Source organism: Eublepharis macularius, chromosome 13 (genome assembly GCF_028583425.1).
Source record: "Eublepharis macularius isolate TG4126 chromosome 13, MPM_Emac_v1.0, whole genome shotgun sequence".
Taxonomy (NCBI): Eukaryota; Metazoa; Chordata; class Lepidosauria; order Squamata; family Eublepharidae; genus Eublepharis; species Eublepharis macularius.
In genome coordinates this window covers 20,633,417-20,777,595 of record NC_072802.1, presented here as the reverse complement: position 1 = coordinate 20,777,595, position 144,179 = coordinate 20,633,417, and the positions used below count along the sequence as shown (strand labels likewise).

Genomic DNA, 144,179 nt, shown 5'->3' with positions numbered 1-144,179 from the left:
ATTCACTATGTTGCCAAAAGCAAATAAAAATTGTGTCTCAAGAGTTCATTTTCTCTCTGTCTTAACCAATATTCTGTTCGAATCCGTAGACCCTCCTGCCTGAATTTCCTTCTGAACTAGAATTGCTTTATACTGACCCCTGCTGGAGAATGCAAAATATTAACACTCCCCTCTATCAATTGCAATTCAAGATTTACTTTGCTTGCATCAGCTCCCCCTAGATTAAACTAACCTGCAGTACACCTTCATATGCTGAATATTTAGAGTGCGGACAGCTTTTCCATACCGTTTTACACTCAACTGGATCCTAATAGGATGGCTACCAAACAATCAGCATTTCGGGGCGGAACACAGGGTCAGCTCAAGGGTCTTCAGCACTGGACCAACCCCATAAATACGGCAAACTGGGTGTATGCAGAGCTGCCATGCCCAGAGCTAAGCTTCGATGCCCTAAGCCAGGCACTGCAGTGAGAGAGAAGGCACCACGGCAGTGTAAGCCAGGGGAGTGGGGAGCCCAGCTGCAGCAGTGGAACTCAAGTCCATCTGCCCTTCCATTCTCCTTTCTTTATGGAGGTGGGGAAGATAGGCCAGGTGCTACCTCAATGTCCCCTTCCTCTCTGGCACCCAAGGACATTGCCTAGGGATGCTTAGTGAATGGCATGCCCCTGGCAAAAGATCCAGTCATACTGAAGTGCATTACAAAGATCCAGAGGAGTTAGCTGTGTTAGTCTGTAGTAGCAAAATAGCAAAGAGTCCAGTAGCACCTTTAAGACTAACCAACTTTATTGTGGCATAACCTTTCGAGAGCCACAGCTCTCTTTGTCAGATGCATCGCCAGCTTTTGAGAGCCACAGCTCTCTTCGTCAGATGCATCATCAGCTGTGGCTCTTGAAAGCTTATGCTACAATAAAGTCTTAAAGGTGCTACTGGACTCTTTGCTATTTTGCATTACAAAGCTATCTGTGTATGTATGATGGTATTCTAAATATTTTTAGTTTACACCTTCCCTTAGCTTATTTAGTTCCTAGTACTGAATTTCACCGCAAGATTGTGGGCAGAGGAGCATTAGCAGATGAAATCAAAAGCACCTTCATGTACTTGTTTATATGTTTATAGAACAAATAAAATTACAAAGCAAAACCCGTTTTCTTGGGCTGTTCATTGCCTGAGCCCTGCTTCCTGCTATGCACTGCTGACACGGCTCAGCAGATATTCTGTTTCATTTCTTTGAATATTTGTTTACGATTTCCCCCACTTTTCTGCTGGTTCTGTAGATTTGTTTCTGTTTTGGACCCACATTCAGGATCTCTCTAGACGTACAGATTCCCCAGACCCAACTCAGGTTTCACAACCATACAGCAGTTAAAATGCAGATAATAACAATAACAACTGTGCTTATATACTGCTTTTGCAGCCTGTGGCTAATGACGAAGAGAGGAGGAGGCACGGCAACAAACTCAAACCCACACATTAACTGCAGTGAAAACTGGCCACAACTTTATTGAAATGCAGCATGAAGGAGCACTGGCGAAGCATGTGGATCAGATCCCAAAGCATCAACTGACCCACCTGCCAGCCGATGTCCCTCCCCCCCAGACCGCCACTGAGGGGGGGACCCCAGGAGTGACATCAAGGGGAAGATAATATGGGTGTACACCCCTGTAGGATCCCCATGCCACCTGGAAGTGAGTATGCCCCGGCAGCCCCCGAGGTGGGCATGCACCTCCATAACTCATTCCCAAGATTCCCCTTAACAGGGAGGCTGGGCATGCAGGCCCTGCCTCCCCCCCCCAAAAAAGGGATCCGATCCAATGACAAACCGCTAGACAACGTTGTGATGAAGAGAACAAACATTAACCATAGGGAGAGGTGTGTGGGTTTTCGCAGCCACAAACGAAGTGCGGAGGAGTGGGGCCGGCAGCTGATAAATACCCAGCTGTTGGACTAGAGGGAGAACTGCCTCCCTGAGGTCCAAGACCAGGCCCCACCCACCGCCTGCTCCCTCCTGGCCGCCCCTCATAGGCTGGCCAGGAATTTTAAACTGATTGGCCACTGAGCTCGCCCAGAGGATGCCGAGCGAGCTACCAACATGGCAGCCGCTATGCCCCATCCCTCCTCTTTGTCCACGGCAGCAACTCGACCCCCACATAAGTCTGGTGGCCATTGCTTCTAGACAGATTAGTGCCCCACTCTGAGAAGTGAACAAGTAAGTATTATCACTAAACCCACAATATAGCTAGGGAGCTGGGACTGAGAAGGTGGCTTACCCAAGGCAGAGCTCATGGCCGTAGTGGGATCGAACCAGCAGAGTGCTGATTTACGGCTGAACCACTTATCCACTGTGCTACAGGAGCTTCTCAGATGTTACAGCCAGGTGTAGTCGCTGCTAAAAGAGATTAGCAGAGGAAAACAGCAATGCATCTATGTGAAAAGTTGTCCAGAGGCAATGATACAAATTCTCAAATTCAACAGAAAGGACAGAAAGAAGTCTGCTCTGATGAAAGGCAAACCCAGAGGAGGAAGTGAGCTGCATGAGACTTCTGTGGAAATCAATTCTGCAGAAGTTGTAAGAAAGTACAAACTTTTGTGGAAAAAAGCCTACTGGAAGCCGAGACAAAACAATGCAGCCAGGTGAAGGTATTTTGTTGCCTTGGTTGATCACAGGGATATCATTTGGACTGCAGCAGCTCCATGCACCATTTTCTGTAGTGGATTGTACGGGAAACAGGAGGTCAGGATTTCACAGCAGACCATTGGCCTGGATGCTGGAAATTCCGTGCAAGGGGTCAAGGAATCCATAGATTCCAGCTGTCCCTAGAGCAGATTTCTAGTTATCTCTTTGGGCTGTTAAAAAATAAAGGAGAGCTCAAACAGCCACAGAATGCCTCTGGGGGAGAAGGAGGGGTGCCTCCTTCCAAAGCTGTTTCCCGTGTCACAATAGCATGGTGGGGGAGATATTCCCCCCTCTACTTTTCTTCTGCCCCCCCCCCTCTACCTTGCTATCACAATAACTACCCAGTAAGGTAGGTTAGGCTGAGTGAAGGACTGGCCCAACGTCACTCAGCAAGCTTCCTTTCAAGAGAGGGGATTTGAACTTGGATCTCCCAGATTGCAGTTCAGCATTCTAACCACTACACCACACCAGCTGTCTTTTAAAAGTGGCCTTCAAATCTCCCCCGAAGGCAAAATTGGAAGGGAACGCGGGCAGTCAGTTGGATTCCATGGTCCCATTCCATTCATGGTGTATCTGAGATCAGATCTGTTTTAACCAGGGAGGGATAGGGACCGGAGAAGAGGGACGGCGCCGGGTGAATCAAGAATTGGTGGTCATATTGGAATGAGATTCTTGGGGGAAAGGGTGCCATACAAATGCAAGAGGTAAATGAACCAATGGTAAGCAAATACATTGTTGTTTCCTGGAAAACTAAACGGCTTGAGGAACAAATAAAACTTTAAGCACTCCAGCAGAGGGCGCCATGTTCTTAGTTTTCATTGTAGAGTGCAACTTCCCATATACCTAAGTGGTCATTTCCTATTGTTACGTTTCTGTGTTCCGGATGTCTCTGGAATCTTGACATTTCTGAACTAGGGCTTAAAATGAATATTACTTTTACAACCTACAGCAAGTGGTCTTATTTTTAGAGTTTCATGAGTTGATGCTGCCATGCCAGGTAAAGGACAGAAAGGATTAGGTAGGTCATGTCTATCTGTCTAATATTTTAGGTTGTTGTTAATGTTAATTTTTATGCTAATTTTAGATTGTAGTCTTCAAAATGTCATAACCTGCCCTGAATGTCGGTGCGTGATTTCCTCTGTACAAATGCACACAACTTTTGTGCATTCACCTTGCACCAGTCACTTCATTGAAGGAAGCAGACACGTGCCCTATATTGAAATGAATTACGCCAATGGCCTGTGTACAGAGGGAAGAGCTAACATTCATTCATTCATTCATTCATTCATTCATTCATTCATTCATTTCTTCTTTCTTTTCATGGTGAGTTTTGCAAATTAGTTTGTATTGCATACACACTTTAAAATGTAATTTAGATTTATACATGCCGTGTGCATCATGTGTGATACAAATACAATGAATAATGATTTATTTGATAATGTTGAAAAATGCATACATTTCCCAAGAAAAATAAGCATCACAAATTCTGTGAAGCAAAATATTACAAAACATAACCAGGAGAAGCAAGATTATATGTCTGTCTGTCTGTACCATATATATGGTAAAGTCAAATTATATGTCTGTCTGTACCATATATATGGTACAGTCAAAACATCAGGGCTGAGAAATTCTAAGTCATCTTCCGTGTGTAAGACATGTAGTAAAGCTCTCCTGCAACCCTTACCTTTTCATAAAGCCCATGGGGGACCATAATTTTTGCATATAGAAAACTACTTCATCAAGAAGAGAGCTAGGTTGGTACCTTTGTCCCCAGTATGCTAGCTTTCCATATGTGGGGAGAGGGGCAACATTGAAAATGTGTGACCCCTCCCCTCGTATTTGGAAATGGGATGCAATACCTCAAAATGTACATACTTTCCTAAACATGTAGCTCAGTCCCAAGAAAAGGTCTCACCGGAGATAGTTCCACTGATTACACCCCTCCCCCACTCAAATTTATTAATTTAGCTTTGAATTTATTAATTTAGCTTTGAATTTATTAATTTAGCTTTGAGTTTATGATGTCTGATTTTCTTCTTCCTAGTTGTCTTTGGCATGTGAGAACCAATGTTTTCTGGTAGCAAGATCCCGCTGAAGGACTGGTTTGCAGGTGCATGCTCATTGCCTGCTGACTTAAGGCTGGATGGCTTGCCGCTGAGCATGTGGAGCGCTGTCACTAAGAGGTCTCCGGGGTTTGATCTGCGATGGGTGTTTAACATGTGCCCGCTATCCCTTTGGACTGCAAGCAGCCAGTCACAGGCATGCAGGTGCAAACCCGACCCTAGATCAAAGGAAACTGTCAGCCTGAAATATCAGGCTATTCCCACCCTTCCTTTATTTCTTTTGCCAGCAAACTCTCCCAGGGCCCAAAGTTTTGAGCCCAGTCTTTTGCTGATGTTGTGAACCTTCTCTGTGTTAACATTTGTTGCACAATGCGTGACATGTGTTTTCACATAGACCTTATCAGGCAAGGGCATGTGAAACGGGGTAACGCCTGGCATGGAGGGGGTGTGGCTGACACCAAAGTGGGCAGATCACTTGCAACGTTTTGATGGTTGCCAATTCCACTGCCAAGTGCCAAAATTTGGATGGAACCAACTGGTACAAGACAAATCCAAAACTGCTAGAGCACATTTGTTATTGGTGGTGCCTCCAAAGTCAGACCAGTCAGTGGTCTCTTAATCTAGTCTCTTTCCCTAGAGTTTGGGAAGCCAGTTTGGTGTAGCGGTTAAGAGCGCAGGACTCTAATCTGGAGAGCCGGGTTTAATTCCCCACTCCTCCACTTGAAGCCAGCTGGGTGACCTTGGGTCAGTCACGGCTCTCTCAGAGCTCTCTCAGCCCCACCCACCTCACAGGGAGTTTTGTTGTGGGGATAATAATAACACACTTTGTAAACTGCTCTGAGTGGGCATTAAGTTGTCCTGAAGGGTGGTATATAAATCCAATGTTGTTGTTGTTGTTGTTATTATTATTACAGTTGCCCACCTGTTACTTCAGAAGGTCAGTGAGGGGTACAGAGGCCAAAAGTCCTCCCGCTGCTGACCCCCCACAAATTAGCAAGTACTAAGGAGAATCACATAACACAATCCTAACTAGAAAACAAATTACTCCATGATTATCTAACTACACTGATTGAGTCCTAAACTTTGTTCAGCAAAACTTTGGCATGACTTACCTTTGGACTTTCCTGCGTGACTTACCTTGGACTGTGTTAAGATTCTTTGATGTTACATTTGGTACTTACCTGCTTGATGTTTGATGATTTTCTGATGGTATATAGTTCAATTATATTGCACTATATTGAATTTAATATTAAAAATACTGAATTATATGGAAAAATATTGAATTATATGTCTATATGACTCAGAGGTTTGCTGTCTTTAAACACAGAGTTCTCATGCCTAACAGCCATTGATGGGTCTAGCCTCTATTAGAATTTGTCTTATCCCCGTTGAAAGCTTTCTAAACTAGTGGCTGAAGCTGCCACACTTGGGAGATTGCAGCAGGTACATATAAAGCCCTCTACAGAGTGGAGGCACTGATTCATAGCAACAGTGCCTCAGTGTGAGCCGTGGGCCAACTGTGTGGTTGCTGGCTGCCATGCACACCCCCAAGGCTCTTGCAACTGTCAACACTTGTCCCATTGCTGAAGACTGCACTACAGGTTATGACTAGTAAGGGAAGCACCTGTCACTCCTACAGTCCTGTTTTCTGCTGCAAACTCTAAGCGTCAAATTAAAATATGCCTAGACAAACATCAACGTATGTGCATATTTTATTTTGGAACACATTTGTTGTAATATAACATCACAGTTTTCCATTGCAGTTGTAACTTGCAGTGTTGCCTTTAGCTTTTCCCAGTTTCACCCCTCCCCTAGTTGTGTATGTGTCATGTGCCGTCAAGTTGCCTCTGACCTGTGGCAACCCTGTGAAGGAAAGACCTCCAAAACATCCTATCGTTAACAGACTTGCTCAGATCCTGCAAACCGGAGGATGTGGCTTCTTTCATTGAGTCAAGCCATCTCATTTTAGATCTTCCTTTTTTTCTACTGCCTTTCACTTTCCCACTCCCCTAATTATTAAATACTAAAAGATTGTTCAAATTTTCTGCCTGTCTGTTAAGATCTTTGAGAGTTTGTTGTATCTGCCAATAGGCAATAGGATCGAGATGTTCTCAGCTCTGTCATTCTAGCTTTGGAATGCTCTTCTTTCTGGATGCTTGCCTGGCACCAAACTTGTTCCATTTCCAGTGTTGGGTGAAAACCAAATGATTCTTTTTTCAGTCTTTTTCGTGATTTTTTTTCCCCACCCTCCAATGCTAATTAATAACATCTAACCCTTTTATCTGTTGTTGCTTATTTGTTTTAACCTTGGCAACTGTTTACTGGCACTACTATTTTAGCCATTTAATTTGTGAAACTTCCTTTCTGCTTTATGTTTTGGCTCTGATTGGATTGCTATTTTAATATTTTCATGATTGCTATTGCATTTTGATATTTCTGACTATCAGTTGTTAGCTGACTCAGGGACCAGTTATCTGGTTGAGGGAGCAGGATGTAAACGTTTAAAGTAAACAAATAATAAAATGCTACATCTTCACCACTAATTGCTTTTTGTGAACCAAAGCTTTGGTGTGAGAGTCTGTTTGGTGTAGTGGTTAAGAGCGGCAGGACTCTAATCTGGAGAGCCAGGTTTGATGCCCCACTCCTCCACTTGAAGCCAGCTGGGTGACCTTGGGTCAGTCACAGCTCTTTCAGAGCTGTCTCAGCCCCACCCACCTCACAGGGTGACTGTTGTGGCGATAATAATAACACACTTTGTAAACTGCTCTGAGTGGGCGTTAAGTTGCCCTGAAGGGCAGTATATAAATAATTTTGTTGTTGTTGTTGTTGTTATTATTATTACTTAATGTAAAAAGCTAACAAAGATGTACAAAGATGTACTGATGTGTTAAAATGGGCTATGTAAAGTAACTGGTACGGTGGGGTAAATATGAGCTGGATTTCCTTGTATCCTGCACAAATGCCTCCCAAATGGGAACAATTTCTCCTTGCTGTTCCATGGTCAAAGGGAGGGGAAGGGGGAATATTCCCTGGGAATTTTATCCCAGTTGGGGGAGCGGGTGTGGGGGGAAGTGAATTGGAGGTATATAAATAGAACAAAGAAACTGAACAGATGTGAGCAAATAAATAAAAACGTTAAAGATAAAAATGGCTCAAATACAAGCCAAATAAAATTCCAGGGCACTTCTGTGGTGGCCAGATGTAGTGATGTGTGGCACCAGTGTGAGATGCAGGCCACACGAGATGTTCTCGTGGACCTCTGAGTGTGAGGTATATCTAATTGCTGTGTGGTTGGGATTCCCACCATTGCCACAGTTGTGTGAGTGGGACCTTGCGAGAACTGCTCATTGAGCTGGTTGTGGGTTTAAAAAAAAACCCTGATGTTACCACTCAAACTGATACACTCTGTGTGTATTTCGGCTTCTTTGCTCAGAGCTCAGTGTTTGCTTTTGATCCTGTTGCTGCTGCTGATGCAAATCAAAGTGTCCTCCCCGCCACCTCTAATTTGCATTGCACACACCCCAGGGGCCTCTTGCTTCATGCTGAATGGCCCAAACCCCTGGCTCTCGGAACGCAGCAGGGCATGTTGCTTAACCATCAGACCACCAACCAGACTTGCCTGAGAAACATCAGGGTTCACAGGGGCTGGATTGTGTCAGGAAAGAGCGGAACTGATTGCTACTGAGAATCACAGTCCAAATGCGCACAAGTTAACATATGTGGAATCTTATTGGGTACAAAACTTGGATTGCTAGAAATCTGCAGCTTTCATTCTTCTCAGGTAATGTTCTGGTCCTCATGGGTTGTGGTTCGGGCTGGAAGATCTGGTCAGGCTAGAAGGGCTAGGCCCAGGACGTCTATCTGCCTCTCCCTTGTGACTTCTAGTCAGAAGATATGGCCATATCAAGGGTCAATCAATCATCGTCATTCCACAACTGTGCAACGCATCTCCCTGGAAGTTTAGTGAATCTTTTTTTAAAAAAAATATTTTTTAAATTTTTATTGTAGAAAAGTTAAAATATAGAACAAGAGAAAGAAAGTGGAACATAACAAGAAGACAGCTTCAAAGGGCCAAGAATGGCCTACAAATCAATCTACAAAGTAAAAACAGTAAGAAACATAATAGGCTTATTATTAATCCACTACAGTTTTTCGCCTACAAAACTTCCCTCTTTATTATCAATCAGCTTGTGGTCTCATCAGGGCTTTTTTTCAGCAGGAACGCGGTGGAACAGAGTTCCGGAACCTCTTGAAAATGGTCACATGGCCGGTGGCCCCGCCCCCGATCTCCAGACAGAGGGGAGTTGAGATTGCCCTCCGCGCCGCTCCAGCAGCACGGAGGGCAATCTCAACTCCCCTCTGTCTGGAGATCAGGGGGCAGGACCACCAGCCATGTGACCATTTTCACCGAGGGCAACCCACTGAGTTCTACCACCTCTTTTCCTAGAAAAAAAGCCCTGGGTCTCATTAATATCTTTTTTCTGCGTCTCTTCTTCTTGATATCTCAGAACCTTATTCTTAACAATCAAAACCACAAATCATTATTTTTCTTTGTCTCTCACAGATAGTCCATAAAGGGTTTCCAATTTGCCTTGAATGTATAGAGTGTTTTATCTCTAATTAATGCTGTAAGTTTGGCGAAGCTTAGAGCCAAGCTACAAGTGACTCCTGACACAGGTTGGACACTTGTCAGCTTCCCTCAAGTTTTGATGGGAAATGTAGGCATCCTGGTCTTGAAGCTGTAATGGAGAGCCAAGCTGTAAAACCAGGACGCCTACATTTCCCCCCAAAACTTGAGGTAAACTGACAAGTGTCCAACCTGTGTAAGGCGTCACTTGTAGCTTGGCTCTTAGTGAATCTTGAGTGTTGTGTGGTTTGGGGGAGTGGTCATGATTAAGACATCAGTAAGGGGCCACTTTTCATACAGCTTAGACTTTTCTAAATTAAACATTCTAAAAATTTAAAATTTAACCCTCCTGAGTCGTAGGCTTGCCAGCCTCCAGGTGGTGCCTGGAGATCTCCCTTGGCCTTGGTGCAGTAAGCAGGGTCTGGTCTATAGGAAGTGGCAACAGCATGGAAGCCACAAAGGGGAAAGCAGAAGAAGAGAATAAGGAAAGCTGATAAAAGAATGGAGAAAGGTGGGGAGAAATAAAGGGATTGAGCAAAGAGGCAGTCCAGAATAAGAGAGCGTTAAATGTATGAATTTGAAATCTGATTTGGGGATTAAAAGGCAAGCAACTAGTTTAGATTATCATAATTATGCAAATGGATGATTTTAGCATTAATGGGCCCATTATGTGCAGCAGCTTCATTTCAATATATGCAGAAGAAGCAAAATAATAACTGAGTAGATTTTCGGATGTGTTTTTTTCCAGCATCATAATGCAAATATATGAGTCTCCCTGAAGTCTGATCTAGCTTTTACATCGGTTGGGGTGAGAGTAAGAGGAAACAAGGCCTGGTCTGAATCAGTCATTGGGTGGCTATTTGAAGTGTAATAATTGGTCACTAAAAATGCAAATAATGATCCCATGAATGCAGCTGGAATTTGCTATGAATTTTTCCTTGTGCCCATTCCCTCTCCCAAAGATCCAGAGGAGTCAGCCATTTTAGTCTGGTGTCGCAAAATGGTAAAGAGTCCAGTAGCACCTTTAAGACTAACCAACTTTATTGTAGCATAAGCTTTCGAGAACCACAGCTCTCTTCATCAGATGCATTGTCAGCTTTCGAGAACCACAGCTCTCTTCATCAGATGCATTGTCAGCTTTCGAGAACCACAGCTCTCTTCGTCAGATGCATTGTCAGCTTTTGAGAACCACAGCTCTCTTCGTCAGATGCATTGTCAGCTTTTGAGAACCACAGCTCTCTTCGTCAGATGCATTGTCAGCTTTCAACAACCACAGCTCTCTTTGTCAGTTGGTTAGTCTTAAAGGTGCTACTGGACTCTTTAATATTTTGCTCTCCGAAAGAGGCAAGCTGCAGCTCAGTTAAAAAAAAAAAATTGCCTCTTTGGCAGTGAGAGCCACAGAAGAGAAAATGACAAAGAGCATTTAGTTGTAAATAACACATTTGAATTTCGGTTTGTAAACTCAAATGGTAGCATTAGTGCTGACCTGAAAAGTAATATTCGGAATGTCTCGTACCAAATAATTCTCCGGCCAATCATTTTTGTTTGTTTGTTTAAAGGCAGAGAAAGCCCAAAAGGTATCTTCAGGATACATAAACTCTAATGACTGAATAGAACTATTGGAAGAATGTATGGAGTTTTAATGAGAAGCTGTTTTGTCATAACGGCACAACACCACAGTGTTGATTAATAAGCTCAGTTCATTCAGTGCGCAATGGCTGAACATGGTGGCAGAATAGTGGTTCAGAATGCTTAGTGCAGCACCACCAACCCTATCTCGTGGCTTTCCCTCCAGAGCCTCTGGCCAAGGTCTTTCCCAGCATTACCAGCTGAGATCCTTTTAACTGGAGATGCCACCAACTGGACCCGGTTGAAGCCTTTACACAGAACGCTTTTTCCTTGTTTAAACCTCAGGCTACAGTCCTTGGTTTTTAGCACTTTTTGGCCAAAGGCCTGTCTCCATACAGCCCCCACATTCAACATAATCAAAGCTGCAGAATATGTGAGGCAGGATGATGGACTAGATGGACCCTTGGTCTGATTTCTTGGAATCTTTCTTACACTTTTGTAAAGACCAATAAAATTTCCCTGGTATAAGCTTTCAAGAGTCAAAACTCCCTTCAAAGGGAGCTTTGGTCTCTAAGGGCCAAGCTACAAGTGATGAACAACACTTGAACAGCAAGTGGACAGACTCATGTGTATTCCTCCCTGTTCACTTGCGCTCCACTTGCACTACGTGATCGAGTGGAGTGCAAGTGGAGCGCAAGTGAACAGGGAGGAATACACGTGAATCTGTTCACTTGCTGTTCAAGTGTCGTTCATCACTTGTAGCTTGGCCCTAAGGTGCTAAAGACTTGAATCTTGCTCTTCTACTGCAGATCAATATGGCCACCTCCTGAAACTATTCTTATGTTCTTATCTTTCTTTTGTTTTGCGAGCTGCCTTGGGAACATTTCTGCTTAAAAATGGTCCAGAAATACCATAAAGCATATAAAATCAAAAATATCTGATTTTTCCCCTTCAAATGAGAGCAGAGGTTGTGCTAATGCATAACTCCTGCTGCACCACACATGTTATTTTGGGGATAGAAAGGCCTCTTGTCTCTCTGCTCCACAGGGCAAAGCCCCAGTGCATGTATGAACTAGGACTCAGTCTTCTCAACAAAGTCTTCCATCAAAATATGTATAGTGTTGTAGGAAACTAAGTATAGCACCGCAGGTAGAAACTCTTTCATTCTAATCCAAGGCTTTGAGCTTGAACAGACTCCAAAAACACCATTAACGTCCAGTGGAAGGTTTCAGACTTCAGAGGGTTTGGATTAGGCCTTTAATGGTTAGCATATCAATGACTTGTTTTAGCACATGGATTTCCGAATGGTAGGTTGGGGCTTGCCACAGATCTCATGGGTTGTTGTCTTTAAGTGTGACATGTTTCAGTATGAGAGGGATTTAATGAATACATCCTCTGTCCCTGTTTTTGCATTTAGGATGCTTTTTAAAAAAAATGGCAGTGGGTGTTGGAGAGGCTAAATTTGCTGTTCTGCTAGATTGAGCTTTCACAAAAACACACAAGGCTGTCCCCGGATTGAGCTTTCAGGCTCATGTCTTTAAAAGTTAAATCTCTGAGTTACCAACTTAGATATTTATAATCCTGCTTTCCTCCCCAGCAGGACTCAAAGCAGTTTAAAACATTGTTCTCCCCTTTACTCTCTCAATCACAGCCCTGTTAAGTAGGCTAGGCTGAAAGAGAGTGACCCTGTGAGCTTCCATGGCAGAACAGGGACTCAAACTTGGGTCTCCCAGATCATAGTGTGACACACTAACTACTCCACCATGTTGGCTCTCAGAGCTGGAGGTGGCAGGGGGTGCGACTTCTCTCTAATGTGCATGCATACAGGGAAATGCTCATGCACAGATATTCTGCAATGTGCTATTTCACACAGTGAAGAATCTAGTTTTGAACTGTTGATAACAGACAGAGAGATGAGTGGTTTTTCAACGTGTGCTGGGCTGGCTGGGTAGAATAACATTTTTCAGCATGTGCTGGGTAGAATAAATGAGCACAGTAGACACAACAGAGCCTTTAGCCCTGTGTACTGAGGCAGTGATCTTTGGTACGCAAACAGGGGTGTTGCAAGCATGCCTCTGTTTCTATCTGTGAAATGTTGGAGGGCATGTTATTAACATGTTTGGAGAAAACTGTGTTCCTCGGTCAGTTTCATTTTAATATCGCCTGGAACTAGACTCCGTTGTCCTGAAGATCTCTTGATGATTTTCTTGTTGGTCAGGGCTCATTTCGAGGGGGAACGCGCCGGAACGCAGTTCCGGCAGTTCCCCAAAGAGGTCACATGTCAGGTGGCCCTGCCCACCTGACTCTTGGCCATTTTGGGCCCATTTCATCTTGGATTGGGGCTGAAACGGCCCGGATCAGGCCTCTGACAGGTGATGGATCACGCTCCTGTTCAGGAGATGCATATGGAGTAAACCTAGCACTCCTGCTAATTTTTAGCAGGAAAAGCAAGGCGGGTGCAGGGACTGGAACTCTAACGCAACTCACCAAAAGTGTAACATACTACATGGCGGTAAATCACTGGGCCTGGGAACTTGAAGGGTTGAGTCTTTCTATATTGTCCAACTCACTGTTTGAGATACTTTTCTTGTGCCTTTTGTCCCCTTCACCTATAGAGGTAAGATGATGGGGCTTTTTTGGTGGTGGCTCCTCACTTTGGAATCCCTTGAGCCTTGCCAAGCCTTTCCTTTAGGCACTTCCCTGTCCTTTAGATGCTAGACCAAATATTTCTTGTTACCCAGCCTAATTAAGAAGCTCCAACTTTTTAATCTGTTTTATGGCCTGCTCTTAGGCTAAGGACTGTTTTATCACTAGACCGCTCAGTTTTATGTGCTTTTGTAGCCTGGCTTGCTTTTATTGGCTGTTCCAGCAGGTTTTTAATTAACTCAGATAGCTTAATTGGTATGATATTTAATTGTTTTGCTTGGTTTAATTGGTTTCTTGTGGTTATTCTTGTAATGTGCCTTGAGTGTGTCTGCAGAGGTGGCATACACAGTTTCTAAGTAACAGTGCAGTAGCAAACCCGCCTAAGGGATTTTTCCTCTTAAGAGAATGCTAAACCTGAAGCCTGAATACCTCTTCTTTCATCAGGCAATCTGGATAACGGCCTGCCTCGAGATATGTTCCCTCTTTCTTGCAAACAGCAGATGAAAGTAATAAGAATGTAATATATTTTGGACAACCTTGTTTCAATTAAGAATTGCAAATATGCATTAACTAAAACCAGACAGCTGCATCTTGTTTATCGCTGTCTTGTGATCATCCAAGGAAAGAAGGAGGCCTGGATCCTAAACCCCCTTGAGCTTTGGGTGGGGAAGGCAATTAATCATGCTCAAGGTAGGACTAAAGAGTGCCTCTCCTTCATTACAGACACCAGCATAGCAGGAAATTCAACAGTTAAGGTGGAAAGGGTGGCCTACTCCCCAGATCTATCTATACCCACCCCTGCTTTCCATTAGAATCCTAACAAATATCTGCTTCATACAATAGTAGTAGGTGTCAAGCAGCCTGAAGCCAGATTTAGCCCATCATACTCCACAGCCTGGCCTACCTCATGCCAACAAACACACATTTTCCCCTCATGATTTCACCACTTCCTCCTCCTCAGATGTGTCACGACTAGACATGGGCACAAACCACATTACGAACCAAAAAAACCCACAAACCGCCTGATCATCTGTTCATGATCCGGCGGTTCATGAGGGTCCATGGCCAACGAACCAGCGTTCGTTGGAAGCCTGGTTCGGTGTGTTCACCGCGGTTTGTGAAGCCAGACAGTCAGGCACCATCAATCAGTTCCCTTGGAAACAGAGCTGGGGGAATGCCTGGACTCTGTCTGCACTCCTTCTGTCGCCCTGGAAACCCGAATCGAAGCCCAGCTTACCTTGATCGGCAGGTCTTCCTTCCAACCATGGAGCTGCAAATTGGTTACAATTGGTTACATAGGAGAAGACACCTGGGGGGAGGGAGGGGGGAGGGGATGTTCTGTAGCCATGGGCACTCCAATCTCATCTCTGCGAACCCTGATAGGCAGTTCTGACAGCCAACCCCTTGTACACTGGGCCAATATCAACTGGTGGCTCTAATTGTATTGAGTGGGAGTATCCTGGGGGCCTTGGATTGAAGAGGGTATAACTCCAAGATCCCTATTGCAATCTTGACCAAACTTGGGTACTGGCTGGAGGAGAGCCTCCTAAACACTCCCTGTGAATATGGTGCAACGGGGGCCGTTCCGATGCCCACGAACTGCGAACCGGTTCGGTAACAGGAAATGTTCATTACGGTTCGTTCGTTCAAGTTTGTCAGTGGCACCGAACCATGAACCACAAGTTCGTTAATTTTTTTTGGTTCCTGCCCATGTCTAGTCACAACTCACAGCCATCTTCCTCTGTGCCCTCCAGTGTCGGTCTGTTTATTTATTTATTTTTAAATTTTATTTGAAAAATAAAAATAGAAATAGTAATAACAATAGAAGGTTCATAGAACCTTATACAAAATACATTAAGCTACAATGGAAAAAATATATAAATAGTAATAGATTTGAGCTGCATAGGAAATGTAAGCACAATATATAACAAAACTAAATATCATACCTTTACTCCTCACCTTCAATTAATCTGTTATTTTTTTTAAAAAGGAAAGAGAATGGGCTGTTACTAGATACTCCATCTAGTACTTCTAGATGGAGTATCTGGTAACATATATTTAGAGTTTTAGGGGGGATGGAATTTCGCCCAAGGTGGGACTTTAAACATTTTGTATTCAACATTATATTCAACCTCACAATATTTGGTATATTAATTTATTAGTTTAACTATTTAGCTTAGCTGTTAATCTATTTTAATATTAATTGTGCATTCTAAATTTAGTAGATTGACCTATTATATATATAAAAAATTCATCCAATCATGCAAAAAGAACATAAGCAAAATATTTAAAAAGAGACAATTAGTAACTTCTGTGGCCTAATTATATAAATCACAATGATTATAAGTAACAGCAGGACTTTTTTTCAGCCGGAACGTGGTGGAACGGAGTTCCAGCACCTCTTGAAAATGGTCACATGGCTGGTGCCCCCGCCCCCTGATCTCCAGAAAGAGGGGAGTTTAGATTGCCCTCCTCGCCACTGGAGGCATGGAGGGCAATCTCAACTCCCCTCTGTCTGGAGATCAGGGGGCGGGGGCACCAGCCATGTGACCATTTTCACCTAGGGCAATTTAAACTTTTAAAAACTACCCCCTTGTTCCAGCTGACCCAAAGTGAAGTCATTGTGCGGTCCTGGGAGCGTGTGTGCACTTTGCGCATGAGCATGTGGTACCAAGGGCACCACCTCCTGCCAGGAGTTGCCCCCTGTGCTAAGCCACTGAGTTCCACCACCTCTTTTCCCAGAAAAAAAGCCCTGAGTAACATAATATATAAGCTACAAAATAAATTTCCACCCCCATCACCACTGTAATGCTTCTAAATAAGATATCTAATCTTATTTAGATACCTTGTTTATTTCTGTGCCACCTTCTTTTCCCATTTCCTCTAGGTTGCCAGCTCCAAGTAGGGAAATTCCTGGAGATCTGGGAGTGGAACCTGGAGAAACCTGGAGAAAGTGGGGTTTGGGGAGGGAAAGGACCTTGGCATGGCATAATTCCATAGAGTCCACCCCCCCCCCAAAGTAGCCATTTTCTCCACGTGAACTGACCTCTGTGGCCTGGAGACCAGCTATAATTCCGGGAGATCTCCAGCCACTACCTGGAGGCTGGCAACCCTATTTTCCTCCCTTGTTGGCTGGGCCTGGCTGCAGCAGCGCCACTATTGAATTTGCCTCAGCTGCCACGGACTCCGTCTCATTTTCTCCCCCTTTGCCTCATCAAGTGAAAAGATCTTAATGATAACTAGATAAAAACACACAACAATAAAAAGGCCACCTTGAAGAGCTTACAAAAGCTAAGCTATCGATAATATTAATAAAAATTAAAATAGTATTCACTGTATGTGCTCTGCATTGTAATAAATAAATCAAAAGGGTGCATTTCTTCTGTATCTATCTGTCTACTTCTACAATCTGCAAGAATGGTCCCTCTATCAGAGAGCAGGAGAATGCTTGCAAGAGACTAGGGTGGGGGGCTCACCTCTGATACACCCTCCCAACACCTGATAAAATCATTTTTCTTCAGGTCTTTCCTTGATGTGTCCTGCATTTTTTAAAAATGTTTTAAAATTGTCCTACTGTTTTAATTGTTCATCTGAAGATCATATTAATAGTTCTCTTAATAAGTGTTGTTTTATAGCTGTTTCAATTGTGGTCCAATCTACGGATTATTGCTCTTGTTTTATGAATTTTAATTTGCTCATTTCTCTAATTAGCTTATTTGTAATGCTGCCTCTTGCATTTTGGGGAAGTTGTTTTTAGTATATTTTCATTTTCATTGTGTTTGGTTGTTTTTCCTTGCATTGGTTGAATTATTTGAGTACATAGAGCAGGTGTTTGAAACTTGGGGCCGTTTCCACACTGCTTACCTTCCCTTGGAACGACCTGAAACATCGCGCAAAAAACGCAGAAGATCACGTTTTCTTGCGCGAGATTTGCGCAACGTTGTGCAAATCTCGCGTGAGAAAATGCAATCTTCCGTGGTTTTTGCACGATGTTTCGAGTTGTTCCGAGGGAAAGTAAGCAGTGTGGAAACAGCCTTGCTTTGAATCCCGTCCGCCCCTCTGCCTCCCTGCTGAAACACCACCCCTGCTTCTGTGCAGGAAAAAATTCAACATGCAGTTGACTCTGTCTGGGAATGCGGTGCTGAGAAAAGCATCGCTTGTTTGAGTTCCTGTTAAAAGCTCAGAAGCCTTCCAGGGGAAACAGCAGGAAAGAGCCCTACCTGGGACTCATTAGCCAATCAGCTTGCTTGGTGACATGTTCGTTGAAAAACCATATCTTTGGCTATAAATCACTACTCCGCTCCTTAATCGTTGAATCATGGGAGATGTTTTATGTTACACTTTGGCATATTGTTCTGTTTTTCTTGAAATGTACCTCTCAGCGTTTGGCAACCTGTTCGGTTCCTCCCAACAGGCAGCGAGGGTGTGTTGAGCATCACTATTGTATTTGCGCCAGTGGACTTCCTCTTCATAGGATAGGTTCAGAAGCGTTCCTGGCTCATTTCTGTGAGAATCCCAGCAAAGGAAAACAGCTTAAAATTCCAGTGCCGAGGGAGAGGCTACTAAATGGTGTTTCTCATTCTTTGCCCATTTAGCAAAACCACAAAGAATCCTGAAGCCAAACAAATGCACTGTGGCTAAAGCATTTATGGACTCATCACAATCAGGGCGTTTTTTCAGCTGGAACGCGGTGGAACGGAGTTCCGGAACCTCTTGAAAATGGTCACATGGCTGGTGGCCCCGCCCCCTGATCTCCAGACAGAGGGGAGTTGAGATTGCTAAAGCGGCACAGAAGGCAATCTCAACTCCCCTCTGTCTGGAGATCAGGGGGCGGGGCCACCGGCCATGTGACCATTTTCTCTGAGGGCAACCCACTGAGTTCCACCACCCCTTTCCCCAGAAAAAAAGCCCTGATCACAATAAATCTGTTAGTCTTGAAGGGGCCAAAAATCTTTTTTGTGTTGACTGTTACTAACATGGCTAACTTTCTGAGTGTGCAGACTTTGTTTCAGTGGTGCTTCTGGCCCACCCAGCATCTAAAGAGGCTCGCCAAAAGACAAAACCAAAACTGGAACTAAAAATTAAGGCAAACCCATGTTAGTCTTTTTCTTGTAACTGCTCACTCTCTCAGTGTTTCTTAAAAAGTCACCCAGGTGGCTGCATTCCTGTGTTATATCTGTTGTCCTCCTGCATTTTTTCAAGTGCTGGTTTGGCATGATTTTTTAAAAAAACTTTCACTGTCATCGTTTGAAATCTGGACAGTGTGCACACATTTTAGTGTTATTGCCTCCCCTGGTGTAGAAGAGTGGTTGGTGTCAGTGCATAATCCCAGCTTTCCAACCCTAGCAAAATCTGCCTTGACCCCCATGGCAGCTGTTGTTGCCCTTGTTTGTCGTTATAATTTTTAAAGGCTTGTTGAAATTATCAAAGGATTTTCCCCAACCCCCCTGGCGAAACTTACCAGGTTTGTCAGTTTCAATAGGCTTCTGCCAGCTTCCTACAGAGGTGGGGAGAAATCCTTGTTAAGTTTACCAATATTTATGCTCAAATGTAGGTCTGCACATGCGTCTCCCATTTTTTATACATTCAGGCAGGGCTTTTTTTTCAGTGGGAACACGGTAGAATGGAGTTCCGGCACCTCTTAAAAATGGTCACATGGCCCATGGCCCCGCCCCCTGATCTCCAGACAGAGGGGAGTTGAGATTGCCCTCCACGCCGCCAAGCAGAGTTCCACCACCTCTTTTCCCAGAAAAAAAGTCCTGCATTCAGTGCATCTTCCACTCAGTGCCCCAGTTTTGCAAATACCACCCCCCTGTGCAACTTCTTGGAGAGACAGGAGATCCCTGTGACACTGGTGATGCAAACAGCTCTTTTGGCAGGGCGTTATTCTCACACCCCTATGGAACATCGCACCTGCATTTGTGGATTACCTACAGTGAAGAACCTTTCCCACTACCTACTTTATTGTCCATTATATAGTGTACCCAGAGCTAAATTCTTGGCCAGAATCCTATCAGTGACAAACACGTATTCTAAAATCGAGAAGATTGTGTTTTTGTTATCTGACACTGATAATCATGCGTCCTATAGAGTCTCTCAGTTTGCACTCGCAGCCCAAAAGATAAGATCTAAGGTGGTACTGAATGAGGCTGTTTCATGACTCCTGGGATAGTTTGGCATATTGTACTGTTTTAATTAATGTTAAGTAACCTTTACAAACTGTGATAATGGATTTAACTGTTTGTTAGTTGATGTTTGGTAAATTGTGATGGCCTATGGCTATAGACAATAAACTCTTGGGATGATGCTGTTACATTGGTGTTGATCTAGGAGGACAGAAGATGCAGGCAGTGGAGAGAAGAGAGAGCAACTGGGATCTAGGCTCCTTTGTCCCCCCGCTTCTTTGCTGCTCCGTGGAACTGTTCAATTACACAGACTACACGACTCCCAGGAACAATACCAATCAAATATACAGTGTAATGAACCTCAAGAAATACTCACACAATTAAGTTCTCTTTTATACAGAAGTATCCATTTATATACAAACTCATATGATCATTTTACTATTTCTCATTAATATACAATCCTAATTATGAACACAGACCGTGTAAATTCAGATAGTCTCTCAGTGCAAAAATAAGCAAAGTCCCAATTTCTTGGTCACGTGGATTCTTAGATAGTCAACAACACTATACAAAGCACAGAAGACGCTGAAATGTTCTGAGAACTCTCATTCAAATGGAAGATGGAAAAGAACTGCCGGGAAACGCCATCCCTCTCCATCCTTCACTCGTGTGGAGCAAAGAGCAGGTGAGTCCTGTGCGTAATCCCAAGTGTGAATTCTTGTAAGTTGTAACTTTTCTTTTTCTTATCTCTTTCAGGTGGAGTCTCAAGAAACAAGAGGACCCCGAAGAGTTCCCCCCCACCCTACAAGTGGCCGGCAATCAGTATTCTGCTTGTTTCATAAGGTGTCCACTTCCTCAGGGGCCGGAAAACAGTCCACCAGAACAATAAACTTTCATACAATCAAAAGAAGTCGTCTCACGTGCATACAATTCAGCGTACCACCTACGGTCATTGTTCCATGGAACTGTGGCAGCTTGAGAACATGCAAGTAGTGCAGAGCAAGCGACTTGTTATTTATTCATTTAGAAGATTCCTACCTTGCCTTTCTATATAAATATCCACGAGGAAGCTAGTGCTACTGTAGCTTCTAAGCTAGTTGGCTTTAGCCATATATATTTGGATGGAATTCTGAAAAAAACCTTGGCAGTTTCCACACAGCTTACCTTATTCTGCAAATAGCGAAATCTCGCGAGAAGACACTGTTATCGCACGAGAAGATGCAATAACAGCGTCTTCTCGCGAGATTTCGCGCGAGATTTCGCTATTTTGCAGAATAAGGTAAGCCGTGTGGAAACGGCCCCTGTATACTTTAGGTCAAGTCAGTTGTTTTACGCCTGACATTTTGCTCGGGTTAACAGCTGAGTTTCAAGCCCGACAATAATCTGAGTCCACACCACCACCACTTAGTTGGGATGATGTGATTTGGGCTGCCAAGAGAGTAACTGTCAAAATGGTGGTGTGCCTTCTCAGGAGACGGAGGCCAAAGCAGCCTGGTTTGATTATGGACTGGGTTATCATAGTAGAATTTGGTAGCCATATTTGTTTTGTAAATATATAGATGAATCCCGGGGTTTTTTTCTTGGAAAAGAGGTGGTGGAACTGAGTGAGTTGCCCTCGGAGAAAATGGTCACATGGCTGGTGGCCCCGCCCCCTGATCTCCAGACAGAGGGGAGTTGAGATTGCCGCATGGTGGCATAGAGAGCAATCTCAATTCCCCTCTGTCTGAAGATTAGGGGGCGGGGCCACCAGCCATGTGACCATTTTCAAGAGGTTCTGGAACTCCATTCCACTGCGTTCTCGCTGAAAAAAAACCCTGGATGAATCAAATTAGAGATCAAAGTGTCCAAGGGCTGCCTTCCTAGAGTGTGACCTGTGCTTTGGCAGTTTAAGGTGTACACACTTAGATTTTAATCGGCAAATTGCCTTCTGAGCGTGACCAACATGTCAATAAAATAACAATGGTTTATTTGTACTCTGTATGAACCAAGATATAGATGTTAAGGAACTGTGACACAGGATTTAACGTACAGAAAGAACGGCAGCTGAGTTTGGCATTTCATAACCCAGAAGCAATGTCTGTTTTACACTCAGATTGGGCAGAAAGCATTTTCCTTAGCTTCTGTTTTCACCCAGTAGTGCTGCTAACCCAGAAGTGGAGAAAAGGGAAAGGTGAGGAATCAGATAAAAGCAGTATATTTACACCCCAGTCACTATATAACAATACATTCATTGGGGAGGATTAATATGCCATCCGCAAACCACCCAGGCCACGTCCCTGAGGTGATAAAAAATAAATTCATGCTCCAACAATAAAACAAGCAAAAGCTGAAAATTTGTGCAATCTTTGCTCAGGGTCTAAGCTACAGAGAACCTGACAACTTAATTCATAGAATAGCTCTAGACCTTGCCCACCTTTTCCCAAACCGTCATGCAGATGTGTTCTGTAGAGAGAAAGAAAAATGCTTTCTCCAAGTCAGGAGGTAAAAAATATGGCATCCCAGAGGACAGAAAATATGCAAAAACAAAGCCAGCATGGTGCAGTTGTTAGAATGTTGGACTAGGATCTGGAAGACCCAAGTTCAAATCCTCACTATATATGGAAACTCACATTAAAGATAACTATGAAGTAAGCCCCATGGCACAGAGTGGTAAGCAGCAGTACTGCAGCCCAAGCTCTGCTCACGACCTGAGTTCGATCCCGGCGGAAGCTGGGTTCAGGTAGCCGGCTCAAGGTTGACTCAGCCTTCTATCCTTCCGAGGTTGGTAAAATGAGTACCCAGTTTCCTGGGGGTAAAGTGTAGATGACTGGGGAAGGCAATGGCAAACCACCTCGTAACAAAAAGTCTGCCAAGAAAATGTCGTGATGCGACGTCCCCCCATGGGTCAGTAATGACTTGGTGCTTTACCTTTTTTTATGAAGTATTATGGAGGAGGATTCAAAAAGATCTTGTAAGATGGGCAAAGTTAAAACTGTCTTGGATAGGAAAAATTTCTGCAATTAAAATGAATATCTTACTGAAAATTAATTTTTTTATTTCAAATGTTACCAATCAGTATAAAAGGTAAGACATTTCAAAGCTGGCAAAGACAGATAAACTAATTTATCTGGGATGGCAAAAAACCCAAGAATAAGATTTAAGGTATTACAAGATGAAAAAAGAAGAGGAGGATTGGCAGTGCCAAACATAAAGTTATATTATAAAGCGGCCATCTTGGCTTGGATTATAGACTGGATTAAAAACCCAAAACACAGAATAATACAATTGGAAGCAGCTGATCTATCTGAAGGACTGCATAATTACCTTTGGGTGAAGAGAAGAGTGAGGACAAAACATGAAAGGTGTGATAAGAGATGGTTTGATTCAAATCTGGGATTCGGTAAGAATGATGATAAACCCACCGATATCACCAATATTGTCACCGATTGATGCCTTTTGTGATAAGAATCAGAGAAAAGTTAATGACTTTATAACTTATCAAGATATGATAAACTCTCGAGGAAAGATAAAATCATGGCATGAAATTTGCGACGAAGGAAAGAAAATACAATGGCTGACATACCTCCAGGCGGTCTCCAGACTGAAGGAAGCTCTCAAGGATTATAGAGGTCAATTGAGGGATCTTACTGATTTTGAGAAGATAATCACGCAGAAAAAGAATCACTTTCTGGGACACATTTACAAACTTTTCAATACAATACCAAAACAGAACAAGTTAAAACTTGTATGATAAAATGGATGCAACATTTTGGAGAAGAAATAACATTCCAACAATGAGAAAATGTATGGATTAAGGGCATAAAATTTACAGCAACCCAAACACTCAGAGAAAATTGGTATAAGATGTTTTTAGATGGTACATTACACCAAAAGATATTTTAAAAATGGACTAGAAATATGTAGGGTTATGCTGGAAATGTAAGGACGCAGATGGTTCTTTCTTTCATATGGGGTGGACATGTAAAAAAAGTAAAAAATGTTGGAAAGATATACATGCTGATATTCAGAAGTTTTTAAAAATTAACTTTGCTACGAAACCGCAGACCATGCTGCTGGGAATTATACCAGACGATGTGGACAGAACATTACATGAACTATTTCGATATTTGCTGATGGCAGCAAGAGTGGTAATGGCAAACAAACGGAAAGAAGGAGAATGACAAATTACATAAATAGAAGGCCAATTAAAGAATGTGAAGAGAAATGAGAAAAATACTTTGCTTATAAGGGATAAAATTTATAAGATGCTTTAGTTTTGCAGATCTGAAAATGATCACATTGTGATACATTTGATAACTTGATTGTAAGATAATTAGTTATATAAAGATAATAGATTTTATAATAGTGAAACGTTGGCAAAAAGTCAATATTGTTACAGTTTTGTAAAGTATAAGTAAAAGGTAATGAAAATATGGAGTAGAAATAGGTTAGATTTCTTAATGTAAGGCTCTCAAAGGTTGTGATAATCAGTTATATTAAGTAATAAGTAATGTTAGTGTTAACAATTGTTTTCTCTCTCTTTATTATTACTAGAATAACAAGTAGAAATAGGTTTGCACTTTGCATGTGTTGCTTATTTTGAAAATATCCAACAGCTATTTTAATATCCATAAAGGTCATGACTCTGGTATTTTGTATTTTAATAATCTTTGTAGCACACAGTTTCACATCTGCTTGTCCCCTTTCCCCCCTTTTTTCTGTATCCCTTTATTGCTTTAATAGTAATTTTTAAAAATTCAGAAAGAAAGAAAGAAAGAAAGAAAGAAAGAAAGAAAGAAAGAAAAAGAAAGAAAGAAAGAAAGAAAGAAAGAAAGAAAGAAAGAAAGAAAGAAAGAAAGAAAGAAAGAAAGAAAAAGAAAGAAAGAAAGAAAGAAAGAAACTAATTCACTGGGTGACCTTGGGCCAGTTACTTTCTCTCAGCAGAACCTACACCTAATTATTTACATATTTCATTTATACCCTGACTTTCTCCCCAAAGTGGCTTATATCATTTTCCTCTCCTCTCTTCTCCATTTTATCTTCACAACAACCCTGTGAGGTTGAATGTGACTGGCCCAAGATCACCCAGCAAGCTTCCATGGCACAGCGGAGACCTGAACCTGGGCCTCCCAGATCCTACAGTACTAACCACTTCATCAGACTAGCTGTCCTCATCACAGGGCTGTTGTTGTGAGGGTAAATTAAGAAAGGGAGAACAATGTAGTACGCTGCTTTGAGTCCCCATTGGGGAGAAAAGCGGGGTATAAATATCTAAGTAAATAAATAAACTCCAATCCCAAGGCTGTTTGGCAAAAAACGGCTCTGCCTCTTAATTAAGAAGGAATCATCAACACAGATGGGGTTCTTCCTCTTTGAAAACTGTTAAGTGCCATTGCAAACAGTTTTTAAAAAAAATTAATCTCTACACAACACTTAACAGATCAAAGCGTGTAATAGGTTGAAACTTGCCTGGGAATGTACCTGAGCCTCACTCTTTGATTTGGAGGAAGCCACTTGAATGCTATGAGTCATATGCATTTTACACGGAGGGAATGACATCCTACCAACGGCGGTTCCCAGGTCTCCTTGATCCAGGGAATTTTGATGCCCCAGGTTAAATCCTGAAATTGTTCAACCCCACCCTGGGTCTTGAAAGCCATTGGGCCTGGGGCTCTCTTTGCCCATCCCACTTGGCCCTGTTTCCTATTGAGGGCTGCTGGAGCCTCCTCTCCTCTGCTTTCCCCAGGATTCCCACAACCGTGCCCACGCACACAAACACACACAGCCGGAAGGGGTGGTGTCAGGAATGTGATTATGTAGCTTTCTATTGTCATTTGCTCCTCTTAGATTTTATATCAAAGACAGGAGAGGAAGGCTGACTTCAATCATACATGTCCTACTTTACTTTCTTTCCTCTAATATGTTCCAAATTTGCAAAGCATACGCAGGCTCTCTTAAGAGTCAGAATCACAACCAGTCTATGCCAAGCAAGAGTATATCTTCAGAAACACGGATCCCATCAATCTCTGTCTCATCCACCATTTTTTTCATAGATGCTAGCACTTATTCCATCCAAAGCGGTTGACCAGAAATTGGCCACACTTTGTAAACCACTCTGAGTGGGTGTTAAGTTGTCCCGAAGGGCGGTATATAAATCAAATGTTGTTATTTCAGGTAGCGTAGTGGTTAGTGTGTCAGACTAGGATCTGGGAGAACCAGCCTCAATCGCCCACTCTGCTGTGGAAGCTTGCTGGGTGACAGTAGGCCAGTCACACACACTCAGCCAAACCTACCTCACAGGGCTGTTGTGAGGGTAAAATGGAGAAGGGGAGAAAGTTGTAAGCCACTTTGGATCGCCACTGGGGAGAAAAGCGGAGCATGAACAAAGTAAATAAATGCACAAATCCCCGAACTGCCTATACGATTACTGGGCCAGTCCAGTCCTACTGTTTCAGTTTCACCTGCATCGCAGGGTTGTTGTTAAGATAAAATTAGGAAGGAATAACCACTTTGAGCTCCTTGGAGGGAAGGCGAAACTACAAAGGCAAGAAAGAAATGGCCTTCAGTTCCAGTCCCCCTTGGGCTTTATCCAATACCAGCCTCCTCTAGCCAAGCTTTTACAGCCATTTCCAAATAATAGAAAGTAAATGTGGGACGCAGTGATTAAACACAGGCTTAATTTATACTTCAGATACTGCAAGCTGTTCTTCAGTGGCTGTGGGCATGTTATAGCATGTATCTAATTATATATCACACAAACATGTTACCAGTGAGTTTCTATAGGCATGGTGCCAGGAACAACACAGGTTTGTACCAAGTAACAAAATTAATTGCACCAGAGAAGTGTGAGAAACAGCATCCAACATCTGAGAGAAATCATTTTCCACCTATGGGATGCTCTTGTGCCCACCTCTATGAACGTGAGAAAGCAAAAAAAAAAAAAATGTAGCTGGGCTCATGCCAAAGTTCTTGAGAAGGTTACTGGAATAGGTTAAAATCAGGAGACCAATTTCAGGAGGTAGTTTCTTTCCACTTCGGTGCCATTAGCCTCTGAATCTATAGCTCAATGGTAGAACACCTGCAGGCTGGCCCAGGTTCAATGCATCAAGTTCGAGTAGGATTGGAAGACGGGGAATGAAGCCCTGCCAATGAGCTCGTAAAGCACTGCTGGTCTGAGTAGACCAATCCTTCCAATCCTCTTTATAGATCATTTGGAATGGATTATTTTGTGTGCGGAACAAAAAATCCACCTCAAACAATTGATGAAGTGCGTTTGAAGTGCATTATCCAACGTGTGCAGAATCAGCCTAAGCTAGGCAAATGGGCCAATGGTTTAACTTTGTACAAGGTAACTTAATGTGATCTTTACGTTTGCTCTGTTCTTTTTGTTGCTGTTGATATTTCTGTTCTTCGCTCTCAACAGAGTGCTCCATGAATAAATGGCATTAACTCAATTAAGTACAATAAGGAAATACAAAATACAACAGAAATACAAGGAAATACAACCGAAGCTCTGAAATTAATAATAATATTAAGAAGAATGACGTGATATACTGTTCTTCAGGACAATGCTACACTCAAAGACTATTACAGTTGAAGCATACAAGAAAAACATAAACGTAGAACACCAAACAATAAAATTAAAATTATAATGCCAACACCTCATTAAAGTACATTAAAACACATGGCACTTTCTTTAAAAGAATCTCAGCCATTAAACACAGTTCTGGCCCAATTTTTTGGTGCAAAAATGGAATCATATCTGCCTGTCTCTGTTTTGGAAATGGTGACGTCAGAAACTGCACGGAGAAGCTGCCAGTGTTCCACGAGCGGGGCGCTATTTTTAAGACGGGGAAACGGCCAGGGTTATTTCCGTTCCGGGACTGGAAAGATAGGAGAGGATTCGAGTGTGTATCCTCAGGTCAAACGGGAAGCACGGGGCCCTGGGAATAATTCCAAATAAGGACAGACTGTGAGGGTTCCAGATGGGAAGAGGGTGAGTTTAGTGGCAGGTTTAGCCCAGTTGCCAAAAGGGGGCTTTGGTAGACAGGTCAAAAAGTACAAGTGCATTAGTCCAAGGGCAAGAAATGGAATCAAAGTTTTGCATGGGTTGCTGTGGATCTTGGACTTACTGCCAAGCTACACATGACGAATGACACTTGAACGGCAAGTGGATTGAGTGGAGGGCAAGTGAACAGGGAGAAATACACTTGCCGTTCAAGTGTCATTCGTCATGTGTAGCTTGGCCCTCAGTTAATGAAGATGCGAACAGTAGCAGCCTCTGCTACTGGCTTGCTGATTAAATGCATGGGGCTCTTGATTGATGCCAGGCGAGGCCACTCTTGTTCCAGGTGCCACCCTGTGATTCTCATTCAACCCCAGCAAATGTGACTGAATTAGGTGTGGGCCCTTCTTCCTCCTCTGCCTTTTGTCTTCGGAATGGCCAAAGACCTATTTACGTGCCTGGATGCAAAATAGAGGGAAGCTGGTCCCGAAATAGTGAGCAATGGGAGACAGGAACAAAAATGAAAGCAGAGTCTCACCAGGATTGCTATCCTTGTGCATGCAGTAGAACCCCAAGGTTCTTGGGAATTCTGCAGCACCGTTGTGTGGGCTTATGCAAGCGGATGTCTCCTGAAACTTCTTGGCAGCTGATTTCAATTAAGGGATTGTTGATCTTTGAACCTGCCCGATTATTAGGGATTGGCTTTGGCAAAACAAACCAAATCCTTGCCTCAGCGATCAAGAATGGAATGCTTTAATCACTCGCTGTTCCTTTTGGGATTGCCCAAGAACTTAGTGGGCTTCCATAGGATCACCCTGAGCATGGGGACAGGAAGTTCAATAGAAGGAGGTTAGAGATCCTTCATGCGGCAGGAATTTAGAGCGATCCCTGGCTGTTTGGGTCCAGTGGTAATCATTTCTCCCCTGATGGCTTCAACCAAGAGAGCCAATCCTTTTTATTATTTAAATGGTACTGGAGGAAGAACCATCCAAATCAGAGTGATAGTCTGGTCTGGCCAGATGCTTCACCTGTGCTCTCCTGGGATATTGTAGCATCCACAGAAGTAGAGAATTTCTTCAGATGGTTCAGTCTTGTCGGCTCCTGGATCAGTGGGATTTCCAGGATGCTCTTGGGGGGTTTCTAGCTGACTCATTCAGTTTTGTTGTTGATTGCCCTGTTTGATTTACTATGGAGTGGGTGGGTTGACCTGAATGGTTGACAAAGTTGCTAAATGTCCTGTCCCTTTGTGTAGGAGTAAAATGGCTTCTTGGTATTCAGAGGAGCTCATGGAAAAGAGACAAAATGGCTAGAGCACAGGCGGCAGGAAAACTCAGATTTTCCATCTTGGCTGGTGGTTGCCAGCCATGACATTGTGGGAAATCTGGATTTTATTTATTTAATTTGTTTTCAATTTTTATTCCACCCTCCCTGTACAGGCAGACTCAAGATATTCCTAAGAGAAACACATGATTGAGGAAGGATTCAGTACTCAAGTGTTTTATTCTAAATCTACACATAGAAGATCTTACCTCTGCTAAAACTGAAAGCAATTTCGTTCAAACACGTTTATAGGCTTTTGAAACCTGAATGATGGGAAAGCATGATAATATAAATCTTTGCAAATAAGCTTCATTGGTTGCCATTTGTGCTAGGAAGATGTCATAATTATGCATGCGAAGGGGTATGGAAAGGACACATGGATTCCATTTTCCACAGCAGCCCATATTAAGCATTTTGTGTAGTCTCACCTCTGAGCCTCTCACACTGTTGTGAACATGTGATCGTCATTAGTATAACCGCATTGTACTACTGAGTGGCATGCCAACACAAAAAACTTTCCCCTTCCCCCTGAAACTGGAAGTACAGAAAAAGCAATTATTTGACTTGGAGTTTCTTCTTTTTGTGATGCCATTATGTGCTAAAAGATTTCAAGTGCAAAATTAAATTTAAATATCCCTGTGAAATTATCCAATTTCATATTATTTTCAGTAAGCTAAGTCATCTTATTTTTTCCTGATTTTATGCTATGTTGCTTTTATATCGAATGCTTATTTCCTTTGGTTCATTTATTTTCTCAACATAGTGTAAATTTTTTATTAAATTATTTGCAGTAAAAAAAAAAGAGCAGATGGTGATAACTATACTTTTGATTGAAATGCAGTTTGGGTGGGTAGAGGGAAATGGTACTATTATTATTATTGTCTATGATGTTGTCCATTCATTGAAGCACACTAAACCAAGATAATTTCAGTAGACCATAATGGAAATCTGATCTAATTGAAAGGAATAAGTCCCTGGAAGATAATTCACAAGATGTAATTTGTAGGTTGGGTATGTAAAGAAAAGTACAGTGAGATCTGCAACATTTTATATGTTTAACAATCTAATAATTCTGGAAGAATAAACCAAACCATACAATGTGTAATTATAAGAATTATATCTAATTACTATGAGTTATTGTGTAAGTAATGGTTCCAACTGGTTGCTTTCGGAGATAGAAGTGCTTCTGTAATTTCAAACAAGCTATAGCTGTGCTTTCAAAGTCTAGCTGGCATCAAAACCCTAGTAGGATAGACAAGACTAGGGCCAAGCTACAAGTGATGAATGACACTTGCCTGTTCACTTGCCATTCACTTGCGCTCCACTTGATCAAGTGGAGAGCAAGTGAATGGCAAGTGAACAGGGAGGAATACACTTGAGTCTGTTCACTTGCCAGGCAAGTGTCATTCGTCACTTGTAGCTTGGCCCTAGTGAGCCCCCTTATGAAAACAAATCACATCACTTGATTGCTCTTAGGGCCAAGCTACACATGACGAATGACACTTGAATGGCAAGTGGATTGAGTGGAGGGCAAGTGAACAGGGAGAAATACACTTGCTGTTCAAGTGTCATTCGTCATGTGTAGCTTGGCCCTTAGTGTAAATAGGCAACTTACTGGTTTTCTCTATGGGCAGCATATATTTTTCTGGTGGGCAGCTATGTTGGTCTGCAGTGGAAGAGCAAGATTCAACTTCAGTACCACCTTAAAAACCAACAAGATTTTCAGGGTATAAGCCAGTTTGGTGTAGTGGTTAAGAGCGTGGGACTCTAATCTGGAGAGCCGGGTTTGATTCCTCACTCCTCCACTTGAAGCCAGCTGGGTAACCTTGGGCTAGCCACAGTTGTCAGGAGCTCTCTCAGCCCCACCCACCTCACAGGGTGTTTTGTTGTGGGGATAATAGTAACATTGTAAACCACTCTGTGGGCATTAAGTTGTCCTGAAGGGCGGTATATACATCGAATGTTATTATTATTATAAGCTTGCGAGAGTCAAAGCTTCCTTCTTCAGATACATTTTTCTACTTCTTTTCGCACATTTCTCTCTAGCACCTAAGTTTCCTTTTTTGTTGTAGCCAGCCTTAGCAACCTCATGGACTTTTCTGACCTTGGCCTTGAGCAGGTCACTTGGGAGGAAAAGTGGCACATGAACACATAAAGCTTCCTTGTTTTGAGGCATAGCATTGGTCTGCCAAGCTTAGTATTGTCTACTTGGGCAATGGCCCCTTCTCATCACCTGTGACATGATCTTTGACTGGAGATGCCAGGAATTGAACCTGGGACCTTCTGCATGCAAAGCAGATGCCCTACCACTGAGTCACAGCCCATCCCTGATGCATTTGGGTCTTTTTACTTTCAAAAGCCAGCAACTAATGGGGGGATGTGCCAGAGATTTAACACCTAAGGGTGGTGGATGACTTGATTATGCCTGATTTCTATGGTATTCACTTGGCCCGGCCTGGTCCCTCTTGTAAGGAGGGGTGCAAGACTCTCTCACGTTTGCTCACCACTGCTTTGGCGACCAATTTTTAAGCTTCTCTGGTGAGTGTTCTAAATTTCTAACGCACCATTTGTCAAGCCTCTTCCCTCCACGCTTAAGCCTCTTTTCTCCATACACCATCCTCCAGTTCTGAATTGGGCCTCCGCACATTTGGGGAACTGAGTTCCAAGCAAGGCGCATCTGATTGAAAAGCCACATGGGAGGATCTAAGGAAACCACAATGAAAATGTAATGCACAGGACCTAAGTAAGAGTCTCTCTACACATTACTAAGTCCCTAGGGGTGCTCAAGTGAACCTCATTTCACGTGTCCCCCCTCCAAATCCCATGCACTTGCTCGCGCAGTCACACTTCAGTTCCTTTCCTTTCCCTGTAACTTAACAGCCCACAAGCCATACGTCAAGTATTTTGTAAATAATGTATGGATAAATATGGCTAGATCACATGTGCATTTTCTTATCTTGCCTAACAGCAAGATCTTTTAGTTTCTGCTGTATTCTGTAGACGGTCAGTCCAAGAAGTAATATGTTGCTTGTGCAGTAGATTGTAACAGGGGCAGTTAAAAAGGATATGCGTGATTGAATTAACTTGATCCATACAATGGATCCAATAGCGCTTCTCAGGGGGGATTTTTACTAAAATGGCCCTTCATCTCGGTGGAAGGTAATACATTGCCTCTGAGTAACGTAAAAGCACATCGATATTTTAGAACTGTTAAGTAGAAAAAATATTTAGCCGGTTCAAACATTTTCTGACAGGATAGGTGAAAATAAATTGGGGAGCAGCTCTGAATTTTAATGTAGTCCAGTCTTCTTAAAATAATCTGTTTCTTACATCTTGCAAGATTTTTTTTAGTGAAACCCTATGAATCAAGCTTGGGTTTAATATGGCAAGCTTTGGGTCGATTGGGCTAACCCAAGTTTTGAACCAAGAATCGGCTATTACCAGTTGCAATACTTCACAAAGCGACTTAATAGCATGCTAATGCTGAAACGAGCAAATTTTCTTTTGTAAGATTCTCTCTTCCTCCATGTGTACCTTCAGCTGTGGTGCGGCTCGAACGTGGACTCCCTTTGGTTTCAACACTTCAATTTGCTCCCCATGAGAACATTCATGCGTTTCATACCAGTTCCTCCTGAACTGCTAAAAGAATCCCAATTTTATCCATATCTATTCATTGAATTGCAGATCTTCTTGACACGTTCTCACACCTTAGAGAAATGCAAATTGGCAATTCAAAAGAGCCTGCAATACTTGTTCTCATAGCAAAAACAGAGCTAAATTGGTGCTTTGCCCTCTAGAATCACTTGCAGATGCAGTCACACATTGGGAGCTCCCGTGAAAGCAGCATTCACATGCACCGAGAAAGAACAGCCTGCACATGAATTGAGGACTACACATACTATCCTGCACTTGAGCGTCCCTAGGTACTTAGTAACGTGTAGAGAAACTCTAAGATAGTAATGGGTTTTATGTCTATAAAATGGAGTGGGGATAGGGTGAATGCTGCCCTGGACTCCTCAGATGAAAGGCAGGATAACAATGTGAGAAAATCTGATCTATGAAGTATGCCTACAGAAAAGTAACAAGAGAGACAAGGTCCTTCACTGTCTTTTTAGCATAATTGACACATCCTGCAAGAAAAGAAGAAGAAGAAACTTACCATACCTGTATGGGTGTGAATGAAACTCCCTTTCCACCTTTTTCCTTTGCTTGACTTAATGGTGAGTTAACCATCTACAGAACTTTCTTTCTTTGCTCAGCCGACATTTTAATTCTGCAAGGAAAGATCTTGATCGCTGTTTCCCTGGTGTGGCAGAACAAGTCTAGCGATGTGTACAAAAAAATGTGGTTGGGATTAGGCGATTCTCATCTTCCATCTCTTTTGGGCACGATGGGCTCTTTTTCAGCTTTGTGGTTGAATTGAATTTGCTGTTCATAACATCATCGTAGATTGGGATGAAACTAGAATTTTTGTTTAATGAAATACCATGAACGTATGCCCAGGGCTTTTTTTCTGGGAAAAGAGGTGGTGGAACTCAGTGGGTTGCCCTAGGAGAAAATGGTCACATGGCTGGTGGCCCCACCCCTGATCTCCAGACAGAAGGGAGTTTAGATTGCCCTCTGTGCTGCTCCAGCAGCGCGGAGGGCAATCTAAACTCCCTTCTGTCTGGAGATCAGGGGGTGGGGCCACCGGCCATGTGACCATTTTCAAGAGGTTCTGGAACTCCGTTCCACCACGTTCCAGCTGAAAAAAAGCCCTGCGTATGCCCCAACTGTCCCTGTTGGGTGGAGACAATCCCTATTTTCTAGCACCCATCCTGGTATAACTCTTTCCCCTCCAATTTTGTCTTTTTGGGAATGCTTTTTTAAAAAATGTTAGTATGCACAATGGTTGTTGTGGGTTTTCCGGGCTGTATTGCCGTGGTCTTGGCATTGTCGTTCCTGACGTTTCACCAGCAGCTGTGGCTGGCATCTTCAGAGGTGTAGCACCAAAAGACAGAGATCTCTCAGTGTCACAGTGTGGAAAAGGTGTTGGCAGGTCATTTATATCTACTCAGGAGGGGTGGGGTTGAGCTGAGTTGTCCTGTAAGAGTTTCCCAGGGTGTGGAATGCTAATGGCGGGAGGCTTCACTGTATCCTGAGGAGGTTCTTTTGCATATGGATTGGTGCTTGATGTGCTAATCTTCTCCACAGGGCTATTGTCGGGTGTAGAGTGTTTTGTTAGCCTGGTGTTTTTCAGAACTGGAAACCATGCTCTGTTCATTCTTAAGGTTTCTTCTTTCCTGTTGAAGTTTTGCTTATGCTTGTGAATTTCAATGGCTTCCCTGTGCAGTCTGACAAAGTAGTTGGAAGTGTTGTCCGGTAATTTGGTGTCCTGGAATAAGATACTGTGCCCTGTTTGTGTTAGGCTATGTTCAGCCACTGCTGATTTTTCAGGTTGTCCAAGTCTGCAGTGTCTTTCATGTTCTTTTATTCTTGTCTGGATGTTACACTTTGTGGTCCCGATGTACACTTGTCCACAGCTGCAGGGTATACGGTATACTCCTGCAGAGGTGAGGGGGTCTCTACTGTCTTTTGCTGATCATAGCATCTGTTGTATTTTTCGGGTGGATCTGAATACTGCTTGAAGGTTATGCTTTTTCATAAGCTTTCCCATCTGATCAGTAATTCCTTTGATATATGGCAAAAACACTTTTCCTGTAGGAGACTGTTTTTCCTTGGATGTTTGATTCATCCTGGGTTTGATTGCTCTTTGGATTTCATTTCTGGAGTAGCCATTTGCCTGAAGTGCGTGGTTTAGATGATTAATTTCCTCATTGAGAAAGTGCGGCTCACATATCCATCTTGCACGATCCACTAATGTTTTCATTATGCCTCTTTTCTGTCGGGGGTGGTGATTGGAGTTTTTGTGTAAGTACCGATCAGTGTGAGTTGGTTTCCTGTAGACCTTGTGACCTAACTGAAAGTTTGCTTTGCGGATGACCAAGGTATCCAGGAATGGGAGTTTTCCCTCGATTTCTTTCTCCATTGTGAATTGTATGTTCCGGTGGATGTTGAGATGATTCAAAAACCCCATCAATTCTTCCTCCCCATGGCGCCAAATGATAAACGTATCATCCACAAACTGAAACCATACACTAGGTTTGTGGGGTGCTGATTCAAGAGCTGTTTTTTTCAAAATGTTCCATGTAGAAGTTTGCTATAACTGGGCTGAGAGGGCTCCCCATGGCCACCCCATCCATCTGTTCATAGAATTTGTTATCCCATTGGAAGTAACTGGTTGTCAGACAATGGTGGAATAAGGCTGTTACATCCTCTGGGAAAATCTGATTAATAAGTGCAATAGTGTCTTTTACTGGAACCTTGGTAAACAGGGATACAACATCAAAACTGACAAGTATGTCTTGTGGATTGAGTTTCAGAGAACTGATTTTGTTGATGAAATCTGCTGAATCTTTGATGTAAGACGAGGTTTTCCCGATGTGGTCCTGCAGGAGATCGGCCAGATGTCTAGCTAATTCATATGTTGGTGAACCAATGGCACTCACAATAGGTCGGAGTGGGACTGAATCCTTATGTATTTTAGGGAGTCCATATAGTCTAGGTGGCTGTGCTTCTGTCTTGCATAGTTTTCTGTGTGTGTCGGGATGTAGTGAGGAATTCTTGATTTAGTATGCACAGTTATACACTGGAGATCTGGATTTCCAACATTTCAGCAGGACATTTCTGTTTCATTAAGTTATTTCTACCTAACCCCAAGAGGTGCCCAAGATGTCTGCCAATGTTCATTTTAAAAAACATGAACAGTTTAAGACAAAAAGCCATCAATAAACCTCCAGAATAAAATACCAACTGCTAGTTAATAAAAAAGCCTTCCTAAAATAATAACCTTACAAACATTCTTAAAGGCTGCCAGTGTATCCTCACTCCTCTCTTGACAGGCTGTTGCATAAATTTGGGGCCACCACCCCAAAATCCTGAGAGTAGGGTGTGGCCATTCCACTTGGCTGGGGTTGGCACATAAATTAGTTGCTGAGCAGAGAAGCATAGCTGCACGTAGGTCTGTACATTTTATTGTGCATGTTATAAACCACTCAAGGGATACCTGGACAGCTGTTCAAAATGTATCTGAGTTTGGGCAGGCCATGTACTGTACAGTGCCTTAGTGATTATGTGCAGGTGTTACCTACATGTGTATTTAAAATGACGCATGTCTACTCATTTAGCCACCTACCTCATTCCATGCTGTATACATCAGCCAGGATTGATTCATTACCCACAAGAAGAACTTGGAACGTTGTACACCACCGCAAGAATCATCCAGGGAGGAGGATAATTGAGAAGCCTGGCCAGTTCTACTTGTCTCAAATGACCTGAGTCTAGCTTATGGCTTTTCTATTGGTGTCCACACTTGAGGGTGTTCAGTGATAATGAAGAGTGGTGGATGCTCACATATCTACTAGAAGATATTGCTAGAAACACACTGATAGGTGCTCCCCAATACACCACTATTTATGTATTTATATTAAAAAAAATTACCCTCCCATCATAACAGGAAACTGAGGGATGGTCACAATAAATTAGGCTTCCCATCTATCCACCCCAGGTGGGGAATAACCCACCCTCAGGCCCAGTTTCTCATCCTCAAGGAATTGGGAAGTGGGAGAAAAAATGACCTCCACTCTAGGAATTTCCCCTAGTTTCTATGGTAAAAACCATAGACACTAGAGGAGGCAGCCTAGAGCAACACCCAGAAGTGGCATCACATCCTTCCCATACTTTTCTCTCCCCAGGCACTGCCCCACAGAATCTCCCAGAATTTGTCTATAATAAATGTAAGACAATTTATACACAAGCTGTTCTAAAATACACAAGAAGAGCAGTGCTGGATTAGAGCAGTGGTTCATCCATTCCAGCATCTTGTTTCCCACAGGCTCATGCAGACGCACAGAGGCTGAAGCCTCCCCTTGTCCCTGCAGTAGACATGGGCACAAACAGAAAAAAAACCTCGAACACCCTGTTCATCGTTCGTTGCTATCCACGAACAACGAACAACGAACATGGACGAACATGAACTGTTCCTGGACAGTACATGGGAGTCAGAATCAACCCCACTCCACCCCCCCACTTAGCCCCCCTCCCCTCAAACCCACTTACCTGGGCCTTTAAAGATCCCTTTAAACTATCAGCTGGCAGGCAGCAGGGGCGATTCCTCTCTGCCGCCTGCCAGCTGATAGTTTAAAGGGCCCTGTCCTGGCAAAAACAGCAGTGTCTGCTGGCAGCTACTTTGTGGGGTTACCAACTGACCTTCCCAATGTCCAATACCCACCAAATTTGCAGGGGACATAGTCCTCACTGTCCTCTGAAGACCCCCCAAGTTTCAAAGAGATTGCACCTCGGGAAAGGCATGATCCACAGGTCTCCCCATTGGCCGTTATTTTCTCTTCACAGTGGCAAAAACGGGACTCTCTGCTGGAAGTACTTTGAAGGGTTAAAGCCAGAAGGAAAGCCAGAAGGAGTTCAGACAGAGTTCAGTCCCTCCCTGCCTCTGGTTGCCAAGGGGATTGATTGCAGGTGACCACCTGTTCGTTTAGAATGGGGCATCGCGAACAGCTTGTTCGTGAACAGCAGATTGGGCTGTTCATGGGTTTTTTCTGTTTGTAATGCTCTTCATGCCTATGTCTACCCTCCAGGCATTATTCAAAGGTAAACTATGGCTGAACATAGCCATAGCCATCAGGGCTATTTATTATTATTGTTTATTTAAAACATTAGTATGCTGCCTCTCCCTGCTTGAAGCAGCTAACAAAAAGAAGAAATAAAGTTATAAATTTCAATTAACACCAATCTGTAAAACAGTTTAAAATCAAGAAAACTAATACTGCAGCAGAAAATCATCTTATATGCATTGGTGAACGTGTGCTCCATGAGTATTCCCAACTCCTTTTCAAATAGGAACGTAAGAGCAAGTAATAGTAAGCAACAGTAAAAAATTAGCCCGCTAAAAAAAATAAAGGGAAAACCAGCAAGCATGTGTGTAGGGGGCCTGCTTAGACTGGCGGTGCGCTAGGAAGCTTTCCTGCTGCACTGTGATCCAAAAAGGACAAAAGAATGAGACATGTTGTACCTCAGGAGGAGACAGACAGAGTCCACACACTGGCTGACGTGGCCGCCACCAATGAGAAACAGTTTTGTGGTTGAAATGTCAAGTTTGCATAAATGGTTAATGTACCGTGATATGTTAGAATTTTCACAAGGTGAACATAAAATAAAATTAAGAGAAGATTTGATAACAGAGGGATATAATTGCCAATGGTTCCCTTACGGGCAAATTCTAGAAAAGTTTAAAGCAGAAAAAAGGCATTATAACTTTAAGCAATCCAAGATTGAATCTGAGACAGAATTATGTATAAACGATGAACATGTTATTGCGAAATGTATAAACTTCAGTTGAAATTTCAGACACTGGAAGTGCAAGCGAAAGAAACTATGATTAAAAGGGCTAACATTTTAGATATGACATTATTAATGGAACAGTGGGGAAATTTGTGGTCAAAAGGGTTGAAATTTATATTAAGCTCTAGTATTAGATAAAAAGGATAGGGAAACCCATCTAGTATAGAAGTAACCCAGAACGATTTCTTAAAACGTATCCTAGCCCTCGCCAGGGCGTCTCCAGCTGCTTTGATAGGAGTGGAATCAGGTCTCCCCTTCTTTAGAGCCTGAGCGCGTCTGGCCATTATAAAATACTGGGTAAAGAATAAAAATCCTAGCCAAGTTTCACTCAGTCAACAATCTTCCAATTCTTTGATGGCCAATAATTTACAGCCCCTCTGTTTGCTTAAATGAGATATTCTTTAAATACTCTATTCCTGATGATCTTACAGGGTCTCTGGCCACTTACCACTAACTTAGAGACTGGATTTTTAACTCCGATGCATTGATCGATTGCTCCCAAATTCTAAATTCAAAAGCAGCACCATGGTTCAAATTTATTAAATTAGATCACGCCCACTCTCCCTATCTTGCTAACATCTCTAATCATAGAGCATCCTTTACCCTATTGCAATTTCAGACTCCTATAGCACAAAGGTCTGTATCTATGGATCTAATACCATAAAACAGGGGTGGGCAAATTGCGGCCCGCGGGCCACATGCGGCCCACTACAGAGTTTTTTGTGGCCCGCCAAGACAGTAGAAAAGTGTGATAGGGTACATTTGTCTCATTAAACTGATTCTAAAATTAAATGTGCTTGCAGCTATAGATGATATGAAATTAGCACAATAAATAAATTGAATAAAACTACCACTATTTTATTTAATTTATATTTATTGATTTTTATGATACAATTTATACCTTTTCTGAAATGCAAAGTTAACTAATGAATGCAATCATTTTAAAAGGTGCGGCCCTCCGCTAACCTCCGCTCCCACAAAGTGGCCCCCGAGCCAAAACAATTGCCCACCCCTGCCATAAAAGATTTACCTCATTTTATTCTTTTTTGTTCTTTATACTCTGACCCCAGATCAAAGTTTCTCGCGGGATTTTTATCTGGTCTAAGCTTTTACACAGAGGTGGAGAAAATCTCATTTTTGATGTGTACATTTCATACAGAGTTTCACTTTTTGCCTTTGTTGCTATGAAAATAAGGTCTAATGCAGCAAAGAAAGAGGGCATTATTTGAACTCATAGTTAACTTTTGATTGATGGTTTTAACTGATGTCTGTTTTAGTGGAATTTTGGCAAATCTATACTGTATATTTGTATTTTACCTAATTTTTATCAAATTTAATGGGGTTTTTGTAATTTTGTGGTGGCCTGTGGCTATACACAATAAACTCTGAACTGAAACTAGTATTAAAGAGAATTTTTATAAGATGATTTATTGTTGGTATATGACTCCTGAGAAACTAGCCAAAATGTATAAGGGTACTTCAAGTCTATGCCGGAAATGCTAACAACATTTTACCATATGTGGTGGACATGAAAGACAGCAAAAAGGTTTTGGATATAAATACAACTATTAATCCAGAAGATTTTAAAGATTAATATAAAGTCCTTTGGGATTGATGGACCACTCAACTGGAAAGAAGTCATGGAACTTTGTTTTCATATATGACAACTGCAGCGAGATTATTATATGCACAAAACTGAAAGAGTCCAACATTGCCTACAATAGAGGAATGGGTTGGTGAAGGTGTTGGAATTTGCAACAATGGGAAAATGTACTTCACTGATTAGAGAAAAGACAATAAGTTCTTTGTTGTTGACTGGAAACCCCTTATAGACTTTTTGCATGAAATAGATGATAATGATTTGATGATCTGTGGGTTTGTGGAATAAAGAATTTGGACATTAGGAAAAAGATAACTTTTCTTTGTAACGTAGAGTAAAAGAAAATGTAATATTTATATATGTCGCAGAGAAAATTGGCAGCCTCTTTTTAGCTTATATAGTTTTTTATTTTTTTGTTAGTAGCCATTTTTTGTTTTGTTATTCTCTGCGCAGTCGTCTTTTTTGTTAGTTTGTTATTTCCTTTATATAAAATTCTTAATTTTTAAAAAAGAAACAGTGTTGTGGTTCAAGGTGGAGTTTGAATGCAGAGTATAGGGAGCGTAGGGATAGAAATACTAGAGCAACCCACCTTCTTGATTTCCATTTTGCTTTGGGACATCCACCAGTTTCTATTCTGCCTGCTGTCACTCAGCATTAACACACACACACACACACACACACACACACACACACACACACACCGAAAGTAGGGGTACACAATGGTGAGTGGAGCACCACTTAGTGGTGAAGTTCACTGGTATGCTCTATTAGTCATATGTTTATGGCAGAAAAGACAATAAAAGCCATCACTAATGCCAGTAAAAAACACCAGCAGTATAAGCAGAACTTACAAGGTGAAGGGCATCTTGAATAGGATTACATTCAGTTTGCTGCAAAAACGGGATGGGGCCAGATGGACTTCTTTTGGGAGGGCATTCCAAAGTCATGGGGCTGCTACCAGTAAGGCCTTCATTGCCACCCACTGTGTTTCAGACAGTGGAAACCCATAGTGGCTACAGAAAGCCAGCATCGTGTAGCGGTTAAGAGCATGGGACTCTAATCTGGAGAGCCAGGTTTGATTCCCCACTCCTCTGCTTGAAGCCAGCTGGGGGACCTTGGATCAATCACAGCTCTCTGGAGCTCTCTCAGCCCCACCCACCTCACAGGGTGTTTTGTTGGGGGGATAATAATGGCATACTTTGTAAACCACTCTGAGTGGGTGTTAAGTCATCCTGAAGGGCGGTATATAAATTGAATGTTGTTGTTGTTGTTGTTGTTGTTGATGTTGTTAGAGTGTCATACAGGAGACCCAGGTTTGAATCCCCAGTCTGCCCTGGAAGCTTACTGGGTGATCATAGGTCAGTCACACACACTCCACCTAATGGAGGATGGAAGAACAACATTGTAAGCTGCTTTGAGGAGAAAAGTGGGATATAAATCAGTATATTATACCACACATTCCTCCCCAATAGTACCCACAGCAGCTCACATCATTCTCCTCTGCTCCATTTTATCCTTTATATTATATTATCGCCAGGTAAGTATATTATCTTCTTGCCAGGGGTGAAAAATCCCCCATACTGGCTTTCTCCCCCCACCCCCTGCAACTCAGAGCAGCAGTGAGATAAAAATAAAAAATTGCTGTCAGGTCAACAGCATGACATGATTTCCACAGAAAAACTAGAAATGATGTCACTCCTCTAATCACCTGAGTTTCTGGCTTCTTCTAGGAAGGTATGATGTCACATCCGGATTTTCCCTGGAAGTGATGTCATGCAGTCATCAACAGTGCCCCCTATGGCTCCACCCCCTGACTCATGACAGTTGCCAGGCCAGGGACAGGACTTCTGAGGACGTTTTCAGGGTCCATACAGGATTATCTGGGAAATGTTAGGAGTGATGATCAAATCACACTTATAAACTATGAACATCCAACAGTGGCTGTTGTGGGTTTTTCGGGCTGTATTGCCGTGGTCTTGGCATTGTAGTTCCTGACGTTTCGCCAGCAGCTGTGGCTGGCATCTTCAGAGGTGTAGCACCAAAAGACAGAGATCTCTCAGTGTCACAGTGTGGAAATGACCTGCCAACATCTTCTCCACACTGTGACACTGAGAGATCTCTGTCTTTTGGTGCTACACTCTGAAGATGCCAGCCACAGCTGCTGGCGAAACGTCAGGAACTACAATGCCAAGACCACGGCAATACAGCCCGAAAAACCCACAACAGCCATCGTTCTCCGGCCGTGAAAGCCTTCGACAATACATCGAACATCCAACAGGCTCACGATTATTTGGAAAGCTACCAAACATTTTAGTTTCTTCCCCTGTGCTTACTCAACAGTTTCTGTGAGCTTACCAAGTTCTGTACCACAGAAGCAATAACCTTATAGGGACAACTGCTGGCCCGAATTGCAGCAGTGTAGCAAATTATGTTTGATTTTTAAGTGATGTATAAGCATCATTTAATTTGCGTATTTAGAGTGATTTATTTTCATGAGATACAAATCAACAAGCATGCATTATGCAACAGAGAATCAGGTGTAGGCCTTTTATTTTCTGAGAGAGGACTGCAGCCTTTTATTCTTTGATCCTCGGTGGGTGGAGTTTCTGTGAAACCAGTTTGATGCCTGATTATACAATAACATCATCTACTCATGTACCTGGGACACTGTCGTTGGCCTCATTCAGGATAAAGCATGCAAATGTGGGGATGGTGTGTATGTGTGTGCGCACATGGCATTGTCAATTCATTTCTATACCATATGCAGCCAGTTTGGTGTAGTGATTAAGAGCGCGGGACTCTAATCTGGAGAGCCGGGTTTGATGCCCCACTCCTCCACTTGAAGCCAGCTGGGTGACCTTGGATCAGTCACAGCTCTCTCAGAGCTCTCTCAGCCCCACCCACCTCACAGGGTGTTTTGTTGTGGGGAATAATAACAACATACTTTGTAAACCGCTCTGAGTGGGTGTTAAGTCATCCTGAAGGGCAGTATATAAATCGAATGTTGTTGTTGTTGTTGTTGTTGTTCTTCTTCTTCTTCTTCTTCTTATTCTCTCTCCTTGTAACACATTGTCTTGTGTTAAGCAGGTATGCATCTGCACTAAAAATATTATAAACTGTCAAGTAAAGTAAAAGTTGATGACATACTGGTATGAAAACAGCCTGGTTCCACAAGATGGCATTTGCTACACCTGCAGGTGGAGAGCTGTGAAGGGGGAGAAATTTCAATGTCGTAGCCATTGGGTACCTGGGGAGTCTTCAGTGGCTTCCCCAGGGGGATTTTCCTCCGTATAGAAAGCAAGAAGCCTCTATAATGACCAGGATGGGGAGACTTCTCATTCCCTCCTGGCCATAGTTCCTTCGTTCCCTGTGACCTCCAAACGTATAGGTTGCCACTCACACTAGCCATTTGGACACTGGTGAACCTCTGAACATGTGCAAAGTTCTAGCAAATGGCTGAGCAGTAAGCCAGTGGGTGAGGACACCTTTTGACACAGTGGCAACAGAAGTGGCCTTAGGGAAGAAACTTTGGGCCAAGCTACAAGTGACGAATGACACTTGAATGGCAAGTGGATCGAGTGGAGAGCAAGTGGAGGGCAAGTGAACAGGGATGAATACACTTGCCGTTCACGTGTCATTCGTCACTTGTAGTTTGGCCCTAGTCTCTGCCTACCCCTTCTGGTATGGACATACTAATTTTTCTTCCTATCTCATTTTTATCCCACCCTTCCCCAAAGAGGTCTGGTGGAGTAGATGCTCTGCCCCTTCATCCCCCTTTCTCCTGACAACAACCCTGCAAGGTAGGTTAAGACTGACTCAAGGTCAGCTACAGTGCCATCCTAAGCAGAGTTGCTTCTTTCTAACCTCTTGACTTCAATGGACTTATGAGGGCATAACTGTGCTTAGGACAGCACTGCCCGTGAGCTTTATAGTAGGGTGATTTGAACCTGGGTCTCCCTGCCTTAGCCCACTACCCCACACTGCTACACCGCACTGCTTGACAAGGTTTATTAAGCCAAGTAAGTGAAGGTCTTTAAATATTCTGAGGTCCCAAAGAAATAAAAGATTGGTACTGTGAAATTGGGGGCGGGGGAGGAAATTTGGAACTCAAAAAAACAAGCTCTGCTTTAACAGTTTTGATCAAAGGGTGAGATCATCAAGGCAATTTAGGACAAATATTGTAGACTCCCTTTAAAATTAGCCAGGTTACTTGTATGACTCACTGAAGTAATGTGGCTATTACGTTTGGCTGGCATTAGTTGATAAACCACTTACCTGCTAATAGGTATGTTTAAAGAAACAATTGGAGAGAATCACCTTTTTGTGGTTTAGATATCTGCCTTCTGATTCTCCTGTAATGCTGTCATGTTGCGATGTTGCTTTTAAAGTGATGGATTATACTCTTGGCATTGGCAGGGCCAGAGCTGAAAGGGCTAAAGGAATTTGGGCGATGCTGGAACCAACATTAGACACTGACAAGGGCTGTTTCCAGACAGCTTACCTGCCTCCGGAACGTCGCACCATGTTGCGGGGAAAACGCGAAATATTGCGTTTTCTCGCGTGGGTTTTGCGCGGCGTCGTGTGACGCCGCGCAAAACTCACGCGAGAAAATGCAATATTTCGCGTTTTCCCCGCAACATGGCGCTATGTTCCAGAGGCAGGTAAGCCATCTGGAAATGGCCAACACGTAGGGATTGAGACTAAGCAATGCAATAGTCGATCTTTTCAAATTCAGGATTTACCTGGGCATTTTATTTTAAAGCTGTATCGTCCAACCTTCTCTCTGTGTCCACTGTTCTTTCTCCCTCTCTTAAAAATGTACATAAATAAACAAAATGTTGTGTCACTGGTGCAACTTACTCTAGGTTTGGGTGTAACCAAGTTGCAGATAAAGACACTCCAGACTCTGGACTGAATTACACACTAGGCAGACAGTCTTGTTCAAATTTCTCTGCATTTTTGTGTTTTCTTTAAAGCAGGCACATGGGACTCTCTGCTTAAGCCAGGAGTGTCTCTATAGAGAATTTCTCCCCCTTGGGGCTAAGAGCAGCTTTGGTATGTGTTTGTGATTTAGATTGGGAAAATGGCATTAGGGAAAGAATTAGACACCCTCTTTCCTAGCACCGTTCAAACCAAGAGCCTCTTTGAGTTGCTTTGAAGTATCTCTCTATATCTCTGCAGATTGTTAGCTGGATATTAGGGCATAACGTTTTGTTTACCACTTTGTCGGGATTGTCTGGATAAAGGGCTGAATGAGGCCTTGGGAGACCCCCCCCCCCAGGTTCAAATCGCCACAAAACTCACTGGGTGACCTTGTGCCAAGTGTTCTTTCTCAGCCTAATCCATACCACAAGGTTGTAGTTTTTTAAAAAATGGAGGGGAGAATCCTGTATGCCCCCTGAAGCTTGCTGAAGGAAGGGTGAGATCCAAAAGTAATAAATAAATATTTGTGAGATTGGACCTCGATTGACTTCCTTAACTCCAGGGCTGTCGTAAGGAAGTTGTTACTCACCCTCTTTATTCTTTCTGTCTTCCCGTTGGTTGCATTATATTTTTGAAATACCTGACATGTGTCCACTGAAGGTTTTATGTGGGTGGTAAAGAAGTTCCAAGAAGTGTTTGTTGCAAGTTTGTTGCATTCTTAGGAATCCTCACTCTTTCCCAGATCCTTGCAAAAAGCCAGATGGTACTGAAAGGTCATTATCGAAATCTATTATCTAACTACTTGAGGCAATGTTCACACGTGAGCTGTTTCTACATGGATGTTTTTCTCTGCCTTGGCTTTTGCACAGCGGTACTGTTTTCAAGAGCAGCCGCACAATAGCATCCTCTATTTGTCCTGCTTCTTTGTCCCCACCCACCATCCCTGTTTTGCTGTAATCTTCCCCAAACCTGGTCTGGGTTAATCTTTTTGGAAAGCCAAAGTACCTTCAGATGCCAGGTAGACAGGAAGATATGCATTTTTGTGCATGACACTCTCAATGCATTTGTATTACTCTTCTCCCCGCCCCCCAAAAAAGGGGCTTCTCCAGGCATTTGTTAGATTATTATAATGCTAGAATGATCTATTGCAACAATGTATTAGTTTCCAGCAGGGCTTTTTTTCTGGGAAAAGAGGTGGTGGAACTCAGGACCGCACAGTGACATCACTTTGGGTCAGCTGGAACATGGGGGGAGTTTTTTAAAGTTTAAATCGCCCTTGGTGAAAATGGTCACATGGCCGGTGGCTAAGCCCCCTGATCTCCAGACAGAGGGGAGTTTAGATTGCCCTCCGTGCCGCTGGCGGAGGGCGATCTCTGTCTGGAGATTAGGGGGCAGGGCCATCGGCCATGTGACCATTTTCAAGAGGCCCAGGAACGCCATTCCACCGCGTTCCAGCTGAAAAAAAGCCCTAGTTTCCGGCTTACTTTCTAAGGTAAAACTCTAGCCTAGTTCATTGCTAATTTAAAAGCTGAAATGTAGTCTGAACATTTTCCCTTATACTTCCACAACAAAAGGGGCAAGAGGGTCACAATTTTTTTTAAAAAGTAAGCTTATACACATTGTTATAATATAGGATATTATACTGATTATAATGATCAAATACTGATTATTTTAAATCTTCGAAAAACCCATGATGGTGGGCAGGAAATGGATCTCTGGAAGGAAGAACTTTTGAATAGATTCACAGCTACACACAGAATAATCTCTGCCTGAAAATCCAGAGCCAAAACCAAAATGAAAAACTATTATTCATAATGGTGCTTGGCACAGCCCAAAAGAATGTCGGTTATTCAAACCCCATTAAAGTTTCATTCTTCATTGGAGTGAATAGAAAAGTCTTACATGTGCAGAAACTCTGTGTGTACATGGCTGCACATGTGGGATGAGCCAGCAGACCACATCATACATATATATGGCAGAGGTAAGTTGAGCTGGAGATAGTGCATAAGTATATTAACCATTAATGTATCTTGAACACATTAGGATAGCCACTATGCCTGTCAACCAATTACAGATTGTTGGGTATTTCTGGCTGTGTAATATTCTGTCTTCCATCTGACATTTGCTATTAAAAGCTTATTAGATTTTCAAAGTGGATACAATGGAATATATGTTACAGGTGCAAAAAAGAAGAAGCCAAGTAGACATCACAGGTATACAACTCACATGGTTACCACGCTGTGGCCAATCTTTCCCTTCCTGAAGTTAAGGCAAATCTTCATTCTAAAGAATAGCATTTGAATGAGGTTCTCTTTGGCATATTAAAAGAATGATAATTGATCTAATAAACAAATGCTACCATATTCCTTATCCTTCCTATTTTCTATTCTACTGAGAGCTGCTACTGGCATTCAAACAAAGATTCCCTCTGAGCCCATCTACCCATTCAGAAGAACACACTCAGGATGCCTGACTGGAACAAGAATGCTATTAGTCTGTTCTTTCTTGGGTAATCAGGGAAGTCTACCCTCACCCCCCTTGCTGTCAGTACACCTGACAGTGACACACCAGAAGCAAAGTAGCTTCATGAAGTAAACAAGTATAACCTTAATTCATCCACCATTTAAGATCAACTGCTACTGCTCTGTCTGGCACTAGCATTAAAAGGAGCTTGTCAAGCAGGGACTACTCTGGAGGGTAGATTTTATGACATTATACCCCATTGAGCTCCCTCCCCCCCTAACCCTCGCCCTCCCCTAGCTCCCCCCCCCTCCAAATCTCCATGAATTTTCCCAACCTGGAGTTTTCTTCCCAGGCCTTTAAAAAGAGGCACAGAGCAAATAGGAACGGTTTGATTCCTTATACTGGAATCCTTCTATAAGGTTTGAAACCTTATATTGAGTTGGCTGGTGGAATTCAGGCACTCTGAATATATGCTTAAGCACTGTGTAGTGTATGCATACATCATAAATATACCTAGAAATAAAGTTGTCTTGCTTGGAGTGTTGTTTTATGACCTTTTTAAAATTTGTGCCTGGGAGGTGGTACTCAGTGTTCAATGATAATGTTGCATACCTCCATGCCATTTCTCATGAGATCAAATCAGAGATCTTAACTAAGGTAGAATTTGGGAAAGACGGTTGGATCCGGGGAGAGGTGGGAAGCTGAGGGTCAGGGGCTGGCTGCCTTCTAGACCTACATCCGTTCAGCGTTGCTGGGCGTTATACCCAGCACAGTTCAAACCATTTTGAAATACAGTCCTGAAAACATCAGTGTACTTTTGTCACCTTGCAACTTGTGCTTGCATCAAGAGTCATTTAATACCATTGACAGTGTAATGAATGTGTTCCCCATGCATCTAGTTAAGTACATATCGAGAGAGAGAATGAACAAAGAGATTGCTTCAGGCAGAAAACATGACTCATTTTAACCTTTTTAGAGCCCTGGAAAGTTTTGTTGATGTTCAATAACTAAATAGAAGGAGTCAGGGAATGTTTAGAGACACGCAAACAACACATTGCGCATGCCCAAAATTTTTCTTGGTTCATCATTAGCCACCGGCGGGTTGGAATGTGGGAGCTTCTGACAATGAGGGATATTGCAAACATTTGTGTTTACTCTACTCACTCATAATATTCAGATGTGTGGCATGTGAGGGAAAGATGGGCAGAGGACCAGGTTTGCTGCCACATTCTGCCAGCTTCAGCAGCCTCGGTCAGGTCACGTTAACCCTTTCGTCTCCTATTCAGATCTTGCATTGTTGGCTAAAAGGATTGCTGATCCAGTCCAAACTCATATATTTGACAATGTAAGCAGATTGTAGGGTTACCAACCAGGCTGGAGAAAATATTCTGGTCCTAGTAATTGAGGCTTGATGAGTTGGGAATGAGCAGGTTGAAGCTTTTCATAGCATGGAGGTAAATAACATCACCCGGTAAATAAGATCCTATGAAGCCTCCTGTTAAAAGGACAGGACATTTTTGTTACTTCCGGCAGCTGACAACCCTAGTTGTTTGATGCTAACAACCTAATTGGTTTGTTTTGGACCAAGGATGTGCAAATTGCCTTTATTTCAACTCAAAATGGATCCAGGAAAACTGGATCAGTCATCGACTAGTGGAAAATGAACCCAAATTTCCCGAATTGATTCTGGATCTAGCCCTGGCTGGAGGCTTCAACTCTAGATTAGGAAATTCTTGGAGATTTGGGGGCTGAAGCCTGGAGAAGGCGGGGTGTCGGGAGGGATGTCAGTAGGGTACAAGGACACGAAGCCACCCTCCAAAGCAGCCATTTTAACCAGGGGCCCTGATCTCTTTCATCTAGAGATCAGGTGGTCACTCCAAATCTCCAGGCCCCACCTGGAGGTTAGTAACCAAGATAGTGCTTGAGCACTGATGTCTGAAAACCCTGCAGTCTTTCCTCCGTCCATCCATCAGAAATTAATTTTACCTAGAGTTCACCAGCAAGATTCCAGTGTACAAGTAGCTGCCTTCACAGATGCCGGGATCCTGTCAATATCCATCACTGGGTCGAAATGGTTCACAAGTGGACCAGACGGTGTATTAAGCGTTTCTTCTGCCTCACCTTTATTATAAGTCCTGTCCAGGTCAGAGTGTATTCATGCTATTTTATCAGCAAAAAAACTTTGCAAAGGCATCACAGCTAATTGTCTGTTCCAGAGCCAGTAAAGGTTTGGATTTAGAAGTCATGTCAAGATACATTAAACAATTAGGATGGCTGTGAGCCTGATGACACAACTGTAGCAGAGATAAAACGTTTCTTTGCTACAATCAGCTGTGCTTCAAAGGCCTTCCAATGGGCTCTATAGCACGTTCTATTGGATTCAGTGGGAGATTCCCACCAGCGTTTTCCTAGATGTTTTCCAGCCCTCTGTAGGTCATCTAGCTGTTTGATAAACCATAGTAAGTATTAGGAACCATGAAGAGATCAAACAGTTGAAACACAGCTAGCTATGAGAGAGGGTGTGTATGTATAGAACAAGATAACTTAAACCTTTCTCAAGGCTGGGATTATTGATGCTCTTGGTATGCAAGACTGCTTCTCATAGATCCAGAAGAGTTAGCCATGTTAGTCTGTAGTAGCAAAATGCATTTGACGAAGAGAGCTGTGGCTCTCGAAAGCTTATGCTACAATAAAGTTGGTTAGTCTTAAAGGTGCTACTGGACTTGTTGCTTCTCAGTGTTCATTTAAACGACAAACTGCCGGCTTCATTCCTACTGTCCGTAGAGACCAAAATAAGAAATAAAACAATGCCGTGTCTTCTTCTGGGGGCTATGCCAGGGTCTCAGCTTCTGTGTATCTGTACCAATACGATAACATGGCTGTTCATTAGTTATTTTTTTTTATTTGTTCGATATTCAGCCCACCCTCCCCGCATGCCGGCTCAGGGCGGGTTACAACATAGCTAATTACACACAACAGAAATCCAATCTATAAATTTATAAAACCAATTTATAAAACACAAGTACCTTTTATTATAACCAACCAACAGGGTGTGATCTTTTGAGTTTCCCAGAAGACTTCATTAGGCTGGATGTTACCAAAAGGAAAGGAAAAGATAAAAGGAAATTACCAAGGACTAGAATGCTGATTGGCCTGTTCTTGTTCCCCCTCCCCAGATTTGGATTCTGAATCCAGAGATTGCAGTTGGTTATCATGAGTGGTTGTATGGCCTCTTAAGGATCTTTCCTCTTGCTCATTTCCAAGAAATGACTCGTCCAGGTTTAAGCATGCTACCTTATTCTTTAGTGGCAGGATTCCTTTGATCATTAATACTTGCCCACCAATTGGAATGGGAAAAAGCGATGGCGAACCACCTCTGCCCATCTCTTGCCTTGAGTGCCCCATGGTTGGGGTTGCCATGAGTCAGTTTATTTATTTATTTAGAGTTTGCCTTTCTCACCGAGACTCAAGGCAGATTACAAAGTGTGCATTAGTACAGGCAATTGCAAAGTCATTTCAATAAACAATGTAATAGGGCTATAAATGCAAATCTGCAAAGATTTAGAACCAGCAGAAATCTAATACAGAGTTGAAGACTCAAACACACATTCTCCTTGCCCTGACCTGGATAGTCGAGGCCAACCTGATCTCTTCATATCTTGGAAGCTGAGCAAGGTTAGTTCTGGCTAATACTTGGATGGGAGACCAAGGAAGTCTAGGATTGCTATGCAGAGGCAGGCAAAGGGAAACCACCCTGGACAGTATCTTGCTTTGAAAGCCCTATGGGGTTGCCCTAAGTCAGCTGTACCTTGACAGCAAAAAACCAAAAGTTGGAAATCCAGAAGATGAAGCTTTCCCAGCACGGACTCTCCATGCCAGGCAAAGTTTTACTAGTTGCATTTCCAACTGGACCAAAAAAGAAACCCTATACATCTTTAAAGACTTCAGTAGAAGTCTCTAATCCACCTTGTGGGAATTCTCTAAAACAAATTTCTTCTCCCTCTTAAAAGCTGCGTCTGCTTATCTTGCACAAACTTCTCCCCAGTCTAAGGGTGTTGGCTGGATACAATCACTTACTCCAAAAACGTGTTTTGTTCTTACTACACCCAATGATGAAAGTGAAGCATATTTAAATGGGCGGATTGAAGAATGCTCTTCGCTGGGAATGTAGTATCTCTTTATGATTGACATAATTGGAGTGTGTGGAGCTCCTCTCCCTCCCTACTGCCAAGAAATGTTGCTAGCTGTATCAAAGCTCTTCCTCTCTGCTTCCCTTGACTTAGGTCTTCTTTGCACGGGTGATTTCTGCCGCTTTTGGCTTCATACCTCTTAAGAGTTTTCTTCCAAATTCTCCTTTTACAGGCAGAAAATGCCATATTGAAACGCCGCCATATTGAAATCTGAGCATCCAGAATTTGGAAGAAAACCTGAAGAGGTATGAGGTACAAAGTGGCAGAGATTGCCTGTGTAAAAAAGTCCTAAGTCGTAAATTGCCATCAGTCATAGGCTGCTTTGGAGTCAAGTTAGAAGAGGGAAAAATTATAAAAGGCAAAGCTAATAAGGCATCAAGTTATATAACAGGAAAATCTGAATTCCTGGTGTGTATTATTGATACTCTTACCACTACGCCACACCAGCTCTGATCTGACAATCTACCAAAGAACTACAAACGCACAATTTAACCCAACCATTAAAGGGCTTCAAAGTGAATTCCCCCCACATTAAAACTGTTCAAGCTCCTGTTCATATAATAATCATAACCAACTGCTGAAACAGAGCAAAGTCTATGCAATTCAGTGAGACACAATGCCTGAGCTAAGATTGGGAAGACCCAGATTCAAGTTCCCGCTCTTCCACAGAATTATCTTGTATAACCTTAGAGCTGGGTTACCCACTCTGTCTCTCAGGCTGGCCTACCTCACAGGGTTGCTGTGTGGATAAAATGGAGGAAGAATTGCATGCACTGTGTGAACTCCCTTAAGGAAGGGAAGTAAAAAATGTACTAGATAAGTTTTTCCACTGAAAACAAGAGGGGTAAAAAAAATTATTTTTAATTATGTGTTCGTCTTAGGTCAAAAAATAAGACATGCAGACACTCAACACCTCTTTAGTTCATTGACATGGAAATATCATTAGACAAACCACTTTGGTACTAGTAACAGGCTTATCTATGTTTCAGGAAAATATTTCTAAACCCACTAAGACAAAATAACCTTTTTTGATGGTAGAAAAGAGGAAGATCATCGCCTCTCACTGTCTTTTTCTCTTTTTTGTACAGTTCTGCATCTTGGTTGAAACTAGTCAAGTTCTGTGTTGCACTGTGCTCCTGGATGCACCTGAATTAGAACCTTTTCCCAGACCTGACAAAAGCTGCAGGCCTCTGCTAGAGGCACTCTCCCAATTACAGGTTTTTAAGTCTGGCAAATTGGCAGTCCTACTAAATCTTTAAATTCTCCTCAAGTTTCTGGAGTAGAAATCTCTCAATTTACCTCCAGTGTTGATTTCCGATTGCTGCAGCTGAGCTGGAAAATAGTTGCCTTAACTCTGGGATAGCCCTGAGCAACAGAGTTAAATATTAACCACACCTAATACGGAGATAGTAGTCATAGTTTATAGTGCAAAGGCTGTAATCCAACAGTTGGAAAAAGAGCAATGCACCAGATTTGCCTGTTGCCGGCCATGTTCAGATCCATTTGGGTGGACAGGTTGAAAGACAGGAAGAGGCTGGTAAAAATGAAGATGTATATCCTTGGTGGCAGACATAAAGTATGTCTCTGACTTCCTTGTGTCCTGAGCATTTCTTTTGGTAGTGGAGGAGAGTTTTGGAGGTTGGTGGAGGTGATTCGTATGTGACATGAAACTGCTTTTTGGCACTACTGGAAGAAAGTAAAAGTCCGGAGGCACCTTAAAGACTAACAACATTCACTTCAGTATCAGCTTTCGTGAATTGCAGCCCAATTTGTCAAATGGAAATGGGAAGGGGGGGGGGAACTACTGGAATAAGCCCTGTGATTTTACTACACTTGTATACTACTCTTGCAGTAGGAAGAACGTTCCTTGCAGTTTGGTGTTGTGGTTAAGAGCGGCAGGGCTCTAATCTGGAGAGCCAGGTTTCCTCCCCCACTCCTCCACTTGAAGCCAGCTGGGTGACCTTGGGTCAGTCACAGCTCTCTCAGACCTCTCTCAGCCCCACCCACCTCACAGGGTGTTTTGTTGTGGGGATAATAATGACATACTTTGCAAACCGCTCTGAGTGGGCATTAAGTTGTCCTGAAGGGCGGTATATAAATCGAATGTTATTATCATCATGTTATTAAAAGGAATTTCAGTGATAGTTTTTTTAACTCGCCTAAGTTTATCATCAATATAAGCCGTGGTACTCTCTTTCCTAGCAATGAGGACAGAAACTTTTGGTCTTTCATCTCTGAATTTATCTGAAGATGAACTTTATTTCAAAACAGGATGGATGCTGGATTCCTGTTATAATTACACACTCTATTTAGATTCCTCATCTATGTTAATAGTATATGCAACAAGATTCTTTATCTGTATTCATCTGTGTTGATGATTGTACGTTTATGAGCTTTTCAGTTGTTGTCAGTGTGCAAGAACATATATAAAATTGTTCGGTCTTATTACAGTGTGTGCTGTAGCGCACTTAGTATTTCTGTCACCACTACACTGTTGCTCCTTTGTGCTTATTATACTGGTTTGGAAGGCACGGTTTGCTGATTTAGAAGTTATGTTAAAAGGTGGCACCTGCTAAAGAAGAAGCGATTGACTCTAACAGCATGAAGGGTCTGTGTAATTACAGTTCCTGTATTGCCACCCATGGCAGGGCTTTGAGTTTGGTATTTTGGTAAATTGTTTATTTACAAATGAGCTTAATACCCCTCAGTATAGAGTGAAGAGCCAGTAAAAAGGGAAGGGCCTTATCCCACTAGGTTTATGGGTATAGCAGAGACGATTCCTCCACATTTTGTGTGGTGTAAAGCCTGTATCAAATGTGAAGGGAGCAACTTTGCTTGGGTTCTGCATCTTCTTTGTATTTTTATCCTGGCTTTCCTTGGAGGCGATCAGGGCAGCATGACGCTGTCTTCCCCTCCTCCATTTTATCCTTAGAATCACAGAATCATAGAGTTTGAAGGGGCCTTACAGACTATCTAGTCCAGCCCCCCGCCCAATGCAGGAACAGCCTAAAGCATCCCTGACAACAAGTATTTGTCCAGCCGCTCCTTGAAGACTGCCAATGAGGGGGAACCCACTACATCTCTAGGCAGCCAATTCCACTGCTTTCCTAATGTCCAGCCAGTATCTTCCCTAGAGGTGCTAGTCCCCCGCCCGGGGCATGGGACCCCTGCGTCCACCTTCCCCACATGCCCATTTACTTGGCCATCGGGGGGGCATGCTCCCCAGGGTGCCCCCCATGGATGGCATGGTGTACCCCTGGGCGGTACAGTGCACCCCCATGCCTGCAGCGGTCCGAATTGCACCACGCAGCACTCAGCAGCGGGCCCATTCTGGGCCGAATCATGCCTGTCGGGGAGTGCGGAGAGCGCCCTTTGACATGCGGGGCCGTCCTTTGACCCGTGCAATGATGTCATTTCCAGGAAGGGACGTCATCACACAAGCTGGGAGCGTGCGCATGTGCTGTGTATGTGTGCGAAGAGAGACTCCACAGATGCCACAGGGCAAGAGCCAGGCTCCCCATCTCCCACCGGGGAAGACAAGGGACCTGGCAACCCTAATCTTCCCTCTTGTCCTTTAAACCCATTATAGTCTTATTCTGTTGCCTTCCCTCCCCTAAGTGACAGCCTTTTAAATAATTAAATGCTTGTGACAGCCCTGTGAGATAGGTTAGCCTGGGAGGACATGATCGGCATTAGTTTTCAACAAGCTTCCGTGGCAGTGTGGGGATTTGCACCTCGGTCTCCCGGATCTGAATGCAACATTCAACCCACTACAATACACTGGCATCTCGTTTAAAGCATGCAATCACCCATGCTTAGCCTGAGAATTGTAGTCCTTACGGCTACTGAGCCAGCATGGCAAGTAAGCATGAACAGCTGCTTTGCATAAGGTTGGTGAACCATTTAAACAAGACGCTGAGCCCTTGCAAAGGGAAATTCTTTTCCTCACCAGCATCACCTTTAAATCGGGCCAAACACCTTAGCTGCAGGGCTTTTTTTCAGCTGGAACGCAGTGGAATGGAGTTCCGGAACCTCTTGAAAATGGTCACATGGCCAGTGGCCCCGCCCCCTGATCTCCAAACAGAGGGGAGTTAAGATTGCCCTCTGTCTGGAGATCAGGGGGCGGGGCCACCAGCCATGTGACCATTTTCTCCGAGGGCAACCCACTGAGTTCCACCACCTCTTTTCCCAGAAAAAAAGCCCTGCTTAGCTGTATACGTTTTCACAATGCTGGATTTCCCCCCCACACACCACTCTGTTGAACATATTTCCATAGTTAGCCTCTGGGGGGGAAATATGTATTAAAAGGATATGTACAATTATGGGATTGCGCTTATGAGGCTTTAATGCATGCCATACAACTAATTTACATTGTTTGCTTTTAAAAGATCAGGTATGAGGAGTATAATAATAGTGTGGCCAGTGCATGCCGATGTGGTTACAAATTACAGAAAGGTTATGGTTATTATTTCAGTGAGATAAAAAAAGGTTGCTACAGGCATGGGTAGAATAACATTATCCTGAACACAACACATTTAACTTTAAAAGCTGTCATGAGGCTAACCGCTGTCCGTCACCTTCAGGAATCCGGGAAAAAGATAATGTCATGAATATGTCACATAGATATCCAAGTTGGATATTGACCCATGTGCCTGCTTTCCACTGGGATATGGGAGATGATTATTTAGGGAAATGGCAGCTGTCAACCAACCTTCAGGGTCCCAGGTTGTTTTCACATAAAGTTGTGTTGGATAAACATATGTGCGACTGCACAGCAGGACTTTTTATTTGTTTATGCATGTATTTATTTATTTTATTTAAAAATATTTTAAAGCTGCCTTTCCACCTACCTTATTATCCCCAGGGCAGCAAACCATAAAAACAATAAAAAGGTAATAAACACACATAAATATATAGAAAACAATTAAAAGAAAACAAATACATGAATAGGAGGCAGGATCAATGAGAATCGAAGAGAGAACGCCGGACAAAACAGAAAAGTCTTCTCCTGATGGCAGAAGACCGTGATAGAAGGGGACAAGAGGAATCTCACTGGAGAGGGATGTACAAAAGGGAAAAAATTGACATAAATAAACCTAGCATACACAAAGCAAAAAAACACAAACAAGCATGCCTCAGGCTGGTCCTGGACTAGCTAACTTGTTCGAAGACACAGGCTGTGAGTCATGAGCTAAGAACTGAAAGGATATGAGTCTTTCGGCACACACTTCTAACCTCTTCCAATCTTTTTAAGATAACTGAGATAGGAAGGGGAAACCCAATCCTCAGCAAAGATATTACACAGTGGGCAAAGAAGTTCCTCCGCTTCTGCCCTCCCTTCTTGCCACCTTTTATTGGATATTACCTGGATATCCAGGACTGGGAACCAGGAGGGAGAAACTCACCCAGAATTGGCCCACGAGATGACCTGCTCCTTAGATTTCTTCCCAGCCTCAGCCCACCAGCTTTCTCGGGCAGCCTCCCCAATCTGACCATTGAAGTCAGGTGGCTGCTTATGTCAGTTGGTGCCATTTACATTCCAGGAAAAACTATGAAGAAATTGATCTGAGTTTTGCCACAAGAGTGGCAGCAAAGGCAGTCGCTGTAGATGACCCTGACACTGGTCAACATTCTGCTCTTTCAGTGTAGGTGCATACAGCCTATCTTCTCCCAGATAACTGAGGCCAAAAGCAAGTAACAGCAGTAAAAACCGCGCACAAAATATAATTCCAAAAAGAACAAATTAAAACCACCACCAGAGAGAAAGGTTTTCAAATTCAAAGCACCGGATCCAAAGGCTCTACTAAAGAGTTCTGCTTCTGATCTGCTGCAAAAAAAGCCTCCAAACTAGCAGGGGAGGAACAACTAAATGGCATTGCTGCACTAAGCGAGGCCATTGCATGGGCTCATACCGGGAGACAGTCCTTCAAGTATGAAGGGTGTTAAGGTAAGCAGCAGCACCTTGGATTGGACTCTAAAACCAATTGACAACCAATGAAAGCAGCACAAAATAGATGTTATGTGATCCAAGTGGCCCACCCCTAATAGCAGACAAGCTGCCACATTTTGCACCAATTGTATTTTCCAAATAGCCTTCAAGGGCTGCCCCACGTAGAGTGTGTTACAGTAGTCAGTCCTCAAGGTTGCAAAAATCAGTATGGCCATTGATTTCAATGGGCTTAGACTGGGGTAATTCTTCTTAGGATTGTACTGTTAGCCACTGTAGGCACATTTCTCAAATAATAGTGCTGAGTTCAACAGAATTCCCAAGCTCTTCACAGTGTCTGCCAAAATTGGGACCCTCCATCTCTCATAGGGATCAAGACCTCCTCCAAAGCAGATGCTTTAGAATTCAGTTTGTGTATTCTGTCTTGACTATGGCAGTCAGGCAAATGCCCAGGACGGAGACAGCTGCATCTGGCACCTTATTTAATGATATATAAAGCTGTGTGACAGTCTTATACCAATGTCGTACTTTATCTGTCATTTTAATATTAGTCTATCATACCATAATATGCTGCTTGTGGAGCCCACGTGCTGTAAAAAGTCATTCACAGTGCTAAAGATATTCTTCATTTTCTTACCTGGGGCTGACAGTCTTCATATATCCTGGGTAGTAGTTTAGTAACTTAACAAATTACAGCCAGTGCTGTGAGAATGTTGGTGTGGTTCTGATATAGAAAGTCCCTGGTTCAAATCTTACCTTTGGAAAAAAACCTCAGTGGGAACCTTTGGCAAACCACCGTCTCAAACTTTCATTAGTAATCTTAGGTTAAAATGTTGACCTCCGTTGCAAGACAGTGGCAACATTTATAAGAAAATGTGTGCGCTTTGAATGCTAAGGGTGGTATATAAATGCCAAGAAACGATAATGGACTAAGGTCCCAACTCGTGCAAATTTGCCCCATTTCACACCTTGTGTTATTTTTTGCAGCGTGTCACGTGACTGCAACTGTCACTATAAATGGGACAGATGTATAAAATCTGTACATAAGATAGGAACACCATAATCCATAGGGTGAGAAGATAATGGCATGGGGGGACCATAAACTGAAGCTCACATTCGATTACTGTCAGGCACTCAATGTGGGGCTGCCCTGGGAAACAGTTCGAAAACTTCAACTTGTTGAAAATGTGGCAGCCAAGCTGCTGTCAGGGATTGGTTACAGGGATCATATCACCCATGTGACGAAAGATCTGCACTGGCCACCCATCTGTTTCTGGACACAATTCAAAATGCTGGTTCTTTCCTATAAGGCCCTAAACAGCTGGGGGCCAGGATACCTGAAGGACTCTCTCTCTTCCCATACTATGCAGCCCACCACTTAAGATCTGCCTCTCAAGCCCTGGTTTCTGTGCCCCTGCCTTCAGAGGTGAGGTGGGTGCTGACTAGAGACATGGCATTTTCTGTGGTGGCACCTTGCCTTTGGAACACCCTCCTCCTTGAGGCTTTCCTGGCACTTACTTTCCTTTCTTTTAGGTGCCAGGCCAAAATATATCTTTTTTACTCAATTATCTAATAAGTGGTTTTATCTCATCAGCTTTTCAATAGTCTGCTTCTGTTTTATCGACAACATTTATGCTGCTTATGTCCTACCACTTGTTTTTAATGATTTGTTTTTAATGCTGTGTTGATTTTAATTGTAAGCCCCTGGAGCAAGACTCTGAATAGCAGGCATAAAAAGGTTCTAAATAAATAGGCGAAGGGTTTTTTTTTAGCTGTAATAATAAAGTGTTAAATGCAGCTCAGATGATCAAAATGGGTAGCCGTGTTAAGTCTGTCTGTAGCAGTACAAAAGAGCAAGAGTCCAGTAGCCTCTATAAGACTAACACAATTTGTGGTAGGGTATGAGCTTTCATGAGCCATAGCTCACTTCTTCAGATACCCTACCACAAATTTTGTAGGGGCTACTGGACTTTTGCTCTTTTCTGCAACTCAGATGAATTAATCAATTGAATTTATTGCTACTAACTGTGATATAGCCGCAAGTTTATTAAGGCATTTAAAAAAGGATTGGATAAATTGTTAACAGATCAATGGGATATCAGCAGCAACAGACTTTTGGTATTCCAAGTGATACTTCTAACGATGTGATGCTAAAATATGATATTCTCATCATGCTGTACATAAGACTCCCTGGTGCATCTGGTTGTTCGATGTTATAAGACAAAGCTGAATTGCTAAAAAGACGATTTTTATCTTATTTTTCTGGAGCCACAATTTTAAACAAACAAGAAAAGATAAGGATAAAATCATGGTGCTCTTCCATTGAAGACCTCTTGGCTTGACACTCAAGAAGTAATGTTCTTATCGCTAAAAATTGGAAGTCACCGAGAATCCCATCAATCAATAATTGCATGATGAGGATTCTGGATCACTATATACAAGAAAAAATCTATGGCTCAATCTTCAGAGCGGAGCATTTCCCAAGAGAAACGGACTTTGCAACAAAATGGGACCCGATTATTGAATATATATCTACTACCATTCTGCAGTTACTGGTTAAGGTGTTTAGATTATAGCCTTACAGTGTTCTTTGATCAAAATTTTGTTTGTGAAATATTTAACTTATGACAGTTCATGAAGCATAGTGTAAAGTTACATTGCATCCGTAGGTCATCTTTAGAAAACTCCCTATGATAAACAACTTGTTCCTCTTCTTCTGTACTACTACCTGTTTTTGTACCTGATATTTTGTACAAGGATTATTGCCTAAAATTTATTTGTAGATTAGTTTACGTATTTCATGTAAATAGTTGTTTTGATACCAATAAAAATTATTAAGAAAAGAAGTAATGTTCTTATTATGGGATTGAATCTTTGTCTCCAAATTTGTGTTTTATGTAAATGTTTCTTATGTGCTCTCCATACTGAAGGACCATGGGTGAACGAAACAGTGCCAGAGAGGAACAATTGCACAAATGCGCTGGCCTTCTTCAGCAGGAACAGACGCGCTTTGTGAATTTAATAGGACTCATTTCTATGTCACTATGCATAGGACTACAGCCTGGTGCAACTGAGTGGGTAGAAAGAATGAAAGAAGGGGTAGGTCGAAGGGAGGCTTTGCCAGGGCTGATAAAAGCAGCTTAGGGGGCAATCCTAATCAGGTCTACTCAGGGCCAAGCTACAAGTGACGAATGACACTTGAACAGCAAGTGGATTGAGTGGAGCGCAAGTGAACAGGGAGAAATACACTTGCCGATCAAGTGTCATTCGTCACTTGTAGCTTCGCCCTCAGAAGTAAGTTCGCCTTTATTCAGTGGGGCTAAAGCCCAGAAAAAAGTTCTTAGGATTTCTGTTATTTATTTACTTGTAACAATTTTTGAAAACTGGGCAGGCTGGGGAGCGGGGTGGGGGTGGATCACAAGGAAAGAAAAAGTTTATCTATATATCTATATAAATTGTAAGATTGTCTAGAAAGATTGTTGATCTGTAGTGATTTTATGAAGTTACATATAAAATAACCACGAAGAAAAAAGTGCTTTTAAAAAAATTGCAAAACGTCTTGAAAGTTATATAAGCATACCTTTTCATTTCTTGGAATCCTTTTTACTGACTTTTTAAAAAAAATTAAAAGACAAATTTAAAAGCATTTCGGCGAAAGAAAGGCTCTTTGGTTGGTCGCCCTAAAGAACCCATTTCCCTTTGAAATGTTTTTATTGACATTTCAGAGGTTTCTAGTTAGGTATTTTAAAGAAAGCGCGTAGAAAAACGCTCATTTTCTGGAAAGAGATCTCCAGTGCCGCAAACGAGAGGGCTGCGCGGAAAGGACGTGGCGGCGCCGCTCGCGGCCGGGGCGAAAGCCTTGGCGTCCCGGGCGCTGCCCACTCGGCGCTGCCCATTCCCGGGCCGGCTCCGGCGCTCCTCCTCCGCCTCCCGGCGGGCTGGCGCCCTGCCCGGGGCGGGGCTGGCGCTGAGTGGCGCGGCTGGCTGGGCCTGGGGAGCCGCGGCGGCGCAGCAGGCGTGTCCCCGCCCGGCGGCGAGGGCGGCGGGTCCTACTAACCTCCTCCCTGCGCGCCCGCCCGGCCAGTGCGCCGCTCGCCCGCCAGCCTCCCCGCAGCTCCGCCAGCATGTTCGGCGCCCAGCAACAGGTCCAGCAAACGCCGCTGCCGCCGCCGCTGCCCCAGCAGCCGCAGCAGAAGTTCCCCCGCCCGCCGCCGCCCATGCCCTGCTACCCGCCGCCGCCGCAGATGCCCAGCTACCCGCCGCCGCCGCCCTCCTGCCGGCCCTGCTTCGAGCCCCCCGGCCCGCCGCCGCCCCAGTACAGCCCCTACCCGCCGCCCCAGAGCTGCGCGCCGCCGCAGCAGCCTTGCCAGCCGGCCCCGCTGCTGCCCCGGCCCAGCCCGGCCCCGGTGCTGCCCCGCACCCGCCAGAGCCGCCCGGCGCCGCTGCCCATGCCCTTCCCCGAGCAGCAGCACCAGCACCAGGAGCCCGGCGGCGGCGGCAGCGTGGTCTACGAGCGCGTCCGCACCTACAGCAGCCCCGGCGGGAAGCGCGTCCAGCTCCTCGAGCCGCCCAACTGCTGCTCGCCGCGGGCGCCCTCGCCGGCCGAGACCACCCCCGGCTACCAGCACGTCATCTGGAGCACCGAGCCGCCCCTGCAGGTAGCCCGCGGCCCGCCTCGCCTCGCCTGGGGACGCGCGGGGTCGCTGCCGGCCCGGCAGGAAACGCGCGGGGCCCTGCCGAGAACGCGCAGTTGCAGCGCAGTCCGAAGCGGACTTGCTCCAGCCTAAGGCCGTCGAGGTCAGGGGGCTTGAGTTGGAGTAACTCTGCTTAGGGCAGTTTCAGGGGGGTGGCCGGCTTGGTCTGCTGGAGAAGAGCCGGATTCAAGCCCAGTGGCACCTTAAAAGACTAATAAGATTTCCAGGGAATGAGGATTCGAGAGTCAAAGAGTTCCCTGGAAATCTAGTTGGATTTTCAGGTGCTGGGGGTGGAAAGTGCCCGCAGGTCACAGCTAACTCATGGCCACCCCTGCTGGGGTTTTCAAGGCAAGAGACTAACAGGTGCTTTGCCGTTGCTTGCCTCTGCATAGCAACCCTGGACTTTGTTGTAGGTGTCTCCTATCCAGTTATGATCCAAGGCCGGCCTCCTTAGCTTATGAGATCTGATGAGACTGGGCTTGCTTGGGATATCCCGCCTGGGTCTTTAAGATGCTACTGGAATGAATTCTGCTTAGGATTGCACTGTTTGTGGCTTTGCTGCTACCCACCAGACCATGAGCATTTGTGTCTTCCTTGCTTTGCTCCGGGTCTATTCCAGCCACTTCATCCAGGGGCTTATTGTTCATACGGTGTTATTGTTATTATTTCATTTATACTCTACTTTCCTCCACAATGGGGCTCTAAAGCAACTTGCATCATTTTCCTCTCCTCCATTTTATCCTCACAACAATCCTGTGAGGTTGGTTAGGCTGAGGGGGTGTGACTGGCCCAAGGTCACCAAGTGAGCTTCCATAGTAGAGTGGGGATTCGAACCTGGGTCTCCCAGATCTGAGTCCAACACTCTTAACGCATTGCCTCTCACTAGCCCCTGGTTAGGAGGGAGCATGGCTACAAAGTCAGTTTGTTCCTAGCCTTTTCTCCCAAAGTCACCTACCTGTGTTGTAAAGGTTCAAATTAGTTTAATGCAGCTTGTGATCTCTCTATTATTCACCTGCAGGCTTAACAGCAGCTGCAGGGTTTGGGGAGGTGGGTGGGATTTAGATCTGAAAAATAGCGCAGGATGTGTTTTGGGTCGGGGAAGAAGTTAAATATGTCATCTCCCCGAGTGACTATGCCAGTCAAATTTGAAGCTTCCTCACAGCTTCAGTAAAGTCAAAACAAAAATTATGAGCAATCGGAACATGGACTTCTGCATAACATATAATTTGGCTTTGTTGAATCATATGCGCTGGTTTTTCAAGACACCCTGCCCGTTGCAGCTTATGGGATTGTAAACACATTTGTTTAGCTAGTACACAGTACCACCTGATAAGGAAGGACATACCCCCAGCACTGGCGGTCCTCAGTCTCTGTAATTCTGCCGTCTCTGGCCGTTCCTAAGTGAGGGATTTGCTTAATGTTTACCCACTAAATGCCCGCATGTGTCATTTTATACCTTTTGCAGAGCTGGGAGAATTTCCCACCTGAACTGTGTATTTGGAGTACTGAGCAAACAAATGGTTTTTTAAAGTTACAGTTGTTATTCTGTTCATTGAGTTATTCAGATCTCCTTTTTCTTCCCAGTGGGAACTCTTAAGTGGTTTATAGTGAAATCCTAAGAAGAGTTACTCCAGTCTAAGCCCGTTGGAGTCCAAGCTTAGCTGGGAGTAACTCTTCATTTCTCCCTTTTCATTTTACCCCAGCAATAGCCATTTGAGGTAGATCAGGCTGAGAAAGAGGGACTGCCCCAAAGATATGCAGCAGGCTTGCACAGCAGGGTGGGGATTTCTGCTTCCTCGTCACACCGTCACACCAATAGTGCTTATTTTTAGTATATGGAAGTGCTTTAGAGCCCGTCTCATTCACCTGGAGTTGCCAGCATGAGCAGTGAGCTGGAGTGTGCTGGTTTGGGGCCACGGCATGCTTCTTGTTGCATTTTATCAGGCATTAGTGTACGGGAGGAAGAAGTCGTTTTTGCAAGTGATGTTTAAATTGAGGTTTGTGTGCATTTTTGTGTATGACATGTCCATGAGTTGAACATACGTTTCCTAAAGCATAATTAAGATGATTCACTTTTAAGACTAAAACATACAGGATATTTGACCTTTGTTATTTTTTAAAATCTCTTTCTTGCGAGTCTGGCTTTTCAATGGTTGATTATCTTTGAGCATGTCTGGCCCCATTGTGTCTGGGATATGTCAGGGCAGTGCGTGAAGGGGGGTACTGTGCATACCAGACTGTGTTGATCCTTTTCTAAGGGATTCCCCACTGGAATCAATAACCAAGGGGAGCCAAGATGAGTAAAGGATTGTAGTGCCTTTCCTGTGGGGAGATGCTGAAGATCTTGGGACTTTTCACTGTAGAAAAAAGACAACTGAAGGGAGAAGAAAACGACTCATTTGAAATGTGTTGGAGGAGAGTTTTGCGGATACCACGGAAGGCCAAAAGACAAATAAGTGGGTTCTGGATCAAATCAAGCCAGAATTCTCCCTAGAGGTTAAAATGACAAAAGTGAAGCTATTGTACTTTGGTCACTTCATGAGAAGACAAGACTCTAGAAAAGACAATAATGCTGGGAAAAGCAGAAGGCAGTAGGAGAAGAGGAAGACCTAAAACGAGATGGCTTGACTCGATAAAAGGAAGCCACGTCCTCCAGTTTGCAAGACCTGAGCAAGTCTGTGAATGTGATAAGATATTGTGGAGGTCTTGTATTCATTGGATCACTCTTAAGTCAGAGGTGATTGGACAGCAGATAACACACACAAGGGGGGAAATGACAGAGCTTTATAAAATTGTACATGGCCCAGAGAGAGTGGACAGAGAGAACTTTTCCTCCTTCTCCCATAATACTACTAGAGCTTCCTTAATACTAAAAGTTGCAGGCGCTCAATGAAGTTAATTGGCAATGGACTGCGGGTGCACAAAAGGAAATACCTCTTTACTGAGTGACGAATCAAATTGTGGAATTCACTGCCCGTGGATGTAAGGATGGCCGCAAGCACGTGGATTTAAAAGGGGATTAGACCGATTCATGGAGGCGATTTCCATCCGTGGCCACTAGCCATGGTGACTAAAGGGAAGCTCCAGAGGCAGCGAACCTCTGAATAGCAGTGTGATGATGAGGCAGCATCAGGAGAAGGCCTTGGCCTCGATACCACGTTGGCCCTCTAGGGTGGAACAGGATGGAGGCCTAGATGGATTATGGTTCTGATCCGGCAGGGCACCTCCTAGGTTCTAGCGTTAGGAATGGATGGTACCCCCTCCCCAGGTTTATTGCTGGTTTTTATTTGTGAGCCAGGGTATTTTCTTGGAAACACCAAGTTTAGTGTGTAGTGTGTTTTAAAATGTTGTGATCCGCCCTGAGCCCACTTGGTTGGGGAGGGCGGACTATAAATTTAAGTGAATAAATAAATAAATAAATAAATAAAATAAGCTTGGCACTGCAAAGCTTTATTTTTTATTGATTAAAACATTTCTGCCCTGCTTTTCATTGCTCTCACATCATCCTGTCTCAGTTACAGTGCATAATAAAATACAACAATGTTGGGTCTGTCTATGGAAGAGGAAGGATAGATGTGATATTTGATATGACTCGCCTCACTGGAAGCAGGAGTCCCAAAGGTCCTAGTCAACACACTCGCTTGCGGGTGAAACCCATTTCCTGCTTAGCCACACAGGGCGACAGGTGCGACAGTGTGTGCAGGTGTCGGTTTGGGTGACTGATAAGATAATATTGTGACAGTGGGCACAATCCGTTGGGAAATGCTCCCGCACAAGCCCTGTAGGAAATGATTTCAATCGGCCAAAGGAGCACACATTAATGCGCTTGCACCACTAACTATTTCATTGTGGCTTGTTCAGGAGAACTTGATCGGAATCACGCCTATTATTTTAAATGAAGGGGGAAATACTGTGATGATTTTACAAGTGTAGAATCTAGTTGCACTGGTTTGTTTGCTCATTGATCTGTTGCTTTTGTGACCTGCCCTTCCTTCAGGAGGTTGGAGTGACTTATATGGGGCTTCCCTATTTCCTACGCCTCTGTGAGCCGTACTTGAAGAGTAACTGGACACCCTGGTTATCTGACGAAGTGAGCTTTGACTCTCAAAAGCTTATACCCTGGAAAATGTTCTTGGTCTTTGAGGGGCCACGAGATTCAAATTTTGTTCTGTATGCCCAGGGAACTTAATAGTTGAGCGATGATTCGAACCAGAGTCTCCTTAGTCCAAGGTACCACACGGCTCAGTGTACAGACACAGCTTGGGGAGGAGGCTTTGCCGAGAACTCGAAGGAGAGTACAGCTTGCTGCAGAAAAGAAATGACTTAGTTGTTGGCCTGAAACAAGTTAAAAGGGCTCCCTTATGTTTGGCATGTGTTGAAAGTACTCAAAACAACCAGCAAGCTTTTTGAATAAAGCAAAAGCAAAAGAGTGTTTTACTAAGGCCAGAGGGAGAGAAGGGAGAGGCATTCAGAATAAACAAATAGGAGGGAGAAATGGGGAAGTTTAGGACAACGTGGGCTGTCATCAAGATACATTACTAGTATTAAAAGAGCAATCCTGGCTGGCTGTTTGATTCTGGGCACAAATCAAAGTGCCGGTTGTTACCTTTGAAGCTCTTACTGGCTTTATAGTGCTTGCTAACATACAAATCTGCCCATCAGTCAAGATCTTCTGCAGATACACTACTCTGTGAATCCCTCCTTCAGAAGTGAGGAGTGTGGTCATCAGGGACAGGGCCTTTTCGGTGGTGGGCACATGACTTTAGAACTCCCTCCCTGTGACTAGCCTATCTAATTTTAGAATGTCACGTCAATTTTTATTTTGACCACTCAAGCTTTTTGTTAATTTAGTAGCTTTTGTTGCTTGGGCATGGGTGGAAGTGGGGATAATATTGCAAATGCATATGTGTAGGTTTCCCTCCCCTTAGTTCTGTATTGCCAGTTGTTTTTCATTAAATGAGCACTGAGTATCTTATAGTTGATTTTTTGCAGCTAGCGGGTTCCTGACTGCTGTTTTGTTTTTAATTGATGATTTTACTCTTATGTAAGCCACTTTGGAAATCATCTTGGTGAGAGTTGTTGGTGCAAGGTGGAATTTTTTAAAATACATACGTATTTTGTGTTTATTTATTACAAAATTTATACCCCATCTTTGTGCCCTCGTAAGGGCCACCAAAGCAGCTAACAAATTAAAAAAACACATAATAAAAATCACATCTTAAACACCATTAAAACCAACAAAAACACATAATTAAAAACAGAGTTAAAGTACATTCAACACAAAAACAATTAAAACTTTGGGAAGAAGGAGGGCTCATTGAGGGAATGCCTTGGTGAGGGACGAGTCTTAACATACTGGAGGAAAGTGGCAATAGAAGGGGAAAGATGAGTGTCCCTGGGGGAAAGTGCCAGAGTTTTGGTGCCATGACTGAGAAGGCCCTCTCCCAGGTTGCTACCTGCCTGATCGCAGAAGGCGGGGGCACCTGAAGTAGTGCCTCTGAAGAGTCATTAGATCAAGGTAAAAAGTTGAGGGGAAAGAAGAGAAGCTTTCAAAATGGCTCTGGTGCTTTGGCTCTTTAGGTTACAGTAACAGTGGATGAATTGAACAGATTTGCTCATTAGATGTCTAAGGATCAGTCATTGCCTGTCAGTCTATCCTACTTCACAAGGTTGTCATGAGGGGAGAAAATGGGGGAGAGAAAACATTTACACTGCCTTGTGCTTCATGAAGGAAAAGTAGGGTTAAAATAAAATACATATATGTACTTAGGCTTTACTTCAGTTAGGGGTAAGAGCTCAGAGGGGTTAACAGTGTGTTCTTCAGTTTTAAAAAGAACAACAGGTCACCTTTTTCGGATTCTAGAAGTCAGAATTGGTATGTGAGGAATGTGTGGGGAGAGGCAGTTCGGCCGCATCTTTTCAACAGTGCCAAAGGTATTGGAACAATAAACCGAAAAGGCCAGGCTTTTATTAGAAAGCTGCTGGATTCTTCTGAAAACTTAGATCACCAAAGTTTATTTTTGAATGCCACGGTGAATGATAATCATTAAATAAAATCTCGCCTATCTGTTGGAAACCAGATTTTGCTGTTTGTAAAGTAGCAGAAAGGACGGTGAAGAAACAGAGTGCAAGTCCAAGGTGCAAACACTTCATTTGCAAACACTTCCCTTCTGGGTCTGCCTATGCAAATAGTTCTTTTTGATAGAAGAGAAGACAGAATACAGTGAATGGACTATGGGAGAGGAAAACGAATTTTCCATTCTCTGCTGCAGAGGAAAGGATGTATCTGTTCAAATGTTTAATAAGTGAGAAAAAGGTGTCTTTTCAGACCTCTTGGGCCAAATCAGTAGAAGCACAGTGGTCCAGAGAGAGAGGAGGCATGGAAACCTTTACATTGGCTTCTGTAATAAAATGTCTCTCTGCGCAAATATAATAAGCCTCTTGAAAGTGTTTCAGAAGTGTTAATCCGGGATCAATTAGTGCCACTTAATGTTTCTTTTTACTGTGAAACGTGAACAACAAAGTGGTTCATTTTAAAGCACCCCTAATGATGATGTGTAAATGTGCAGTGCCCACAAAGAGCATTTTACAAGGGGAATTTGAGTGCAGGCAGGTTTAACGAGACCTCTGGCTCGTTTGCGCTGCTGCATTTTTAAAAAATATTCTTGCAGCATAGAACTTGTTCTTCTGGAATTTGGTTGTAAACCCGCTCTTTGATCTGACAGTTTCTCATTGGGTGTACTCACAGACACACACCCCTTTGCAATCTAGAACTAGCTAGATTGGGTTCCAGAACTGATTTTGCATGCCCACCTCTGTGATGGTGACTGTTTCCTCATGCTTAGTTCCCACGTTGCGGGGTTAAGTAACAACCTAAAAATATACTAGAAAGTATTTATTAGGAATGTGCACAAATGCAGATTAAAAACAAGTTTAAAACATAAGGCCTGAATGGCAGGCTACAATACATGTAGCCTGCCATTCAGGCCTTATGTTTTAAACTTGTTTTTAATCTGCATTTGCGCACATTCCTAATAAATACTTTCTAGTATATTTTTAGGTTGTTACTTAACCCCTCTATTTTGTTCCCCTGCTTGTTTGGGTTGAGTTTGTGGGGCCTTTCCCCCACACCCCCTTTTTCTTCTTCTTTGTAGTTTCCACATTGCGACAGTTAACATCAAAATCCATTTATTAAGCAAGGCAGGAAGATCGCTCGGGGTGTCTAGTGCGGGCAGTTCTGGCCCCCAAACTGATGTCAGGCTGCAAATGGTATTTATTTTTAGAACATTTTGTATCCCACTTTTTCAGAAAGTTGAAAGCAGTTGACAACATGTACCCTTAATTACCTTGTTGAACGAATGGCCTGTTACGAAGATGGCACTCCCTGGTACGTTAGCCTCATTTAGATGAATGCCCTTTGTCTGGTAGGCAATGCGGTAGGTGGAGTGGCATTGCGGTAGGTATAGTGTTCTCTCTCTAATGGGTAGCCTGGGGGTAGCTGGCCTGGATTCACTTGCATTGCAGGCAGCTGCAGATGGGCCATGGCTGAGTGCTAGAGCTCACACTTGATATGTACTAAATAATCTCAGGTGGAAAGTGGGTTGGGGAAAGTCTTCTCCCTACCTGAAATCCTGCAGAGGTGGTCCCTGTCAGGGTAGACGGTTCTGAGTAAGAGGGACTCAGTATAAGGCAGCATCATGTGTTCATATGTAAGTAAAAAGCAGGAGTTAGCATGCTTTGATCTCCTGTGGGGGTGCAGATGTTGTCTTCCTGATGTATATGACAACTGGTTGACCATTGATGCTATGTGGCGTGATTCTATATTGTGCATTTTTTTCTTTCACCCTGTTTTCAAGGAGCTTTGTGCATGGTTTTCCTAGCCTGATTTTATCCTCACAACAGCCCTGTGAGGTAGGTGAGGCTGAGAGAGAATGGCTGTGAATCCAGTGAACTTCGTGTGGTTTTGAATACCTAGAGCGGGGATCCTCTTGCTAATTTAGTCATGAATGGCTCCCACTACTGCTTCAGGCCAGCGGTCTGCCGTGTTTAATCTGTCTCTTGTTTGATGGTTGTTGGGGGTTTTCCGGGCTGTATTGCCGTGGTCTTGGCATTGTAGTTCCTGACGTTTCGCCAGCAGCTGTGGCTGGCATCTTCAGAGGTGTAGCACCAAAAGACAGAGATCTCTCAGTGTCACAGTGTGGAAAAGATGTAGGTCATTTGTATCTACTCAGGAGGGGTGGGGTTGAGCTGAGTCATTCTGTAAGAGTTTCCCAGGGTGTGGAATGCTAATGGCGGGAGGCTTCACTGTATCCTGAGGAGGTTCTTTTGCATATGGATTGGTGCTTGATGTGCTAATCTTCTCTGCAGGGCTATTGTCGGGTGTGGAGTGTTTTGTTGGCCTGGTGTTTTTCAGAACTGGAGCCCATGCTCTGTTCATTCTTAAGGTTTCTTCTTTCCTGTTGAAGTTTTGCTTATGTTTGTGAATTTCAATGGCTTCCCTGTGCAGTCTGACAAAGTAGTTGGAAGTGTTGTCCAGTATTTTGGTGTCCCGAAACACTCCACACCCGACAATAGCCCTGCAGAGAAGATTAGCACATCAAGCACCAATCCATATGCAAAAGAACCTCCTCAGGATACAGTGAAGCCTCCCGCCATTAGCATTCCACACCCTGGGAAACTCTTACAGAATGACTCAGCTCAACCCCACCCCTCCTGAGTAGATACAAATGACCTACATCTTTTCCACACTGTGACACTGAGAGATCTCTGTCTTTTGGTGCTACACCTCTGAAGATGCCAGCCACAGCTGCTGGCGAAACGTCAGGAACTACAATGCCAAGACCACGGCAATACAGCCCGGAAAACCCCCAACAACCATCGTTCTCCGGCCGTGAAAGCCTTCGACAATGTCTCTTGTTTGTTTGTGCATGTAAACATTCATTTGCTCCTTTTTTTTGGTAAAAGGGTTTTTTTGTTTTAAGTTGTAAAACTGTTCCCCAGGGAGAGGTGAAGTGTATTAGTGGGCACAGGGACTAGCCAATCAGCACTCTGCACTGCAGGTTTCTGTTACCAACAAGTAGAACCACTTTCCTCTCTGCATGTTTCTGGAAAGAAGGCTATGTATCTGATGTAGAATTTGGTGAGTGTCCTTCCACGTGAGCTCCACTCCTCAAATAATGTTTCATCGCTGTGCATCCTTAAAGTCAGGGCTTTTTTCTGGCAAAAGAGGTGGTGGAACTCAGTGGGTTGCCCTCGGAGAAAATGGTCACATGGCCTGTGGCCCCACCCCCTAATCTCCAGACAGAGGGGAGTTTAGATTGCCCTCCGTGCCGCTGAGCAGAGCAGAGAGAAATCTAAACTCCCCTCTGTCTGGAGATCAGGAGGCGGGGCCACCAGCCATGTAACCATTTTCAAGAGGTTCTGGAACTCTGTTCCACCGCGTTCCAGCTGAAAAAAAGCCCTGCTTAAAGTGATGGGTTGTGTTTATACATCTCCAGTATGCTCCACTATATAGAATAACTGAGGTCTGGAAAAATCTTGAATGCCTCAACTTTTATTGGTAGTGCCTATGAATTTGAACCACTTTTAGCTCTCTAAATAGTGGTATCCTAAGAACTTTCTCTGGCCTGAATTTTTACTTTCTTCCTTATATTCTCAGTTACTACTTAAGACGTATAGGTCAGAAGAGCAGAACAAGAAAGAAAGAAAGGAAATAAAGTAGGAATTCCTCTTTCGCTGTATCCTAAGAACTTGAAATGCTTCCCAACTTTAGAACCCCCCTCCCCACCTTGGTAGCACTAATCTCTCCACCCATGTGTTGGATTAATAGAAAATCAATACATCTTGTTAGCTTTTGTTACTGGAGCTAAAAAATACCAGAGTTGGACATTTTTTGACATTTCAAAAATTGGAGATGAATGTGATCTTATTGCAGAGGAAGTAAAGGTCATCATGAATCTTGCTGCTTCTGCTCGCTTGATGCCAGTAAATGTTAGACAATTTATATATGCCTGAAGTGTCAAGACCGAATTGATAGGCAGCACGCTTTAAACCAGAAGTGGGTCTTAACTAGCCCACCTCCCTCTGTATAAAAGGCTGTGGTTATGTTCTGAGGTCTCAAGGTGACTGCCCCATTCTTGCATTTGGTGGGCGTTCACACATCTTGGAAGAAGCTGCCAATCACCTGGGCGGTAGGGCCCACTGTTCAGGTGACTATCAGTGGCTGTTGGCAATCCGCTGTGCCTTGGAAGGAAGTCTTGCAAGCGGGTCTTTTTTCTGGGGAAAAGGGGTGGGGGAACTCTCATCCAGGACAACTCCCGGGAGGAGGTGGTGTGCCTCTCAATACATGTGCACACACGCTCCCGGGACTGCACGATGACGTCATTTTCGGGAAGTAACGTCATCACACAGGCCATGGCCGCCCTGGGAGCGCTCCTGTGCTCCATAGGAGGGGGGATCTGATTTGGCCTGGATAAGGCTAAATTTGGCCCAGATTGGGTCTGAATCGGCATGGAATGGGCAGCTCCACCACAGGGGAGCACTCCCCTGCCCAGCAGTGGCCAGATCCCAGCCATTTCAGGCCCAAAACAGCCCAGATCAGCCTGCAACAGGCTGTTGCTACACGGGAAAGCACTCCCCCACCCAGCACTCCCTAAACTGGCCGTTTAGGGCCCGATCCAGGGTGTTTTGTGCCCAAAATGGCCAAACAGTCCAGAAATGGCCCAGATCAGGGCTGAAACATCCTGGAATGGGTTGCTGGGGCCAATCCGGGCCCCAAAATGGCCAAAACAAGCCATTTTAAAAATACTCACATGATACCAGTCAAAAGACCTTGCAAGGCTTGGGAGAAATAGGAAAATCTTGTACCAGGTCCTACCTTCCTTTAGGGATGGCCCCAGAGTGGAAAGCAGGGCTTTTTTTTCAGCGGGAACCTGGTGGAACGAGTTCTGGCACCTCTTGAAAATGGTCACATGGCTGGTGGCCCCACCCCCTGATCTCCAGACAGAGGGGAGTTGAGATTGCCCTCCGCGCTGCTGGAGTGGCACGGAGGGCAATCTAAACTCCCCTCTGTCTGGAGATCAGGGGACAGGGCCGCTGGCAATGTGACCATTTTCGCCGAGGGCGATTTAAACTTTAAAAAACTCCCCCATTGTTCCAGCTAACCCAAAGTGACGTCATTGTGTGGTCCTGAGTTCCACCACTGAGTTCCACCACCTCTTTTCCCAGAAAAAAAGCCCTGGTGGTAAGGAAAATTCATTCATAAGAAATACAGATAAGATTGGTGTGATTAGGGTTGCGAACACATGTTTTATGGAAGTACTGTGTCATGGATCCCATATTGCCTACAGCTTTTCCGCTTGCTGTGTAATGTGTGAAGCAGTCATCTGAAGCAAAATTTGCTTTCCAATGTATTAGCCTAAAATGGCTTTTGGACTTCTAATATGAGATCGTGCGAGGATTTTTTTTTTAAGGCTGAAGTACTGGAAACAGATTGCAAGTATCTGCAAGTAGCTACTGTATTTACAGAAGCTATCTCTTGTTGGCTTAGCAGAAAATCTCATCAGAATACAGTTTGTAATGATTAAAGTTGCATTCATAATTTCAGAAGAACAAATATAGCACTTAAAGAAAAGGACATGGGAAACAGTGTGAGCTTTGAGTCCTGGGGTTGGTCTGTGTTTTTCCTGGCAGGGCTCTTAAGTGAGAGATTGTGCCATCCTTTTGATTTTGAGCCTGTTGAAATCAATGGGCTTAGAAGGGTGTAACTCTACTTAGGACATCATTGTAAGAGCTACACAGTTGGCAGAAAGTGACAGGTGGTGCTTTTTCCTCCATTACTTCAAGGGGGAAAGATACAGGTCCAAGATAGTCACTCCATCCAGCAGATCATAGCAGTACAGGGTCCTTTTTGCCTCTTTTCATATTTTTATGCATATTATTGAGGAGGCAAATTGATGCATTTTGCTATCATGCAAAGATTTGCTCTTACTTAACTGTCTGCTTCATGCATTTACTGAAATAGAAAATTTTGCTTTTTTGGCCTGTTTAGACTTGCAAGGTAGCTAACAGTCGAAACATCAAATTAACTTGGCAGGCTAAAAACACTAACAACTAACTCCGTAGAATGAAAAACAGATGGGCCGTACCAGCAAACCCAAAATGGAAGGAAACTGAAAGGAAAAGAAAAAACGGCTGTAGCAAAGTCACAAACCTAGTTTGTCCCAAATTCCTCTGAAACAAAGCTGCCAACTGTATAAAAACCAAGGGGGATAGGACAGAGCAGGCCCCTGTGAGAACTGAATTTGCTGTCATGGGATCTCTAAAAAATCTGTGACCTGTGTAGCTTGCGTGCTGCATCTCTGACAGTGGAAGTACACTGAGGATGGCTCCTCCTGAGGTCTTAAATACACACCTAGGATTTTATTTTTAAACAAGCCATGGTTGGTACAGTGTTGCTTCCATTGTTCATGCCTCCATCTATCTCCTTAAAACTAACGCTAAAATTGACATCTGTACCCATCTTTTTTCCAAGGCACGTAGGTGAAATTTCCAGGTGATTCTGAATTTGTGCCTGTTTTTGAAATATTCCCACCAAATCTATGCCCATTTGGTTAGAAGAGAACTGACCATCTAGCTTTAGCACCAGGTCTTTTTTTTTTTAATCTTCTAGCTAATAGCAAGTTTTGGGATAGTAGAAATGTACTGTGGCTCAGTTCAGACAGAATGCATGTACAAACAGTATACAGTGTACACATTTTTTTCCTTTATATGTGTGTTGAGTAATTACACTGAATGCGTGTACAGCTGAATGTGTGATTGAAACCCCACATTTGTCCAGGAGCTGATCCCTGGTTTAATTCATAAAGAGAATGCATGTTAGCTCTGTCTTACAAACAGGTATACGCATGTACATGTGTTCAAGCTGTACATGTGTTCACTGTAACATAAGAACAGAGCTCGATAGTAGCTTAAATTGTGGTTTGTTTTGACAAATCCTGATTTAACCAGGGAGGGTGTCATTGTACAGCATACAAAACTGTCAAGAAGCCAACTTAAGACTCTGGTTTCAAATTCTGGTTTGACAAACTCTAGCTAATCGTGGTTGTGAACTGGCCTGCATTCAGACAATCACAGTAACCATAGCAAGTGTAATTCAACCATGTGATGTATGAATAGGGAACCAGATTTGCATGCCATACTGGAAAATAAGCAGTTGTAGTCTCTCTAATCACAGATGGTTTGGCAGGTTGGAGGGGTGGGGGGTGAGGGGAGCACTGTGCTGCAGAATGGACTGTACAGCCCCAGACTGCAGGGAAGGAAACTTTTAAAGTTCCCTCACATGAATAATCTCTGTAAGTGGGAAATTAGTCTAAGATACAATAGGCTAGACTAGGATTTTTAAAGAATCTTTTAAGATGCTTATTTTTAAAAAAATTACAGAGTTTTTTTTACATGAGGGAACTCGTGTAAACTCTCTGCACTAGCAATGTGAATGATACAGCTCATGCTGCCATCTGAGAGCCAAGCTACAAGTGACGCCTTACACAGGTTGGACACTTGTCAGCTTCCCTCAAGTTTTGATGGGAAATGTAGGCATCCTGGTTTTACAGCTTGGTTCTTCATTACAGCTGCAAGACCAGGATGCCTACATTTCCCATCAAAACTTGAGGGAAGCTGACAAGTGTCCAACCAGTGTCGGCGTCACTTGTAGCTTGGCTCTCATTCTTCTGCTTGCCTCAAAGGAGTCTGGAATGTGAACAGGGGTGGGCTTTCACTTTGAGCCCCCAGGGCAGCAGCCGGTTCATACTGCTTGCCCTCAGTCCCAATATGAAAATACCTTCTCCTTTTTAAGATACAAGCTTATTTTTCATCCATCATTTACCAGGAGTGTCATTTACTGCAGAAGAGTAGCTTTATTTATCTCACAGTTACTTCAGCCTCTCCGTTCCTTCCCAATGTCACCTGTCCCTTTCCTTAGTTTCTCTGAGGAAACTTTCCTTAGTTTCTCTGTCTTTATGCTTCCTGGATAAACAGCTCTTAAATTTCTACGAAGTATGCATTTGCTCGTGTGGAACTCTGTATGGAGGACTGGCTGGTGGTGTGACGTAGCTTGCCTGTGAATTGGTGGCCCTCCACAGTCAGGAAACAGATGAAAATGAAGGGGCTGGGATGTTAGCCTCCCAAATTGAGAGCCAGAGATGTAGTCCAAGTGGGAGCACCAGACAGTACATAGGTGTGCCAGGCGGGCTCTCTGTCTTTTTCCTATCAGCGTGTGTGTTCAGCATTTAACAGGGGCCAGGAAAGCCCCCAGATAGGAAGAGGAAGAGGCTTTGGCTGCCACTGGCAGCAAGTATTTGGAGCTGGGTGTCACTGCTCAGTAAGACAGACGTCCAGTGGCGCTTTAAAGTCTAACAAAATTGATTGCAGCATATGAAGTTTCTTGAGTCAGAGTTGACTTCTTCAGACATTCACGACTTTGGCAGTCAGTCACTTTCTAGTGTCTGAGGCACTGTGAAAAAGAGAGAAACCTCCAAAGGAAAAGTAGCTCCTTTCCCCCTCCCTGAGGTAGTGATCTTGAGCAAGGTGTGGCTGGGGGGGCGGGCTTCAGTTCTCAAACAAAGGTAGCAACACCTTATCCATATAAAGGAAAAAAGTTTGTTTACAGGCAAAAGGAGAAAACATTGATGAAATCTGGAAAGAGTTCAGTCCTAATTGGGGAATCTGTTTACTCAGGCAAAACACAAAGGCAAAGAGAAATAAAAACATAAATGCATCAAATTAGCTAAACACATTTCCTGTCATAATCTTTGTGTCCTGGGTTCAGCCACCACCCCTTACTCTGTATGTTCAGTTTTCCCTCAGTGTCATAAGTTGTCTGCACATAAACAGCTAGAATGTCGGGGGGGGAAAGGTGACAAAAAAGCCTTGTGACACTGTAAAGGCTGAGACATTTATTGTGCGTTAGTTTTTGTGAGGTCGAGCCCATGTTGGCAGATGCCTTAAGCAATAAGTTCCGTTGTATATAGATAGATGATACCCAAAGCTACAAAGCGCGCATCTCCATGCATCTGATGAAGTGGGCTTTGGCTCTCAAAAAAACTAACAGTGGAATCCTAAGCAGAGTTGCGCCCTAAGCCCATTGACTTCAATGGACTTAGAAGGGTGTAACTCAGACTGCACTATAAAACAGCTAACTCTCAGGATGAAAAAGACTAGGCTAGTTCCTCCTTGCTTGAAGTGGCAAAGCCCACAGGGGGTAAAGGGGTGTGTGTGCTGAGGTGATCAGAGTTGGAACCCGCCCCCCCTACGTTTCTTCATCTGAAGCACTTCTTAGCCAAGCTCACTTTTAGTTTGGCAAAAATGGACTCCCCCCTTCTTCGGTTTGTGTGCGAATGGAGCAGCCACTAATATAGATGGCTTTAAAAGAGGATTGGACTGATTTGTGAGCTCCCTCAAAACAACTAAAGGGAACCTCTCCTTCCAGAGGCAGTAAACCTCTAAATAACGGTGGAGGAACCAACATCAGGAGAAGGGTGGGACACTGTGGAGACAGGATGATGAAGTAAATGGACCCCTGGTGTGATCCAGCAGTGCTCTTCTTATGTTATGATGACATAAATAAATAAATATGGCGACCCACATCATGTCTGGTTTGGTCCTAACTTTCTCTAAGATCTGGTTCACACATGAAGGATCATGAGGTGGTAATGAGGACGCGGGTCCCTGAGGCGATGGAATCACATGCAGATTGCAGGTGTTGGATTCCAGTTTGGAATGTTCAAATGTGCTAAAAAACAACAACGTTCCTCTACGGAAATAGCAAGTAGCATAGCTGGGAGAAAGACCCTACCACCCCTTCTCTTCGCTTGCTGTACTGGTTTTCTTTACACAGGGACTTTTTAACACAGGGAATAACTCATCACTCTCTACCTGCCGTCTGAAATGAGAGTTTACTCTGCCACCTCAGCATTCTCCAGTCTCATTCCCATCTACATGTCTGAACCAGGCTTATGTTGCTCATAATTTTCATTTACAGACTTTTGCCAATAAGCATCTTTACAGACGTGCCAATTAAATTAAATGTGGAACTTGGCCCTTTACGTGAAGTGGCTCTTGGATTCTCATTTGGCAAGACTGGAGCCGTTGTTCTTTGAAAACCAAAATGTGTCCTCATTAAGAGAAACATCCCGCAGGGCTTTTCCTTATGCATTCTCTATAGGATTTGAAACCTGTCCTTATAAAATCCTGAAGATTAGAGTGGATTCTACTTTAATATCTTCTTTCATTCTCTGCAACCAATATGAGCTTGTGGGTTGATAAGAGACCAGTTCAATAATTCTGTAACTTACTCCACCTAAGCTGTGGAACTTAGAAGCATGCATTTCCGAGGCGCCCGCGGCTGCAGAGTGCTGTTCAGGCAAGTATGTAAGGATTTTCAGAAGATAAATTGCCTTGTGAAAATTCTCATTTTCACCTAATACTTTTGAATATAAAATAGTGGCCGGCAATTATTTTAGCCCGCGGGACAGTTTAGAACACAGTACTGGGGGTGAAGAAGCCATGTTTGATTTTCTTTCTCTATTGCTGTGCTTCCACCTACCTACTTATTGCCAGCTGAGTCTGAAAGTTTCAGAGTTGTGCTGTGAGCAGGCAGCCTGTGCATTTCTGTAATGTGATCAGAAAGTTGGCTGGCCAACAGTGCTCAGAAGCGCTTTTGAGAGAGTGGCAGTTCAATTGGTGACGCTCGTGGGTCAGATTTTGGTCCATATGTGCTGTTGTCTGCTTATCCTGGGGTAAAACCACCACAGAAATAGTCTTTGCAGTGATTGCAGATGTATAACACTACTAGCATGCATCATAATGAAAGCAAGGGAGTTTATGATTTAATGTTACTGTAGATGACAGCAAGAGAGGGACCGGACAGGTTAATAAGGCGAAACAAACCTCAAATAAAGCTGATCTAAAATACTCTGAATAAGTCTGAAGATATTTGGTATAAATCAGACCATTGGTTCGGGATTGTACTTTGCCTAGTAGTAGCTTGTCAGGATATTGAGGTGAGGTGATAGGTTTGCATTCTCTAGCAGAGCAGCTGGAATTTTTCCCTTCAGCGGAAGAAGCCTTTGGCAATGCATACGAATATTTATCTAGTGATTTTTAAAATCTGTTTCTAAATTGCCCTGTGTGTTTTGTGTAGATTATTTCTGTCAACGCAAACTGTGAGCATCAGAACGTGAAAAACTGGCAGTAAGAGAGGCGGAGGCATCTGTCTAGCTGTGTGCCAAGTCACCAGCAGTATTCATAATTTCCCACTTTATAATAATTGGCATTTAGTTATATTCTCTTCTCAGAATTTGTGTTCTGACTCGTGTGTTATGGGAGGCAGTTTAGAAAGATTGCACAGGACTTCTCACACAGCAAGAAAAAGATGCAGTAATTCAGAGTGTAAGATCTGTTGACCCACTGTGGAATTGTTGTTACCTAATAAAGGAATGACCCTTTCATGAAAATGTATACAACACTCTTGCTAGTTTTTAAAAGATACTTGCTGGTAAAATGGATTTCGGCCACTGTGCTCAGCAAGCAAAATGCCAAGCGCTATCCAAACAAGATTAAGCCTTTTGACATCACATAGATTGGAAGAGATAATGTGCATAATTTGAAACCAGTGGGTATACTCAATCTCAGACAAATCATACTGTCTGTGATCTGTCTTCAGTTGTCTTCTTCTTTGACTAGATTCTTTCTTCGCAAATCTAATAGATGAAACAGCACTCTGATTTACAATCTGTACCACTGATAAGAGACTGCTGGTTAGCTCCAGTACCTGACTTTGCTACAATTTATTCAGGCAGGTTTTCCTGTGTTACAGAGTTGACAGCCGTCACAGGTGAAGCCTGCATAGAACTGGGTCAAGTTAAGGAATCAAAACACAGAATTGATTCTTGAGCCATAGTTGTTTTGGCAAACCATAAAAGCCTTTCTGGCGAGTGATGATCCCTCTGGCACGAGTCCCATGTTGGAACTTTTCATGTGATCCGGCTTGGTTGATTCCACTGTCAAACAAATGCCCAAAACACATTTCATTAGGCAGGGGTCATTTCGTAGAAAAAGAGTGGAAGGAACTCATTAGCATAACTCATTAGCATACCTCATTTGCATATGCCACACCTCCTGACATCACCTATCCTGGCTGTTTTGGACCCAATCCTGGCCGTTCAGGGCCGAAATTGGGCTCAAAATGGCAAAAAGGGGCCCTAAATGACTGGAAGTGGCCCTTTTGGGCCTGGTTTGGGGCCAAAATGGCCCAGATCAGGTCAGTGCTGGGCAGGGGAGGGTTCCCCCACCCAGCGCCAATCCAATCCAGGCTGTTTCAGCCCCAATCCAGGCCGAAACAGGCCCAAAATGGCTGAGAGTCAGGTGGGCGGGGCCACCTGACATGTGATCTCTTTGGAGAACTGCCAGAACTGCTTCCTGTGCGTTCCCCCCCCCCCCGAAATGAGCCCTGTCAGTAGGGATAATTGGCTCCACCCAAAGCTGCATGATCAGCTACCTGTCCCTGTAAGACCCTTCACTTGCACAGGGAGTAGGTGATAGGTAATGAAGATAGGAAATGATACTTTTTTTTAGCCACTCCATTGATAATCTCAATAGGGCAAACTCTTTATTTCCCTGCAAGTGCCTGATCTGTTTTTAAAAAGCATCTGGATTTATATATAGATTTGCTCAAAGTATGTAAACTACTTTTTAGGCTTATTAAGCACAAAAGCAGCCTATGCATTTGTAAAAGAAAATAACTAGAGATGATTTTTTGAGTAAGACATCCATTTAATTTTATAGATCCAGAGGAGTTAGCCGTGTTAGTCTGTAGTAGCAAAATAAAAAAGAGTCCAGTAGCACCTTTAAGACTAACCAATTTTATTGTAGCATAAGCTTTCAAGAGCCAGAGCTCTCTTTGTCAGATGCATCTGGCGGGGAGGACTGTGGTTATCGAAGGCTTGTGCTGCAGTGGAATTGGATAGTCTAGGGGTGCTGCTGAACTCTTTTTGATTTTGCTACTACAGACTAATAGGGCAAACTCCTTTGAACCTTTACACAAGCAAACTGATCCCCACACCAAAAGGAGCTGTCTGCATCTCCATATCAAAGGAGTTGTTTACATCCCCCCTCTCCTCCTCCCCCCTCCCCTCCCCTCCTCTATATTTGACCAGTTTCCTTCTGCCCTCCATGCATCTGACGAAGAGAACGTGATTCTCGAAAGCTTATGCTACAATAAAATCGGTTAGTCTTAAAGGTGCTACTGGACTCTTTTTTATTTAATTTTATGAATTTGGAAAAGCACCCTTTTCCAAATCCAGGAATTGCAATTATTTAAATTAATTACTATTATTTTCAATTTAAAATGGTATGGATTGCTTTTGTGGTAGCTGTCTAAAGAGAGTGGAGGGAAGAAACCCCCAAACTTGATAAAACTTTGAAAAAAGCTCTTTGTTCACTGGATAAAAATCTTTGTTCAACAAATGTTGATTGTTGCATTTGTTGTCCATTAGATGCCTTCCATCATCTTAGCTTCTCTTTATGTCCAGTGTGCTACCGCAAAGATCTCTGGATCTAGGAGGAAAATGTTTGATTGAATTTTGCACTTAGGTAATTTTAGAACCTTGGATTTAATGGTCTTACAGCCCCCCCCCCCCACATTAAAGAGTATACTTGCAAAACTGCATCTTAATTTTGGGGGGCCCTGCTGAGCCCATGAGCTGGAAGCCCAAAATGATTTATTTATTACTGACTTATTTAGAGAATGCATGTGCTGCCTCTCTAGATAACCGCTAGAGGCAGCTCACAAATAAAACCAGTACAATAAAATCATAAAAATGACAGGATAAATTATTGATATGAAAAGCAAGCCATTAAAAACAACTTTCATCCCAAAGTCCAGACTTAACACTACCACCGAGCATTTCCAGGTAAACTTTCCAAAAATGTACCACCTCCTGTAACTCTCTGTTGCTATGTATGTCTTTGATAAGGTTGGGTAGCCAGGTGGTCGCACCTCTTGCTTTATATAGGTGGAACTACAGCCAAGTTTCCATGATACAGCTTTGGCTAACCATTTCTCTGTTGCGAAGGTGAATTTTTCAGTGTTGGTTCCAAATTATTTCTTATTTAAATAAACTGATGGCTGTTTCATCCTTCTAAACCTGTATTCTACATCTCCTTCACTTGGAAGTAATGTCTGTTGAAACGGATAAGCTTCAATTCCAAAGCAGTGTGTTCAGGTCACCTTGTTCCTGCATCTTAGTGCGTAGCCATAATTACTATTCGTTTTCTCTCATCCTCAACAGGAATCCTCGTCTCCATCCTTGAAATTGTCCCCTTATTCCCAGGGCACAGTCCGGAGGATTATATTAGAGAATCCTGAACAGGTAAGAAAACTTGTTCACTGTTAAAACTACCTGTCTCACAGTTCCTGTACATACAGCCTCGGTGTTCAGGGCAACACATATAGGATTGGAACAGAACCAAACAGGCGGGCCCCACTGCTATCACCCCTTGTCTGTGCATTCGCCCAACAAAATATGTATGTGTGTGGACACCAATCTCATGATCAGTGATTACTGGGAGAGAGTCTACCCATGCTCATTAACATGCGCATAAGTACTGTGCTGAAGGAAACAGTTGTAGGTGGGGCCAGTATGCTCGGTTGTGAGTGGGGCATGGAGACAGATTGCTCAGTTCCATTTCCCCTTCTCTGTGTATGGGCTGTATATACACACATGTATTGTATATAGGGCAGGCAATCCATGTCCACAAGGGGGAATCAGACCTGTTGGGGGTGTGTGTATCTGATAATTGCAAGTTGACTTGTTCTTATTATAAAGCAAAATAATTGTTTCAAATTCTCCAGTATTTTGACTGTTGAATTTACTTTTTGCTGTTTTTCTTTGGTGCTAGTGATATTCAGCCTGGCTGACTTAATGCTTTGTTCTGGAATTCCGATTGGGACTGCTCCTTTGTTTCTCAAATGTTGCTGTCTTAGAATCAAGTATTTTTGTTGGTGCCATTGGAAAGTTCAATGAGTCCAGAACCCAGCAGCTAGGTTGTGAACAGGGTTTTCTGCAACAAGCGTATTTTTCTAACACATAGAGTTCTAGCTCCCAGTTTCCAAGTAGAGTTCGTTTTGACCTATAAAGCTCTGAATAGTCCAAAATTGTTTTTTTTTAAATAAAATTTATTCAATGCAATAAAAAGATACACATAAGAAGAAGAATAGGGACAAGGCCATCTTGTCTGGCTGAACCATATAAACCCTGTGATATTAAGAACTCCATTTCTTACACTTGGCTGTGAGATCCATTCTCTACACAACCCAATACCACAAAGAATCTAATCTGGATGGCTGTTAGTTTAACCAGTGTGTAGGTCTTGTATTTTCATCAGCCAATCATGCATTTTGGACCTCTTGTTTTTTGTTGTCCTTGTTTTAATTCTGATTTTTCATTTGTGGTTTTCTTTTTTTAATTGAACATGTAAGCAACCTTGAATGCTGGACACAGTGGGATGAATTTTTTATTTTTTCCAAAGTAAATAAATAATAGTTGTACCCAGGGCTTTTTTTCAGGAGGAACGCGGGGGAACGGAGTTCCAGAATCTCTTGAAAATGGTCACATGGCTGGTGGCCCCGCCCCCTGATCTCCGGACAGAGGGGAGTTTAAACTCCCCTCTGTCCGGAGATCAGGGGGCGGGGCCACCAGCCATGTGACCATTTTCTCTGAGGACAAATCACTGAGTTCCGCCACCTTTTTTCCCAGAAAAAAAGCCCTGGTTGTACCATTTAAACATGTAAACCATTTGTTTTTTTTATTTCCAGGAGCCACTGTCTCCACTTCTGAGAGGAGGGAATAATGTGATCATTGAAAAAACAGTAAGAAAATACGAGCTGCTAAATCCAGAACAAGTAAGAGCATTCCTTCCTTTGCAAAAAAATAAATTTAAAAAAAATGGTTGTTTCATTCTTTTGATGGACTTTTGGCTGACTGTGAGCTAATATGAGAAGTGGTACTAGAGGCTGTGTAGCGGTGGCATTAAGGGTCGGCATTGCTCAGCAGATTCAAAGGGTTGGCATTGCTGGACAGGATCTTGCCCTTAGGGGGCACTGTTGTGTAGCTGCAGTGATCAGAGCTTGTTCTCTGTCTCTGGGTGGGCAGGAAGTGCTGGCGTTACACCTCCCCCCCACCCAAGGATTAGGTTTGGCCATCCCTCCTCCTGTTGTTGGGGTGCATACCACCTTCCTCTTCTTCCCCTCCCCTGCCAGGTAGCCACAGCGCAGTCATCTGTGGCCGGTGCGTGCCACTGGCCCCTGATACTTCACTTGCCGGAGCAAATCCTCAGCAGTCTGGGGCAGCTGCTGCAAACTAGCAGTTGTTTACCAGCACGGGTGAGCAAGAAGCAGCGGCAACTGGGAAGATTAGCTGGCAGCTTCCCTTCCCTCTCTGTCTGTGTTGCAGTTGCCTTGAAGGGGCCCTGCTGGACAGGGTTCTTGCCAAGAACCCCCAAAGCCTGGATTCAGACCCTTTTATGCGAACCCCTAAATAAGCCTGTTTCCCAGATTGCTCCCCTCCCCCCTTTATATTAATTCTTTCTCCTCTGTACACAAAGGCAGCACCTGTCCCTCTCTGGCTAGAGGAGGAGGGGAGGGGCAGAGAAACACTCAGGAACACAAAAGGCTCAGTGCTGTTCCTGCAATGAACGCCGTCCACAAAACAGGTGAACGGGAGCCTGCCTTCCAAAGGACTGAATGGATAGTGTCATTTTACACTTTCGATTTCCCGGAATGACAGAAAGTTCTTTGTATGGGCTTAGTTTTCTTGTACTGGAGAGGGATGATATTTTTGTAATGTGTGCTGACAGAGTAGATGGGCAAGTGGCGTGGACAGGCAGGGCAAACCTTTAAAGCAGTATTATCCACAAGCAGCAGCAGCACCTTGGCGTCCCCATCAGAATCTTCTTTGCCATTTAGCTGCAAAGACTCCGGGTAGGCAGGGACCGAACGCTGGACCAACTGAAGCAGCAGTCTTGCCCCCTGAAAAGTGGCTCTGATGCCACCCAGGCCTGGATTTCCCAGAACACTTGCCAGTAGCATGTTAGGCTGCAGCTGGTCAGCAGGGAGCCTGAGTGCTAAAGCAAATGGGACCAGAAAGACCCAACCAAGGACTCAATCCCAGCATCTACCCGCCAGTCCTATAGCTGGTCTCAAGATGGCCTCAGTTTCCTGGCTTTCTTTTTTGAATAAATTAAATCCAGTGCAGACGAGCAAGGCTGGAAAAGCCGGAACCAAGAGAGCAGGGGAATGTCTTGGGCTCAGCATGTTCTATCATAGACTGGTTTGGAAAGTGACCCCAGGGGACATTTTCCAGCTGTTGATCAGTCTGTTGGCGTCCAGATCTCAAAGAACCAGCCGCCGCAGAGTACCGGTGTGTACTTTTGAAAAAGGATGCCTTCCAATTACTGAAGAGTGAGCTACGCCCTAAAGGGGACAGCACTGACCTCAAGGGCTTGGTTATACTCACTGCCATTTCATACCTGTCCAAGTGCTATGGGCTCCCAGCCAAGACTCTGTGGAACTCTAAGATTTAGGGTCTTCTACCAAAGAATTCTCAGGTCACCATTCTGGAATGCCGAAGAAATGATTTGTCTTAAAAATCAGGCATGGGGAAGAGGGTGATTTGGAGCAAGGCCTCAGAACTGGGAAGGAGGGCAGGTTGATATTGTCATCGATAATGTCATTTCTGCAAGTGATAATAGGCCTATTTAGGCTGCTTTAAGTCATGGTAGGGGGTAGGGGGAGGCTCACACAATTCAGGTCCCTGTCTCTCCCCTCCCCCCCATACTGGGGCTTAAAGCAGCCAGGTGGGCATGGGAAGGATTTCAGGTTGGAAAAATAGCATGGGGGAGAGAATTAAAGCCACCCTTCCCTAGTGCCACATCCGAGCCATGATTGGCTGTGCTTTCCTCCCTGAATAGTGTTTCAGACAAATTACATGTCCCATGTTCCAGTCAACACCTTGGAAGATTATAGACGCAGAATTATTTAGAGAAGCTGTGATGGATCAATCGTCCACCTATGTGTCTTCCATATTTTTAATCCCACCCTCCTTCTGCATAAATCAGGTTCCTCTGCTTTTCTATTTTATCCTTACAACAACCTTGTGAGGTAGACTAGGCTGAGAGGGAGAGGGAGAGACTGTTGCCTAGTGAGTTTCCTGGTTGTGTGAGAATTTGAACCCATTTCTTCCAAGGCCTAGTCCTACATTGTAACGACTCCACTCCACTGATTTGAAACTACTTGCAACTAGTTCAAAATATGGAGCCATAGACATGCTTTCTGGTCTGTCTATCAGATGTGGACCAATGTGGGCCAAAGTATATTTGAAGAACTAGCAGAAATGCTTTTTTATTTATTTAAAACATTTCTGTGCCCCCTTTCTACCCAAATAGGGTCACCAAGGCAGCAAATATTCAAACATTTCATCATTAAAACATTTAAAACATATATACAATAATTCAATAAAAACAGTATGATTCAACAGAAACAATTCAGTACAAATATATAAACACACATAAGACTCCAAACCAGGGAGAAGGCCAATAACAGTTATTGGAGGTATGTTAAATGGAACAAAAGAGCCCCGTGGCACGGAGTGGTAAGCTGCAGTACTGCAGCCCAAGCTCTGCTCATGACCTGAGTTCGATCCTGGCGGAAGCCGGGTTCAGGTAGCCGGCTCCAGGTTGACTCGGCCTTCCATCCTTCCGAGGTCGGTAAAATGAGTACCCAGTTTCCTGGGGGTAAAGTGTAGATGTCTGGGGAGGGCAATGGCAAACCACCCCATAACAAGAAGTCTGCCAAGAAAACATCATGATGCGACGTCCCCCCATGGGTCAGTAATGACTCGGTGCTTGCACAGGGGGACTACCTTTACCTTTACCTTAAATGGAACAAAAAAGGTTTTCGCCCTCTAGTGAAAGATAACGGTAGAGGGAGAGACGCAAATCTCCTTGGGAGGAGGGTTCTAACGTTTTGCTTGTAATGATCATCGATGCATAGGAGCATTTAAAGGTTCTTGTTTCAGAGTATTAATATTTTTCAGTTGCCCGGTGTACGCTGGGGTTAATACTGTGACCGATGTGGGCAACTCATGGACTCCCCACGAACTCCATTTCCTTTAGGAGAAGCAGTACCACTATGCCCTGCAGCACACGCAGGCCGACCCGTGTCAAGTCAGCCAGCCAGTGGAACGTGTTGTCCAGCAGTGTCAGCACACGCAGACGGGCGGCCCTTGCGATATAACGCCCATTTACGTCAACGATGGGGGCAACCACACTGTGAGGAAAGTCACTGTTCAGACCTGTGAACCGGTATGAATAACTCCCACGCTATGTTTCATTGTTTCCCTTTGGTGGGGGGGTTTTTTGGGTGGGGGAGGGCGTGCGTGCTTGGGGCTAACCTTCTGGGGAGGATATGAATGTCTTGGGTGGGGTACAGCAGCAAAGAGGTGGAATTCTGATGTTACGGGCAGGTAAGTCTGTTGACGTATCTGTACAAGCATCTATGTAACAAACAGTACAGTAGATGGAACACTACCCTTAAAAACATAACAACATAAGAATGGCCATGCTGGATCAGGCCAAAGGTCCATCTAGTCCAGCGCTCTTGTTCACACAGTGGCTGACAGCTGCCTCTAGGATGCCCACAAGTAGAATGACTCGCTACAGCACACACCCGACATAGAGGCCTCTAGTACTGGAGGGAGTAGATATCCATCATGACTAATAGCCATTGCTGGCCCCATCCTCCGTGAATTTGTCCGCTCCTCTTTTAAAGCCTTCCAAGCCACATCCTGCGGCAGTGAGTTCCACAGGTTAACTATGCCCTGTGTGAAGAAGCACTTCCTTTGGGCTGTCCTGAAACCCTTTTTGCTAGTTCTCTGACAGTGCCGTCCAAAGCAGAGTTACCCCACTGAAGTCAATTAACAACTTCATTTCTACACTGCCTTTCTCACTGAGACTCAAGGCAGAGGTCAGTTGACTTAGAAGGGTGTAACTCTGCGTAGGATGGCACTGTAAATCATGTTACACAATTCTGCCTGTCTAGGCTTAGGAATTGGCTTTTTGGATGACATTTTGACCCATCTAGTCCAGTATCCCGTTATCAGCAGTGGCTTGTTGATGGTCTTGGGAACTTGCAGTCGGAGTACTGTGGCACCTGCCCTTTGTTTATTCCTGGTTTCCTGTTATAGAGAATCTGCCTCTCTACTTCTGAGCTGGATTGCATGATTGACAGACGCAAGGATCCTGGATCCTTCTTGCATTCTCCCAAACAGCGCTTTCCAATCTTGAGAAAATTTATTCCCCAGGTTGTGAGGCCTGTGTGGACAGGTTAGGAGACTGCAGTGAGAAAGGAGAAGGGGACAGGATCTTTCCTTCTTCCTCTTCCCTCTACAGAGCTCTGCTGACAGAAGAGGCAGAAAGAGCAATTTTATCCCTTTCTCCCTGCCCACTGCAGTGTCCTGACCGGCAGGGCTAGCAATTCCTTGCACAAACTTTCCTTTGGAAAGTACTCCTGGAGGAATGGGAATGTGCGAAGGATCCATGATGGTCAGTGCCTTCTAATAATGGATCACAGGATGCAGCCCCCTCTGTTTCTGTTGCCGTCTTTCCTAAATTTTTCCCCTCTGAATGGAGCTTTCATAAGATTGGTTAAAATGGGCAGCGTCTTTGCCCAGGCAGGGCCTTCGGCTCTCTGTTGAACAGACCTCTAAATTCCTCCAAAGTCAAAAGTAAGACACAATTTGTATTAGGAGTCTGAGCCAAAGAGAATTTGAACATGGGAAATCAATGGGACTTAAGCACCTGTAATTGTATCTTGGTTTCAAGCCAAGTCCTTAAATGCTCTCTGTCTGGTCTGGGGTGTGTGCGCGCGCGCGCGCACGCTTGGTATTATAAGGCCAGAATTTGAACCCCTCCTCATCCCTGTTGTAAATTCTTGCATTAAAAAACCCAAACTCACACTGGTTAACATACAGTATATTCCTTCAGAGATCCTGGGAACTGTGTCTGTATGAGGACGTTAAGAATTCTCTCTACCTTCCATCTTGTAAATCCACAGTCCCAAGGAAGGATCTCTTGGAGTGAAGCGGTAGCAATTAATTTACAGGATTTGCTGCCACATAACATGGTGGCAGCCATGAGCTTATGATTTTTAAAGCTTCTCAGACAGATTTGCGGAGGTGAGTCTGTTTTTATGTATTTATTTACTTCATTTATTGTCCCCGTCTCTCACTGAGACTCAAGGCAGATTGCAACCGGAAACAGCACAGCAAGAACAGACTAACTCATATAAGGAATACAATCAGAGAACAATACACTAAAAGCACAGTATAATACCAACAATAAAGCAGGAATACAAGACTGGAGAACAATGTAGTGGTGCATTACATTACATGCAAAATTAAGTACAAAGTTAGAGAACAGTGCAAGCAAAACAGAATAAAATACACAATAAAGACTGCTTTAAATTTCACAGGCATTATCTAGGACATTATTCACTGTGTTGTAGCACAGTGGTTAAGTGGTTCGGCTGCAAATCAGCACTCTGCTAGTTCAAATCCCACTACTGCCATGAGCTTAGCAGGTGGCCTTGGGTAAGCCATTCCTTTCAGCCCCAGCTCTCCAGCTACATTGTGGGGTTATAATAATAACAGTAAATTGTTCACCACTCTGGGTGAGGCACTGATCTGTCTAGAAGAGTGGTATAGAAGCATTGTTGTTGTTGTTGTTGTTGTTGTTGTTGTTATATAATTGCTGCCCTGAGCAATTCCATTTGGGAGGGCACCTGTCCCCTGTGGCTCAGTGGCAGAGCATCTGCTCGGCATGTAGAAGGTCACAGGTTCAGTCTCTGGCATCATCAGCTAAAAGGGTCAGGTAGGAGGTGATGGGAAACAAAAACTCTACTTGGCACGCTTGGCAGCTGCCAGTCTGAGTAGAGAAAAGTGACTTTGATGGTCCGTGGGTCTGATTCAGTGTAAAGCAGCTTCTTGTATTTCTGTGTTCATTTTACGCATTCTGTGGAATAATAGGAACATGGGAGCTCTTAGTCATGATGGCTAAATGATACCTCCAGCTTCGGAGGCAGTATATCTTGTAGCTTCAGTTTGTTGGAAGGGAACAGTGGCTGGAGGGTGAGCTGTTGCCTCTTTGCCCGATTTGGGGGCTTCCCAGAAGGCACTCTGCTGAACAGGTTGCTGGGTAAGATGGAGGCTTGGTCTGAAATATCAGTACTCTTACGTCAAGCTGATTTTGGGAGGGAACAATGCCGATGCAATTCCAGTGGCTGCCCCCTCAGTCATAGGCAAAATGTTGCAAAGAAACAAGATGGCCTGGTTTTCAAGGTGTTACAAACAGGTTCATGACTGACTCAGCTTTTTAATTTAAAAAAAAATTAACTTTTAAGTGCCTGCTGAAGTTGGAACATTTGTAGCTTGCAGGAGCACTTTTGCTCCCTGTTTCTTCTCTGATGGTATCAGGCCTTAAGTTGCCATATCTCCTTCTTTGCTTCCAGCAAATGGCAGGCAGTTTTTGACATAAGTTCTGGCAGCACAAGGCCCTGGCAGCAGCAAATTATGGAATGAAATGTAGTAAGGTGGAGCTCCTGAGAGAGAAAAGTCCAGGGCTTTTTTTCAGCTGGAACACGGTGGAACGGAGTTCCAGCACCTCTTGAAAATGGTCACATGGCTGGCAATCTAAACTCCCTTCTATCTGGAGATCAGGGGGCGGGGCCACCAGCCATGTGACCATTTTCACCGAGGGCAGTTTAAACTTTAAAAAACTCCCCCCTTGTTCCAGCTTACCCAAAGCAACGTCATTGTGCAGTCCTTGGAGCGTGCGCACACTTTGCACATGTGCATGTGGTACCAGGGGCACTACCTTCTGCCAAGAGTTGCCCCCTGTGCTGGCAACCCACTGAGTTCCACCACCTCTTTTCCCAGAAAAAAGGCCCTGGAAAAGGCTGAATCATAGTTGTGTGAACCATACTTGGGACTCTTGGCCCCGGGACCTTGGGCTTTCAAGAAAGCAAATGCTCATCGTGGGAAAGCAAGGATTGTGGCTTAGCCAAGCCTATTTGGTGGTGTAAAGGGGGAGTCGACTCGAGATGAGCCTCTTTCTCCTGTTACCCAGCATCAGAATGCAAAACGTTCAGCTGGCTGAACTTGTTTTGTGAGGCCTGAGAGATTCTACAAATGAAGCTAAGTAGCGTGCCCCACCTGATTTCAGTCTTGCATGAAATGCTTTAAAAGTTACAAATGGAGATGCTTGAACATCTGGCTTAGGTCCTGTTCCCCAGTTACAAAAAGGGAACCAATTTTTTGATGGACTCTTTGTCACTATGTTTGTTCCTAACAATGCAAGAAGGCACAGTTGGCTTTTTGCACATGCACATTCTCACACAGCCCAACTGAGTTCTGCTCCACTCCCTCCTTGCTCCGTCGCTGCATCAATCAGCAGAAACCTATTTAAATTGTTAAAACAGTTGCAGATGATATTAAACCAGTCACAACCAAACTTTTTTTTAAAACGTGCCCACTGTTCAGTGTTTGTCTGTAGCAACGTAAATGGCTGCTGATCTGTTAGGATCGGCAGTGTTTTTGTGCATATGCTGTTCTGGAAAAGGCCGCTTGGCAGGTATTTGAGACATTTGGTACCAAACCGAACTGTATGACTGGCTCAGGTGTGATGATCGCAGTCGACTGTAGTAACTTCAACTGCCAGACATGTCCACTGTGAAATTTGCAGCACCGCTAGATACAAAGCAAGAGTATCTCGGGTTCTCTTAGGAGCCATGGCATAACTGATTGATACTAACAGATCTAAAACATGCGAGCTTGTTTAAAAACATAATTGCAGGATCATACCAAGCTCCTGCACTCTCTGCAGGTGTTTGGTCCACTGGATCTACCTTATGTTCATCCATGCTGTATAGCTCTTTGGAACAGAGAGCGTGTGTGTATGCACATATGCTTCTATATGTGTATGTTTTCCTAATTTAGGGCTCTGAGCTTCAAAACAGAGCTCTACATTCTGTAATCCTAGTCGCATTGCAGTGTTCATTGCTTGTCTTTTTGCTGTCTGCCTATATAGGTGTTTTTTTGAAGGGGGGCGGTTATCCTGTAATCCTCCTTGAGTCTCATCAAGATGGGCAGACTGTAAATAAAATTTAAAAATATTAAAACAAAATAGGTTGGAATGATTTTGAAGTGTTGTGGTTTGCTTATCATCAGCAGAACTTCTCTCTAACAATGCTAAGTTCATAAATCGGCACGTGTGTGAATCGGGGGGTTAATATCCTGTATGGAAAAATGCATCATGTTTTGGAATGTGCCTTTGGATCAACAAACCGAACAACTCCCTGCTACAAGAAAGCCAGCAGTGAGAGAGTGGACTAAGCTTTCTCTTGCTTTTGTGTTTGTTTTTCACTTGAAGCCAGGTTCTTTGTGTGTAGGGGAGCACTAAAAAATGTACTCATGATGACTATTTCTACCCCTCCCCAACACACCTGCAGTAGTGCAGTCCATGACCTCAGGATTCTACCATCTTGTTCTTCAGTATGAGTCAGCCGTCACAGATGAACCATGGCGGATAGAACTTTCAAGTCACCCACAGTCAACTTTTCCATGGCAACAGTTCACACATTTAGTTGAGAAACATCAAGAGTTGTATATGATGCATATTTAGCCTAGCCTTAACAGTATCATTATCATCTCCCATTAGGTGATGTGCGTCCCAGAAGCGAATGACCAGTTGGACTCCCGCTACTTTGGCGAGCTCCTTGCAGAGCTGAACCGCAAAAGCAATGACCTACACAGCTGTTTGCTCCAGCATGTCGAGAAACTAGGAGGAAGGTACCTATGTCCCTTCCTACTTCTGGTGTTCTTGGAGTCTTGGGAATCTCTTGCAGAGTTTCCAGTTGGTTGGTTTGAGAGGCATTCTGCAACTGGATTCTGCGAGGAGTAATTTAACAAGTTTGTTGGGAAGATGTGGTCCATTAACCAAAAGCAGTAAACAAAAGATCTTGAATTCCCCATTCCAGAGAGTCAGTCCCCGCTGCTGAAACCAACCAATAATTTCCATGATGGAAGTCTATTATTAAAAACAAAAACAAATTGTAACTGGAGAAAAAACATAGTTCTTAGAGCACCTCCTTTTGCATGCATCCAGAGTCTATCCTCAGCATCTCAAATTAATGGATCACAAAAAGAGGCCCTACAGCAATGGAACTCACTCCCAGGTGCATGGAAAGCCACATTCACAACTACCCTCAAACAAAAGAGCCACCTTTACTTCCACCCTTGGCATGATGCTGACTTGCATATGTGAATGAGCCATCACAAATGAACCATAGCAAGCAGAATTTTGATGTCACCCATTGTCAACTTTTCCATAGCAACAGTTCACACATTCAGCTGAGAAGTTGAATGTGTGAGCATCAGTGCCCTACAGAATTGCCACCAGTCGAAGTATACCACAGTGAGCTAAATAGACCAACAATGCAACTTGGTATAAGGCAGGTTCATGCGGAAAATTGGAGTCCTTACTAGAGTATTGTATGTGTGCATGTTGGATGGGTGTCCGCTCTTGTTTAATGTATTTACAGCTATAAAAATGTATTTTAAAAAATGCCGTTTATGCATGAAGGAATGAGATTAACAATGAAAAATGCTTAATATGTAAAAAAACTTAAATAGATGATAATTCAGATGATTGGGAGATATTCTGTGGAGCTGACATTGCTTTGTGCTTTTCTTACAGAAGATATGAAATTGACTCTTTTAGTCAGGTAAGTATATCAAACATTTCCAGTGTCTTTGAGCCATGGGTAGAGTCCGCTGATACAGTGTAGACACATAACATAACACTTAACTATGGCTAGTTGTGTTAATCCTGGTTAAGTTCCCAAACATAAATTCAGAGCGTGGTTTTAAGCGTAAAGAGATATGTACCCATAAGATGTGCCTGCTGAATGCAAGCCGAGAGAACAAGGCCATTTCCACACGGCTTACCATCTTCCGGAAAACAGCATCTTCGCGCGTGAAATCATGCTAGGAAGACGCTGTTATCGCGTGAGAAGACGCTGTCTTCTGCGATAACAGCGTCTTCTCACGTGAATTCACGCATGAAGACACTGTTTTCCGGAAGAAGGTAAGCCATGTGGAAACGGCCCAACAAAGGGTCTTAGATTTAGTTTCCGTGGTGCAGATATAATGCTTATCACAAAGCGTGGACTTAGATGTTGCAGGAAATCTCTGCTGGCAGAAGGGATTGGCTTAGGTAGAAGGAGGGTTCCTTCATTTTTTCCACTTCTGGCTGCATCTTTTTTAAAAACAATGTTCATCTAATGCAGCAGTGACATGGATGTCGCCTGTCTCTTCCTTGGTTTATTCAGTGGGGCATTGCCAAGTTCTGAAACATCTGAGAATATCCTGGGATGTTTTCTAGTGAAGGTGTGGCCTGATGTGCACAATCTTGCCAGGTTCCAGCTGATGGCAGGGGATCCCCCATGGCTGCTCAGCTGGGCAAGACGAGGAAAGTAAGGGGGGAAATGGCAAGTGAGGAGACAGGTAGAATCTGACATCACTCCCTGTGTGCCCAGAAGTGATACCAGCTTGTGGCTGGGAACACTCTAGCATTTAGGAAAAATTGCACAGTGTCGGCAACATGCTGACATCATTTCCATGTGTACCTTAGTGTGTCATCAGCAACATCATTATAGTACCAGGGAGCTCCTCCTTGGTAAGTTGCCAGCCTTGTGCCTGCAATCCTGGCACAGTTGCCCCACAGGGGTTGTATTAATCACTTCTTGGGGCACTTACAGTGAACTATTCAGGTTGGACGATTCACTGTGCAGGTTGGATGGTTTCCCAGGCCCCAGCTGATGGCGAAAAGAGGATGGCTTATGGAGTACAGTAACAGTTTTGCTGGAGATGGCAGGAAGGGTTGTCCTCATAACACTTCCTCTGCAGAAATGATGGATTAAGAAGTAATTTTGTGGTGACTTTTCCATGCTGGCAGCAGCCTGAAGAGATTGTGCTTGCGAGGGATTCAGCCGTCGCCATGTTTTTAATAAGTTGCATGCAGTTGGCTTGCAGTGAACAAGATGGATTGTGCCTTTCGTTACCTATTTCGTACTTTTGAGTGTCCCAGTTTCCCACTGATTTCTGCGGTGGGAGAAAGGCTTGGGTAAATTCACGCAAACAGCAGCAAGTCTGGTTTTTTTGTTTAGTTTTGACAGCAAGTATGGGTTTTTAGTTTTTTCAGTTACTTTGTGCTTGGTACAAGTAATACTTTGCTGCTTTAAAAAGTGTGTTTGAGTGTAAAGTGAGACAATCCAAGGCTAATTTTCTTTCTTGCTTTTTCCTTATTAGACAGAAGATATTGAGAGTTTGATTCCTAAAGGGCTTTCAGAATCGACCAAGCAGCAAATCCGTTACCTCTTGCAGGTAGGGTGGGGGGGCCGTGGGGAACAACAGTGAATTTGTTTATGTCGTGAAAAAGCGTTCTAATTTTAAGCTGAAATCACAGGTCTGGAAAGATTTTGGATTCTGATCCACATAGGAGAGAAAATACCATTTTTCTAGTCTGATTTTAATTTATTTTTACTTTTATGCATATAGCCAGGGCTTTTTTTCTGGGAAAAGAGGTGGCGGAACCCTCGGAGAAAATGGTCACATGGCCAGTAGCGGCGCGGAGGGCAATCTCAACTCCCCTCTGTCTGGAGATCAGGGGGCAGGGCCACCGGCCATGTGACCATTTTCAAGAGGTTCCGGAACTCGGTTCCACCGCGTTCCTGCTGAAAAAAAGCCCTGCATATAGCCATCAAAATATAAAATCAACAATAAATTCCAAAGTGCTTATCAGTAGGGTAATAAAATTGGGTCATTCGCATACAAGGTAGCGTAATAGACTGATTATCCATACCTCATTAAAGCTTCCAAACCATCCAGTTCTGAAATTTAGATCCCAAATTCTGAAAAGCTCAGAGAGCTTCAGATAAGATCGAAAGACAGAGATCTCTAAAGAACATGTTGCTTAGTACAAATAATTTTTGTGCGAGTTCTTCTTGTTTAATCCTTTCCACTAAGGCACACAGAGACTTCCTTTAGAGTTTAATCTTTATTGAAATAAACTCTAATCTTTTTTAATAAAGCAAGACACTAAAATATTAAAATGAAACCGATAATTGATGAACATATGTGTGCAATAAAAAAGTAAATATCTTAACATTTCTCAATTAAAACTAAGAATGATTTAAAATCAGATCACTCTACTGTGGAATGTGTTGGATTTTCAATAAACAGAAAGACAGATACAAATATTTATCACCTAAATCATCTTCATGAGATTTCCTTAATCAGAATCCTAATCTCCTATCTGGGTGGCCTCGTTTACACTAATTAACATGTGCTAACTATAAAGACACCTTTGAGTTCTTTCACAGGTGACAATATAAAAATATGATTGGACTTAGATTTATCCAATTCTTCAGATTTTCAATCATGCGACATTTTATCCAAAGCCAAGTGTGAGGTTGTGTAGGTGCAAGATAAACTCTAAATCTTTAGAAGCTGTCAAAAAGTTAAGTGAGCAGATTATTAGTGGCACATTCTAGCAATGAAAGAATCATTCGTCTACCTTTGTCCAACTTTTTAATTGGCTGTCAAAAGATAAAAGGAATAGCTGTTTATTACGTTACTTCCTAATTACTACATTAAAGTTCATACGGAGTTCACTAGAATACACAGGTATAACTGGAATATATTGTGATTTAATCCATATTCCCACTACAGTAGTGATATCTGGAACCCTCCCCAGGTATGCAGAAAAATACTACTCTGTAAATTTTGGAAAAAATACCACCACCATCCTTGGCCATTGAGAACTGAGCATGCTCGTCGCTTTCCAGGAACCACAGAATGCTGAGGACAGCCGCGATGAAGAACCCAAAAGGAAAACAGGGTGGAGGGGAAATAGATTTGCTCAAGTCCCTAACAGCTTGTAATATGCTGAAAGGAGAGATTTTGGTGGGGGGAATTTTGCAGTATTTTTTCCTCTCCTTCCCCTGATTGCTTGGAGTCTCTTCAGTTGTAAAATGTATTACAAAGGTAGCTTTTCTCCAGCTTGGTGGCGATTCAACAGATCCTTGAAGCAGTTTTTAAGTCAACTGCAAGTCTAAATCAGGAAAGGTTTTGAATGAAAACTGTGTTCCCAGACGCGCTTTTCCGTTTTACTTTCCCTAGATGAGAGTGACGGCGGATAAGTCTATGAGGCTGGTCCTCGCCACGTTCAGCAATCTTCGAGAGGAACTCCTCCATCTTCAGGATGACTTAGGGGTAGGTGGCTGCCTCTGGGTTTCAGCTAGTGCTGTTTGAGTCGTAGGAAGCCAAGATCCAAAGTGTTACTTTAGATGCATCGTGGAATTCTTGACCTTTTCCTGTTGAATGACAGACTCCCGCCACGCCTTACCTGTGCTGTCATGAACAGCTTTTGAAACTCACCTCTTTTTCAAAGGGGGAGCAGTGTTGCTGCACACTACTTGAGAAGCAAAAATGCACAACTCTTCTTAGGGGGGTGGAAACTAGTTGCCTGGTTATTTGAAGCCAGGCATGTACTTTAGACATTTCAAAACTGGCCCACGTATCAGTGAGATGCATTTTGTCATTTCTTCCCTGTCTTCCTTTAAGAGAAGTATCTCTGGGGGTAGCACTGCCCGCCATAAACCTGAAGCTTTCCCCTCCTTCCTCCCTCCTCTTAGCATGCATGCCACCTTCCCAAAGAAGACCTTTCTATAACAAATATTTTGGTTTTACAGAAACTAGAAACTGACAAAGCGTTACTTGAGAAAGACCTCTCCTTCAAAGAGTGCCAAGTGAGGGAGTATGAAACGCTTCTGGCATCTGTGCGAGAGAATAATCGCCAACAGCAGGTAAGCTAGCCTATTTCTCATGTGTGAAATGACGATTCTTATTTAAGAATTCGTTCAGGAATGAAGTAATTAAGCGTTCGTTTATTTAGGCTGTAGTAATTTCTGCACTGGTAAACCAAAGGACGGTTTGTACATTATCTGTCTGGCGTGGGTGTTGCTTTGAAGTGTTTTAGGAACTCTTCTCCCAAGGAATGGTGGGGAATGGGTGAACGACAGGATTATTTCCCATGCTTGTGGAGAAAAATTCACCAGCTCCCCTTCAGATATGACAGAGGTTTGAGCAAAATCAAGCGGGAAAACTTTTCCTGGGTTGTTGCACTTCCAGCTGTGGGGGGGGGGGAGGTATTTCACATTTTGATCATTTCCCAGCAAAGAAGAAGAAACACTCGCCTATAAAAAAGTAGCACATCATGGGGGAAGGTACACTAAGCCGCCTTGCCTTAAATTTTAGCTTTCTATGTCTGCAGCCTTTTTGTTTTACACAAGTGCTTGTTCCCTCATCCTGTAAAACGGAGATGTTCCGCCGGGCCCTTGGCTGAGTGCCAGCGTGCCCTTCTTTCATCAAAGACCACCACTTTTTCTGGGGCTGTCCTTGACCATCTGCTGTGCCCATATACGGACTCCCAAATATTTATTTAAATAGCCTGCATCTGGACTATTTTAATGAATTTTAAAGATTATTATTGATTTTATGGTTTTGATTGATTCTCTGTGTTTTATGAAGGTTGTTAGCCGCCCTGAGCCCATTTGTGGGGAGGGCAGGGTATAAATCAAATCAAATCAATAAAATAAAATCCACTCGCCTCTCCTCATCTGCAGCCTTAAATGGTATAAACCAAGAAAAAGTTGTAAACAGCCTTGGCCGTGGGGGAGGACTTGCCAAGCCCTGTAGCCATATTGGTCTACGCAAAATCCGAAAACAAGAACAAAATCTCTGTTGGAGTACCTTTTACTGTACAAAGCAAACACAAATTAGCATAAAGAACTCTTCATCAATTTATAAAATTTAATCCAATGGAATGGCTTAACCCTGATTCTGTTGTGGATGTAAACTGGATGCAGGGCTTTTTTTCAGCAGGAACGCGGTGGAACGGAGTTCCGGCACCTCTTAAAAATGGTCACATGGCCAGTGGCCCCACTCCCTGATCTCCAGACAGAGGGGAGTTGAGATTGCCCTACGTGCCGGCGCAGAGGGCAATCTAAACTCCCCTCTGTCTGGAGATCAGGGGGCGGGGCCACCAGCCATGTGACCATTTTCACCAAGGGCAATTTAAACTTTAAAAAACTCCCCCCTTGTTCCAGCTGACCCAAAGTGACGTCATTGTGCGATCTTGAGTTCCACCACCTCTTTTCCTAGAAAAAAAGCCCTGACTGGATGTATCTTGGCATGGTATAGCAGTGCTTTTAGTGTTGTGTGAGGGAGGCGGTTTCTGCTTTGAGCAGCAGCTTCCCTTTCCGCAGTGCATTTTTGCCGCTCAGAATGTGAGCAGTGATTTGGAGCGTATTCTGGAAGGCTCCAAAATGTCAGAAGTCCACACTCCTACAACAGTCCTCTAGACTGCTGCCTGTGGCTCTTAATACAGGGGAGCTGCCTAAGTCTGAGTCTGACCGTTGTTCTGTCGAGGTCACTGTTGCCTGGCCTTGACTCTGACTGGCAGCAGCTCTCCGGGGTCTCAGGTAGAGATCTTTCACATCACCTGCTACCTTTTTTAAAATGGACATGCCGGGGATGGAACCTGGGATCTTCTTCATGCGCAGCATTTGATCTTCCACTGAGCCACAGCCCAGTCTCATGAGCCACAGCACAGCACGTCCCGTTTGACTGAGTCTTCTGTGATTTTCCTGCCATAGAGTCTTCCAAATAGTGGGAGGTCTGAGTAGAGTTGCTTTGTGTGTTGTTCGTAGAAAGCCCTCCGAGAGTCTACTCTCAAGTGTCGCTCACTGGAAGAACAGCTCATCTCTCTCCGGCACAATGATGGGGACAAGGAATTTCGGCTGAAGGATCTGGAGTACAGCAAACAAGCTTTGGAGCAAGAAGTCCAGAGCCTCAGGCTCCAGGTAAAACCATACCTTTGTTTTTGCTTCCTGGGGAGCCAGGATGCTCGGTTCCAAAAGACTGAGATTATGTTTTGCTTAAGCTTTGTGTAGCGGTATCAACATGTGTGGTGCTTGTGTCATCGGTCTTCAGTTGGTGGGCCAGGACAATACTGGGCTACATGGATCAATATGTCACACATCAACTTTGTGACTGCCATTTTCCCTTCCAGCAAAAGTGACTCTTAAGTAATCCACACTGCTGTTTTCTGTTTTGCAAACTAAGCTGAATGACCCTTTTTGCATGCACAGGTTTCGTCAAACCCCCTGATCCAGACCACAACCGATGAACTATCCAGCCGCTATGTGGAGATGATCAACCAACTTAGGGATGATAAAGACCGGCAGATCCGCAGCCTGAGGGTATGTTGGTTTTCTGCCAGGGGAAGCATCGCCAGCATAGCTCAAATGTGGATTCTACAAGATACGGTCCTTTTGACCTGTGCCCATTCGGTATATCTCAAAGTACAAATACAGTCAAAAAGATCCTGGTTTAATTCTCAACGTTGTTCAAAGCACTTGCCATAAATTGGGTTGGATCCAGCCCACAGGGGAGGAGGGGGATCCTCTTTGACCACTGAACAGACTCTCTTTGGGTCTCATTGGTCAGATGTAATAAAGAGGGTGGGAACTAGGCAAGACGGGGTGAAAAAAGTTAGCTGGATCCAACGCATTACGTCAGCCATTCTTGGAATAACACTGCAGCATAAGTTTGTTTTTATTAAAAGAAAATTAAACAAATTCATGTTGGTCTACCGACAGCTGTGACCTGTGGTGATTTCATGTGCCCGAGTCTGAGCATAGGATGCTGGAGTGCAAATGGGGGGGGGGGGGTTGTCATCTTTATGCCCCACTTATGGGGCTCGCCTCATGTAAGCTTGGTTTTATTTTCTCCATATTGCCAATGGGATCCGAGACAGACAAAAGAGTAGCTTCCCTAAAGCCACCTATTAAATTCATGGTGGAAAGGAGATTTGAACCATAGATCCATTGTGGGTCACACATCCATCTCCTCGCTGTCTTGCACTCTCATTGGCAAAGGCCAGGGCTCATTTCGAGGGGGAACGCACGGGAACGCAGTTCCAGCAGTTCCCCAAAGAGGTCACATGTTAGGTGGCCCCGCCTACCTGGCTCTTGGCCATTTGGGACCCGTTTCAGCCTGGATTGGGGTCAAAACGGCCCAGATTGGGCCTCTGATGGGTGGTGGATCACTCTCCCACTCAGCAGCAGCCTGATCATGACCACTTTCAGCCCCTTTTTGCCATTTTGGGCCCAGTTTCGGCCCTGAATGGCCAGAATTGGGTCCAAAACAGCCATGATAGGCGATGTCAGGGGGTGTGGCACATGCAAATCAGCTATGCTAATGACACTTCTGGTGATGGCAAGGATCAGGACATATGCTAATGAGTTATGCTAATGAGTTCCTCCAGCTTTTTTTCTACGAAATGACCCCTGGCAAAGGCCATGTCTCCTATATTACCCAGTTTCATTCCTTGACCCTGTCTCCATGCATGTGTCTCTTCCAAGGCTCCTCAGCATGTGCTCTGTTCTTTCCATGCAGTCTCAGTTATGTGACTTCCAGAAGGATATTTCAAAGAAAGAGGGGACTGATGCTGACCTCCAGATGCGTCTGCATGAGTTGAACTTGAGGCTGGAAGAGAAGGAGTCTTGGATTAAACAGCAGGAAGAGGTAAGTAGCATTGGTCTCCGTTATGGCCTGACCTCGGCTGCCTGTCTTGATTGATTAAGGAGGGTTGATATCAGGGATGATCAGGTCACAGGACGGGCACTTTAAATCACTCAGTGCTTTGAGTTTTTCAGTTTTCCTCCCTCCAACCTCAAGTGCAAAGACTGCAGCCCCAAACCAAAGCCCACGACCTTGAATCATGTTGGATTGAATGGTTTCTAAGTTTTTCTAGACTAAATGGAAAGTCGCCTTCGATTATTTCCAAGTCACATTTTTTTTTAAAAAAAAGGTTATTAAAATTATTTGAGTACTTAAAAGTGGTAGGTGCTGTCTTAGGGCGTTCCCCCTTCCCATTCACACGGGAGAATGTGCTTTCTGCAATGTATATACATATCCTGCTATAAAATGAGGCATTCCCTCCTGAATGATAGTGCTGGGGGAATGCCACTTCTATAGCAGTGTCGTAACGAACACCATCTGAAAACAACATGCTTTGTTTCTTCTGTGCAATTTGTGTTTATATGCAAATATATACAGATTTAATTGGTGAATTATTGGATTGACCCCTATTAGAATAATCAGTTAGGACTTGCTGAATGGAGTGACAATCTAAAAAAAAATATCAGAGCAGCTATTCTTATACAGCTACTTCTTCCTGAGGATGCTGTGCTCATCTCCTAATCTTGTGAGATACCCTTTTCTAGTTAGTCATGCCTGGAATCCCCACACCCAGTTCTAGGTGGTTTGTGTTATTTACAGAACATGATGCAAACTCTAGGCATTTACAATGAAATTGACAGTGTCATTTTTACCCTACCATGACTTTCTATTCAATGCAATTTGCAGTTTTAAAAAAATACTGTCCCACTGAGGGGCACTATTTAAATTCAATGACAACTTAGATCACTTACAGAACTCCACACTGCAATCCTACTATGTGTGCAAATATAACATTATCACATTAATTCTTCACTATAAATTTGCCCATAAATCAGAAGTTCTTTAGTAAGTACCAGCATTATCCCAGATCCTAAAAAAGCCTCATAGTAAATGCTCCACTGATGTGGGAATCTTCTTGGAAGATGAGCTCTCCTCCTCTCATGCACAGAAAGTTCCTACTGTGACACACGTGCACACCATCTAAATATATTGGCTTGAATCCTATGCATTCATTCCACGTGCTCATCTCTCCAGTTGTTATAGAGGCTGTTGTCCACTGTGGAGTGCATTCTTCTGGCGTGTAGGTCGTTGAGGCTCCTTGAAAAACATGGTTCATGCACAAATGGAAGTGTCTAGTGCATGAGGAAGCATACTCCACAGTGGAAGAGAACACCCTCAACAGCTGGAGGGAAACACACGTGAAAAGATCAGCATTTCCCCAGCCACATGGCATCCATCCCAACTTTGCTGCAGTCTTCTGTTGTAAAAGAGTTTTAAGAATGATTTCAGCAGAGCCAAGGAAAACTCAGAAAGTACAAGAATGCTCCATTTTGCTGGGTGGAAGGAGTAAAAAAGGGCTTCCCGTTCACAATTAAGCAAGACCAAAACTACTGGGCGTGGAAGCAGTTTAAGCTAAGCACCATTTCATTCAACAAGGGCCCAGCATGGCAAGTTATGTCTGCATTAGGACCCACATACAAAGTAGTTCTTTGTTACTACAAGACTGTGTCGTTGGCAAGAATCGGAGTGTTGAACGTTTTACTCGTGTGACTTTTTACTGTTAATAACCCAGAACATCTTACTAGGGAAATAAGTTTGGGCATGGCACAGACAGGGAGGGACTCCATGACACAACACTGGTTCTACATGCAGAATGTCCTGGACTCTCCAAGGAGATAGATCAAGATTGGTAGCTGTGTTAGTCTGTCTGTAGCAGTGGAAAAGAGCAAGAGCCCAGTAGCACGTATAAGACTAGCAAAATTAGTGGTAGGGCATGAGCTTTTGTGAGCCACAGCTCATGAAAAGAAATGAGCTGTGACTCACGAAAGCTCATACCCTACCACTAATTTTGTTAGTCTTATAAGTGCTACTGGGCTCTTGCTCTTTTCCGCTGAGCTATCCAGTTAATGAATCTCAAGTAGCAAGGATTGAGATTATATTGAACTTGATGGGCTCCTGGCCTGGCTCGCTTTCAAGCAGCTTTCTGCATTCAGGTGCATTTCTGAAATCTCTTCCAGGAAATCTTCAGGCTGAAGCAAGAGAAATTAGCAGGCAGCCCATCCCAAGGAATAACGAAGACCATCATCACTAAAAAGTAATGAAGTTGCACACAGCAGCTGGTTTTTATAGACGAGGGTGCCTCGAGCTATCCAGATAGATCGTTTGCCTTTTAAATTTAAATGGGAGGATAAGAACAGCCTTCCATTGTAGATTCTATCAGGGTTCTTGGGTTTTAATGTAGCGGCATGCCTGATGCTTTGAATAGGATTTGCATTTCACCTCTTTAATGAATGAGTGGTATTAAAATATGGGTTTGATAATGCTTTGGCTTTATTAGCTCTACTTAAGGCTGAGGAATGATAAAATATCCCCCGTTTTTTCATTTATTATTAGTATTGATGTTATTATTCCTATTAATGTTTTAATATGAAATGTGATGACCTCAAGTGCCTCTAATGAAGAATGTTGTAGCTGGGAGGTGCAGTGCCTCCTGAAGTCTGTAGCTTCACAGCTGTCTCAGGTGTTGCAATTTGCAATTCATGGGTCTCTCTCCAGCCAGTTAAAATGACACTTGTGGATTATTTAAACATTGGAAAGAAAGGGACCTTGAGAAATCTACGTTCAGTTGTTGGATGTCTGGCAAAGAAAACCTGATGAGTTAAGGTCTACATAAGTAAGATCTACCATTTTGGTGTGGGCTGCCTGGGACCTTCCTACAATATAATTTTAGCCGTAATGAACAGGCATGCAAGGAATATGTCATCTCATTTTGAAGTACAGAATTTCGTTAGCAGTACTAAGAGATGCTTTTCAAACTTCAGGTACAGGAACCAGTATCCCATTCTTGGGCTCTTGTCTGATGACTACAAAGTTACATCACCTGTCAAAGAATCACAGACTATTGTAATTGAAAAAACTGGAGAAATGTGGAAGCAGGTAAGTTATCTCTAGGCGACTGTCACTTCCAAAAGCCATCTGGAGAACGTGTACTGGAGGCCTCTGTTCTGAGCACTGTATGCATTTGGGCTATCATTGCTTGAAATGCGCAAGCAAAGCATGTACTCTCCCACTAAACTGTGGCCTCTTCTAGTTGTGCTGGGCGAGAACACAGTAGGGAGATCCCAGTTTTCTCACTACGCTGTAACGTTTAAGAGGTTGTGAGAATGCACTAAAATCAAGGGTCCAGTGTTCAGTGAGCACAACTGCATCACAGATTCATTTATCCCTTGCATGAATGTGCCCGACTAGCTAGAAATACCTCAAGTGTTGGCTTTCCAGATCTCCCTTTTCCTGGTTTGCCTTTATAAGAATCAAGGGCTGTATTTGCAGCAACGCTGAAAGGTAGCATCACATTAATTGGGAGGATTTCATTGACTTGGAGCCTGTGCGGCATGAGCAGAGTTGTGCTGCATAACTAGCAAATTTTTCTGTTTTGACTCTCCCACTGTGCTCACATATGCCTCCCAAAATGTGTTCCCTTGTGGAGCATTGGATCCCCTGGAACATGACTGGGGTCAATGTGTCTTTCTGTCCATATGGGTGGGCACCCTTGCTTTGCTGGATCTTTCTCAAAACATTTCAGATTTGGGAAGGATTACAGGGAAGACCCGAGAGATGCACAGGAGCACCATGACGCTGTGGAGAAATAGGGGACGGGCACTTCCCAGTAGCATCCCAGCCGGAGCAAGCAACCTGTGTGTAAACGGCTGAGGTCCTTCTGTTGAAAAATACTTCCTGATGAACCCACGGACATGCAAGGCCTGAATGATGCTAATGTGTCTCATTTGTTTTGCAACAGGAATCGTTTACTTCCGATTAAAGAACTGCTTGCTTCTTTCAGGAATGAACAAGCCTCCAGGACAAGTCCCAGCCGCTCAGAGGAGTACACAGTCAAATGAACATTCTTTTAGTCTTCCCTTCTGTTGTTTGTTTGTTTTCTTTTCCATTCAAAGTTCTCGTCTGAAACTTGAAACCAGCCAGGGTTGGGGGGTGGTGGATCAAGAACATGCTGCGAGATGTAATAGATTTAGAAGCAAAGCTTGACTTCTGTGATGGTTATCATTCAAATGTGTGTTTCAAAGTCTTCTACCTTCCACCTTCACACCTCAACTGAGGAATCCTTGAAGACCCGTGTACGACACTTTTACCATCCTTTCATCCAAGTTGCTCAGGGCACCATAGATGTTTCTTCCGTCTTCTGTTTTATCACAGCATCCCCTTGAGGGAAGCGAGGCTGAAAGGAGGACTGGCCCAAAGTCACCCAGTGGGCATCGTGGCTGTGTGTAGGTTTGAATCACGGTCTCCCAGATCCTAGCCCAACCCTCTAGCCGCTGCTCTGCAGTGGCTCCCACATCTGCCGTGGCGCTCAGGAGGGTGTTGAGGCAAAAGATGCTGCCTGCTTGGAGGCATCGAGTCCATGGCCAGGCCTGTTTCCCCGTCTCGTTGACCCCAATGAAGAATGCTGGCCATACTGAAAGAAAGATGAGTAGTTGCAGGGAAAGGCTGTCTGCCGTGCTTGATCTTCTCATTGAGAAGCCCCGGGCTTCGTCAGAATATAGTTGGAAAACCAGCACATATCATCTTGGTATCCTTCAAAAACAAGCCCCGCATTTATGACGGTAACTTACTTTTAGGAGTTACAAGTCACATTAGATGAACAAAGAACAGAGAAGGGGGGAGTTGTAAAAGAAAAATAAGGCTGAGGAGGTGGATCACGTGCCTCTGGAAAGACTGCCTGTCACAACCTAGGCAAGGCACAGAGATTCTGGGGACCAAGCCTTTAATACAGGGGTCCTCATCATTTTTGAGCCTGTGGGCAGCTTTGGAATAATGGCAGAGTGTTGTGGGTGCAGCCACAATGTGCCTGCCACACTTAAAAAAATCTGCACAGCCAATCAAATCTCCAATGGCTAATCAGAAGCATTGCTGGGCAAAAGCCCCCACCCCTTGACTCCGCCCACTTTCTAAAAACACTTGCCAGGCACCATGGCGAGCACAGTCCCTACATTGGGAACCCCTGCTTTAATAAAATATTCCTGATTTTCCAGTGAAGATGCTCAGAGTACTCTTCTGATTGTATGCCGACTTCTATTGTGCCTGTAGCGCATCTCCCTCCTCCAGCCCTGATTTCCAAAATAAGAGTTGTTTTATTGACTTACAAATGGGCCAGGAAGGAAAATCTGGAACAAAAATTTCCCACGTGTGTTGGAAATGAGCGTGTGAATTGCCATGCTGGATTGGTGTACTGAAGATTTAGCTGGATCTTATACTGAGATTTCAAAGAAATTTACATGGAAATTAAATTTTCGAAGGGGTGGATGGTTTCTTTTATGTGGGAAAGCTTAAAATGAAAAAAATTGCTTGGGGCGAATTCTTCTGCTCGCAAGAGAGTACAACTGCCAGTTAATTATGCAAGGAATTTGCTTTTAGGTGTGGGGCCACAGACTTCTTGGTGGGTTTCCGCCGTATATGAGGGAGCAACCAACTAAACGATTTGGGTTGTGCTTAATGGATCACGACGTTTAGGTCAGTCCTTCACAGGACTGGTGCCCTACCAAGCTAAGGTGGACTTTAACAGCCAGAGGCTAGTGCTTTCTAAGAAGTGACAACCACGTTTTTGCACTCCTGAGCAAGTTTACCTAAAACTGCTAGTGGCCTGTTATACTTGGTTAGCAGTGCTGCCTTCAGCTTGGCATGGCTCGAAGAGTGCAGGGACCTTTAAAGGTTGGGGAGCGGGGAGATCGCTCCCAGTATGGAAACTAAAGGAGGAATTACCTGTGTTTCTATGATTCTATGACCTTTGCAAGAAAAGCATAGCCAGCCAGAGTCCTTTTGAAAACTTGGGACTGGCCCATGTTGGGTATGTTGTGATCTATCAAAAAGAACATTTCATCCAAACACTACTTAGCTTAAGGCTTGCTTCTCTACTTTTGGTTCCATTCTGTGCCGTCCAGGTGAAATCTAGGCAGCTGGACGGAAGAGGTTCGATGACAGTCTCTCAAAAAGCCATTGAAGTGAATAAAACCAGGAGAAGCCTCCTGCTACTCTGGGCATAATTGCCACTGGGACTTGGGCAGGAGTTGGTCAGTGTTTTGTGACTAGAAGTGTGGGGTATGCAGCTGCAAAATGTTGGTTTGCTAGGTGATTCTCAGACTTGCTTTACATATATGTTTTTGTTTCTTCTAAAAGCCTGATCAATAACTATATGAGGGTTATTTTAACATCTCACTATGTAGTCTGTTTACTGATAAGCCCTTGACCAGTTTACTGTTTTAAGACGTGGCTGTATCATTGTGAAATAAAGATCTTTATAAACTTGGTTTCTTATGCCTCCCCTAAATTTTTGGAATACACATGCAGCCTGTCTGTGTGATGCAGAGACCGCAAATAGGTAATTCGGGGTAACCTACATGCTTGCTTGCTGTTCCTCCAGTTGGGGCCAAGAGAAGATACCACCCTACTCATTTCATAGCATGTACAATATAAGCTTTCATTCAGCAGGCTACCACAGGAGCTGGTACGCTAATGAACATGCACAGCTCTCCCTGCCCCTAAAGGGCATCTCAATTCAAGGAGGAGGCATTGCCACAAATGCCTAACAAAGCATAAGTACACTGAAGTGAATGAAGCACACAGTGCATTTACACTTGTGATGTGTGGACAGGAGGAGCAAGGTGGGACAACAAATTTAATTGATTCAGTGAAGCACAGCCACTGGTTGTGAACAACTTTTGACCAAATCTTGCAGCTAGCAATGATCATAGTAAGTGAACAGATCTTTTCACAACAGAAGCTGATTCATTGTTATAGAATTTATAGAGAAATTATCTGGTTTATCTCTACATTATCTGCATTAAGAAAACTGACACACCCCAACCCTCTGTGATTCTTGCTCTCTCTGATTCTTGCTTTTAAGATGCAAGCAAACACATTTCCCTTCAGTCAACACTTTTCACTTTATGCTGGAACTAGCTCATCGAACGACTTAAGTCATGCTCCTCCAGTGTGTCGCTAAGTAGGGAAACTCTTGTGTTCCTTGAAATTACTCCATTTCACTTCACCTTGGCCTTTCTAAAGTTCTCTTAATGTGCGTACATTACAACTGCACAATTTGGACATTACATTCCAACTCCCAACCAGATTGAGAATAGGCCCTCCTGCAACAATTAGCTACTTTTGCTAACCGTAACTGTGGGCGCTTTCTTCAACGCACCTTGCCTTCAGAAATCCAAGGGGGCCTTTGCAGGGCAAATTACATGATCACAAAATATGAAAACAATTTGGTAGGCAATTTCAATTATGCTCATATGCTGCAACATAAAGCATACATGCTGATGATGCACATTTTTGTGGAAATACCCTGTTAAGATGCCATGGCCCAAGCTCATCAGAAGGTAAGCAGGCCCTGCCATGATTTGTATTTGGCTGGGGAACCACCAAGGAAGTCCAGGCTTGCTAAGCAGAGGTGAGCGATGGCAAACCACCTCTGCATGTCTCTGATCTTGAAAACCCTACAGGGTTGCCATAAGTTGGCTGCAACTTGACAGCACTTTCCACCACCATGGTTAAGCTGCAAGATCAGTAAGAAGAAAATCACAAAGCAGTTTTATCACAAAATCAATGCACCACCCATTTGTGTGGCAACTGCCAAACTGACTTAGTTTGCTGCTGTTGCACTAACTTGCATGCCTGTATGCCCTGGGAGCATCCATGTGATGATACAGCAATTGTTGGAATTTAACACTCCACTCAAAAGCTGCAATTTATTACCCTGCTTTCCGTTCACTGGCCTTTTCTCACAGTTTCACTACTTCGTATACTGTCCTCCCATTTTCCCCACACGTTATCATCAGAGCATTGTCAAAATATGACCTTGGGGGCTAGTTTCAAGTGGGTAGCCCATGTTGGTCTGTAGCAGAACAGGATTAGAGTCCAGTGGCACCTCGGAGTCCAACAAGATTTTCAGAGCGTAAGCTTTCAAGAGTCAGAGCTCCCTTAAGATACCTGGTGTCAGAAGAAGGGAGCTCTGACTCTTGGGGGCTACATAACTTGTTTCATGTTCTCCCTACTACAAACCTGTTCGTATGCACATGTGCAGATAAACTCTGAATTGGGCTGAGTATTATTTAGGCTTTTCCCTTTAGAAACCAAAGGGTGCGTTTTACATCCTCTGGTCATCATTGCATCAATATGATGCATATTTTTGTCAGACTGATCAAAATTCTTTTTCTTACTTCGAGAGTTTTAAGAAAGAAAAAGACAGAGACAGTTTTGTTGCAGCTGTCATTCAATTAAAGGCAAATTCAATATATGTCTTTTCTTTTGCAACCTTGGTAAGTGATAGAAACATTTTCAATAAATGAAATAAGATGTTTTATGTTTGCATACACTAGTCAAAGTAGTTCAAAGGCACAATGACTTCTCATTTTACTGAACATGCCCAAATTTACTGAACATTCACAAAAGTAATCGGGATATCACAATTAAAATATTGAATGATCAGTGAGTAATTCTACTCTGGATTGGCTTCAGCAAGGAATGCACATATTCTCAATAAGTGTGGAGTGCAAGAGATGCATTTTATTGTATGCTCATTACAATGAGTAACACATTTAGAAATAATAATCCCACATAACAGTGACAATCTTATTTTACAGCGTGTACATCATTTTTTACAGCCACATAAAACACAAGTAGTTTTCTAAGGTTTCCCAAAGTTAACTTTCTGAAGTTTAGAAATATAAAAAAAATTTATTCTCAAGGAACTGATTCTCATCTGGTGCAAAAACAAAGTATGAACATTATTCGAAACACAAAGCCACAATATAGTAGCATGAAGTAAAGTTACAATTTATCATGTGAACAGCTGTGTGCAAACATGAAGCAACTTAAAAAAAAGTTTTAAAAAAAGTACACATTATATGCATAACATTTATGAACAGTTTTTTTTATTAAATAGCCCTAGACCAGCTTGTTATATTAAGCGCCATTTTGATTTGCAGCATGCTAACACAAAGCATTGTTTAAAGGGATGCATATTTCAAATGTATACACTGTAAACTGAAGATCCACCTCAAACTCTAGTGGCAGCATATTGTTCTGGTTAAATACTGCATATATAACTTTCTTACAGATTGAGAATGCATGTTTATAATATGGTATAGGTTTTGTATGGGTTGATTAAAAGGTGCAATTTTCATGTCTATACTGAAAATTTCATATTGGCAGGTAAGGACAGTAATGGCCCTACCTGGCAGAAACACCTGCCCCTAAAGGTTCTCTAGGCAATTTCAATGATTCTGTTCTTTCAATCCTGATTCCTTTTTAGGGAAGATATTAAAGTAGCAAGAAAAAGAACTGTGCCGAGTTTTAGCACCATCAGCTGCATCCGTCTTCTATTTATTTCATTAAAAAATAAATCATTAAATCAGTCAAAAGGTACTTTTTGTCACATGTGCCATACTGAACATTCAACTGCAGCTTCAGATAAAAGGGAAATTATACACATACACGTCTTTAATTCTAGCACCGAACAACACCTTTTGAGCTCAAAAACATAATGCTATATTTTAAACACCGTATCCTGCAATAAAATAGGTTAGCAGCTCTGAAAAAATGTTTAAAAATTACTCTTTGAACCTAAATTAATGAAGGAAACAAAATTCTCCGATGAAATGTATGCTTGCTTTTAAAAAAAAGAACAAACAGGACAGACCTCAAATTTTGACAGATTCTTGAATACAATTTCCCAGCACAAATTAAAAATGTAATGACCAAGTGACTGACTACCATCTAGCTCCTCAAAAACTGCATATGGTAGACCTGCCTTAGCAAAGTTTTTGAAGAACTCAGTCTCCGGTTTTCATTAAGGAGACCACTGGCATTATTGATAAAGGGCTAAGGTAACTGTGTTAGTATTTTCTGTAGCTTAACAATGTATAATACTTTAAACAGAAGACATTCAAAGTCTCTCTCTGCAGCTTTTTCAGACATTCATCCACCCCTCTGTATAGTGTTCTTTAGATTTTGCTGAGCAACAATCATAGGGCTTTGAGATCCCCTGTCAACCCTAATACTTTTAAGACTTTTAATACAAAGAATGTAAAGTTATGATTTAATATCAAGCTTTGAAACCAGGAGAAACAGTTCATGAGAGTTTTCTTCCCCAATTAGCATATCACAGTTTCTAAATCATTTCCTTCCATAGCTCATATGTTACATTAGGGCCTCTTTGTGGTGCCTCATTATATGCTGATTTTTCTCTGATGGTCTACGGAATCCCTTTTTGCAGTATTCACATCTGTGTGGATAGTCTTTTGTATGTATTGATATGACATGCCGTTTGAAGCCCGATGCATCTGTAGTGCTATACTCACAATATTGGCATTGATAGACTTTCCTTCCACTGTGGGTCTTCATGTGCTTCTTCAGTTCGGTTTGTTGCCTAAATCCTCTCTTGCACCGTTTGCATTTAAAAGGCAGGTCCTTAGTATGAACTGAGAGGATATGACCACTAAGTACAAAAGGGTCAGAAGTCTTAAAGTCACAGTGCCTACACTGATGTATCTTTTTCCCTTTATGGGTTTCGCTGTGCTTTTTGAGCTCCGATGGACGGTGGAAGCCTTTTTCACACACCTCGCACTTGTGAGGGAAGTCCTTTGTGTGAACAGATATTATGTGCCGTTTCAGGTCGCTCGAGTTGGTGCTCTTATGATCACAATGTGGGCACTGATGAGTCTTATGCCCTTGAAACAACTCTGTGTGCTGCAGGAGTTCTTTCTCATCTGTAAATGCCTGCGGACAATGTTCACATTTAAAGGGCAGGTCAGTCCCATGCTTTGTTTTGATGTGTGTCTTCAGATTGGACTGATCGGCACAACGGAAAACACAATGCTGGCACTGGTAAGGCTTCTCCCCCGTGTGCGTCCTCATATGCTTTTTAAGCTCAGAAGGGTGGCGGAATCCTTTCCCGCACTCAACGCAAACATGAGGGAAGTTCTTGCTGTGAACTACAAGCAGATGTCTATTGAGGAGCCCCTGCTCTGCAGACTCATAGTCACAATATTTGCACTTGTGCAGTTTTGGCTCCTTGTCCCTTAAGATCAGTTTATTAGAACTCAGCGGACTTGCTTCTCTGTATCGCCTGGTGTATTCTGTGAATTCATGCGTCTTGTCAACTTTGTTGATAAGCTTATGACTTTCTAGATGATTATGGAAGCTTACTTTTTTGTTAGTTGTAAAATCACAGTCTGTGCACTGGTATTTCTTCTTTATCATATGATCTGGGTGATTTTTCATATGCCTTTTCAAAAATCCTCTGGATTTAAATTTTTTCCCACATATATGACAGGGGTAGACTGTTAAAGGCTGTCCATCAGGACCTATTATAACAGCTGTTTTCAAATAAACAGAAAATATCATGAAGCAAAAGGGTAAAATAATGATTTTTATATCAGTTAAGCACTAAACAAGAGCCATTTTAAAGACAGCAAGTGCATCACTCAATAGCTTAAACAGCTAAGACAAGTATGTGAGTTATCACTGACTGAACTCTTGCGGACATGTCACATATTTGCTAATGTCCTATCTCTGGTTTCTACTCTGCCCGTTCACCTTGGCTACTTGCCCTAAACAATTCAGCAAAGCCCCAGTTCATGAAGCAGCTCTAGCACTTTAATAAGGGACAGAAAAGAACGGAACACCTGGCAGCCAGAATGCAATTTGTTTCATGGTGGAAATTAGACCTGTTGAAGCTGCAGACCTTGAACCGTAGTAAGTTTCTAACTGAATAATTTCAAAAGACAACCGTCAATATTTGACAACAGGTTTGATGCTAGTCCGTTTTTACCTACATTTACTTTTTAAACAAAAGAGGAAGCTACACTACATCTACTATCAAGCTGCAACCATGGCACTTTCTTTTTGGAAAGAGGGAGAAGATTTGCAGTGGCATAGCTACCCCCACGCTAGCCGTTTGTTGTGCATAGACAGTCTCTCTTGTAGTGGCTATTTTGTGAGCTCACAAACCAAGAAGAATGCTTTAAGAATTGCCTCTTGGCCATTTCTGCCCAAACCTTTCTCCTGCTATGTTTGACATTGTATCAAAAGGAAGTGATGATAACACCCTTCTGATTTAGACTGTAATCCTCAGCAGAGTTATACTCTTTAAAGCTCACTGATGTCAATGAGCTTAGAAGGGTGTAACACTGCGTTATTAATGAAGTTAATTAAGAGGTAACTGAACAGGAGTTTGTGAGAGTTTTCCTTCAGAAATTCTCATTGGTTCAAGAAAGCTGAAACAGCCACACTTCTCTCTTTCAGCTTAATATTAAAAGTTACTTGTAAAAACGAACCAAGAATATAGATTCACCTGTTTGCCACTGCCTTGCATCCCCTCGCCGCCTCTTTTTGGCCTTCTGTTTAAGCAGTCTGTTTGTACTAATGCTATCACAAATTTGCAGGAATTGGGTTGCATTGCCATTTTTGTTTTCTAATCTTGCTTCCAAGTTGGTTCCTGAGTTGAAAGATCGGATATTCATCAAAAAGTTGCAAGCGATTTCCTTGTAAGAACTTATTTAGAAAACTGAAGCTGATTATAGAAACAACTACCTGCTCTGACTGTGTTTGTGCTGAAACTAGTGTATGAACTTCAGGTTTAGAGCAAGATACTAAAAACACCAGAAATAATTACATACATTTGGAGAGCACAATGCCAACTAGCATTTCAAAACCTATTAGAGGGTTTGATCCTTAGTAAACATGCGTAAGACTTCACATCAAGATTCATATAATGGGTATTTATGGGATTCCTGATTCAGTATGGGGAGAGAAAGCCACTAAGAATTAGCTTGTGAGATGCCCTGCTTCATAGCTCTCTTCTCAGCCTCAACCCACTAAACTTCCTTGCTCAGCTTCCCCACCCAGACTGAAGTTCAAGCTCTACATATGCCAACTGGTGGTATTTAAATGCCAGAGAATTGTAGAAAAATTTCTCTCAGTTATACCACAGCACTGGCACCAATGGCTACAGCTGTAGATAACCCTAACATTCAAGAGGCCACTGGAACTTGTCAACATTCTAATAAATCTTTCCCATTTTTTTAAATCTTCTCTTCTAATATTAGTCTACCAATCAAAACTAAATTGTTTGTGGAGCCCATGTGTAGTTAAGAACTCCTTTACAATGCTAGAAATATGAATACATTCTTAATCTTCCCACCTGGGGTTTGACAGTCTTCGTATCTCCTGGGAAGTCTTCTATCGTCTCCTAGAGAAAACAGTAGTTTAGTGAATTAATTCATTATTGCATGATCAAGATAGTTTAGATATTTTCCAGTAGAGAAAATAATTGAGCTAATAAATAAGTTTTATTGCCAAGCCTTCTTTTTAAAGCACTCTCTAAGGGATGCCAAACCAAAGAAATAAAATAGTAATCCATAAACCTTCATTTTATATACAGACATTAGATTCGGTTGCAGCTCAAGCAAGCAAACAAGCAGTAGCTACCTTTTAATGGTCATGTGAAGCTTTTACAAAAAGCACTCGTCACAGAAGGATAAATGTCATACTACTTGGCAACCACAGTGCCACTCTTCCAAGGACATCTATCTGGGGCCTTTTATACAGCCTCTACTCACTTTTTCAGTAAACAGTAATTGAACATATATTGCTATCAGATCAAGCAGTTGCTTTGAAGCTAAGCTACAAGTGACACCAGACACGTTTTTTAACATGTAGGGGATTTAATTTTACCTGGGAACCGTAGTTGAAAACAGTGTTATGTCCCTAGCGTGAGGAAGGAAGAGCTTTTCAAAAACATTTTTCAAAGACAGAGCCACGTGAGATCACTGGGAGAGAGGAACTCTGCAATTGTTTTCTTGCAATCTCAGTGGAGAGATGAACTATCAGATCTTCCCCTCTCCTGACTCCATGCACTAGGGACAGGGTCCTGCATTCCTCTTTCCATTGAGATGGCAAGAAAACAATTTTAAAGTTCCTCTCCCCCAGCAATCCCATGTGGCTCTGTCTTTGAAAAGCTCTTCCCCTCCCCTGCCTCCTTGCACTAGGGACATAATGCTGTTTTCAACTACAGTTCCCAGGTACCATTGCATCCCCGACACATTAAAAAAAACGAGTTTGGCGTCACTTGTGGCTTTGACAACCCACTTTCTTCCCTTCACTGTAGTTTTTGAGAGCATGGTCAAATGGGGTTTGTAACCTCTCCACAGCCATAACGTTGTCTCAGTGTGCCATCTAGTGGCAAATATTCATCTAGTGGCAAATATTCATTTGATCCAAAAGTTTCTTCTCATGCATTCCAGGACCATGTTTTTCAAATACTCTTCCAATTTCATCAAATAAGAACTGCTTTTATAACTATCTGGAGAGATCCAGAGGCCGATGAAGAGCAATGAAGAATCACATACGTATAGGTGGGTTAATTAACTTCTGCAATTACAATTTTGTGTGCTTGAAAACGTGTGTATCAAGCATCCCTAAGCAAGGGGTTCCCTTATTAGTACCAAGTATTATACTACAAGAAATTATTTTGAAAGTATTATTTCAATTCAAACAGGAACTAGAACAGAGTGAAACCATTCAAGAAAGCCCTTAATATGAAACCAAGCCTTGTGGCACAATATTTTTTACATCAGGAGAATACTTAAAACCTTCTTCAGATAGAAAAAGACGGGTGAATGCTCTGAGTTCTATACTGAATTACGTGAAGGGGAGGAAGGAACTCTCATGAAGAGAGAATCTAGCATCCTACCATAAGCAGCAGCCCATGCAACAGGAACAAAAGTTTTATTCACACCAGAGTCTTCAAGCTGCGCATCAGGGAGTGATGTTGCTTCCTCTTCACCAACAATAACCTCCATGTAAACTTCATCTGCTATTTCAGCACAATCTAGAATTAAATTGGAGAAATTAATGATATTAGCTATCAGTTTTTCAATCCAGTATCTGCTATCAGTTAAAGCAAAATCACAATGCCAGTTTCAGGCTTTCTGTTCAGTCATCACAGGTTTATTGTGGTATTGAAAATAAAAGGCCAATTTACACAAGCTCCTTTTTAAAAAGTACCCATAGTCAAATAATACCACTGCACCATACTGTCAACATGATCATCATCATCTAGAAGTGTAGGCGGTGTTTTAGAGTGTTCGAGGCATTTCGTGTACATGATCTTCCATTACAGCAACAACTCCATATGATCGATCAGAAAGATTATCCCCACATGCAGATATGGGGCTAAAAAAACAGTGGCTTGCCAAAAGTCACTGAGAGTTCATAGCTGAGGTAAGGTCTGGAACACCAAACACTCACTCTAAATACACCTCATTTGTAAAATTAAAAGTTATTTTTATCTATTTCTTAACAGTGCAATGACCCACGGACCTTGGACAGAACCAATCTTACAACAATTTATTTTTTAAAAAATGCAAACATCTGTGAAAGTAGAAGGCTATTAGGTGTTATCTGGTAATGCTTTACAGCTTTTTTAGCCAGATGTACACTGAGAATCTTAATACATTTTGAATAGTGAATAAAATAACAAGATTTGTCCAGTACAGAAGTAAAGAAAATTGACAATCAGAATGATTTTTTAAAATCTAATCTATAAGAAATATACAATTTATGCAGGGCTTACAGGCACAGGACATGTCTTATTTGCTCATGCTGCAGTGAATCTACTGATATTAACCATGGCAACATTGATAATCTCAGACACATCTTGTGAAGGTCTGGAAACTGTTGAGCACCACTTTTGCTGCAAGCCTCACCATTCACCATCAGTCAGCTGATGGGTGTGGTGCTGGTCTGGACTTGGAGCAAAAACACACACAACAAGCTTTCCCCTCCAGCCCTCTCCCAAGAACTGGCTGGCGAGGGCTGGGGGGAGGCTTAGAGCAGAAACCACTTCCTGTGAACTTCCTGCTCCAAGATTCCCTGATGCTGCTGACCAGCTAATTTCGGGGAAAGCGCATCTGGCACACTTTCTGTTCCAAGTCCAACCTCATCACCTGGCTAGCAAGGGGTGGAGAAGGCTTATCACAGGAGTGACCAGTGGAACCAACAAGGTAGGGGAGAATAGGATGTCCCTTCTCTCCGAGACCTCTTGGGTCCCAAATTTGTATTTACTTATTTTCAGATATTCACAAAACGCCTCACGGATTGCCAATATCCCCAGGAAAATGAAAACAACCATAAAACCTCGGTCATTCACTGTAACATACACACTAAGACACAATGCACAAAATAGACAAGAAGTGCAAGTATATATAGAGAGGAATGCTTCACTTGAAGCAAGCAGGCAACTGGCTACGTGTACCTCAGATCAAAAGGCTGTGATATGACATAACCTTGAGCTTGGCATAACCACTTAACAGTTGCCTGGATTCCAGCCTGTTTGTGGACTGTAGCACAGGGTCATCCTTGCGTTGAAATTTTAGTGTCTCCTAACTATGATTGAAAAAAATATAGGCAATTGGGAAGAGGGTGTTGTGCATGTTTGCTAGGACTTCTTTCCTCTTTTAAGCTTAAAAGGATCATAAGTTAAGAACAGAGGATTAAAATCCATTCAAGGTTACTGTTTACATAAGTATGAGACAGAGAGATGGGAAGATTATTTTCTCAACAAGAAAAAAATCTGTTTCTCTTACTAATGTCTTCATCCTCCTGGGAGGAATCTTTAACAGCCATATAAACCATCTTTTCTCGCTGTACTCTGCCAACGCCTCCTTGCTCTATGACTCCAGCTACAGAGTGCCCATTGTGAAAGTCACTCTCTGTTACAATCTCTGTTCCACCTTGAAGAGAAGGAATAACTGTCATGGGATAACATTTTAACAGAAAATATCCTTAAATCAGTAAAATGTTTCCATTTCTCTTCTGCATCTTGGGTGAAATATGAGGTTAACAACTAAGCGGCACTGCCCAAGTAGAATTAAGGGGAAGTAGCACAGTGGGACAGCATTCTAATTTGAATGTAGCATGGCAAACTCATAGGCTAGGCATATGACAGGCAGGAACAAACTTACAGTCCTACACATAGTTACTCCAGTCTAAATCCATTGAAACAAATGGGCTCGTACCGGAATAACAGCATAAGATTGCACTGTTAGTGTTTTTTTAGGGCTTGGGAAGAAGGGTAGGTCCTGAAACTGGTAGGAGAAGGAGTGCTGATATTTCATGCCATTTGGAATGTTCTGGGCACCAATTTTTGTTTACAGTAATCTCTTTGCTTTAGATTGATTTGTGAAAGACAATTTAAGAGACTTACAGGTCAGTTATGAGGCTAATACCTAAAAGCATTTGTTTACAGTGTAAACAAGTAGAGTTAGTTACATATCTACAAACTGAATGATCAGAAGCCAAAATACATACCAATTTCCACATCATCCTCAGCTTCAGCTTTAAATATGTAAACTTTAATAACTTCAGAACCAAAACCATCATCTTTAGAAACGTTGTCATGTGAGACTTCAGTGCTGATTTTTAATGGCGTGTTTCCAATATGGTCTAGTTTTTCACCAACATCATCCACTACAAAAATAAAAAGAATGATAGAATTGGAGGATATTTAGAAGCTATTATTAAGAAACATTCTAGCTCTTATTTATGCAAAAAAACCAATGTAACTCCTAGTGTAAAACAGACAAGCAAAGCAACTACCTTGTTCTAGTTTGTTTTGTTAAGATTGTTAAGATTTTGTCATATTATATGATTTAAAATTCTGTTTTAACTAATCAACATAATTAACTTCACTACCAAACAAAGTCAGCATGTGCTCTGTAGAAACAGGATCATAACACTATGAATAAAGTGACGAAACAAGCTATATTTTCAAGCTATAATCACACCTTTGCCACCCTTTTATTTCCTCCTCAAAATATTCGGTATTAAAGATGCACCTTACTAGTTTTAAATGCAGATATGAACCCTGACTGTATTCATTTTTACAACACTGGCAACGTATCTAATAAAGCTAAGTATCTAACCACATAGATATGGCTAACATTCCAAAGTAGAACAGTCCAAAAACGAAACGGTAACAGATCCATGACAATGTTAAATAATTAGCAAGTTACCTTGTAAGGCCAGTACAGATGCATCATCTCCAACTTCTTAAGAGACTAGAGCAAGCTGAAGGACTGCATGCACCATCCTCACAATCCCTTTTTCCTATGTGCAAATTCCACCGCCCCCACCCCCCCTCTCCAACCATGGGTAAGGTGAACATTTTCTGGGCCACAATCACGGTTAGCAACTGCAATTTCAGTTCACAAACCCTATCCAATGTGAACATAAGACCTAGCCTTAAAGCTGATAGAGAAATGGCAGGAGGAGGAAGGGTTGAGGAAAGGGAGTGCAAGATTCAGGTTTACATCCAATCTCTTAATCAAGGACAGATCAGAACATTGTCTCTGCATTGGCCCTAACTCTTAACTCCTCACAAATAATGACAGTGTTACTCTCTTTCAGCCCAAATCAACAATACTGAGGGGCAAACTAAGTACCACCATTTACTTGGTTGGAACTAGTCTCATGACTTCCATCTCTGTACAAATCCCTTCAGAGGATCATTTTTCTCACATACAGGAAGCAAAAAAAGAAAACAAAGGAAAAATTCACACGTGCTCATATTGCCTGTGCTAGATGTCATTTGATGATACCTGCTAAAACCGCAGCAGTTTTTTGGCATCACTGATGAAACTGGTATTTCAGAAGCCTTTGAGTCAGAACAAAGCTGGAGCTACTGAAAACAGAACTGAATAGAAATAAAAAAACTAATCACTTCAAAAAAGTTGCATTATTAGTACTGCTACTGCTAACCATTAGAAAATTAAACTTCTAGAACTATGCAACTATGGACACAATCCATCCCTTCTTGCCTGTACAATTTTCTCCTGCATCTGTGTCACATAGCATGACAGAACCCTTTTCTCTCCCACCAGCTCTTGAGAAAGCATGATAATACCAAGAACACAGGTAGTCCACATCTTGGGATCTTGAAGCAAAACAGGGCCACTGGGTTTAAATACAGGAACAGGAAAAGAGGGACACAACAGTTCATCGATATGGGCAGTTGTCATTTGGAAATAAAAGCTGGATGTGTTGCAATTGGAAAGGGAAACATTTCTGAGGAAGGGAAAAGGCACCATTATGCTCAGTCCAAATCCTCTCCTGTATACACAGTTGTATACACTAAGTAAGGGATGAATTGCACCACCAATGCAGTAAAGGTTTTTAAAAATATATAATATAGTTAATAACTACTCAGCATATAGCCTGAACCTGGATCTGTGCAGCAAAAGCTTTCTTCTGGAACAGCCACTTTGTCTTTGAAATACAAAGTATTTATTTTTCTTTAAAATACTTATGTGGGATCTGCATAATGCTTTATCACACCTATTGTCACAGAGAGAAGCACAAGACAACAACTCAATGGATAATGCCAACAGTAAAAAGCAATGTACCAATGCTTGGGACTGGCAAGCCTAAATGTCATAAATAGTAAAGCAACTATGAGATGATTACTCATGCATTACATATGACATTTGGAAGACCAAAAAAATTAAGAAAGGAAGCAACTGCCTATTGCATTTTCCTTTTCAGCTGAAATAAAATTTTCACTCTGATGCTCAATAACCATGCTCCCAAACACAACAGACACATATACAAAATCAAAGAAAAGAGTTGGTATCTTTTAAGTATAACCAAATAGTAAACCTTCAGTACAAGAGAAAGGATAGCAGATGTCATGTAAAATAGGATAAATGCCAAATTGCAATAACAAAATTTCACTGCTACCCTAAACACAGCTACACTCTTTTAAAATCATGGATTTAAGTAGATTTAGTAGGATTTAAACTCTGATTAGGACTGCTCTGTTAATCATTTACAACAGTACTAGAGGTTACTTCTATATAATTTAGGCATATGGCTTCTAAAAGAAATTTTAAAGTAAAAGGTAAATATCATACAGACTTTGATTTGCTTCTAATCTTCCTGTGCATTTCTCATTTATAAGAGTATAAGAAACAGAAAAAGGGTAATAGAATGTATTTTGGTAATAGACATGTGTTTTGACTTGCTAAAAAAAGGTCTCTTACTTCTTGACCCAGCATAACTATCAACGCACAAGTACTGTATGAGAGGATTCTGTATGTTTCTAAGTGGGTGACAGGGGTGTGCACTTGCAAAATTGTTTTAATTCCATATCAGAGGAAAGTCGCGAACGGCATTATTATTGTTTTTGTTAAATTTTGCTATTGTACTAGAAATACTGGGAAAATAGTACCAATATTTGATTATAACTATAATCATGTCTTTTCGAACTTTCCCATACAAAATTGTAATTTTCCAAGGGCCTCCTCCCCAAGAGGCAGAAAGAGACAAAAGGGAGGTGAGAGACAAAGGAAGAAGCTCTGGCTAGTCTGTGTCACACTGGTCCTTTAAACTTTAAAGGACTGTTATTCTTAATGGGAAGACCTGACCTCTGAACTTTGGAGAGCATGTCTCTTCTATTGAAAACAATGGACCTTTAAAGTTTAAAGGGGTAGTATACTGCGGATCAGCCAGGGTGGTGCTCTAAAAATGGGCAGCAGACCTCTGGAAGCCTGGTCTACCAACAATTTTTTTTCCAATGGGAAGACCGGAGGCCAGGTCTAACACCTGTTGAAAATAACAGCCCTTTAAACTTTCTCTCCTTCCTGTATTGCCACTCCTGCTGGCAATACAGGGAGAAGGGAGCTGCTTTAAAGGGGCATTATTTAGAGTATTCCCAACTGGTATGTGGCTCACTGGCCCTTTCAACTTTAAAGGGACATTATTTTCAATGGAATAGACGTGGGCTGTGGTTTTTTCCACTGAAAATAATGGCTCTTTAAAGTTTAATGGGCAATTGAGCCATAAACCAGCTGTAAACAGCAAAAGGCTTGCTGACCCAATTAGAGATATTTCCAGTTTTTATTACAAGGAAAATATCAGAATTGAAAAACATTAGGAAAATCTTTCTTGATATCAGATATTGCTAATCTGATCTGATACAGGAAATTCTGGACATGAGTTGGCAATATCAAATTGCACATTCCGAACAGGTGATAAGAACTGTTATGCTGCAGTCTTGTGCAATGACAGATTCTTGCCAGAGCGCTCATTTGGTGTAGTGGTTAAGAGCGATGGGACTCTAATCTGGAGAACCAGGTTTGATTCCCCCCTCCTCCACCTGAAGCCAGCTGGGAGACTTTGGTTCACTCACAACTCTCCAGAGCTCTCTCAGCCCCACCCACCTCACAGGGTGATGTGGGGATAATAACAGCATACTTTGTAAACCGCTCTGAATGGGTGTTAAATTGTCCTGAAAGGTAGTATATAAATCAAATGTTATTATTGCTCTATTATCCTACTTCAAAGTGTTTGCTTATCAGGAAAGCAACTCTAATACATAATTTTCATTGCAGAAAGAGTACCTTCAAGAAAAGCATCTGTAACAGTATGGACATATAAAACACACGAAGAATATCTTACCTCTTAAAATAGATTTTTTTCCTAACGTATCTCTTAGAAACCATTAAATCCCTTGCCTGCAAGGCAACAGTATCACAATGGTAACATAATAACTGGTTTCTTGAAAACATTACCTTAAACCCAGGATTCAAGTGTGTACACCTCAGAACAAAGTTTTACAAGTGCTAAACACAAATGTACTGGAATATATCCAGTTTAGCCCTGACCTGGATAGCCCAAGTGAGCCTGATCTCATCAGTTCTCAGCCACTAAGCAGCGTCAGCCTTGGTTAGTAATTGGATGGGAGACCAGAGTTGCAGAGGCAGGCAATGTCAAACCACCTCTGTTAAGTTTTTGCCATGAAAACTCTGCCAGGCGTCACCATATGGTAGCTATGACTTGACGGCACTCTCCACTACCAGCATATCCACTTTGTCTAACAGTAATCAACAAGTTAGGGGGGCATGATGAATCAAGGAGAGGGGGGGAAATGACTCGGAAACTCCCTCTGCCCACCTAAATCTCTCACTCAGGGGTACTGTGAGCTGCGATGGGCCTGAGCAGGCCAATTTTACAATCCTTTATCGTTTTTCTTCTTTGACTTTCACTCAGCTGCCTTCAGTATTCCATGACTCCTGGACAGCAATGAACATTCCCAGTCCTCATGATGCTATCTGGGGGGTTGTGTTTTTTTTTTTTTCTAATCTTGTTTGCAGGATGGATTTACTGTTAGGCGCTCAGTTACAGACTTCACTGTTAGGAGGAGAAAGCTAAGAGCCCACAAAGTATTGCAGGATGTGGTGCAGCTAAACAATCTGAAAATCTACCCCCACCCCCAACAAACCCCAACTTTTCTCAAGGATCCCGTGTGCTCTCAGGACTTAGGGCAGGTCAGTTTCCTTCATCTCGCATTGTGTCCTTCACCCCTTTAACAGACTCAGTTATCAATATTTTGTACCTTGCAGGACATGTTCAATCTTCAGGACTCTTTTGATAAATTAACAAAATCATACTTTCCTGCATCCTCGAGGAATTTCCTGAATATTCAGAAACTAATACCTTGTTCAAGTGCAATCTGTTTTTGCTACTTCTGTGATTGGCACAAGCCACCCACTTCACTATTAAATATAGTAATCTTAGATTCAAAATGCTTATTTGGAATAGAATAAAGTTAAGTGATGGAATTTTGCAATATAATGGATAATGGATAAGCAGTGCAAGAATATTCTAATGGAATACAGTGCTTTTAACTTCCAGAATGAAGTTTAATATCTGGTCTATGCTGATAATAATTGGAGATCAAACTCTTAAGGCCCAATTTAAATGGCTATGGTTATGCTTAAAAAGCTCTTTCATACGCAGGCTATTTTCACAGCACAGGGTAAAGTACAAATGTTTTTTCAACATGTACTTGTTTAAACACACAGAATATATGCTTGCACTTAGACAAATACAGGTGGAAGAGGTTTAACCTCTACTGAAGTCTCCTGCCTTGGAACTGGCTTTACAATGACAGTCACAGGTGGTAACATTCTAGCTCCCCCAAGTCTGTCCACAAAAGGTGAAAAGAATACACTATTCATAAAATACTTATCTGTATGCTATGGTATTTTATTACACGGCTGAAAACCCCCATTTCTTTTTAAATCTTAATAATTATGTATCAAACCCTTATGGCTAGATGCATGTTTGGAAAAGTGCCGGGGAAAAGGAAAGTACTGCAAATATGGAGGCAACTCAAATTCAACTCTACTTCAAATTTTTTAAAAATGTGCCAGAACAATAGGAGGTATTTAAAGACCACCTGCTCCCATGTAAATCTGGAATGCCCCACTGGCAGCTGCTTGCCTAGTGCCAAGTTTGTTCAGTTTAACGGACCAGGTGAAAACACTTATTTTCCCAGGTTTTTAAATATTGTTGATAGTAAGCTCTACATTATCTGCCCTAGATGTTTTTAATTCTGCACTTACATTGATTTTAATTGATCAGTTACTTATTTTTCATTTTTATTTATGTTATTTATAATTTGCCTTTCTCACTGAGACTCAAGGCGGATTACAATGTAAATCAATACAATCAATATCTGGAACATTCAAAACAATACAATAGGGTACAGACTGCAGAAATCTGAAAACAATCAGAAATCTGATAGTTGAAACAAAACAAGCCATTTTGTCATGACATAATAAATGACTGTAACAGCCAGTGCACAGTAGTATAGTCTACAGTTCCCATTTCTTTTCAAAGCACCTCTCATTTCCTTAAGGTTTTTGCAGTGCCATTTCATTTCTAATTGCTGATATATGTGTTACACAATTTATTTTTGTTGTTTTTTCTCCTTTACTATTCTTAATATGTTTTCTAATTGTTTTCACATACTTACATTTTTAAGACTTGTATGCACTTTTGGCTTGAGAGAGTGTAGGGTATCTACACATAATCTATGAATACTTTTTAGAGAATTTTACTAAATTTTATCTTTATTTTACCCTGCCTTTCCTCATAGTTCATAGCAGTTTGATATTGGTATAGATAACTGTAGATTGTTTTGGTTGATGTGATTTTATAGTTCTAATTTTAATGATTTTGTACTTGTCTATTTTGGTACACATTTTTATGTCATTTTAAAACCTCTTGGATGGGGGAAAGGGGGAATATATAAATGAAATAAATGCTTTAAATACGATTTAAGATAAAATATTTTACATGTGCAGTATATCTATCAACTGTAGTTTGCTATCTACTAAATCTATTATCTATGCTAACAACTATAATATGGTAATTTGCTGCAGCTTTCAGACCACCTAATTTAACCCATTTTGGCCTTTGAGAAAACACCCCCAGAAAGCACTCTTCCATGACCAGTCAGTGCATGAATACCTGCCAAAGCCCAGCAGGACTGTACAAATAACGACTAAACAAAGAAATTGCAGTTTCATCTGTTATTAATGCCACTTTTTCACCCATTTCTTCACCAAAAGCTTTAGGATTATTTCTGGGATGAGCCCACAGAAGAAGGAAGAAATTGAATCGATCCCTGAAAATCTCAGCCATCAATTTTATATTGAGCCATTCACGACACAGTAACTGGAAGAATTATTTATAAGACAGAGACAGAAAATTCTGACCACCTCTAACTTACCTTTTTTGCTGCTTCCAGGTGTGTGATGTTCAGATTCACTGTGGATTGCCAGCTCCCAATTCATGTGATGTCTCAGCATGCACTATGCTGTTGATATCACACCCACCATAGATGCCCATGAGATACATGCCATAGTTTAACAGTCTAATAGTTTAATTTTTGATAATTTGATCTTCCTAGTTTATATCTCATAGGGAACAATAGGAGGGATATTTGATTTTAGCAAATGATGCAGTGCTCAATTACAGGGGTGGACAACTTTTGGCCAACAAGCCAGATGTGGCCCAGACACCCATTTTACGGCCCAGTGTCAGTTCCAAATATCAGGTGACCTGCAGCTTACACGCTCATGGCTCACATGGTAGCTCCATGCATTGCCACCGCTCTGCTACACTATCATAACAACCCCACTATGGGTGGTGTGAAGGACATTAGAGCCCTATTAGAATAGCAGCAAACTTGCCTGTTGGCTAGGGGAAATGGCTCAGCAGCAAGAAAAAGTTGCCCACCCCTGCTATGCTGTAATATATATATATATGTATATATATTTTAAAAGGAGGTGGTGGTGGAATATTACCTTACCCCTAAAAGACAGCTCCAGTGGTTCTGTAGTGGGTATAGGATCACCAGCATTGTGCATGCAGTGCCATCATATGGATCAAGAGCTAGCAATCCACTGTGGATTTCTGAACATCGCAAACCTGAAAAACAAAAAAAGGATGCTTTATATTACTAGTGTGATATTTTTTCTTATGCTAGCTACCTTAGCTGCTCTTTATATATTTCCACAAATTACCTTTAACTACCACTTTTAAAAGCTAAATAAATTTCTTTTGAATTTTACCTTTTGCGATTGTGTTTCTTTGAAGGAAATGTACTTCACCTGAAAAAGTGTTTTAGAGAGCTCAAAAATCAGCCATGCATTATGCACCATGCCACAACTGTGGAAGGTTTTGCAAGATTTTTCCAGGGCATGTGCACTATTCAGGAGCTAATTCTTCCCATGACCTTATGGCTTTCTATGGATGTCAGGATGACAAAGCCTTACAGTGAACATTTTTGTTAAACCACGAAAATAAAATTTCCGTAACTATGATATATATTAACCATAAAACAGATTAATTGGAGAAAAATGCAGACTTACTCATAATTTGTTAATAGCACACCCTTTAATTCTTGCTTGCTAATTTGCACCAGGTTGCAAGTTGTCATGCAACACATGGTAGCATGTTATAATACCATAAAATAACCAATAAATATAGTAGTACCATCTGTGCTTTAGTTCCAAAGAAACATAATCACCATTTAATATTTAGAAAATTATTTCTGCAAAATGCAAAGGAACCTAAAAATGTATACTTGACAGACTGTACCTAAATAGAGTTGACTCCTTCATTAGGAACGACTATTCGGATTTGGCACAATTATTATTCTTATTGCTAATGGCTAGAAACAATTAAAAATTTGTCCTGATCTGCTCTGCTTGGACCTTCTGAGTATAAAAAAGGCCTCTTGCAAATGATCAGTAAGCATTTTGCTAACTAGCCAAGAAATTCAAAGTAGTTCACACTTAATACAGGGCTATTTCTGTGTAACACTTTCAACACATTCAGTGCACCACTTTCAAAATCCAATACTCATTTTACATTTCAAACATTCTCAGTATCTGACGTATAATTCCACTGATTTTAGAGAAAATCGGAAAGATTAAAAATTGTTAATCTGGGTATGGCAATTTGAAGTATAACATAAATGTTACAGAAGACAACTTGTGATAAAGGAATCATCAGCCTTTACTATAAATCAACTGCTTGCTGCTTGTATCATACACATACACTTTGCTTTAAAGAATAAGCAATGCATACATGGGCTGTATGTGGCCACACATTTTATGATATGTGAATATAGTAGTATAAAAAGTAGTCATGAGATTACCTTGCAGGAGGTGAAGTGCACAATGTCACAAAGATATTCTGACAACCCTTGGAATATGTGAAAAGGATCACTGTCCACCTATTTTCTCTTTTATAAAATTTACTTTTCCATTTATTTTCAATGAAGGTTTAACAATCAAGAGATTTGATGAACCCCTTTGGCATACATACCCCTCCACCTTGCCCTCAAATTCACACCCTCCTCCCTTCATTCCCCCCAATTACTCTCCCCTTTTTCCCATCTCTGGGTTAATACAAGCCCTGAGTTAAATGTTAAGCATAGGTCATTTAAAACCCCAAACCCAATTCTAACCATAGTTTCAAACTCTGATTTAAAGACAACTATATTTATTATTCAACTCAGTGTGGACATTAGGTAATGAAAAGAAAGAAGCATGCAATATACGTTTGAGAAGGAAGGAGCATATGAACCTTAGGATGCTTCTAATCTCAAAATCATAGTTAAGAAATGTCATCACTGAGACAAGGCTAAACCATTTTCTTTGCCATCTAAACATGGCCAGCTCTTTCATCCTGTTATAATTTGCTTCCCAAATACTCTAGCAATCCTGTGGTTTTTTTAATCCTTTCCAATTTGTCAGAATCACCCCTTAAACAGCAATATTCAAACATGATAGTTTGAATAAAGCATTGTCTATGCTCCTATAGTACATTCCATTCCAAATCTTAACACCCAAACTTTAATTTCCTTGGACTTCTGTACTACAGAACCACACTACTGGCCCTTGCTATCAGCTAGAACCTCTACATCCCTTTTATCAATTGTACTGGTTATCTCCCATCTTTGACTTGGGCATTTAATTTTTTCCTTCCTGTATGTTGAACTTTTTAAAATGAATTTCACACCACCACTCCACTTTATTAAAATACTCTTCCAATATGGCCTACATGAATAGGAACAGACTATTAAAATTCACAAGGAAATTATATTCAGTAGCCTCTCTTCATTACATCACACCAGTCTGAATAGTCTCAATTTCAAATAGACTTTTATTTAACTTACAAGATATCATTAAGTAGTCTTCAGACGTGCTCTTGCCATCATCATCATCTTCAGTCTTTATAGTAACTGTAGAACCAGGAACAGTGCCAGCTGCTTGAATCACAGTTTCTGTATCTGAATTTGTGACAAGAACCTCCTCTGAAACCATTGTGGGAGAATCAGCCCCTGACACAGAATCTTGTACCACATGTTCCAAATGTCCATCAGGGCCCGTAACAAGATCAGCCACAAAAACCTGATCAGGAACTCTAACAGTTTCTGTTATTAGGTCCGAAGTCAAAACATGATCGCTGGTATCGAGAGCTTCTTCAATAGCAACATCAGCTTCCAACACAGATTCAGGAACAATTACACCTTCCGTAACAACATCAGTTTCAGTGATGATATCAGGTCCTTGAACAACTTCAGCTGCTAAGCCATGATCAAGAGTTATCCCATCATCTGTGACAACATCAGAAACTAGTACAGCTTCAGGGACTGACACAACAATATGGTCTCCATCAATATGAGCAGTGCCAGCCATTCCAGTGACTATGAAACAATTGGGAACGACAAAGAAGAATTATTATATTGTTGTAACACGCACACACACACTTAAAGGTTATAACTAACAAGCATTTGATAAAAGCACTCTCTTGCCTGTTAACCTGCAGACAGTTAACAAAATTGACTGTTCAACAAATGTGTACACTCAGCATACTGACTAGGCCCTGAAATAAAAAGAAGACGTAAGGGTGCAATGTAACCTATTTGGGTATGGAGCTTTAAAATAGGATGGATGGCAGCAGCTTATGTGAGGCACAGCCTTCTGATGGAGAGCAGTGAATTTTGGCGACAAATATTTTAATCACCTTACCTCTGTACAGTGCTTAAAGAATTCAGTAGGTTGTCTGATAAATAATTCTGCATTGTTTGTTAAATGGTCACAAAATTGTGTCTACAGTTGCAATTACATGCACTTACTTGGGAGTAAGTGCTTTGATGTTACCCATCTTGGGTCCCAGTTATCTGGGAGAAAGCAGATTTAGAAATGTTTTAAATAAATAATAAACACACTGCTTCTGAACAAACATGTTTAGGATCATGCTGCACAGAATATACTGTAGTTAATCAGAAATAAACTAGAATATTCTCAAGCCACCTCAATGCGTTACAGCATCTTAATTAAGTTTAACCTTTTAGAAACTGTATTGCTGCCTATATTGATGTTTTTATCTGTTTTTTTAAAGTTAGTATGTTCATGTTATATTATAACCAAGGCAAGCCCAATCTTGTCAGATGTCTGGAACTAAGCCGAATTAACTTTGATTAAAATTAGATGGGAGACCTCCAACGAAAACCAGGGTTGCAGAAAAAGGCAATGGCAAACCACCTCTTGCCATGAAAAGCCCATTAGAGGTTGCCATAAGTAAGCTATGTCTTAAAGGCACTCTCCATCACCAATATAATACAGTAGTAATTTATGAAAACATTTACTGGCGACTTTGGGGGAAAGTGAACTACAATTCAAGGGTCTATGTCACTGCAATAGGCATGCATACACATCTACATGCTGTATTTAGGATTGCCAACAGGCCTGGAGGAAAATGTCCTGTCCCTTTCATAAAGGCTTAATGTTTGAAAATAGGCTGCTGAAGCTATTCATGGCATGGAAGTAAATAACATTCAATGTATTTATTTATGTTATTTATAGTCCCCCTTCTCACTGAGATTCAAGGCGAATTAACGCTGAGTAAGTCAACACAGTATAAATCAATACAATTACCAACTGGGACACTCATAAGCAATACAATAGGGTAAGGATAGCAGAAATTTGAAAACAAGCAGAAATCCCATACAGAACTGGAAAAAAGTGCTAAAGAAAAGCATAAACAGATTGATACGACATATTAAACAACATGAAACTATCCAGTAGAAGTATACTTGCAGCAACAGGCAGTACACAGTAGAATACTGCACAGTACAAAGTAGTATACTTATCCCTTTACTAACGCATTTCTCCGAACCATTTCCTTACAACACAGCCGTATTACCTATGTAAGAAGGCCCTACTGAATAATTTGGTTTTGCACAGTTTGCCTCTATTAAGCCTCTATGAAAGGGATGGAGCATTTTTTCTCTCTAGGCAATCAGCAACCCTGGTTGTGGTGTGATTTTTGCCTTTAGTGTACTGACTCAGGAACAAGGAGGCTACACAGAAGAGGCTTGCAGAAAGAAAGATGCTACATATAGTCAGGTCCCTATGAACATGCTTCTGTTCAGGAATGCTATAAACTCCCGTGTTTGTGCAACTTCTGGCATCCATAATTAACTATGGCAACTAATTAACAAATGTTTGAGTTAAAAACCAGTAGAAACATATTTTACCAAAATCTTGCATAATCATGGTATGAGGCATTTTCGACTCCTGTGTCTGCAGCCCAAGACCTCCACCACCTGGATCCATAATCAGCTACACTCATTCACAAACTGCAAAACAAAATTATGTAGTAATTACTATAAGTGACAACACTATATATGGTAATTTAACACTGTGTATACTTCAGTGCAAGCAGATTTAGGCACTGCCTATATGATGCTCTTTATGCAGGCATTCTCAAGGTGGTGCAGGACATAACAATCTGGATCCTAATTGAGGCTGGTCCGTCATTAGCAAAATATTATAAGTTTTTGGCACAATTCAAGTTAATGGTCTCAGTGTATACAGCCTTGAAAGACTTAGCCCTACAATCCTCAAAAATGATTTTGCCCTCCTCCCACATACGAAATCACAATAACCAGATCCATCTAAAGAACCCTTAACCTGACATTATTCACATAGCTTGTTTCACAGCTATGGATCTCTCCTTTTTGAATCCTAGCCAAACCCAAGAACATAGCAAGACCCTTTTTTCCTAACTTAATTTGGATGGCCTGGATGAAGAGTTGATGTAAGGATAAAGACTCTTTAGATGAAGCAGATCCACAGTAATCAACACACAAGGGCTGAAATGGACATGTAAAAATCCTAATGGGGTATAAGGCTAGGCTAGTGGCAAGTCAGTACCAAATCACCTCTCAGCTTTCAAAAGCAGCAATACCAATAAAAAGTTACAATCCTATTGGCAAGTAGGATTATAATTTACCAACTATGTTTAAAGTAATACTATTGCAATTTCTCCTGCAAAAAAAAAAGAAGCAAATATCAGCAGAGCAGTTGAATGAGATAAGCAGTACTCTCAGATGCCATTTTAATGGTTATTTGCAAATTGAATTTGTAATAAAATGTTCCATTCATAACTGGATAAAACAATTAAAACATTTGTGTTACACAAAATATAGAAAAAGCTAAGGAGGTAGAAATAATTTATCCACTTTAGGATGACTGATATTAAAATTATTAATTTGTACATACTGTAATTACAGTTTTTGAGAGTTGAGGGTTTTCTCAGAACTGGCATGTTTAAAACCATAAGCTAGAATGCTGGTGGTGCAACAGGTGCGTAAGAGTACTGGGACAAGAAAAGTTAACTGTGGAGTGTAGCTATCTGATCACAACAGACCCTCTGGGGTTTTTTTAGGTTTCGGTTTTTAGGAAATGCTTCCAACCACTTTTATGATTTGTATCTAAAAGCTGTGATGCGTATCATTCCTAAAATCCATTATATAATAAACCAGAATACTACAGTGATCCAGTGCAGATTCATATTCTAATCTGATTGTTTTTTGTTGACACAGAAGAGTTAAAACATTAGGGTCTAAAAACGTTTTGCTTCAGGAAAGCATCTGGTTTTTTAAATGATAGCAAGCAGAGGCATTTCTATAGTGCTTTCCACTGAACAGGCATTTTTTACTTTTCTTTTCAATTTCAGACTACACTATCAGGAAATGTTAGATTCTTTACAAAACTACGCAGATCCTACAATATTTAATTTTAATATAACAGATAAGAGCATAAAAACAGGCTCTCTTTTGCCATACTGTTCTAAAAGAAAAAAGTACCTTTGCAAAGAAATGAACAGGCTTGTGACCAACTTTATATGTAAAACACTGTAATTAATAAAAAATTGTCTCCAAATGACCAGGGAAATAAATATCCATTGCCAAAGGGATACAGGTGTGTTCAGTTATGGAGGACTTTAACCTTTCACATAGGAATGAATTAGATATACTTCATCTCAGCAAAGGTATCAGCTGAGCCAGAAACAGTCATTAGCTGCTTTTCTGCACAAGCACAGTGCTTAAACAAGACATCTGGGGTTTTCCTTCTCTTTGACTGCTTCCCCATTCCCTTGCAGTAATCATTCAGCAAAGATGGAAGGTACAGGAAAAACCTACCCCAGCACTGTAAAGCCAGTCTCTGATAGTCTCTAGTCAGCAGGAGCCAACCAATTTATGACATGTTAATCTGTTCGTGCCAACCTACTCAAAGATAAAGAATTCTAAGGTAGTATACACTACGTTGGCCATGTGACCATGATGGAGAAAATAGACCCTCCTAAGTGGAGAAAGTTTTGAGTTTATGTACCTTGTCAAAAATGCTGCATTAGTGACTAATAACTGTGTAACTCTATCTGAGAACCAGTCTGATAACATAGATGAAGATGGCACCATGGTTGTGGCATAGCCATAATGAAGCCAAGGACCAAGCCAAGTGATATGATCTTACATAGATGGTACTTGTTTATGGAATAGGCTGAGAACTCGGGCAAAATTCTAGCGGCAGAACTGAATTTTATTATTAGATTACCATTTGCAGTTAGTTTTTATGAATTCACCTTTGTTGTTTTGTCTGGGGTATATTTTGTCAGTTTCCCTTCACAATTAATGTATTTGTTCTGAGCCTTCATGAATCATTGGAGTCCACTGAGTCCAATCCAGTCAATGACTACATTATCTCAGTTAAACTACTGAGTATGTGTGCCTTATAGGTTCAGCCTGGCTCTCCAGGGCAAAATATTTACAGAACGCATATTCAGGACCATCTGAAAAATTTCTTCCAAAAGGTAACTACTCAAGTTGAGTAAAGGGGATGGATGTGACATCAACACTAATATCAAATATTTATTTATATATGAGGCTCCCCACTGAACTGCCAAAAGTTTGTTTTCCCCCTATTCTTTCAATGATTAATCTGCATTTATTAATGTACAAACATAATCAATGGGTGACAGTTATTCCAGATTAACTAATGCAAGGATTCCATGAAGTAAGGTCATGTAAGAGGACAAGAATCTATCTTGCCTCGCTGTAGTTATTGATACCTTGGTGTCGGGCAGGACTTCCATATAATGTCACAATCAAATATGTGCTTAATTCTTCATAGGATCACGTTACACATAAAACCAGTGAGGACCCAGGGTCATTTAAATCTTGCTCACCCATGAACTCTCTCTGTGCAAGTCACATGCTTCCAACTTCAGTTTCCCATCAACAAAATAGGTTTATTAGCGCTCTCCTTCACAAGGTTCCAGGACTGTCAAATGGAAGGCAAGTTTGCCTGATACTAGGAGATTTGTCCTACTTCTCCCACAGAGTCTTGTTGGCCTTGGGAAAATCATAATTTCTCATTCTGAGTGTCCCATCTGAAAAGCAGGAATAATAGTGATCTAACTCATGGGGTTGTTTGAGAGACAAAACTACCAAGAATAAAGAATTATAAAAATGCAACTCTGTATAAAAATGACATATAGCTTCCATGTCAGTGAGAGAATATGTAATGCACTTTTACACACTGAAACATACCACATATGCAATAAAAGTAAAACAAACAGCAGAGCTAAAATATTATGGTAAATAAGGGGTGGGAAATTTAAGTTCAAATGCAATGCAATGGGCATGGGCAAATCATTCTCTCTTAATCCAGCCAAATAAAGTGGGTTCACTGCAGGCCTGGCATCAGAAGTCAACAAAGTCAGACATCTGCTGGAGCCATACAACAAAGGGACACACCACTGACAGCAGACCAAATACACCAGTACCTTACAAAAAATAAATGCTTTCCAACATACATGTATGCCCTGCAGCACCTACATTGGTGCGGGTATTTAGTCCCAGGCTGCTTAATGTACAGGCTCCAGCCCACAAGGATGGACTGACTTGACTCTTGTAGTATGTTCCATGCGGGACAGCCCTTGTATCTGGAAAATACAACTGGTGCAAAATATGACAGCCTGTCTGTTATGTGGGGGGGGGGCACACACATGGATCACAGAATACCTATTTTGTGATCCTTGTATTGGCTGCCTATTGGTTTCAGAGTCCAATCCAAATTGTTGGTGCTTACCTTTAAAACCCTTGATGATCTGTGGCCCATATTCTTGAAGAACTGCCTCTCCTGGTTTGAGCCCATGCAATAGCTTCCCTTAGAACAGCTGTTCCTACCCTGTTTGTTTGTGGGCTTTCTCTGTGGCTGTTCCAGTGGAACAGCCTTCCGGAGGAAATGAAATGCTCCACATCCCTCTTGCAATTTTGAAGAGCACATAAAACAGAACTCTTTAGAAGAGCCTTTGGATCCTCAAGATGCTTTGTTGTGTCTTCAATCTGAAACCTTCCTCTCTGGTGGTTTTAAATTGTTGTTTTTGGATTTTGTTTTGCTTGCCCTGAGTTTCAATTATCTGGGAGAAAGGTAGGCTTATACATTTTAAAATAAATAAATAAAATAGTTTACTCTCAGGATATGTGAACTGTGCCAAATTTAGCAAGCCTGTAAACATAAACTTCATTGTGAGGAAAGAGCAGGAGAATATACAGCAAAGAAGTCAAGCACAGAAAACTAAGGGAGACCAGTACTTGCTGCTTTGGTGCACATCAGCATACATCTTGCTGGGGCCTTCCTACTTCACCTTTTCGATTTAGGCCACCTTCAACATTTCTGAGCAGAAGCCCAGTAGTAGCCCAGCCTTCAAGAAAGGTGGTGGGAAGGAAGAAGGCCCCTCCCTGCTGACATTAATGCAGATCACCCATACTTCATGAGACATCTCATGCCCCACTAGAGCTCAACCTGGAAAAGGGCACAGCTACCCTTTCTCCCCCCGCCCCGTTTCACCCCCCCCTTCTCTTCCCCAAATACTAGGGTCCATTATGCTTTTTCCTTCCCTAGTTCTGCAACAAGTGTTAGAGGCTTTAAAGGCAGAAAAGGACAGATCTGGTCAGCAGCTGCCTACGCATCTCTTTATGTATCTGGAAGAAACCTCACCCCTAACACTGTGGAAATCTGAGAAGTCAAAAGGAGAAAAGTGGAACAGCAACAGTGACTGCCACAGGAACTGTTTTCTCCTTTACTGCCTGTGTGAGCCCTTCACCCACCCAACCGCTAGGATGCACTGACTGGTAGATTGGGATAACAGCAAAGCAGTGAGAGAGGAAATGTCAGTCCCTCCCCAGGACAAACCACCACATCTCACAGTATTTTCCAACCCAGAGTTGGCAACCCTAGATCATGGAAGCCCCACTTCAGATCTCTTTGCTGGAACTTGTAAAATGTACATCTGATCCTGGATCTGTGGAGCTTATTCCCCAGTAAATGGCCACAGCATTGCAGTCTGAAACGCTGCTACAAATTCCATGGAGAAAACAATATAAAAACAATGAACCCCTGACGTATTACCTACGCTCAAAACCGAACGGGAACACCCCAGGTAAGCACACCTCCACATGTCAACCACATGGGTGGGGAGGCTTGATATGCCCCGACGAGGGCTGAAGCGCTCACCCAGGCAACGGCTCAAGAAAGGAGAAGAGCCGCACGGCGGCAGCCTGCAGCGTCACCCTTTAGCCCCACGTACATCTCAACCTCAATCCTTAAAACAATTTACGCACAAGTCAAGTCCCTTGGATTTGAACAACGCGTACTGTTTCCAAGTAAAAAAACCGGTAGCAATCTAAGCCTTGCAAACTCTACGGACAGTTACTACTACGGGATTCCCACAAAGTTTACTTTTCCAAGCAAAGAATGGAAGGGGGGGGGGGAGAGAGAACGAAGAAAAAGAAAACAACAACGCTCGCCGGGTTTCCTTTCGAGCGCGCGCACTCGCGCCCGGGAGCGCGCGCACGACTGGGGCGCGCCTCCCCAACCCTCCTCTTCCCACCACTTCCAATCAGCGCCCGTGATGAGCAAACAATAAAGCGGCGCTTTGCAGCCCTGAGCCGGGCAAAAGGGGGTGGGGTTGTACCCATCCTTCCCTGGGGCGGTGTTGCGCGGATGTGCGGCCGAGGGAGGGCAGGGAGCCAGCCAGGCAGCCGGCGATGGCTAGCGCGGGGCCCGGCAGGACGGCAGAAGACAGCCGGCCAGGCAGCCACGGAGGCAAACCAAAGGGTGGGGAGCGGGATCCGGCCGATCGCTCCAGACGGGAGGAGCTGAAAGGAAGGCTTTCCTTGACCCGCCGGATCTCTCCTCTCCTTAAAGTAGCGGCCCTGCGAGGGGATGAATTGGGGCCTGCTGCGCCTTTTCGCCTGGGCCGAGCGAGCGAGCGCCGAAGGGAGGAGAAAAGGGGCAGCCGGTCTTTTTGCCCTTCGGCCCTTTTGCAAGGCGGCCAGGGGGTTTTCTTCGCTGGGAAAAGGGGAAAGGCGCGGGGAGACGGGGCCCGGCGAGCGGCGCTTCTAGTCCGGAGAGGCAGGCGCCATTTTGTCTGCCGCCATTTTCTGGCCGCCTCACAGGCCCCGGCCCCGACTCAGCGGCGGGACAGCGCCGAAGAGGTTTTTTTCTCCCCTCCCTCTCGCCTGCCGCCTCTCTCTGTAGTCGAGCGGCCGGTAAAACCCGTTAAGGCTTTAAAAAAATAAGCGCCGGCGGGCCGGGCTCCGAGGCGGCGGCGGTAGGCCTCGGGGCGCGGCCTGTGCTGAGGCCTGCGCGCGGCCTGGCGCCTCCCGTTTTTTATTCTCGCATTTTCCCCTCCGTTCTCCCCCCTCTCCCCTTTTTCCGCGGCCCGACGCCCTCTTCCCCCTCCTCACCTTCGCTTGGCGGGCTCGGGCCCGAGCGGGAAGGTGGAGGCGGTAAGACTCGGCCGCCTCGGCTGCCGCTTTCGAGGCCTGGCAGTCGGGTCCGCCAGGTTCGAGGCCTGCACCAATCACAGGCTAGGGCTAGGAAACGGCAGGCGGGCGAGAGCGCGCGCGGCCTGCTCGCTTACTCACCCCCCCCCCCTCATCTTTCTCTTCCTCCCTTCCCCCACTCCCAATCTCGCGACCAGCCGTTGCAGGCGCGCGTTATTCAGGCAGGCAGCGGTCGCTCTCGAGCACCCCCCCCCCCGCAGGAGCATGCGTAACAAAGCGAAGAGAAGTTGCTGCCAATAACTTTGCCATTAGACGAGAGGTTGGAGAGGAGGACGGGTGAGGCCGAGCAATAAACAAAGGCGCAGAGAAGGGGGCAGAAGACGCATCTGAGAACTGCAGGGGGGGGGGGAGAAAACTGGGAGGAAGAGCCTCCCCCCAAAGGACAGGCTGACCGCGCTCTTCTCTGACAAAATTTCTGTCAATTACATTGCCAGCCCCTGAAACATCCAACTCTGTGTGTGTGTGTGTGTGTGTGTGTGTACAACAGTTCCTAAAACACACAGTGTATAAGTCAACTCTGACTTGAGGGCAGGATTTCAGTTTTCATATGTATAGAACATATACATGTCTATTGCCAGTCCCTAAAATCCACAACAGATACGTTTTGTATGTATACCACTGATAACATGTTTATTACCAGCCCCTAAAACATACGTATACAGCAATGTTTGCCATCAACGTTATTAAAGTAAGCATATTCTTCTGTGTGGTTGACAATCGGAATCTAGTAAAATGCTGTTTAGAAAAATGTGATTAAATTTCCCAAGTTCAGGGCATGTGGTATGTTGTATGTGTGTTATGTGCCGTCAAGTTGTTTCTGACCTATGGCGACCCTATGAATGCCAGACCTCCAAAACGTTCTATCTCTAACAACTACACAGATCCTGCAAACTGGAGGATGTGACTTCTTTTATTGAGTCAAGCCGCCTCGTTTTAGGTCTTCGTCTTTTCCTGCTGCTTTCCACTTTTCTTAGCAGCATTGACTTTTCCAGAGAATCTTGTCTTCTCGTGATGTGACCAAAGTATGATAGCTTTAGTCTTGTCATTTTAGCTTCTAAGGAGAATTCTGGCTTGATTTGATCTAGTACCCACGTATTTGTCTTTTTGGCTGTCCATGGTATCTGCAAAACTCTCCTCCAGCACCACATTTCAAATGAATCATTTTCCCCCCCTGTCAAATGAATCATTTTTTTCTTTACCGTCCAACTTTCACATCCATACATGGCAATGGGGAATACCATAGTTTGGATTATCTTGATCTTGGTTCCCAGAGAGACATCTTTATCTTTAAGGATCTTAACTAGCTCCCTCACAGCTGCTCTTCCAAGTCTCAATCTTCTGATTTCTTCATTGTAGTCTCCCTGTTGGTTGATAATTGAGCCAAGGAATAGAAAATCTTGAACAACTTCAGTTTCCTCATTGTTAACTTTAAAATTGTGTAGTTCCTCAGTAGTCATTACTTTTGTCTTCTTGATGTTCAGTTGTAATCCTGCTTTGGCGCTTTCCCCTTTAACCTTCATCAGTAGTCGTTTCAAGTCTTCACTATTTTCTGCTAGTAATTTGTCATCTGCATATCTCAAATTGTTAATGATCCTCCCACCGATTTTCACTCCACCTTCTAGATCTAATCCAGCTTTCCTTACTCTGCATAGAGGTTGAACAGATAGGGAGATAATATGCATCCTTGTCTGACACCCTTGCCAATTGGAAACCATTCTGTTTCCCCATATTCTGTCCTGACAGTAGCCTCTTGTCCAGAGTACAGGTTGCGCATCAAAACAGTAAGATGTTGTGGAACTCCCATTTCTTTTAAGATTCTCCATAGCTTTTCATGATCTACACAGCCAAAAGCTTTACTGTAATCTATAATGGTTCCAGTATGTGTGGTTAAGAGAGTGTTTGGACAGGGATAACTTGGGTTCAATTCCCCCCCCCCCCAAATCATGAATCTTCAGTGGGTATCCTTGAACTAATCTACCTCACCAGGTAGTATAAATTGAGGGGTGAGAACGAGTTGGCTGACTTGAGCTCATTGGAAGAAAGAAAGCCAAAATGGCACCTACCAACTTCTTAAGGTGCTGTATCAGTTTGGTGTAGCGGTTAAGAGCACTGGAACTCTAATCAGGAGAACTGGGTTTGATTCCCCACTCCTCCGCTTGTAGCCAGCTGTGTGACCTTGGGTCAGTCACAGTTCTTCCAGAGCTCTCTCAGCCCCACGCACCTCACAGGGTGTTTGTTGTGGGGATAATAATAGCATATTTTGTAAACTGCTCTGAATGGTATATAAAATGAATGTTATTAATGTTATTATTGCTCTATTGTCTTACTTCAATGTGCTCCTCAAGGAATGGGAGGTTGTCAGTTTGGCTAGGATAAAAATTCTGCACAAAATAGACTATGGAAATGCTTTAGGACGTAGAAGGAGACATGGTACAAGAAACCCAGAGGCAAAGAAACTGAAGGGAGGATGCAAAGCAGATAGTGGAATCAAACAGTAGTTGGTGATCCAATGGGCGCTTCTGGAATTTTGAGAAAGGGCAGGGGGGGTCCACTGTAAAATGGCTGCCATAGTACCAATCACAACACTTTGAAAGATTCCAAGCCCCACCCATTTTGACTGCTCAAATCATGCAAGGCTCACATAAATGAGCCATTGAAGTCTACCGTAAATCAGTTACTGACTCAAGGTGCCTTTCCTCAGCCACCCAAAGAGGCAATGATCTACCCACTGAAACAAACATCCAAACAGGGAAAGAAAGGATGTGGCCAGCGATCGCCCTGTCTCTCTTTGTGCCATCCTCTTTATTCTGTGGAGGAGGCAGAGTTCAAGTTTGGGGAGAGGCTCTGCCTTTGGATGCAGGCGATCCCTGGTCCAGTTCCTGGCATCTCTATTTAAATACGACCAGGTAGTAGAGATGAAAAATCTCAACCTGAGCCCCTGCAGAGTTGATGCCAGGGTAGACAAAACTGATCCTGATAGACCAATGACCCAATTTGGTGGTTCAGCATCTGGTTTGCATGCAGAAGGTCCCAGGTTTAATCCCCAGCATCTCCTGTTTAAAAGGATCAAATAGCAGATGATGTGAAAAACCTCAACCTGAGATTGTGGAGCACTGTTGCAAGTCAGAGTATACAATAGACCAAGGGTCTGAGTCACTAGGCAGCTTCACGTTAGGACATAGCGTCAGTCTTCTAAATGCCCGTGATTACTTCCTTTCGTTCTACAGCCTGCGTAGCTAGGGATGTTCTGTTCTCTCAAGTGGGCAGATGTGATTTGCTCTGCCTTCCCTTTGAGGAAAAAACAAATGAGCTACATGAATGAAGGAGGACTGGGACTGGATAAATGTATAAGTGAATGAGTTCTGAGCTAGAGGTGATTGGTACTTTGGAGGTGCCTGGTCTTCCTTTACCACATTACAACACGTGTTCATAAATGTTCTCCTGATGTGTCTTGAACCTGTACTTCATAGTCAGCTGTCTGGTTTTGCCAAATACTTCCAGATTCTCTGGAGAAAAAGCTCTGGAGGTGGAGCAGGGGCTACATTTTTAGTATGTGATGGGCAAGATGTTTTAACAGTATAAAAGGTAAACATTTTAGCCTTTTAAACACAGATGTGCTCACAAGTCTCAGTGAGAAAGGCAGACTAAAACATAAGAATCAGAAAGGAACCGAGAAATGAGAATGACAAGAGGGACTATCCCTTTCCTTTCACCCCTGTGAATTCAGCACCAGATGGTTGACGGGAGATGATGGGTGCAGTATCTGGAAAGCTCTTTGGATATGGCCACAGGGCTCCAAGATTACTAGCAAGCAAGGAGGACCCTGGAAGGCCAGTGCCCCCTCAGGCTCTTCCAAGTATCCTTAGCCTAGTCTACCCTTAGCCTAGTTCAAGAATGGGCTGGGATGTCAGGTTGGACTTTCTAGCTCCTTTTTAGAGGCAGTCACAGGCTCAAAATAACAGGCGTCCTACTGGATCAGTCCAATGTTCATCTAATTCAGCATCCTGTTTCACACAGGGGCCAACTGATTACCTCGACGTGGCCTCCTGGCACTGATATTCAGAGAGAGATTGCCTCTGGATTGGGAGGTTCCCTTTAGCCATCAATGGCCACCATGAATCTGCCCAATCCTAATTTACAGCCAGCTATGCTTGTGGCCATTGCTGCCATGGCAGTGAATTTTGCCGTTTAATTCGGGGAGTGTAACAAGTTTGGGATTGAGTGTGTGTGTGTGCACGTGCGTGCATGCAGGGGGGCTTCTGTTTGCAATCTTTTTGGGCTCCAGCATTGTGGGGGCTTTTTGCTGGCCTGGAAGGAAGTAAATACTAGCCTTGTGGTAGTTGGGTGGTGGTGGTGGTCTTGTGCAGCACAGGAAGGATTGTACCGACATTTTATTATATTTTACAAGGATTCAGGATCTGTAAAGTGGGTGGAGATCCTCACTGACCATGCCTCCAATTCCTCATTACTTGAGGATATGTGGAAAGGAGGTCACAAACAGCATATAGATGCATTGAAGTAAATGTTGCCATATATGATGGTACGTTCAAGGAAAGGAAGTGACAACAGCTTGAGAATCGTGTGTATGAAACTATAACAATGGGTTTCTTCACCGCTTGCCTTGTGAATGGTCAGTTTTACCTCCCGTACAAATCCTCACGTTGCAGGCTGAGTGTTTGGATTGCAGCATGATATAAGTGGAAGGATGAGTGGGGAATTGTGTTGTTTGTCATTGGTGACATCACTGGCATGGTCCAATAGGTATCTGTGATGCTTGCCTAGCCACATTCAAACAGTGTTGCAAATTTCCATATTCCTGGGGCTATGTGTAAAGCTTCTGGCCAAGTGTCACAGATGCCTACTGGACAATACTAGAGCTGTCAGTAATGACAAGTGATACATTCCCCCAGCAACAATATATTGTGATTTGAATGCTTTGAAGGAAAATGTGATATTCCCCAAAACAGAAATAAAGAGAAGACCTCTGGATCCTATGCAACAAATGAACAACAGCTGTGCATTTTGTTTCACTTTAAAAGGATCATCTGGAAATACTTTTAGAATGCAATCATTTATTACCACAGTGCTGAATAAGAGGCATAAAAGAAATGTCAGCATTTCATTGTATATTTGCATTTTCATCTTGTGGCATTACATATGTTCGGAAATTCAGTAACAGTATTATACTGTTAAAATAAGTTTAACAAAGAGCTTTACTATGATTGAGTCACGCTTTCTCCATCAGTTTTTCTTCAATTAATATTCAGGATTAGATACTGTTCTT

The 144,179-nt window shown here is 42.8% G+C and overlaps 2 protein-coding genes across 6 annotated transcripts; one reads left to right on the top strand and one right to left on the bottom strand.

The window, feature by feature from the left end:
• The first annotated feature begins 61,612 nt into the window (after window positions 1-61,612).
• Window positions 61,613-108,575, top strand: POF1B (POF1B actin binding protein). Of its 2 annotated transcripts, none has more exons than XM_054996062.1 (15): window positions 61,613-62,245; window positions 82,627-82,707; window positions 84,153-84,239; window positions 87,509-87,697; window positions 93,107-93,237; window positions 94,145-94,172; window positions 95,758-95,832; window positions 97,630-97,722; window positions 98,202-98,315; window positions 100,221-100,373; window positions 100,662-100,772; window positions 101,971-102,099; window positions 104,274-104,350; window positions 105,078-105,192; window positions 106,097-108,575. In XM_054996062.1, exons 1-15 carry the CDS (start codon window positions 61,712-61,714, stop codon window positions 106,100-106,102), a joined length of 1,923 nt encoding a protein of 640 aa, XP_054852037.1. In that variant the 5' UTR covers window positions 61,613-61,711; the 3' UTR covers window positions 106,103-108,575. The 2 variants fall into 2 exon arrangements, with proteins under 2 accessions (XP_054852037.1, XP_054852035.1); XM_054996060.1 differs by having other exon boundaries at window positions 106,055-108,575.
• A 2,240-nt stretch (window positions 108,576-110,815) lies between these two features.
• On the bottom strand, window positions 110,816-138,928 carry ZNF711 (zinc finger protein 711). Of its 4 annotated transcripts, none has more exons than XM_054996755.1 (11): window positions 138,797-138,928; window positions 135,229-135,432; window positions 132,236-132,337; window positions 130,832-130,876; window positions 129,869-130,399; window positions 119,644-119,802; window positions 118,920-119,066; window positions 117,071-117,163; window positions 115,475-115,522; window positions 114,626-114,769; window positions 110,816-113,648 (listed from the first exon to the last, which is right to left on the bottom strand). In XM_054996755.1, the coding sequence occupies exons 3-11, from the start codon at window positions 132,312-132,314 to the stop codon at window positions 112,471-112,473; spliced, it is 2,424 nt and encodes an 807-aa protein (XP_054852730.1). In that variant the 5' UTR covers window positions 132,315-132,337; window positions 135,229-135,432; window positions 138,797-138,928; the 3' UTR covers window positions 110,816-112,470. The 4 variants fall into 4 exon arrangements, with proteins under 4 accessions (XP_054852730.1, XP_054852728.1, XP_054852729.1 ...); XM_054996753.1 differs by lacking the exon at window positions 138,797-138,928 and adding an exon at window positions 136,134-136,395 and having other exon boundaries at window positions 117,026-117,163; XM_054996754.1 differs by lacking the exon at window positions 130,832-130,876 and having other exon boundaries at window positions 117,026-117,163.
• Window positions 138,929-144,179: the final 5,251 nt, after the last annotated feature.

Coding starts and splice junctions, on each gene's coding strand:
- ZNF711 (XM_054996753.1), bottom strand. CDS start 132,314: ATGGATCCAGGTGGTGGAGGTCTTGGGCTGCAGACACAGGAGTCGAAA. Junction 130,877..132,235: donor CATGATTATGCAAGATTTTG/GTAAAATATGTT, acceptor GCTTTCTCCCAG/ATAACTGGGACCCAAGATGG. Junction 114,770..115,474: donor CGAAGACTGTCAAACCCCAG/GTGGGAAGATTA, acceptor CTTTCAACTCAG/GAACCAACTTGGAAGCAAGA.
- POF1B (XM_054996060.1), top strand. CDS start 61,712: ATGTTCGGCGCCCAGCAACAGGTCCAGCAAACGCCGCTGCCGCCGCCG. Junction 94,173..95,757: donor AAATTGACTCTTTTAGTCAG/GTAAGTATATCA, acceptor TTTCCTTATTAG/ACAGAAGATATTGAGAGTTT. Junction 100,374..100,661: donor TCCAGAGCCTCAGGCTCCAG/GTAAAACCATAC, acceptor TTGCATGCACAG/GTTTCGTCAAACCCCCTGAT.